Below are 125,893 nucleotides of genomic sequence, written 5' to 3' on the forward strand. Positions count from 1 at the left end.
CTGTCCACTTATAATCATAAAAGCATATCATTATAATAATATAAGCTTTTTAACAATAATTATAAACATGATTCTTGATGTCAGAGGAAGTCAAATAAGCCTATGTGGGGCATATATGATTTTATTAACATTATTGCACTTAAATTATGATTGATTTTATATATATAAAACACTTTGTGTCCATAAAAAATGTACAGTTATGTATGTTGACATTTTAACAATGCAGTAGAATTTTTCTTGCATAAGTGGGGTGTTACACTTTCCTATGTAGCTGGTTAGACCTTGGCAAACTCCTCACAGACATTCAAGTGAAGAAAGTTTCCAGCACAAGTTTAGTGGATGATAGGTAGGTGGTGCAGTTGCTGGTTTGTACCGAGGGGATTTCAATTTAGTCCCAGTCAATGGGTCTGGGACTTCTTAATAAACTGGAAAGTTATGTCCTTGAGGTTCAGTTTTGATGTAAAATTGGAGGTTGCTTGGCTATGATCACGGTATTAGCTGTGAAAATGAAATGGCATATGGCTTTTAATGCTGGGACAACATTAATTAAAAACATGACTGTCTGCTCGCCAGATGCAGGCTTTCGATTTGACACTCGTAGGTGACCTAGTTGTTGTGATGAGGATGAAATGATGATTGAGACGACACATATACCCATCCCCTGTGCCAGCGGAATTAACCAGTTATGTTTAAAATTCCCGACCCTGGCGTGAATCGAACCCGGGACCCCTGTGACCAAAGGCCAGCATGCTAACAATTTAGCCATGGAGCCAGACGGTATCAATTGCAGTTTAACACTACAGCCTTGCTTATTTCATTTATCTATGGACTTATGACCCAGACAGCAATATAATAAAATAGAATTTATTGCATGTAATTACACATACCTAATCGGAATATTCCAATTGCAGCATTCATTTGAATGAATTGAATGAATGTATGAATGCCTACATGAATTGGTTGATGCATGATATCATGATTGTTTTCGTGGACGAATGAATAAATGAATAATCACTCTTTTCTCCCAATCCCAGATAGCCACCAACTAGGGAGAGAGCATTCATTAATGAATAAATGATTGATTGGATGAATGAGTGAATGATGAAATTAATTGAATGCATGCTCTCAGTCTAGCACTGCAGTATCTGGCTGTGTTAGGGAGAGAACATTCCATTCTATATGACTGAATGAATGAATGAATGAATGAATGCTTCAGTGATTGAGTGGATGATTGAATGGACTTAATTAAAAGAGAAAAGCCAGACAGCAATAATAGTAACAAAATACATTCTTCTGGCCATGTTTCAGTTCAAAGTAATTGGAAGTAATTTACAAGCCATTCTTGTTGTGAAATGGACCTGGATATAGACATTAAAGAAGAACCAGTCTGGCATGAAGGAGTAACAAATACTTCACCTGTAAGTATCATTCCAGATGATTTTATGTAGTGATTAGAATTTAAACTTTTGCTGTTTAATATGTTTGGCTGGTTACGTAACTTTATTCACATCTATATTGCTATAACTGAAGTTTATGTGTATATCGCTATATGCTCTTAAGGCCTATGCTTTTTTATACTAATCTTAAAATAAAGTAGAATTATTTACATCGTTGGACGTATGCTGAAAATACGGAATTTGTTGGTATGTTCCTCTTATTCTCAAAGCTGAATCTACTAACATGTATGCAGCTTTCAGTTTAACAGCTACTCCTTCTGGCAGGAAAATTGCTAGTTGGTGTAGATCAGGCCAAACATATTAAACAGTTCAGGCAGCCCTGAAGATGGTTTTCCATGTTTTCCCATTTTCACACCAGGCAAATGCTGGGGCTGTACCTTAATTAAGGCCACGGTCACTTCCTTCCCATGGATAACACTGCCTTCTGATTTCATGTTAGTAGAATCATTTCTTGATCAGCTTGGTGATATTGAAGGTGCTCACATTCATCACCTTCATGTGGTTTGATTTACTGGCATATAAAAAACTTGTGGGACAAAATTCTGGCATTTTGGCATTTAAAAAATGTAAATTTGTTAGTGGGACATAATACCAGTAATAAAAGCTTAATATCACAGAGAAAATCAATTCTAAAAGCTATGATCTGATACTTTATAGATGTGATGTTGCCCAAAAATTGATAAAAGCATAATATTTTTATAATAATGACAGACTGTCGGCAGGCCTGAAGATGATTTTCTGTGGTTTCCCATTTTCACTACCTTAATTAAGGCCATGGCCACTTCCTTCCCACTCCTAGTCCTTTTCTATCCCATCGTCGCCATAAGACCTATCTGTGTCAGTGCGACATAAAGCAAGTTGTCAAAAGAATTAAAAAGTTATGAATAGTACAGCGTTTATTCCATCTTAGCCAAGAGCTTGAAAGATGTCAACATGAAAATGTTCATAGTATTTCCATCACTGGCAGCACTCGTAGAACTGGCATCTTTTCTTTTGATTATGAAACAAAACATGCGTGTTTACAGTAATTGATCTAGCCATCACATTCAAGACAATACAGCCCGTAGAGGTCATCAAACAGGAAAGGGATAGATATAACTTGTGTATGTTGTACCATCTTTATGGATACTTCTGCCATACTCTTGAAGTCATGTGGCATATGGTTGCAGTCAGAGGCACAGTTATGTTTTTCCTGCAGCAGACTCAGAATCATGTAATCAATGCTCTTACTTGCACAGCACTGAAGGGATGAATCTGGACTTAGTCATTGATCACATTATTCATCCTCATGCCAACATATTTATTGTACAATTATCTGTTTTGATATATTTATTTAATTTATTCCTCACTGTTTTGGGTTCTTAAAGTGTGAATTTTTCGGAGTATACTCTTGTGATTATGTGTTATTTCGGGCAGATTAATTTGTTGATTTTAAAATTGGAAGCTAAGAAATATCAGCTTGTCAGTACTTTTTGTGATAACTTATTAAATGATACATAATAGTTACATTACATTTGGTCCAACTCCTTGGCTGAATGGTCAGCATTGAGGCCTTCAGTCCAGAGGGTCCCTAGTTCGATTCCTGGCTGGGTCGGTGAGTTTAATTGTATTCGATTCATTCCTCTGGCTCGGGGACTGGGTATTTATGTTTGTCCCAACACTCCTCTTCACATTCAGAGAATGCACCTCACCACCAACCACCCACGCAATATTGATTATATCCCTCCACATAGGGTTGGTGTCAGGAAGGGTATCTGGCCATAAAACAGAGCCAAATCAAGATGTGTGACACAGTCGCACTCACGACCCCACAGGTGTTTGAAAAGGACCAGAAGAAGAAGATGAAGAAGAATTGTTATATTACATTTAAATATAAATGCTGAGGAAATGACAGAAAAGTTGGAAATCTCAGATGTGCAATATTTAGAACTCGTTGAGAAAAATTATGGAGTCATGACAGGATCTGGTTAGCAGCAGGGGGCAATAAACAACATGATAAACAGCATGATTAACATGTTACAAATACATGGCGCACTTATCCTGCCTTGGTAACTACACAGTTTCTCTGTTTGATTAATTCCCTGTTATTGGAAATTTTCTTAACTTTTATAGATGTATAATTTTGACTGTGATTAGATATATATTTTGAATCTCTATTGAATATGTACACATTTCTGACTTATACATTACTCAGTTCTGGGTAATTCTCTTTTATATGTACATTTCTGTAGGTCCTGGCAAAATGTAACTTTAAAAAAATAATTAAATCTCATTTGTACATAACCTATTTATATACAAGTTGGTATTATATGTATTCATTTTCATTAAATCCAGGGTATTTGTACATACCAAAGTTAATATAATATTACTGACATATGCATTTCCTCTGATCAAAACACAGGGGAGATAGAAATGCAGTAAATTTAGAGTTGGCACTATTGGCAGCGGCACTTCTGGTGCAGATGTTGAGGAGGTGTGGTGGTGTAGCGAAGATCATGGGAATTTACTACACATTATGTAACTAAAAGAAAAAGATTACGAGGCAGTTGATTTGCACATAACAGAGTTAAAATAGTGCCGTAAATGTATTTCCTGTTGTTGCCTAAATACATGTGAATTAGAAATGGGATACTATAAAGTTGGCATTGTACATTGTGGGACTTCCATTGCATATGTCATTGGGTGCAGTAGTGTAGTGAAAGTCAATAATAATAATGTTATTGGATTTACGTCCCACTAACTACTCCCTTACGGTTTTTGGAGATGCCAGAATTTTGTTCCGCAGGAGTTCTTTTACATGCCAGTAAATCTACTGACACGAGACTGATGTATTTGAGCACCTTCAAATACCACCAGACTGAGCCAAGATCGAAACTGCCAAGTTGGGGTCAGAAGGCCAGTGCCTCAACCGACTGAGCCACTCATCCTGGCAGTGAAAGTCATGGGAAGTGGCCATGCGGCCATAGTACAAACCATGATTCTTACTTGAGAAATTTATTTTAATAATTATATGACAATATCTAAGTGTGATATGTAATTAATTGATAGTTATATGTGAAATCTGCTCTTCACCTTGATACACATAAAACTCAGTTTCAGCTATATATATAATTGTTCATTTATTATAAGTAATATTGTCAAGTTAATTATTATTTTCAGTTACATGCTTTTATGGTATGTAATTTGGTGTTTATAGCTTCCCCAAGTTGCTGTGTAGAGGTATATATATTTTCCAGCTGTCTTCTGATTAACCATTTTTTTTCTTCTTAGGTTTCAAATCTACCTCTTCCAACTGCTGATAAGTTAGCTGAGGTAAAGTTTGAACCACAAGAAGTATTTGCTATTCAGATTCTGGAAGGCACTGGTGCAAGCTTAGTCAAGGAGGATAATGAAATCAAGGTGATTATTTTTTATGATAATTATGATGATGCGTGTTGTTTAAAGGGGCCTAACATCTAGGTCTGCCCCTATGGTACGAGGTGGGAAGAAATGACATGATAATTAAAGTTTTAAAATATATCGACTGCCAAGAATTTAAAACGAATGATGATGAAAAAAGATTATGAATTTAAAATAATCAGTGGATCTAATTTGCAATGCTTTATTTTGTGATAAAATGATAAAAATATAGATTATTGTAGAAGTGCAATGTATATATCATTCAAATTGATGTTAAGGATAATGATGATGATGATGATGATTGTTGTTAAAAGGGGCCTAACAGACAGGTCATTGGCCCCTAATGGTATGAAGTGCAACAAAATGAAATGATAATTAAAACTTCAAAATGTATCCACTGACTAAAATATAAAACAATGATGAAAAAATGACCATGAATCCAAAACAATCAGTGGATCCAATTTACAATGCCTTCTTTTCTGAGATGATGCTTGTCATAAAAAGGGGTCCAAAATCCAGATCAACAGCCCCTCATAATACTACTAAATACTGGTAAAGCAGAACCATGGTGTTCCTCCTATAGTGGTGCTAATCACAGCTAATGCAGACCCATGGTATTTCACACATAATGGCACCACTCGCAGGCAACACAGACCCATGGTGTTCCTCACATAGTGGTACTATTTACAGGTGCTGATATTCCCATGGTGTTCCTCACGTAGTTGAATTAATCACAGACCATGTATACACTTGGTGCTGCTCACCTGGTGATACTGATCATAGGCAATGCAAATCCACGGCATATCACACATTACGGTACTACCCACAGGCAACACAGACCCATGGTGCTCCTCACATAATGGTACTACCCTCAGGTTATGCAGACCCATAATGTTCCTCACATGTATGTATGTTCAGTCCTCAGCCCTAAGGCTGGTTGTATCCTCAACAGCTCTGCCATAAGCTGTCATAGATGACCTAGGCATCACTGAAGAGGCGTACTAAGGAAATGAGGAGTGAGGTAGTTTCCTGTTGCTCTCCTCACCGAGCCAGGAGTTGCGATTACATATGTCTGCCAAGCCCACTGAAATGCATGCACCATGCATTCATAGCAGGGACTGGCTGCATAAGGAATGGTATTACTAGCATCGATCATACCTCAGTCACTTTCATATTGTCAAAGCCAAGGATAAAACAGAGACAGATCAATGGAAGTAAAAAAATTGCTCTAGCCTATACCAGAAGACATCGTGCACTGTAAACACTAGGTCCTGCCAGCAAAGGTGGTACTAATCATGGGCAACAGCCAAACCTGTGGTGTTCCTCACATAGTGGTACTACTCATAGGTACCTAGTGCAGATCCATTCTGAACACAGGGGAACAGGCACATTCCAGTGCAGCATACGGCACCTTTTCTTGCATGGACATTAGTCTGGGCAGCCGAGTGCCCCCCCCCCCCCACCTTGGTGGGATACACACGATGGTACTAACCACAGGCAATGCCCAGACCCATGGTGATCCTCACATAAGGGTATTACTCCTATGTAACGTAGATCCATGGTGTTCCTCACATGGTGGTATTAATGACAAGTAACATCAACCCATGGTGTTCCTCATGTAATAGTACTAATCACAAGTAGTCTCATGGTTCTAATTTCATATCCCTTGGTTGCCCCTTTTAGTTGCCTCTTACTACAGGCAGGTGATACCGTAGGTGTATTCCTTGTCTGTGTCGCCCACACACAGGGGGTTGCTTTTTTCTCGTAATAATAATCTAATCTATATGTCCACGTAAGGTAGTTAAGGTCATACAGTTATTATTATTATTATTATTATTATTATTATTATTATTATTATTATTATTAAAAACATTAGGGCATGTTCTGTACATGTTGTAAGTACCAAAGAGATGTTAAGTACAGAACAAAAATGGCCAACTGGATCCTAGTGGTATCCGAACCTACAACGATTTTTCGTTGGATACTCTTACCAGTTGAGCTATGGTGGCCTAGGTCATATTTGTTCTGTTGGAATAATCTGAGGATGTACTGAACACAGAATATGAAGAAGGAGAGATTGAAGCATACACTCCTCTGGTAGATATAGTACATAAGTAAGGGAATATAAGAAAAAGAACTTTTTCCCACAAGTTATGAAGAAAGAAAGAAGATGATGCATACAGTCTTCTTGTATACATACTAAATGAGTAAGGGAATATAGTGAATATTGTTTTTTCGCCCACAGGATATGAAGAAAGAAATACAGTATGACTGTGTAAGATGGTTATGTGGTTTGGGTCAGTGGATTCAAGCCCCACAGTCAGCTGCTCTGAAGATCGTTTTCAATGGTTCTCCTTTTTATACCAAACAAATGCTGGTACTGTACCTTAATTAAGGTCACTGTAATTTACTTCCCAGTCCTAGCCTTTTCCTATCTTGTCGTCACCATAAGACCTGCCTATGTTAGTGCAACATGAAAGAAATAGCAAAAACAAAAAGCCCAGAATAAGTATGTATCTGTTCTGAGAAACATTGCGTTAGTAAGTGTATATAATGTTGTCACTACAAAGACACACACACGAAATGCTGTCGATTGTGTACAGTTTTATTTACACATTATATACATATTACACACACATCAATAAACCACCATTTTGAACACTTGACTACTACAAAGAAGAAGAAGAGACTGCAACACTTTCATGTCAACTAATTACCAATGCAACAAATTCTCATACTCGATTAATGACTTGCATTCATAACTCTCACTAAAACAACTCCACTCAGCTCCCAAGACTGCCTCTTTATCTACATTGCCTGGCCAGGCTTCTAGAAGAATATGGCACAACATGTTTTCTCGTAATTTCGAGAGTCTCCAATAACCTATTTACAATGAATGGATTTTTCTGTAACTCTCTAGAGCCAAAGATACATTGTTCTGGACTATTACCTTGTGTTGCCCAACATTGCATTGGATTTATACATCATATATATATATATATATATATATATATACATGTAATATTAAATTATATACTATTAATTATGTGTTCTAACATTAAATAAACTCATATTTTTATTTTGTTGCTAGTTGCTTTACGTCGCACCAACACAGATAGGTCTTATTGCGACAATGGGACAGGGAAGGGCTAGGAGTGGGAAGGAAGCAGCCTTGGCCTTAATTAAGGTACAGCCCCAGCATTTGCCAGGTGTGAAAATGGGAAACCGTGGAAAATCATTTTCAGGGCTGCCGACACTGGGGTTCGAACCTACTATCTCCCGAATACTGGATACTGGCTGCACTTAAGCGACTGCAGCTATCGAACTCGGTACTCATTAATATACATACAGCAGGTGTTTCATGACGTAACTGCACAAATAACACAACCACGATTTACATCAAATAAAGTCGTAGATAACTACGTAAATAATAATACTAATAGATGTAAACAACTTCAGGGTTACTCCTCACAAGTAATAATAATAATAATAATAATAATAATAATAATAATAATAATAATAATAATAAATCAAGCTCAATATTTCCATTATTTACCCATGGATCACAGAATTGTTTCCAAGTTATACTAGTCCATTACACTTGCATCTATAATAAAGACTATTCTTCCCACAGGATGTGAAGAGAGACTCAGATGATGAACCATTCAGCCCTCTGATAGTTACTATGTGTAAGGGAATATAATAAACAATCTTTTCTCACAGGATGTGAAGGAAGACACTGATAATGAACCATACATCACTCTGGTAGACATAGTACATGAGTAATGGAATGTGTGATGTGGAAAAGAAACACCACCATTTGTTGGAAAACAACATTTTACAAGAGAGGTTTAAACCTTGACCAAATGTCATCTTTGCAATATTTCAGTTAATGACTTTACACTTCAAATAGAACAGGAAGCAGATGATAACAATGAAATTATGGATTATAGTGATGCTGGGGATGCTGTTGTTGTGGTAGATGATGTTGAACAAGAGTTTATTTATGTTCAATTTGATACTGTAGACAAGAATATAATTACTCAGTTCTTGCAAATTGGTTGTGGCTGTAAAATCCTTTCTTGCCAACCATTTACTGTTGAAGATATTCTGTCAGTGCGCTTGGAATGTGCAGAACATGATTTTGACAACAATATGTTAATAAACTAGACCAAGTAATTTTGAGGTACCTTTGCTGTTTAACATCAGATTCATCAATAGTGGCATACTCCCATTAACCACAAACAAGGCGTGTGAAGCCCAGATTAACTTACATGTTCAGATGTATGTTTAAGGTAAAGAAGTTCAAGTGTTTAATAAAATGCACAGTTTTATTGGACTCGTAGCAAAAGTGCATGGCAACCCTGATAAGACTAACAAATGAGTAACTAACTTTTCACAGGCTGATAAAGTTGTTAGATTCTTGCAAAATTATGCTGAGCAGGAAGGTTTTCTTTTCTTTTCCTCGACAGAGCAGAGAAGATTATAATTGTAATTTAAAACTACTTACATTGCATGAAACACAATTTCATTCCAGGAAACATACAAAGCATCTTGTACCGGGCGAGTCGGTCATGCGCGTAGAGGCGCGCGGCTGTGAGCTTGCATCCGGGGAATAGTAGGTTTGAATCCCACTAACGGCCACTTCCTTCCAACTCCTAGGCCTGTCCCATCCCATCGTTGCCATAAGACCTATCTGTGTCGGTGCGATGTAAAGCCCCTAGCAAAATAAAAAAAAAGCATCTTGTAGAGAAAAAGGCCAAGGGCAAGCAGTGTCAATGATGGTTTTTTTTCTAACATTTCATTGAGACTTGTAATGATGTTGTCATCCTCCATCTTATGTCTGATTTATGCTGGACTTGTCAGTTGCATTACACGTCAGGTTAAAGGATAGCATTGGCCACAGAAGAAGAGAAAAAGGAAAATCTCCTGAAAATGCAGTTTCACTTTCAACTTGTTTCTAAAGAAAAGCAAAAACTATTACTGGACACCAGTTAACAATGCTGTTGAAAGTTTTGGTGGGAAAGAGACCTCTGCACATAGGCTAACTTGTCTTTTCTTGATGCAGAATTACTTACTGTTTGGACATGGCACAAGAGTTTCATCTACCAAGCAGGCCCTTACAGTCAGGACTACTCTGCTTTTTAGTCACTTTTAAGACAAGAATATTTGGGGGTCATTCGTGAAACTGTAAACAAAGAAGCGAATTATCATATCCCAGGAAGCGTAAGCTCCAGTAAAGGATCCAACCTCATATTTAGCCTTTGAAGCTACTACTGGCTAGGCTGAGTGGCTCAGACTGTTGAGGCGCTGGCCTTCTGACCTCAACTTGGCAGGCTCGATCCTGGCTCATTCTGGTGGTATTTGAAGGTGCTCAAATACATCAGCCACATGTCGGTAGATTTAGTGGCACATAAAAGAACTCCTGCAGAACTAAATTCCAGCACCTTGGCATCTCTGAAAACCACAAAGTAGTTAGTGTGGTGTAGAGACAATAACATTATTAGACCACTACTTAAACACTTAAGAGCTATGGTGAACAAACTTTGTACATTCATTGTGTAGCTAAAAACAAAAATATTATCATACTGGGTTGTCTTGAATGGAGAGTTTGTAACAACAAAAATCAGAAGATAGTCTTGTCATTCTTGCTTGTGGGTCACACTAAATTCTGTTGCGTGGGGCTTTTGGGCTACTGAAGAGGAAAAAAAATTAGAGTGACCCATATATCTTCTATCAGTGAGTTCAATGAAACTGTAGAACAGTCCACAGCTATGTCAAAGGTAAACTCACCAGCTGCAGTAGGAAACGAGAAGGGTTTGATGTATGTAGTTGTAGAAACTCATAATGGGCAAGCCACCTTCACAGAACATAGATTCTTAAAAGTGCATGATATCACTAAATTTCACCATTTTGAATTTAATACAACTGACAAAAAGCAAAGTAGTGTAATATGTTAGCATGATCTGGATTCTATAGTATTCATTCACTCTCTTTTCAATTGGAAATGTGTCTTCTGGGTTCCTGCAAGTCATTCAACCTGCTGGCATTTCTGAAGTTTGTAAGAAATATGTTTATAATTATATCAGAGCTTAATGCAAGGATGTATACATAGACTTATCTTGATTCTAGTTGTACACAAGAAACTGCCAACAAAAAGGAACTGTATGACTGGTTGAGTACAACTGTTCAACTTAAATTGTTGCCTTGAAGTAAAAAAATTGATTTGGAACATTTTTCTTATCTTATGTGTGTAATATCTTACAAATTTTGAAAGTTTCTGTATAATTTCTTAAATACGAAAAATGTATAAAATAAGGTGGTATTTTTGTTCTATAAACAATAACCTTGTTATTCTTGAAATACCACTTTCCTGTATGGTATATTCAAACAGTTAAAACTCTGCTAGCCGGGTTGAGTGGCTCAGACGGTTGAGGCGCTGGCCTTATGACCCCAACTTGGCAGGTTCGATCCTGGCTCAGTCCGGTGGTATTTGAAGGTGCTCAAATACGTCAGCCTCGTGTCGGTAGATTTACTGGCATGTAAAAGAACTCCAGAGGGACTAAATTCCGGCACCTCTGCGTCTCTGAAAACTGTAAAAGAGTAGTTAGTGCAACGTAAAGCAAATAGAATTATTATTAAAACTCTCCTAAATTTTAAGGTATTTTTATGGTTTTCATATCAAATTGTTAGCAATTTTCTGCATTTTAGGAATATCACAAAAGCTTTGTTTAAAAAAAATTCAACAATGGGTACATTTTCATTTACTGCATAACAAATAATAAGATATAAACACGGGATGAAGCAAGCAACCCTCTAGTAGACATAGTACATGAGTAATTGAATATAATTAATAATCTTTTTCCTGCAGGATGTGAAGAAAGAAATAAAGAATGAAGCAGGCAACACCCATGAAGACACAGTACATGAGTAAGTGAATCTCTGTAAATAAAATTTATTCCTTGTTTGTTTGTTTATCTGGTAGGTCATCAGCCCAGAAGCTGCTTGGATCATCAAATGGAACCATCAAAGGTTGTGCGATAGGAAAACCACAATATCTGTTCTGCACAAGAAATAGCAATTGGGGCAGATCTGTGTGTACACTATGGAAATTGTCACCTTGTTTGACTATAAATCCTTTCTGTGTCATTTAAGGACTAGCGATGTGTTGAACCGATTTGTTCATATGAACTATTTCACTCATTCACACACTTTACCTTGAATAGATCAAATGAAGTACTTTATTCATGAAGTAACAAAGCCTGAAGAAGCTTGTCACTATGTCATTCAGCAGCGACTTCATTCATAGTGTCTCACTCACTCAGTAAAGCTTTGTTATACTTAATAATATTACCAACAGGTGGCCAAGCTATGTAATTATGGACACCTCATGGCTTACCCACGTACAGCATCTAGATGATGGCTGATAGGGATGAGGAAAAGATAAACAGAGAAGCCTGTCTCGTATAAAGAACATAGTTGACAGGTAGGATGGGCCTGGGAGTGAAGGGGTAATGAATGGTGGAGATAGTGGGAGAGGGGTTGAATTGAGCGAGTGAACGAGTGAGAACTGTGAAGTATTTGAACTACCAGTTCATTGAAATTGAGCGGTTAGTTCACACTTCACAGGAGCAAAGCATTTATTTTGAACAACTCATTCACAAGTTACCCATTACTATTAAGGACTTCTGGTTCAGTTTCTGCCTGCATGTAATGTAGGTCCTTATGTTTGTTTATCATGTGAAGGCAGCTGAGCATACTTTAATGAAACTTTGACTCTATAGAAATAATTTAAATACTGAACTAACTGGCAGTACAATAATCAAAAGAGGAAAAGGGACTGGGGTGGGCGGGCAGGATGAAATGATTACTAGATGATATTTTTAAAATGGCCAGTTTTATTTAGAAATGTTTCAGACAAAACTTACTTTATATTTATTTTTGAGCATTTTACTGATGTATTTTTAAAGGTACAGAAAATTCAGGGAAAAATAGAAACCGAGAACAGAAAATATTCAGAAATGATATATGATTACCTCCTCACAATGTTTTGTTTTGCTCAAATTTATGCATAAAATATTTACTATAACTGTTTTCATTTCTGTTTGCAATCTGTGCAAAGAAAGGGAAATGTAAGGTTGTAGTATAATAAAATTTGAAGCATGTAGGTAGCAAACAATAGATACTCAAATTGCATTTAATCAGAATATCCTGATTGATACATTATTCATCCTACTATCAAATTGGCACCCTTGAAAATCGGTCTGAATAACTTGATGGAGCCAAGAGTGCATCCAAGGGTCCACTGTCAACTTTCTTTTTTTTTTTTTTTTTAGTAAAGTACCATTTTGAATTAATGTCAAAGATTGGGTGAATGATGAAAGCCAGAGGGACATCACTTAATTTGGCGTACAGTACTTTTGTAAATGGATTGGTATCCAAAATGCCTTCCTAAACCCACTTAACATAACAATGCTTATTGTTCCATTTGAATATTTAGGCACCTTGCTTATGGGACTTTATGTAATAGTGATTTCAGCCATATTTCTGAATATCAAAATGTAATTATGTAAAGTAATGGAGTGCATGTCTTCATCTAGTCTTTATAACCATGATGATCTGGGAATGCTGTAGGATGTCATCATCAGAATAATAAAGACACACTGACCCAGCATCATTAATATATTGGTACTATATTTTCATACGTGAACATTCACTTTTGTTCTAAGAAAAGTAATGTTTTTACTTGCTTTATTTCAGGGTGGAGAATCCTGCAAAATTGGCTGGAGGATCGAAGTATTCGTGTGTTAATTGCGGTAAGATATTCGGTCGTAAATATTCTTTGAATCGCCATTTACTGACTCATGCAGTAGAGAAGTCATATCATTGTGAAGTATGTAATAGTACTTTTTCACTAAAAGATGCTCTAAGAAACCATATGTTAACTCATTCAGCAAAGAAACACACGAGTATCGACTCTCTGACGTGTTCAGCTTGTGGAAAAATCTTCAAAAAACCTTCTGACTTAAAAAGACATGAGGGCGTAGTACACAATGAAAGTAAGCCATTTTCCTGCACGATTTGTGGAAGTAATTTTAAATATATTGAAAGTCTTACAAGACACCAGAAAATACACAGTAAAACACGGACCTTTTCTTGTTCTGTATGTTCAGATACTTTCGAAAATTCGTCTGATTTACAAGTACATCGTAATACACACGATAATAGTAGACCATTCGCTTGTTCAGTTTGTGGATGTGCTTTCAGAAAGTTATCTGATCTCAAGAGGCATGAGAGTACGTATACTGAAACATCCACTTTTATATGTTCAATTTGTGGGGATAGTTTCAGGAGACCGTCCGACCTAAGAAGACACGAGGGTACACACTGAAATCAGTAGTATTATGGAAATGCTGCAAACTTCATGATGGGAAAACTTGGGAGTAAGGAGATGAGCTGCCTAACTATTCTTCGAGTGGTTCTTTGAATCCTCTGTAGTCAGAATTCTGATACCATTTTAAAATTGTCTTTGAAAAAAATTGAAGAAGGAAGTGATCAGTGGGCAGCAAATAAACACCATCCACTAGAAACAATAAGCTCTATAGAATGCTTTAAATAAACCCAGTTGTTGGTTCGTTATGTGGATGATACTTTTGTGGTATGAGGACATGGAAATGAGGCACTTGATGGTTTTCTTTGGATGTTTTAACAGCATTCATTCTTGAATACAATTCATTGTGGATGTGCTGGCAAAGAGGAAGAACGATAGATCCCTAGGACGTCAAGTACATCTAAAAGCAACACACAAAGATCGCTACTTAAACAAAGATTCCAATCACCATCCTGGTCAGATGCGCGCCATGATGAAAAATCTTGGTGGACTGCGCTCTCTGATTCTATGAACCAGAGTACAGCGAGGAAAAACTATGGCATCTTGATCAAGCCTTACATATATGGTACAAGAGGTCAGGAGGGCAGTCCATCACAAAAGTCAGCCAGCCGACAATAAACAAGAACCATCCATTGAGAAAGAGATTGATTTTATTTTTCTGTATATTCGGGACACTATGAATCATATTAGTAGGCTCCTTAAACATTACGATGTTAAGACCAATTTTTCAGCCGACTCGACGGGTACGAAATGTGTTACGTTCTGCCAAAGATCCATGTGACCCTCTAACATCTACTGGAGTCTATAGGATACCATGCAGTTGTGCATCTGTTTAATGGCACGACTATCAGAAGTATCAATACACACCTGATGGAGCACAAAAGGAACCGTTGCCTGGGGCAATATGACAAGTCAGCAGTTGCAGAGCATGCACTGCTTGACGGAAGGCATGAGATTCGTTACAACTCAGCCCATTAATGGGAAACCTCCCTGAGGATTGTATCAAGTCTGCACCAGAATTTTATATGGCTGGTGTCAGCTGTGCTGGACCATTTCAAATCAAGAATAAAATTGGGAAAGAAAGTAGACTTACAAATTTTTACATTGTCTTATTTGTAAGTTTCGTGATGGGGGCCATCCACTAGGAGCTAGTAACAGATTTGATGACTGATTGATTTATTCTTGGCTTTACGTCGATTTGCTTCTTGTTGGGCAATGTCTTTAAAAATATATTCCAACAACAGTACTAAATTTGTTGGAGCTTATTCAGACTTGAAAGAACAGGGTATATTCTTCACAGAAAATGAACATTATTTAAGTGAATTTTTAAAAAAAGAGAGATTTAATTGGATATTTATATCACCATATTCTCCATACTGCAGTGATATTTGCGAGGTAGGTTCTAAGTCCACTGAATGTTATATTGAACGTGTTATGACTTTTGAAGAGTATTACAAGTTGCTTGCACAAATTGAAGATATCCTTAACACCCATCCCCTAACTCTAAAGTCCTCACTTCCACTTGATCTTCATCTGCTGAAATCGGCTCACCCTCTTCTTGGAAGATAGCTTACATCATTTCCTCATCCAGATGTTACACACACACACACACACACACACACACCAGATTCATACCTGTCGTGAAATCAGCGTATCCAGCAGATTCGGCAACACTTTTGGACACTGATAAAAACTTACATGCCGCACAAATGGTTAACTACCCAAAATGCCATTAAAACAGATACACTGGTCATGATAAAGGATGACAACCTACCACCTATGAAATGAAGTCTGGGACATGTCACCAAGCAGCGTCCTGGAGCTGATCTGATTATATGTGTGATATCACTGCAAACTACAGAAGAGACAATATGGTGAGCTGTAACAACTGTGTCTGCCTTGTATAGACACTTTTGACAAGATCATTGATCACAAACACACATCAAACTGTATACATTTGTAAATAATTCATGTGAGGAGTTAATTTATATTGAAAATTGATATTTTCAACATGGCGAGTATGTTAATTATAAGGTATGCACTAACTTTGCTTTATATTTATTCATGATTTGTTCACTGTTTTGAGATTTGAACTTTCTGGCATATGGTAACCACATACAGCCCCATGGCAATATCTCTCCATAAATCACTCTTTTTGTGTTCAAGTTATGTCATCTTCATGTTCATTGTATATCAAGATGTTGATTGTGTAACATGTGCACGCTGATTCAAGTGTTCATTAAACCTGTATTTAGCAAAATGAGCTGCATCATCAACCTTTATTTAACACTTTCCCATGGACTGGACTTTAACGTTGTCTCCCACACTTTTTGTAGCAAAGCGTACTTAAATTTCAAACCATCATCCTTTGCCATCTAAGGGCTAAATTGATGCCACTGAATTCCCTACACTTCCCATACAGAATCATTTTAGAATAAGTTTAGTGTTTCCTTCCTTGTTGGAAAATTTGAAACAGATATGGAGAATGATTTTTACAAAATAAATTATTTAGTGAATATACTGCAGAACTATCTCTGACAAGCAAATTATTATCCCAAGTTTTTTCAGACAGGTAGCCAAAGAATGGCCGTGGGAAAGGGTTAATATACAGTCCAACCACAAGATACAAGAGTTCCATCAAGAACTTAAGGAAATACGAAAGACTTCATTGTCCATAAATTCAAAATCATTCATACCTGCACTTATAGAATCAGTAATATGTAGGGACCTGAAAAATTTGCATCTATTTGTTTCAAAATTAGCATCTATTTTTTCCAAAATTAACATCTGGTTTTCCAAAATTTACAAAGTTAAAATAATCTCATGGTATTATTAATTTTAGCGATTCCAAGTTTATGGAGTGCAGTTATTGTCCTCATTGTTCAAAAGAAGGCATTGTCAGTACTTCGGCATTGCTTTTTTTCAAATTGCACCACCTGTCTGTAACCATGTGTTGTAATGTGACAACACACACCCGCTATCTACATTGTTCATTGGGGTCCACAACAACTCAAGACAGTATTTAGCAAATATGCTCAACTCTGTCCGAACTGCAGTTAATGCAAGCATGACATCACATTTTTCACTTTCTTTCATCTGCGTTTAAATTGCAAGTTTCAGAGAACAGTAACCAGACCAGATATTGTTTCGTGAGGGATCTGTTACTCCAAACAATTTCTCAAGCTCATCTAATTTATCATTGTTATTCAAAATTATATTTTTTGCTTACAAAGCTTGAGAAATTGACACAAAATGCTTATGGTTGGGGTCTTTAGCTTTCAATGTGGCTGGCTTGCACTGTGAAGAATGAGCAGCTTTGACAAATGTGTCTCTACATGCTGCCACAGAAAAATTCCCCTACAAATGAAGGTAAAACAGGCCAAGGTTATGAAGTTCGGGGTAAAGGAGATGAGAGGGAGGATACAGAGACCCTTCAAGTTCAGTAAGGAGGTCAGCCAATCCAGTTGCATGATCTGTGACAAAAACCACGTGGGCATGAAACCTGTTCACTTCTCAGTCACTCAGATCAGTCAGGTACTTAATACCACAGTTGTTGATATCTTTCATGTCAAACATCTTGAAAAATGTAATAACGTTAGTAAAGAAAGCACTCAGTTAGAAGACAGTCTGAAACCAGCTATTCCATCTGGTTATGACAGGTGCAGGAAAAAGCTTTGCTTCCTTTGAAGCACCATACTTTGATGTTGAGAATTGTAAATAATTATATTTTCGCTTTCTTGTGTTCAAAAATGCAGACTTTACCATCGCAACCACATGATTTAAATCTGTCATCACTACAACCCAACTATTGCCTGCCAAGCTGATCTTATATGCCCAGCACTGTACATGCATTAAATGATCCCCTATGACCACACTTAATATTTCATAACACCAGGTCATGTACGGGGCACTGTCACTAACAAACACTTTAACTGCATCATATGGGACACTGTAACTGTGCAGAGCTTCTAAAACAGCACGAGAGCCATTTGTAGCATTTCCTTCATCAAGATAATTCACAGAAACAACGTGCAGCTCTCTTTTCTCGATTCGGCTGGGACTTGGGATATGATGATAAAAACACAGCAGCCCATTCTATCTGTAGTTTCATAACAGAGTATGTTGATGTTCTTCCCTACTAGGGCCTCTGCTGTTCTTTTCTGGTGGCCAGTTGCAACTTCTCAAATTATAACAAAATAATTTAAAATTACAGGATCAATTGGGTATGGGTAAGATAGTTCAATATGGAAATAGCACTCAGATTTGGTATCCTTCAATTTTGCGCGTGGTTTCGATGCCGTAATACCTAAATCATACCCGATCAATGAAATCAAAACTTACCCAGTAAATATACTTCACATAGAGTTCTCAAACATGGCAGCTCTTCATTTGAAAACTCAGTAATCCAGGCTCTTAGCTCATTGCTTTCCAGCTAAAAGTTATCTCTAGAAATTTTTCGTCGTTTACAACTATCTAACTGTGTAAGCACAGAAGATTGCTTTCTTTGAGACATACTAGCAGCAGAGGTTGAACTTTCATTATCGCAACGCTTACCCACGTGTTTTTCAGATTTAACATGTTTCACAAAGCTACCTTTTTTTCCCCCCCCCCCCACCGAATTCGGCAATTACAATACTTGCGAAACAGTTGCTGAATCTGTGGCATATAAACCATCCTTTGCATATTGCTGAGCCCTTTTATGCGCAGTTTTTGTCGTGCACCCCATAACCTAAATGATCACTCGACATTGTAGTCTTCACTAGTTTCAGTTTTGAACTACAGGAAAACAACGCTGCATCTATCTTGTTATTTCCATGAGACTTGATTTACATTTTGATAATAATTGATACAGATCTTATTCCCCTTGCTATTCCCATTGTAAATATTGATTAAAGTCAGCAAGCAGCAATCGATTGGCTACTTTTCTTCATCGATAGGAATGGTCGAAAGATTTAGCATCATATTTTGAGTATTTCTGACAATTTTGCTAAAATATGTTGTTTTTGCCAGTAAAATAGCACATTTTTGCAGAATTCACACCAAAATTGCATATTCATACTAATTTAGCATTTTGGGTCACAATTTGCATTTTGTCGCACTTCTATTTATACGTAAAAATGATTTTATTCCACATTAGAATTACCGTAGGCTTGGATTCAGTACAAGATTCAAAAATTTGCATTTATCGCAAATGCGATTTTTGCAGGTCCCTAGTAATATGTAATCTGTGTGATCAGACAGCAAAGGTACATCCAGTCTGTTTGAAAAAAAATTGTAAAATACTGACAAACTATTTTAGCATAGAGAACACATTCATGTTTTGGAAAAATAATTTATATGCATTTTAATGGCCACTATAGCAGTAGTAGTAAAGTGCTCTTATCCTAGTTGTAATAGAGTTAATAAGAAATGGTTCCCTTGCATTCATGGATTAACCTTTTCATTTCTTCTGAGCAAAAGTGGACAGCCCCTTGAGCACAAGTTGCTAGGTTGGCTAGTCCTGCTCACTCTATGGGATACTTTCTGCTCTCCGCTTTCTCACTTGCTTTTGTTCATATTTTTAAAATGCAACAGGTTGGCTGTTTTAAAAAATATAGTTCTGTCGAACATCCTTGCATATACGGTATTTTAATCATTTTCACCACGAGAGTTGGCCATACGGTTAGGGGCGTGCAGCTGTGAGTTCGCATCCGGGAGATAGTGTGTTTGAACCCCACTGTCGGCAGCCCTGAAGATGGTTTTCCGTGGTTTCCCATTTTCACACCAGGCATTTCTAGGGCTGTACCTTAATTAAGGCCACAGCCGCTTCCTTCCCAAAGTCTTTCCTGTCCATAGTCGCCATAAAACCTATCTGTGTCTGGTGCGATGTAAAGCAAATAAAAAAAAAAAAAAAAAATTCCATTTTCATTCATGCAAAGCTTCCCATACTTTTTTTAGTTAAGTGGATTTGGACACAGCATTGGGATAGGTAAATTCCTCCAGTCTTCATTTTCTTCAAGACCTGATATGAGCTTCATCCACGATATGTAGTTTCTCGTGCATTATGAAGTATGGTATTATGGTGCACTGAAGCTACCAATACATTGGCAGTGAACAGCAATTGCAAAATTTCTTGGACTATGTAAAATTATATCTCAAATTTTTCAAATACCTTTTTTTTACTAAGAGGATATCCCTGAAATCTTCTTTAATGTCCATACATTACGTAAAAAGATCTTATTATTTCCTTAATTCTAATTGTGGTATCAAAAAAGTATTCAAAAGTTGGTGATTTGCTAGTAGCACTGTGTAATTCTTTCAATATCAATAATGAAATCATAAGAAAAGTTGATGATATTGAACACTAGCAATATACACACACTTTACTATGGTTTTAAACAGAAGACTCTTCCAAATATGTCATTTCTGGTTATCCCACTGTTGGTGACGTCTCTAGATACAATCTCAGTTCTTACTTCAAACGCATTTGGAAGACTGAATATTTTTGTTTCCATTTCTAACCCTTATTTGGACCCTGTGGAACAGTAATGTTTTAACTCATTAGTTAAAATCTAATATATCATCCCTACTCTGGCAAACTAACGAATCTGCAAATTGTCAAAAGGTTAGGAGAGCTGAAAGAAGTTGTGATTGCTCATGTCAGATCAATGTTTATATTTAATTATTGGTTTTGTGTGTTAGGCATAGAGAGCGAGCTGCAGATGCGAGACTTTGACAGAGGGTAGACAATATATAAATGATAAAATATAGACCAAAACTTGAGAACTACAGATTCCCTAGTTTGTCACTTTCGCTAGTTTGCCAGTGGGGACGATATAGAAACGACCATTGTGGTAAATTTCAACTTTGTATGATACACTGCTTTGGGAAATAAACCCAATTTGAACCCCTTTTACATGGAATACTTTTAAAACATTTCTTTCATTCAACATGTACGCTAAAAAATAACAGCCATCTTGTGAAATTGTTTAGAGTGGAAGACGCTTCCTTCATAGTTTTGACTTAGTTAATCTATAATTTTTAAGTTCTCCAATCTGCTAAAACTAATGCAAAATAAATAAAACAAGATAATACATGAATAAGAAAACATTGTATATACCTGAAAAAGTTAACCCTGAATTCATAACAGAAGTACATGTTTCATTCTTGAAAAATTATCACCAGATTCTTTCAAATCACTCATTTTAATTATTTCTTTTAGGAACTGATGAGTATTAGGAACATTTACGTTAAAATTCTGTGTGCAATTCTTTAATAACTGGGCAGATATTTTAAACTAATCTTATTGTACACCCTGATCTGTCACCTAATGCATTATCCTTTCAGTTTTATTTATTTATTCAATAGAACTCGTCCTACCAACGTACAACACTTCGATAATTACAACTTTTAAAGAGTCCTACACAAGTATTTTGCTCAGGTTGGCAGGTATGTCACACACTGGTAATACACAGTGAACTTGTTAAGGAACTGAAGATATCTCCATAGGAGACAATGTATTCCAAAAAATTAATGCATAATTAAATGTCTGATATAAAAGTGTTGAATAGGTGGAACTTTTCACTTGAGAATTTGATAGATAAAGGTAAATTTATTTCATAGTGCACAGGTAGCACTTGCCTATGAATTGCAGTAAGTTCAGCTTGATAAATTTCGACTTTATCAGATAAACTGCTGTTGTATAGAACTTTCTCATGGTCAAGTCTGGAATAAGGTCGAGGTTAAAGTTTCACTTGCACATAAGAAGAACTTAATGCCACAAAGAATCCTGGCCTTAGACCATGTAGAAAGTTACAGTTTGGAGAGTGGATATGTATTTTTGGAAATTCTTCAAACTACAACACAAGTTCAGAAATTTTAAAGGATGCAAATCTTATAGGTCATCACCAACCATGTCCATTACTTGCATTTGAGTGGGTAACTATCAAGCATCTGTCTGATCACTAGTTATGGTGAGCGTGACCTCTCAAGGGCGATGATATCATGAACAATGTTGGCAAGCATTTTACATGGTGCAAACACAGGTCAAATACGATCATGCTTCAGTGATGGATGTTGCCTCAATTGCTTTGGCAGAAGTATGTTTCAAAGAATATGCCAATAGCACAGAGGTTCTTCTTCTTGTTGTGCACATGCCTTCATGAACATAAAATGATTTGATGCACTTATGGAATGAAAATCCACAGCCTGTTTCCATTTTGAACTGGGTCAAGAATAGAATGAATGAAGCCCCCCTTGTAGTGGTGAGGATAGGATAAGAATTGTGCCAGCTGCCAAAGCCTGTTGTACGCCTCTGGGGCAATGTTAAATGACTGACAGATGAAATGATACTGGAGAGTGTTGCTGGTATGAAAGATAATGGTAAACTGGCACCCAAAGAAAAACCTGTCCCACCTCTGCTTTGTTCAGCAAAAATATCACATGGAGTGTCTGGATTTGAACAGAACCCACCGGTGAGGGGCCAATACACTGCAGCCTAAGCCACGGAGGCTATGATGCACTTATGGAATAATTTCACACTAAATCCCCTTGGGTATTACAAAAAATTAGGTATTCATTTAATCCCAGAAAATTCCTTTTGTCAGTTATGGAAACCACACAATTGTTGGGCCTGTGTCAGAACATTCATTTTCTGTTTCTAGTAGCAATGACTTAATAATGCAATACATTAATTTAAATATTGTGTTAGACTAGTTTACATGTATGAAGGATGGAACTTAAATAGTGCCAACTATTTATTTCCAACAGTTACAAAAGTGTTACATGTTAGCAACCTTTACTGTCCTTCAATGTAGTCACCAAATTTGTGTAAAACCTGTTGCCAGCGATGTGGAAGTCGCAGTATACCTTTAGCAGAGCCTGTTCTGCTGATGGTACGAATGGAGCGGTCTACTGCCTGTCGAATCTCTGCAACAGTTCTGAACTCACAAATCGCCTGGTTTTATTCACTGTCCAGTAATACAGCAAGAGCATACACTTCAGCTTTTTCACTGACGCTCGTAGGATGACCTGCCCGATGAACGTCTGCCACAGTTTGCTGACCATTATTGAAGGCTTTTACCCAATGTGCCACTGTTTTGTAAGGCGATGCATATTCCCTGCAGGCCTCTTAAGACCTTGATGACACCGTTGTCCTGTATGACCTCTGGCATATTCAATATTGATCCAACTCCATTGTTCCTGTTTGGAAAACATAGTGATGTTACTGTAATGGTTATAGTATCCGCCATGCCAACTTGCTACGGCCCCACCTCGTCACCGTATTCGGCCCAGCACCTTACTTCAGCCGCGCCAATCACTGCAGCACTTAAGTGCTAGGCCAGCCTCTCTCGCCTCCGTCCGCGGTCCCGCAGCAGCGGTCTACGGAAATGACTGGAAGATGAATCTGGAGTCTTCTATTTCACAAGGTTCCTGATCCATCGAACATCCAGACTATTCCAGAAGGGCTAGCGCAGGTATATAAAAGGGGAACGACCTGCCTGCAGTTAGTGAGAGTGAGAGTTAGACGGAGTAAGTGTGTGGGGAGCGAGATTGAGTTTGCTGATGCGAGTCAGCGAAGAGCACAGTCAGTGATAGCCTGGGCTGAGGTGTCAGTCTGATGGAGTATCTGCCTGTTGGAGTCGAGGACTCGTTCCTGTTTTGTTGACATCATGCGTGTCTATCTCTTGGGGTCAGCTGTTGGAGAAGAACCTTGGGTGTTCTGGAGTAGCACGAAGGGAACACTGGGTGCCGACGTGTGAAGACTGTGGAGTTCGACGGATTGAGTGAACAGCAGATACTATACTGACCTGCGAGACTGACGTGTATGCTGTGGACCGTGACGGCGCTAACGAGTGTGACTGAGTGGCTGAGAGAGTGTACTGTAAATAATCGATGACTGTGTGTGTGTGTCACTGTAGATGGGACATGAGAAACCAAGAGAGAGATAGCGCGAACCGTGTAAATGTGTGATTGTGTAAGTTGTGGCTCGTCTATCATCTGTGTGTGTGTTGATTTTCAATTACAAATACCCTTCACAATGAATTTAAATAATTGGACCAACTAGTCACAATGGAAGAACTTTCATCTTTGTTTCATTATTCTCACTTATTTTATTTAATAATTTTTTAGGGTTATTTCCTTATATTTTCACAAGTTCCAGTTTCCAGATTGATGGCAATCCAGAGGAAAACCACAAAGAGGTGGTGGAGTTGTTTGCAAGAGCACGTCATAAATGTAGGCATCCACCTTACAGACAAACTAAAGTGCAAGTCAAAATGCAGAATGGTGGATCATGTACACTACTGGAGATAAAACCCAGAAATAGGTCATTATTTGGATTTTTTTGATAAATCATTCATCAGAAACTGATGATTAGAATGAGTATGTTTCACGAGTGCATGAATGTGTATAAATTTCTTGAAGCAAAATGTACACTGGTAATTTCTCCCTTCTGAATGTGTTCTTGACATATGTTTCAACAAACCCCTCCGAGAATTCATTACTTTCAGACATACAGTGCATCTGTAATCCTCCTTTCCTAAATGTACATCTCGATGGCTAACCAGCTGACCCCTATCAGGGAATTCCTCTAAGCACAAATTGCATCGAAATGCCCCTTCACCTTCATGGAGATCCTGGCCAGACTGCACAGGAAATTGGAAATTTTGCATTTTATTGTGAAAATGCATATGTTTCTTCAAGCTGGTGCAGGATTTGAATTTGATAGTACAATGAGGACAAGGATATTTCCTTTCATCTTTATGTACCAGCGCTACATGTTGCCTGACCGATCCTTCAAATTTGAAAGGCTTATTACAGTGTGGACATGGGAATTTCTTCTCCTCAACATGCACAAACTTCATATGTTTCCTTAGATATAACGGTTGTGAGAACTCTTTTGAGCACTTGTCACATTTATACTGTGGAGATGGGAATTTCTTCTCCTCAACATGCACAAACTTGATGTGTTTTCTTATATATGCTCGTCGTGAGAAAGTTTTTGAGCATATGTCACATTTGAAAGAAATTTCTGTAGCCCGAGATGAAAATTCTTTATAGTATTCCTCACTGTCGGAAGATCCTTTTTCACTTACTTTCTCTGAAGATGCTTGGTCTCTGAAATGAAAGCACAACATTGTTATCTTCTATCTGTAAGCATTTGAAACCAAAGGTACAAACATGAATTTACATTTGTGATACTGAAGCACAGATTTCTAAAGCATGTATTTTGTATTCTGCTTTTATCCTCCATAGGATAATTCCAGCCTGATTTTATGCCCTCAGAATGTAGATTTTAAAATATATAACATTTATAATGTGCACATATACAACAAAAGAGGAGATTATTTTTCTCACCAGACCGGGCATGCTTCTTTCCCTCCATCAGTCAATTGATCACTTATCTGCCATCAGATATGCTACAAGTAGTCAATCCATAGTGAAGACCTGAACTTATTATAATGAAGGTCATCTGGATAATTTTAAAGACTTGACTATGTGAATCACATAGCAGAAGAAAGTTAACAACTATATTTGCTGCATTAATTAAATGTGGCTACATTAAGGACAGTAATTGGAAAAGAACATTTTAGTTTCCGAGGGAACAGATGTCATGCTCATTGGCTCAGGTAAATGGATGCTTCAGTTTACACCCCTTGTTTATCTGGAAGTATGACAAGTGCCTGGAAAAAGTTTTAATAACTTTCAAAATCTACCATTTATTTTCTTAAAGTATTACTGCAGCATTTTGTTTTATGAATATTCCTATGTAAACTATGAGGCGTGTTTTTCAAGTAAAGGTCGTTTGAAAATAACTACACAAAAAAAAAAAGAACAGTTTTCAAACACCACATTTATTTGCATATTCTACATACTTTGCTCTATTTTTCAACATAGCCGCCAAGTTTGTTTAAACAATTATCATACCTTACAACTAAGTTTTGAATACCTTCTTCATAGAAACCTGTCACCTGCTCCGATAATCAAGATTTCTTGATCTTGCGCTGGAACAGACCTTAACAGACGAATGTGGAAGTCTCCATTCCATGCTCTGTTGCTTCGATTCTGGCGTGATATGCGAAACCCATGTTTCGTCTTGTGTTACAGTCTGACTCAACATGTTGCCACCTTCTTCGGCATAAAAAATCTGCACATGTTTAAACAAACTTGGTGGCTAAAAAATAGAGTAAAGAACGTAGAATCTGCAAATAAAGGTGGTGTTTAAAAATCATCTTTCGTTGTGTAGTTATTTTCAAATGGTCTTTACTTAAAATACAAGCCTTGTAAAAACCAGCAAGAACGTTTTAGTACATGTTCATTTAAGTGCAGTGATACATAGGTTTTCAGGGTAAAATGATTAAGACCTACAAAACGTGAATAAAAACCAGGAAGCCATAATACATTGTCTAATTCTGACTAGGACATCCTCAGCCAAGGGCTACACTGGTCTGTCTCATACCAATCTTTACATGTTTTTGTGCATGTTTGGTATCTTTTCAAACTTTGATGGAATATTTTTTGCTATTTGTTTAACATCTCACTAACACATCAAAGGTTTTTGGCGATGGAAGGGTGGGAGATTGGGAAGGTAGCGGCCGTGGCCTTCATTATAGTACAGCCCCAGCATTTGCCTGGTGTGAAAATGGGAAACCACGTTAAACCATTTTCAGGGCTGCAACAGTGGGGTTTGAACACACTGTCTCCCTAATGCAAACTCACAGCTGTGCGACCCTAACCGCACGGCCACTTGCTCGGTGATGGAAAATTGTATATAACGTTATAAGAATAAGCTTAAACCTGAACATTTTTGCATTCACTGACAAAATCTATTCTCAAAAGAAAGGGTTAACCATGAGCTCACCAATATTAATAATAAGAGCAAATACATTCCTAAATAACAGTGAAAACAATTTCTTAACCAGCTCAGAGATGTAGAGGCAGGCCAAGGCGATCAGTTTTAAGAGGTGTGGAACAAAAAGAGGCTACAGAACTGGTTACAAATGGCCATGTAAAAGCATAAATCAAATAAGAACAGCAAGAAAGTGCTACAAAAGGGCATGGAAGGAAGAGGAGTGGAATGGCACCAAGTTGAGAAGGAAGAAATGTACCTTGATAGATAAAAATGGAGAGCACTCTTGTACTGCACCCAGCGAGTGGAGACGGTTAAAGAATGATGATGATGATTATTATGAAAGCAATTAGTTAATTCATGGAGGCTTGTGCAATGAATGCTAAAAGGCATAACAGTGTACAATGAAGATATATGTATCAGATAATGATCCATCTTCTAGGAACTACATTTCTCTGTGTATGTGCTGAGGATAATACTCCATAACCTTCAGCAATTCAGTTGGGAACTGAAAATATAGCATAGGTCTGTTATTCTGATGGTAGTCAAAAGGAACAAATCTGTTGGGCTTTATCCAAGCATAAATGCACGATTGATTGATTTATTTTTAATTTTTTTTCAGAGAACAGTCTCCGCCAAAGTTGGTTCTGGTGCAATTTAGATCTCTTGCTTAGATGGGAGGGGCAGTTTAACACAAGAGTAATCTTCAATGCAAATGGTACAACGTTGTAACACAGTATAGCGTGTAGTGTGGATATCTCCTTGTTTTATTGTCATTGTGTAAATAATGTGTGATGGTGCAATTTATGTTAATACACGCAAAAAGCTAAACCCACATTTAAAGTAAAAAAAAATTCAGATTGCTGTAAAAACACTAAATAGGGGTTTTACTGTACGTATCATACATGTTTTTTTGCCAACTCCGATCTATGCTTGGGGAACATTTATTCTACTACACAAAGACCTCAGCAGAAGTTACGAAAAAAAAATGAAGAGAAAAAGAAGGATGCTGGCATAAAGGTTCCTCTTGCTGGTGTTACAAGAGAGGATATTTTCAGGTAAAATTTCCACCTTTACAATACACTTCTTTTATTCTTCTCAGAATAACATTATTTTAGTAAAATGAAACATGTTGATTTCATTGGGACATCTTGAGCCATAATTTTAAGACAAAGTATACACAATATTAAACAAATATACACTAAAATTCACACATTAAAAAGCACTGGGTAGTTATTAATGTGTTCTGTTCAATGCTCATTAAAAACAAAACTGTTCGTTGTCAACTTGCATGCAATTGGTGTTGAGAATGTATAGAACTCGTTTAAAAGTCAAGTTTCTTGAGAAAGTTATTTTCAAGAAAATTTCCTCCTGTCCTAAGATTTAGAATCAAATCAGCTCACTGGCTAAAGGAACTTGAACTTCTCTCAAGACTAATAACTCAAGTTTTCAACTATACTCAGTTATAGTAATTCTATAATCCAACCTTACCAGCTTGCTTGTAGGCAATATTTTTTGCATGTGGTGAAAGTTAAACTGAAGCAGTACACGAATAATATATCTTGACAGCTGGAGCATACATACTCCACCACATGAAGCTCCATTTCTACCTTACAAGGACTCTACTCACAATCTAATGTATCTTATTTCTAAAACCTTTGGTTGCTCCATTTGAGTGCTATTTAACCTCATGTATGGAAATTGTAATGATGAGTTTTGCATGTTGTTATACAGAGAATAGTTTTGGACAATTTCTTGAACACAAGAAAAATGTTAAATATGAATTTTCTTCAATTTTAATACAGCTACATGAATTTGGAACACGTACCATAGGAGTGTTTGCACAGTATTATCACAGTCGATCTGATAATGCACTTTTACAGTGTCAACTTGTGCCTATACACTTATTTTAGTAGTTTTTACATGTCTCGTCTAATTATTGTTGTTCAGCTGATGACTGTCACTCATTACCGAAACTAGTAACACCAAGACAGATTTAATGAAATATTTACACAATTAAAAATGTATTGTATAGGTGGACCATTATAGTTAATTGTTTTTCTAGTGAAAATACCATAATGAGTTTCAATATGGAATTTATTTCTTGCAGAGTTATAAGAAGCAGCATAATATTCAGTAGTATGGATATGAGAGAACTGCAAGAAAGGATTACCTGAAAGAGGAAAGGAGAAAACTAATAGGAAAACCAATGAAACATTGGATAGACAGTGAAATGAAATGTGGAGGAAAAGCGATTCATGTGTGAAGATGTCCGAGAATTTTTTATGTGAAGTCAGGAAGAAGTGGTGTGCTCTTGTATACTGCAAGCGGGAAACTGCATTTAGAGGATGAAGATGAGGTCAAGTATAGTACAAACAGAAGCATCTAGCCTGAGAATGACATCATTAATACCAATAGATTACAATTACAGTAAATGGCAATTAATATGATTCTCTTAGTTTTTAATCAGTCGCATGAACTGAATCAATGTCTTTACGACCATTTTCAACCCTAACTGACAATACATCCGCCTATTAAATTTTTACCCATTCCAATAAGCTATGAAATACAGTAACAAGAATAGACTGTACTCACTTATCAAGGAAGATATCAGACCGCAAATTATTGCGTACACACATGTCTTCCACTTCCTGCTTTACAATCTGAAACAGAGGTTCCCCTTCCTCCTTCACACTCTGGGACAGAGGTTCCATTTCCTCCTTCACAATCTGTGACCAAGATCTCACTTCCTCCTTCAAAATATGTGACAGAGGTTCCATTTCCTCCTTCACAATCTGGGACAGAGATTCCCCTTCCTCCTTCACAATCTGTGACAGAGGTTCCATTTCCTCCTTCACAATATGTGACAGAGGTTCCATTTCCTCCTTCACAATCTGGGACAGAGATTCCCCTTCCTCCTTCTCAATCTGTGACAGAGGTTCCATTTCCTCTTTCACAATCTGTGACAGAGATTCCACTTCCTCCTTCACAATCTGCAACAGAGGTTCCATTTCTTCCTTCACATTCTGTGACAGAGATTCCACTTCCTCCTTCGCAATCTGCAACAGACGTGTAATGTAATATACTTAACGCTGTGGCATTAAGTTACTAAAACAGAACCACTCTATCAAATCAGAAAATGTTCACAGATTTGCAGAAAGTATTATATACAGATTAATATTTCAGAGCACACAAAGTATCAAAACTGTTAAAATTTCAGATATTTAACCCCTTAAGCAGGGAACTCAGTTCCCTAAACTCCACCTTAGTAGGGAGTAGTTTTCTCACATGATATAAAATAATATCCTATAACAGTCTGTTGTGACTTTTATCTTGTATTTAGCTTCTTAGGATGATTCATTTTGTAGAATGTCATTATACCAATGGCTGCCAAGATCCGATGTGAGCCAATGCTCTCTGAATCATAATATTGCCATGATCTGATGAGATCAGATCCTGTACAGGCCAGTTTTCAAATACACTTTGTTCAAGTTTAATGTAACAGGTGTTCCATATGCATGTTAGCTGATCCATGGTATCTCTAGCACCGAGCTTGATACCTGCAGTCGCCTAAGTGCGGCCAGTATCCAGTAATCGGGAGATAGTAGGTTCGAGCCCCACTGTCGGCAGCCCTGAAGATGGTTTTCCGTGGTTTCCCATTTTCACACCAGGCAAATGCTGGGGCTGTACCTTAATTAAGGCCAAGGCCACTTCCTTCCAATTCGTAGGCCTTTCCTATCCCATCGTGGCCATAAGACATATCTGTGTCGGTGCGACATAAAGCAAATAGCAAATAGCAAAAAAAAAAAAAAATTAATGGTATCTCTAGCTACAAGTACTTTCCATTTCCTCTCTGACAAACAGATTATAACATTCTTCTTTCCTGTTTCATTGTGAGGTTGGCACATGCTGGCCACGTCATGTGGACTACAAACATTGCAAAGCGAGACTCATGGCACACGGCCTGTGTGATTGGCATGAGGTTTTGTTTTTATCACATTTCTGCGTGTTAGGGGCGCATGGCAGTGAGCTTGCATCCAGAAGATAGTGGGTTCGAATCCCACTGTTGGCAGCCCTGAAGATGGTTTTCCATGGTTTCCCATTTTCACACCAGGCAAAATGCTGGGGCTGTACCTTACTTAAGGCTACGGCCACTTCCTTCCAATTCCTAGGCCTTTCCTATCTCATCGTCACCATAAGACCTGTCTGTGCAACGTAAAGCCACTAGCAAAAAAGTAGGAAAGATTACAATATGAAGATAAAGTTGGAATTCAAGATGGTAAATTGGGTCAAATATTGGTTTATAGGAATGGGACAAAAACTTCCCATACTTATATAATCCCGTTTGAATCCTTTTCTCCTTTTGTGTTTATCCTGCGTTCCAAAATCTTTTACCACCTGTATTTATCTTGATTTTATATATCTTTCCTTTTACTGGATATTTCTGATTTTCCTCTTAGCCTACAATTTCTGCATCACGACTGAAGATCTGTCAAAATGGCCCCTTGATGAGTGCTGATGCCTGCTCACCTGACAAAGCTGTGAACTGACAAGAGATGGAAGCAAAAGAACTGGGATTGATAAGAAGAACCTATATGAAGATGTGGAAATTGTTCTTGTCATTCTTTTCTTTTTTTCTTCAAGTCCAAAACCATATCATTATTTGTCGTTGTCACTCTGCATTTTATTCACTGTCCATCTGTCAAATTCATTGTCAGTAATACAGATATTGTCTACCATAGTAGCTGAGTTGGCACTTTACCAAGTAGGTATAAAACTCAAGAGTTTTAAATTTCAGCTTTGAAGAATATGGAGTAGTTCAATGGTTGATAAAAAGTTTTCTTCCGAGAAGTCCATGTTCAAAACACTGAAAAGTATATCTTCTATGCTGCTATTTCTAGTGAAAATGCTATTGTCAAAGCCAAGGATAAGACTGAGACAGATTGATGAAAGTGACAAAATTGCTGTAGCCTATACCAGAAGACATAGTGCAGTGTAAATACCAGGTCTCGCCAGCAAAGGCATAAAATAGTAGTAACTTGATATAACACACTGTCCTATATTAACACAGAAAAAGAGTCCCGAGATGACAAGGGAGGGATTCAATCTTGTTTCTCAATTTAGCTGTACTCATAATATAACCTGCTCCTATCCTCACAGCTGAATTTAAATCCTCCATTACAGAGCCCAAAATTGAATGCTCACCAACTGGACAAGAAGTTATCAGCCAAAACCCAAGCCATGGCAATGGATAGAAATTAATTCACGAAAAAGGATGACGTACTCACCAGACATGTATTTTCCTCAGACAAGACTAGTTTGCTCTTTTCGGAAACCATCTCCATTCTATTGTTCTTTTTGCACCTGAAAAGAATGAAGTATATACATTAGCATGATGAGATTCTAACAAGTTCATGGATAGAAAGTACAATAACTGTGGACTGAACATGAATTTCAACACTGAAATAATAATACATCAGCTAGCAGGTTCCTGACTGTCTGATATGGTGACATTTAGACAAATCACATATCAATTTTGACTTTTTGATTAATCAAGATCTAAGACATAAGTGGAACTCTTTGGAGAAGTTTCTCAAGTGAAATAATTAAATTTTTATGTGGATAGTGACAGCACCACAAGCAATCTTCAGTGTGCCAGCAAATATGATATGGAATCTCCAGATTTTTGCCTGCCCTTCAAAAGTAAAAATCAACTGAAGTCTTTTGGGAATAAATCCAGTATTCAGCACAATATACCCGCAAGCCTGGATGCAGTTCTTTGAAAACGATAATACTAAACATTCCCATTTCGCATCTTGGCATCTTCTTCCAAACGGCTCCACTTTCTCGCACTCACCAAGCCTAATAAAAAACATTATCTTTTGCTATGAATTACTTCAACTCCCCTTCTGTCTCTTTCCCCGTTAAATGCACCTGCCACAAGGCCTGCCATCTACGTACATATACCACCACTTTAACCACAGAAACACAAAAAATTGTATTGTCATGACTGCAATTCAACTGTCATCTACCAGCGTCAATGTGGACTCTGTCCAGCATTCCATATTAATAATAATATTGTTATTGATTTTGTCTCTCACCAACTACACCCTTTGTTTAATGCCAGACCACCCTAGTTCCTAAGTTGACAAGTTGGCAGTCTTGTGCACTATGCGATCATATCATCCACAAGAAACGATCAAACGACTGGCATAGATGTCTAGATATCTGCACTGTAAACGGTAACTCATGGCACTAAAGTAAAACTTTGCCATATTTTTTATAATATTTAAATTTGTGGGGCTATGTACATATGTTCAGTCCTCAGCTCGAATGCTGCTTAGATTCTCAACAACTCTACCATTAGTTGTCATAGATGCCCTAGGTATCACCGAAGAGGTATACTAAGGAAATGAGGAGAAAGGTAGATCCCTGCTGCTTTCCTCACTGAGCCAGAAGTTGCTCTCACATATCAGGCTGCTATGCCCGTTAAAATGCATTCATTAACTGATGCTATGAGAAACATTTTCACATCATTCATAACAGGGACTGGCTGCATAAGCAATGGCATTACTAGCATCGCTCATACCTCAGTCACTTTCATATTGTCAAAGCCAAGGATAAGACTGAGACAGATCAATGAAAGTGACAAAATTGCTGTAGCCTATACCAGAAGACATAGTGCAGTGTAAATACTAAGATGCCAGCAAAGGCATAAAATAGTAGTAACACGAACTTATATGCCTAAAATACTATAATGTAATTTAGCGGTCGTGACACTCAACACTATAATAATGTTTAACAGCCAATCTAGAAGCCTCTGTGGCTCAGATGCCAGTGCGCCAGTCTCTCACTGCAGGGTTCCATGGTTCAAATCCCGGTCACTCCATGTGAGCTTTGTGCTGGACAAAGCAGAGGTGGGACAGGCTTTTCTCTGGTTACTCCAGCTTTCCCTGTCGTCTTTCATACTTCAGCAAAATTCTCCAATATCATTTCATCTGTCTATCATTAATCATTGCCCCAGAGGAGTGCAACAGGCTTCGCCATGGTTCCTATCCTCACTTATAGATGGGGGCTTCATTCATTCCATTCCTGGTCAAATGACTGGGAACAGGCTGTGGATTTTCATTTTCAACATTGAATTTAATTGATAACATACTCCAGGATGTCAAAATTCTGTCCTTATGGTATTATCTACCATGACATAAACAACACATGGAATTACTGTATTTAAATGCCTTTAAATGTAATCGACCTCAGGTGGGATCGAATCAGTTATCTTGGAAGCACAAGTGACTGCAGTACTAAGATTGGTAACTGAGAAGAGAAATAGACCATCTTAGAAATGTTTAATAATGTTATTGTTTTTACATCCCACTAACTACTTTTTGACAGTTTTCGGAAACGCTGAGGTGCCAGGATTTTTATTTTATTCTTATATTATTTTGCTGGTAGTAACGGAATAGCTCCCCTTGGAAAAGTGAAATCCGGGTTCCAATATAGTTTCCTCATTTTGTCATCTGGCTTTTCATGATTCAGTTAAGATAATAATGATGTTATTGGCTTTACATCCCATTAACTACTTTTACAGTTTTTGGAGACGCCGAGGTGCCAGAATTTAGTCCTGCAGGAGTTATTTTACATGGTAGTAAATCTAAATTAATTTGCGAATTCCAGTAGCAAGATAACCTCAACGAACTAGACACGTGCTGAGCTTACACCAAACTGAATGTAAACATGGCCCTACATGCCGGATACGCGTAGCCCAATGCGGCGGCCATTTTGTGACGTATCGATATGTGCCTTCAGGTCTGATAATATTGTAGTTGGTCTTGGTTAATGTACCTAATTTACTAGAATGACAGTTGTATTTTACATAACCTGGCGCTTATCATCGCCCAGTTTAAAGTTAAGGCAAGAGGATATCTGAAATTGTCAACCCTTGTAACCTTTGCATAGTAAATATATACTTGCTTGACCAAAACTAGACACCGTTAACCTGAATAGTACCTCCTTCCTTCGTAACGTTACCGCTGCTTCTTACAGCAATTTTGTCATGTACACGTTGTACCATATTTGGAGGTTAAAGAGGCTCTTGCATTATAAGGTATTCTGCGAGATACTATTATAAGGAATGGTGGTTGCCGGTTGTTGTTGTTGTTGATCCACAGGCTCTCAGCAAGTGATATGATAAGACGGAAGGACATTTGATTGCTTTCAAGTCTTGCAAAAAGTAAAATGCAAGACCGTAACGGGCCACATGGCCCAATACTTGGAAGGAAGATGATGATGATAATAATAATCATATACCCCATGATGGCATAGCCCTAGGGTAGGCACTCTTCGTACCTATTATCACAATAATAATAATAATAATAATAATAATAATAATAATAATACCACCGGACGAAGCAGGATCGAACCTGCCAAGTTGGGGTCAGAAGGCCGGCGCCTCAACTGTCTTGAGCCACTCAGCCCGGCATGCAGTTAATTAAGAGAACCAGAAGTACAGGTGTATCAGAACTATACCAACCAAAAAAAAATCAGGGATATTCTTCATGTTATGTTAGGACCGAAGGTGCAATCGGATTGACAGGATAATTTTTTTGAGAAAATGAGGTTACTTCTGAGCACGCGATTCTAAATGAGGAACTTGCCGCATTTGCTATGTCAGAGCACAAGTCGCTGCTGTGCTTCAGGGAAGAGAAGAGGAGGGAAGGGAAGTGGGGTGTATGATGGAGACAGATAATGATCTGCAAGTATGCACAAGTTTCCTCGTTCGACTTGCACAGGATTGTCCTTGTCTCTTACAGGCAATATCCACAGTTTGTTTATTATACGGCCATAACTGCACACACAGTACAAGAACAGACTGTAATTAAGACACACTTGTCAGTCAAAGAATGCTCCAGATCATTTCTCCTCTCGCCAGTTGGTTGCAGTAATGTTCTTTATTATTTAACATGCTCGAAGACGCAACGCTGAACTCCACAGTTGTGCATTCCTTCACTCGCAGCATTGTAAATGGAATGAAATACTCAATGAAGGAACGGCCAATAGTTTGATTAGAGTAGATGTTCAATATAACCCCTCTCCTACTTCGATGTACAGATCACAACGGTGTAGTAGTGACCATTGGACGCAATTCAGATGTGTGGTGTGCCGTGAACAACCTGGAAAACTGGCCTGTGTTCTTGGTGCAAATTCATCTTCTCTTTCTACTTCGTTCACGTAGTAATCAATTTGTGCAGAGCATTATCTCTTTATCAGAATTCCTCTCCCTATCCTTACCTTGTCTGATGTACAACAAGCAGTGGCTAATTCTTTGGCACAGTACATACGGCAAGGTCGCTAATTTCAATCAAGTGCCCAGAAGTAATGAAGTAACCTCATTTTCTCTGAAAGAAAAATTTTCTCTGCCAATCCGATTGCACCATTCTTCTTAATATAACATGAATCTCATACGCACTCAGTACGTTTACATGGGGATTGACATCAATCATATTGAATACGATCCCCGTTTACATGTAGTTTGAGTATCGTTTTGAATCCGCCAGGCAAAATCGACGTATAGAAACGATGCAGAATTATAGTAAAATCATATCACCTCTTAGAATTTAAAAACGCCAAATGCAGTAGAAACCCAGGAGATAACTTTCAGTTTTGAAAGTATGTGTGGTATTCCAAATGTAATTGGTGATAATGCACATTCCAATTTTACCCCCAACAGAAGATTATCGTGATTTTGTTTGTCACAAGGGCTTGCGTCTTATAATATGATTGCAGATGCTGATCATTTATACAGGTAAATTTATTTACTGGCTTATTATATTTATTTCAACAGAATTTTGATGATGATGATGATGATGATTTTGTCAGAACAAACATGGAGCATGTGCACAGTCGTTTTCAATACGATCTCAGTACGATCCGCATTTACATGGAACTCAATTCACCCAAGTACAATACGATCCCAGATTTTACCGTATCGACTTTGAGACTCAGTCCGAACTGAGTCCCCGTTTACAACGCATTTTCAATACAGGATACTGTACAGTAGCGGTGATGGAGAATTAAAACTGCAGGGCCAAAAACATGTACAGACAACAACCAGTACCCAGGTTTGTTAGATACAGTTGATGTGGGGTACATCAAAACTAAAAACGCATAAAATGGTAAGTTTGTTGATGCTTTATGAGCAGATTTTGACAAGGAGAAAAAGTCAAAGAAATATTAATGTTTATTTTATTCCACCTATTCAATACATAGAGTGATTTTAATTAAGAATTAAATCTTATGAAATAAATTATAGGTTGACAGTTTACCAACTTAAGTGCAGTAATAGTAGGTTTTTGAGATGTTGATTCAATACTATGCAATAACACTTTCACCAAAAAGAACCAATATTACACATTTATTACAATTAAATAGAAATACAGCATGATTATACAATTAAAATCATCTAGTATTTCACTACACACTAAGAAACCAACAGACATTAAAGAGACTGCCAGACTAACGAATGCGCACGGCAAGCAGGTGAACCATACCTCAGTGTCTATGACCTTGGCAAAAAAAATATACCCCTGCTACCCTTCGTCACACTACATGCAAAGACTCCACTACTTGTGGCGCTATACAAATCGGTTAGCCAGAACGAACGACATTTTGTGCGTATTTCCGCTAATAATTTTGTTAATAATTAAACAAATAAAAGAAAGACTTAGTTGATAAGACAACAAGGCTTTTAAGAATTGCCTTTTTTCAAATAATTCCCATAATTCCTAGTTTCAGCAGGCTAAAATGGAATAAAAATGGAATGTCTTCTTCACAAAGTAGGTGAGGGGGGGGGCGAGTGCCCCCCTCTCGCCACCGTTTATCGCCGCTACTGATACTGCAGGGTCTTTTTTTTAGCTGGCTCCGCAGCACCACTCTGAGCAATAAATCTCTCGGCAAATGAGACACCCGGCTATCGCCTTCCGTGCGTGTTCCCCTGACATACGGAGCAAGCCATAAAAAAGACCCTGTATATACACTGCATACACGCCAACATATTACTACGATTGCAATACGATTTCATCATGCTTGTATACTCAATCACTTCTACCGTGCCATGGTTTAGAACAGAGTACCGGTACTTACAAAAAGGAAAGTTCGCACTATCATAAAATGTTCCAATGCCCAAATTATGCCAGCTAAAGACCGCCATTTATTCAGAAATGACTTTCGTATGGATATGAAGTTTCATTAGTTGTTTCTTGTTTTCCTCCGCACCCTCGCATCACTCCGATAAAACTTAAATGGCATACCTGATCTCGATTAAGACTATAGTTTCTTATACCTTACATGTGATTCGTCAAGTTCTCATTAACTTTAAGTAACTTACCCTAGTTAGGTACTAAACTATCAAACCAAAGTTTTAAAAATCCAGACGGCTTGTATACTAACAAACCATTGTAATCATCACTGAATAGACTACATAATGACTGGACGCAGCGCTTTGCTAAGTTCAGAAACGAACAAGGCGAATCGTTGTAATCATCAGAATATGCCCTCGTAGGCCTATAATTCCATGATGGTTTTATATATGAAAGTAAAGATCGTGGACCAATTAACTTCATTTCCGCTGCCTCCAATGCTGTGCAGTCACTTTGGAGCACTTGTCCTCTTTGCTTTGGAAGACAACGTCAATAATCATTTCAAGTTAACGATAGAAGTTCGAAGATTGGCATTTATACGAACAGTTTAAAAATACACACGAAATGCGTTTGTAAATGTAAACAATGTTTAGCTTATACACCCTTAACATTTACAATCTTCGTGATTTCTTCTTCAATTAAATATGGTATAATTTTAATGTGAGTGTTTTGCTGTCTAACGGTGCAGCTAATAGAATGATACGCTTTTTTTAGTTGTTGTTGAACTGTCATTATGTATCAACGGCATGTGCCTTAACTATACCAGTTTCAAAATTATGCAGCATATTTGGAGGATAAGGAAAAGTTCCAAAAGGACAATATTTTCGTACGTAGTTCGTAAAGCACCACTATTCTTCCCTACGGTTGCCAGGTATTTAGGAAACAGACTCAACATTTTTGCCCCACCCCCCAATTCAACTTATTAAGTCATTATCATAATGAGGCGAGATTTGAGGAGAGACATTTTGTTGGTACCTGATGTATTTTGTGCAGTGGGTTGCAGTAAAGTCAACTCAATCAACATAACAATCGTTCACCGAGTGAGTTAGCCGTGCGGTTAGGATCGTGTTCTGTAAGCTTGCATGGGTTTCACCCCAACTTTCGGCAGCCCTGAAGATGGTTTTCCGTAGTTTCCCATTTTTTCGCCAGGCAAATGCAGGGGCTGTACCTTAATTAAGGCCACGGCCACTTCCTTCCCACTCGTAGTCCTTCCTATCCCATCGTCGCTATAAGATATATCTGTGTTGGTGCGACGTAAAGCAAATTGTAATAAAAAAAAAAAAAGAACAATCGCTCTTCTAATCTCTTCTTAATGATTTCGAGACATTGGAAATTTATCAAACATCACCTTTGGTAATCCATTCCAGTCGTTTTCCTTTAAACAAATATTTGTCCCAATTTGTCTTCTTCAATTCCAACATTTTCATACTATAAAATTTCAAAACTTCAAGTTAATCCAGCTAGGCTAGTAACGTCATTGAACACCCTCTCACCTCTGGTAACTTCTTACTCTTAAGTCATACCCCCGAAGTTTGGACCATTTCTGTTCCACCTCCTTTTCCAGACCTTGAGTGAGGGTCCTATATACTGGAACTATTCTCTGATTAGGGTCTTACTAGTTCCTTATACGACCACTTCCTTTCATCATAACTACAACCCCTACATACCCTCATAAACATATGAGCAGGTCTGTAACCTTTATTTACATCCTCATTAATGTGATGACTTCAATGATGATCTTCCTTTATATGAACATCTAGATACTTACAGTTATCCACATGAGGTACTCTTGTCCCAAAAACACAGTAATTAAAATTGAGAGACTTTTCTCTTGGTGAAATTTACAACCTGACATTTTGTTCCAATATCATTATCGTTCAATGATATAGACGCTGATTCCCGTAGGGAACCTGAAATATTTGTCCTGAATGAGTAAATACATAATACCAGTATAAATGGTCCATTATTGGACATTATAAATTTTCCAGTTAACTCATTCCTGCTTGCCAGCATTTCTCCCCAGTGTGCTAGGTTGGGCTCATCAGCTGGTAAATAGCACACCCACCAAGACGCATGGCTAGTGTATACCTTGGAGGCCACTGTGTAGGCTACTTGGAGCCACCAGCAGTCCAATGCAATATGAGAGACTGTCTCATTATCAAAAATTGATGCCTGCCTGGCCATCAGATGATATACATGTTGATTCCCATAGGGAACCTGAAATATTTGTCCGGAATGAGTAAATTTATAATACCAATATAAATGGTCCGTTATTGGACATTATAAATTTTCCAGCTAACTCATTCCTGGTTGCCAGCATTTCACCCCAGTGTGTTAAGTTGGGCTCATCAGTTGGTAAATAGCACGCCCACCAAGATGCATGGCTAGTGTATACCGTGGAATTCACTGCGTAGGCTACTTGGAGCCACCAGTAGCGCCAATGCACTATGAGAGACTTTGTCCAAATCACTCAAATTCACAATGGGTGTGGAGGAAATTGTGAAGGAGACGAAAAGTAAAATATGGGGACAGGGAGCAGATGATATTGTCGCGTGGGGAGCAATCAAAAGCAAAGTACAAGGGCAACTCAAAATATTTGGAGAGATTATTCAAAATTATGGAATGAAAATTAGCATGGAAAAGAGTAAGACAATAGTGTTGACTAGAGGAGGAAGGGAAGGAGAAGGAATTATAAACATAGAGGGACAAAACCTTGAAATTGTGGAGAGCTTTAAGTACTTCAGAAACGATTTGATGCGGGGCTGGACATGGAGCTCAGTAAAATGATTCAACAGAGAAATGCTTTTCATCAGAGTGTGAGAAACCTGGTGTGTAAAAAGGGAAGTGCCAATGAAGTGTAAAGAGGTGGTGCAGACATTTGCAGCAGAGACCTGGACATTGACAAAAAGACAGGAGATTAAAATCCATGCTAGTGAAATTCAATTTTTAAGACATATGATAGAAAAAAAGGACAAATTAAGAAATGAGGACAGTCCAGAAGGACATTGGTGTGGAAAAGCATTTTAACAGAATGGAGAGGGATAAACATAGATGATTTGGACATATCAAGAAGAAAGGATGCCAAAGCGAATGATGTAGACCCAGGTAGGAGAAGGGAGGGCAAGAGACAGACGCAGATTGATGATGATGATGATGATGTTTGTTGTTTAAAGGGGCCTAACTTCTAAAGGTAATCGGACCCCAGACCCAGATTAAGGTGGATGAAAACACAAGAATAGTATAATTAGAAGAATCTTGAATAGGAACACAATTAAGAGGAACATTAGTAGTCAGATAGAGGAAGATGGAAAAGTGCTATAAACATTCTAACCTGGCAGAAGCTGGACAAAGGAAATGGATGGTGATGATGACACTTCAAAGATATATTTTGTACCATTTTAAACTGTATCCTCATTTACATCATCTTGTCACTGACATATGAATGTAATCTGTCTTCAATACAAAAGAGAGGAGTCATGAATTAAGCTGTTTTCTAGCAGAAAATGCCCACCGCACATTATGGACGTAGATTTATTGCAAATTATTTTGATCAAATGTGCATTGCAAAATGCTGTGCAAAACTGAAAGGACGAGATAGATAAAGCAATATAACGTATCAACTACTCATTGGAAATGAATTGAAGTGCAGCAACATGTTGCTAGAGATCTCCCACACGTACATAGGAATCTGGCGTGAGGTAAGTGCGAATACAGTACCAAATTGGTCTGGCCCCTCAAAATGAGACAGTTCAAGGAATGGGAAAAGACAGTGTGAGTCAATCAGCAAGCTGTTGCCGTGCACTGTGGTGGTGTTCTTCATTACAGCAATGCCCGGAGACAACATTTGGATGACTTCACATGGGGAAGAATCAACAGGTAACTGGTAGAAGGACGAAGTGTGGTGAGTATAGCCCAGGAGTTTGGTATTGCTCACAGCATTGTTTTATATGCATGGAGAGCATTCTGAACCACAGTCACTGCTGCCCGTAGGAGAGGAGGGGTCAATCACAGTCAACTACAGAGCAGATGACCGCTACATTATGCAACAGGCAAGAAGAGACTCACATCAAACAGCGGGTGCAATTGCAACTACATTTAACATGACCCAATCTCACCCTCCATGGTGGCATGACAACTGAATGGGGGTGGTCTGTTTGCCCAACGACCATTACATTGCGTTCCGTTGACACCCGCACATCGGCAGCACCGTTTACAATGGTGCCAAGACAATCAGGTCTGGACCAAAATTACTTTCATCTTTAAGTTTTGCGTAGCATTGTACTTTACCAAATGTTTTGGAAAAAATACTTTTCTTGAAATAATAACAAAATATATTTTTACATGTTGAGTTTAGCATGGTATGCCTTGAAACAAGGGTTGAAGCACAAGGCAGATTTCTGCAAGCAACGCACATTATGTTTTACATCTTCCCTAACACCTATTTTCTGACACAATACACACTGCCTGCTAGAATATTTTTTCTTGTCTGTGGATGGAATCTTGGAGATGAAATGTCTCTCTTTGAGCTTAAAGGGTGAAGGCTTTGTTGATTTTTACTCCCCTTGTGGAACGAGTGCGGTACATGGTGCTGTTCTGTCAGACCGCATGCTACCACAAGATGGAAATCGTAAAGTATCAATCTCTTCCCTACATTTAGGGCTCTCTAAATGACTAGTCTGTTGTAAATAGCAAAGTCCCACATATGAAGGAACAATTTCTTATACGACTTCACAGTTTTCCTGATAGATGAATACACATTTGTCACTTGATCTACTAAATTTATAATCCCCATATTCTGACTAACATCCGAATCCTCCCTCGACCCTGCAGGAACATATTCACCTCTTTCATTTTTGCCACTTGAACAAACAGCTTTTCCAGTATTGTTTTCAAAATTGCTATCACCAAAGCTGAAATCAGTATAAGAGTCATTGTCTAGTACAACTTCAACAAAGTCAGTTGTAATGTCTCTACCACTAACATTTGCTGAATGTCGCAAACCACTTGACTCAGCTTGACTGGTTGAAGCCATAGTTACGAGTGATAGTGACCTGACCTAAATATTCAAGGCATATAATTCGTATAATCTCATGGGCTATTTATTGGTCTGTATCTTTATTACAAGATAAGCAGATGCATCAGAAAGCATCTGACTGCATTTGTAATTCGTAGCGAGAGCTAGCCAGCATATTTAATTGCAAATGAGGAAATGGTATTGCTGACGTTAAACTCTACATGGGTTTCTTTCGTAAGACAAATGGCAATGTCTGGCCATGTACACTATACTGTCCAAAAATAAATCTCCAACTACTGTTAGCATTTTCTTGCAACTAACATAAAAGAAGAAACTTATCATATAAAACTAAAAATATAATACCTCAAATATTAAGGTAATAAACCTCTAACTTTCTAAATATACAGAGGAAAGATACACAATCACTGCAGTTTTAATTCCATAAAAAATATCATAAAAATTACAAAAGGTACAAAAAATGTTCCAAATAAACATGTCACTGAACACCCTCTCGCCTCTGACAACTTACTCTTAAGTCATACGCCCGAAGTTTGGACCATTATTATTATTATTAATAATTATTTTTTTAGAAGATGTTAATCATGGATATTTTATATCGTACCCTCATCTGGTAAGGGGTGTCAACAAGCAATGCACCCATGAACATTGTCGAACATGATCATCCTGGTGGTCCAAGTGTTATGGTATTGGGAGGCATAATGTTGCATGAACGTACTGTCCTCCAAACCTTTGTCTTTGAATAAAAGTGTAATATCTGTTTGTCTCATCGCATATTCCTTGGAGTTGCCTGCCGTACCATACTGTAGCAGTTCTTCCTATGTAGGATTCAAGTTTCATCGAGCTATGGCAGTGACACAACGTGCAACCGAGCCAAGAGATTCTTATTTGATATATGGCCAACATATCACCAATGAGCTTAGAAAATATGACCACAGCACTTTAGCACAAGTTAAGCGTATAATTAATAACATCATTTGAGCAATTATTAAGGTAACATTTATTTAGAAACTGCTCCCTTCAAGAGGAGCTTGAAATTTTTGTAATTTAGGTCTCTGTACCTATCCATAGACCTTTTTTATCCTGCATTTTAATTATGCATTACATCAGACTGACAATTATATTCAACAATGTGCATTTAACTTTCACGTAAGCTGGACGTTGACTTGTTTTCTGGTATGCGTAAGGTTACATAGGATTTGCTAGTGTCAGCATACTGTGTCTCGTGAGACACTCCGAATTGGACAGTGATAGGAGATAAAAGCCATGTCATCAGGAAGGCGAGTTTGGGCCTAGCCATGGGTTAGGAGGTAGCTTTCAACTTTGATATGGGCTGAATCATTGAAAATACCCATTTAGAGTGTGTGGTGATCTTCAATTTAAGTTAATTTATTTACTGTGAACAGTGTAGTGGTACCTCATTGATTGCATCAGTTCATAATTTTTATAGTCAGATATGTAAATTTCCTTATAGTAATGTGTCTATCAGTAATTTATCAAACATACAGCATATGAAGTGGTGACAAATTTAGATTAGCATATCAAATTTGGAACATCATAAATTTTTTTAGATGTTAATCACATATATTTTATATCGTGCCCATCTTGGTAATTAACTTATTATTTTAAATGATATTTAATGTTTTATGGTTTAAATTTGATTTATTTGTTTAGTGATTTTCTGAAATAGTAATTACTGTGCTTTGGAATTTTCCATCGAGCCCTTAATGTGTTTGTAGTCCTTACTATTTTGTTTCAATTTTTATGGACCATTATATTGTTGGTTGCCTTATTAAACATGCCTCGTTTTATTTTCCTTAATTAATTGGTTCCTTTTAATCTTGAAATCCCCTTTGTCACGTATTTACGTATTATGATACTGATACTAGTGTTACCTCGACAATGGAATCTGGAACTGATTCGTATTGTTGATTACGTAATCCATTATTAACCTTATCTGTCTTTGGGAGACATGTTCTGCCTGGTACAGTCTGTAGTGGGATCTTTTCCAGTTTGGACATGGGTATGATAGAACCTGTGTTTGTGGGTTTTGGTTGACTTCTCTTGAGTTTTGGCTTGTGATCTTTCCGTTTTCATTGGGCTTGTGATCTTTCAGCTTTCAGTGAAATTTTTTGTTGCATCTTAATTTCTTCTGGAGTGTTAAGTGTATTTTCACTGCATTTCCTGATTAACATTTTATTTAGCTTGTGTTTGATGAATCACTAATAATAACTATAACTACAATAATAATAATTATCTTCTTTATTCTAAAATAATTTCTCTAAATGTCATTCACCCTAAACAGTTTAGCATGTTATCTGAGGTATCAGCTCATTGTAATTATATTTTCTTGACTGGTATTCATTTAAGTATAATTTATTCCCTGGGTGAATGGGAACATCACGCTTTCCACAAAAATAGTTTGTTTCACTAATAATTTTATTTCTGAAGCATACTTTGCACCTTCTTGAGAGGAACTGTACTCTACTTAATGGTGGAAACTTCAAGACAATATGCTTTTCCTCTTCCCATTTAACCTAAATGGTGGATCCTTGGCTGGTGCCCTTTTTTGGTGGCAAAATTGCAGAATGTGGACTTCATGCTGATGAAGTGGATGGCGCTGAGATGTCGGGAAGAGGTGACTGTACTTGTATGTTGGGTTCACTCTCTTCCTGGAGCAAGTTCCTACAGTAACTACTGTGTGCATGGAATTCAGAAATGTTTTTTCTTTTTTAGAGATTTAACTTCTGAAAGAGTTGAAATGCAATAAAAAGTGAACAGTACAGTAAATGAACCTTTTTTGGGCCACTTTACAATTTTTCTCATGAAAAGATAGAGTGCCACATACTGGTCTGCAGTATCATCACCATGCATGTGTTGATTAAAGTCAGTCTCAGACTTTGGTTTCAGTTGTTTCTTTCTAGATTTGTTTCTTTCAACCTTTTCTACTGAGTGGATGGCAGTTACCATAGTAACTCTTTGTCCCTCCAAGAAACAAGCAATACATCCTCATCTCTTCTGATAGCCATTTTGGCCTGTTTGAGAATTGCGTGATGTTCCTTTACATCTTTTGGTACACCTCTATTTGACTGTATTGTTCCACATACGGCAGTGTTCTGTCCCTGTAATTGTTTCACGATTCCAAAGCTTCTGCAATAATTATCCATATATACTGTATACCCATCACCAAGATAATTTTGAAGCAGCTGTAAAACTGTGCTTTGTAAATTCACACCACTTGCATCATACATCATGAGTTTACAGATATGCCCCATGTTAGACTCACAATCTATCCTCACTAAAATCTCAAATTTTATTATTTTACTGGGGTTGTATACGTGGAAAATTAGGCACCCTCTCCAGGATAGCATTTCCTCATCCAGAGCAATTTTCTGTTTGGGGGTATAAAGCTCTGTAAATCTGGCATCAAGTTTCTTTAAAATGGGTCTATTTTTATATAATCTGTCAGTGCAGTGCTGCGCTATAACTAAAGTGGAGAAATGACACAATACTTTTGAAACAATTTTGTTACATGTTTTTTTTGAGAAAACTGGAGTGGAGAAAATTGGGTCTTCTGCTCAGTATATTCTGAGAAATGGTTTACTAATGATACTGGTAGTGAGCATCAAACCCAGGAAGTCTCATTTCTGAAACCATCACCATACTCCAGGTTTGGGAAAACAGTGTTTAGATAAAGGATGTGGCACAGCACTGAGTACCTGACTGGCATACACATGTTTGCTCGCATAGGTATTCAAGAAACAGATTTACAAATTACATTTTGTTACTGTTTTCTGTTTCTATATTTAGACCTGTTTTAGCTGTAAATGGGATAGCAATTAGTAAGATGGGACATCTTGTAATGCCAGTGTACATGTATGTTAATTTTATTATATTTTAATAGTTAGAATAAAGAAGAAATATTTCAGTAAGTCAGAATTGGGGAACAGTCTTGCATCACGTGCCTGCAATAACATGTTTACAAGAGCAGATGTCTGTTATTGACAAACCAGTGTCTAAGTAGCCCATACAGATGCACTCGGCTTCACCGACAAAGAGATCAAAGCCAGCATCACCGGTGCAGTTGTCCTCTAGCCTAAGACAGAGAGACAAAAGTACACAGAAAAGGACAGAGATATTAGTACCCAGAGAGCAGCACTTATTGGGACAAACAGGTCATAATAGTACCCAGGGCGAATAGCTAAGTAACGACCCTGGTCCAACACCTAAGGTAGTGGGAAGGGACTGACCTTTGCTTGATTGAGACCAGATATAACCCAAAACCAAGATGGCAGACGGGCTCTCTCAATCAGTCATTCAGACTCACTTGACAGTGAAATTGTACAAGTGTCACAAGGCAGAATTCGGACTTAGAGCTTAGTAGTAGCCTTGTGAGCAAGCTCCCGTCAGACCAACATAGCCTAAATTAGTAAACATATATTTTGTATATAGTGTTATAGTCGTCCTGAGTAATAAAGGACAGTTGCATTACTTCAATTTTTATTTCGGGAGTCCAGGACCAAGTACGCACCTACAAATTACCTACAGGACTGTTCAGCAGGACAGGTAATACGCCAACATCAATGGCCAGTGACCGACCACTAGAACACCTCCCAGGACAGGTAGGTCACAACACACCATCCATTTCCACATGGTGGTTTCCTGACTTCTTGCCCACGAAAATAAGTCCTGCCAGTACACGAATTTTCTGCCCAAAAGCACCTTGCTACCCATGGTAAGGCCCTGCCGCCATGCCTGTGTGGCTGTGTTAATCGACTCTGAATGGCCAGTATTTGCCCATGTCTCATCTGTGTACACTATGGTTTTTCCTTTGGCTCTTACCTTGTAAACACTGCGTCAATACCTGCAATGCCAAGCAACAGTATCTTCCCTGTCACTTAACAATTATTTTCTCCTTCACTTTGAGTATTTAAACCCCATATCTGACAGTAGTCACTGCATGGTAGTTTTAGAGAACATTGAAAGATCATTGTTCTCATTAAAAATTGATAGCAAATTGATAGATCGTTTTCCCTGTACAAGTGAACTTCTCTCCTTATTGCTGCCCAGTTAAAGGAAAAATACTTCTGTAGTTGAGTTACTTCTCTGTGTGTTCCTATACATTTTCAAGGGGTCTGCAGCCCTTTTCTGTTTTTATAATAGGCTTTTATCTTGAGCACGGTTGTATATGCAGCTCCCACTGCCTCAGCTGTCTGCCATTTGGCTCCATGGCTAAATGGTTAGCATGCTGGCTTTTAGTCACAGGGGTCCCGAGATTGATTCCCAGCAAGGTCGGGAATTTTAACCATAATTGGTTAATTCCTCTGGCACAGCGGCTGGGTGCATGTGTCATCTTCATCATTTCATCCTCATCATGATGTGCATTCGCCTATGTGCATCAAATCAAAAGACTTGCATCCAGCAAGCCACACTTGTCGTCGGACAGTCTTGGCACTAAGGTCGTATGATAGTTCATTTAGCTGTCTGCCTTCCCACTTCATGAAGATTAGTAATCCCATCAATAACAGTTTTCACCTTGAAATGCTTATGAATGGACAGAATAATTTTTCTCTTGCTGGACATAATAATCTTGCATTGCACAAAGTGCTATGTTCACACAATAATATTCAATAACAAGTAAGAAAAATAATATGCCAACCTACTTACAAGAGGATTCAGGAATTAATAATTAGCACTCAATATGCACATATACTTTTTAATAGTGTAACACAGTGATAAATTTCTTCTACTACTGTTTTAAATGGACTGTGATAGTAGCTGCACCCACATGATCACAACATCCACTGATTAAATGTGGCAAACTCTTGCTGACAGAGGCATCTCTCATACCATGTAACAACACAAAAGACGCAGCCACTCTCACCCATATTTTCCAGTGGCCTATATCTTCCTGCTTTAGTTTGCTTAAAAGATGGCCCAGAGTATACTTATTTTATGAGAATGAGAATACTTGAATTTTAAGATTTCGAGAGTGGAAATATATTTAGGGGGAAAAAATCTACACACATTTCACAGAGTATGAAGCTGAGTTACAGAACATTTTATACCTTCAGTCATTTTGATACTTTTGATGCATCATTCATCATAAATTTATGATTGGTCTGAATATGTTTCTCCATGGAACCTAAGTGCAAATATTTCTTGAAGCAGAAAGTACATTGGTAGTTTTTCTCACCTGAATGAGTTTCTGACATATGTCTCATCAAACTAGTTCGAGAACTAAGTTCTTTTAGACATATAGTACATCTGTAATCCTGCTTTCCCAAGTGTTCATTTCGGTGTCGAACCAGCTGTCCTTTCTCAAAGAATTCCTCTAAGCACAAATTACAATGAAAAAGCATTCCTCTTGCATGAAGGTCTTGATGTGCCCTTAATGTTGTAAGGTTAGCTAAATATTTTGAGCAATATGAACACTGGAACCCCTTCTCTCCTTTGTGAACTACCACATGCCTGGATAAGAAGTAGCTACCAGTAAATGTTGCTTTACAAACAGGACATTCATACTTTCTTGTTGTTCTAATATGGTATTCTAAATGTTTCTTCAAAATGCACTGGGATTTAAATCTGTAACTACACTGTGGACAGTGAAACTTTCTTTCATTTTTGTGTACAAAAATGACATGTCGTTTAAGATTTGCTAGACGTGTGAAGGATTTACTACACTGACGACAGGGGAACTTCCTCTCTTGAACATGCTTTCTCTCAATATGTTGCATTAGAGTTCCTTGACTTTTGAAAGTCTTTGGGCACATGTCACATTGGTATGAATTTCTTTTGGCCCGAGATGGCCTGGAATGTTCTCTTAGAAACTCATTCTCTTGAATGCATTCTTCACTGTCAGGGGTTTGTTTTTTACTCACACTCAGTGAAAGTGGTTGGTGTCTGAAACGAGAAGAGGCATCATTGGTAATTTTCTTTTATGCATGCATTTCATAGTAGAGATCTTTTATTTTGTCCTAATATTGCTTCGCTTTCCGTGTTCATCACTTTAAGACAAATGCCAGACCAATTTTATGCTTTCAGAATTGAATTACATTTACAAACCAATAGAATAACTGGAAAAGCACCAAATTCTAACTCCTATAAGTAATTAGTAACAGCCTATTTATGAATAGGTTGTCTCGACCTACAAGTTTCCTAAGTTATTACTAGTCTAGTGTGGATCAGTTTGGGTAGTAGTGAATGTATTATAACTGATAAATGATGCAAAACAAGACCTGTACTTACACTGCAGGTTTTAAGCTCAAGGTGATACCTTCACTTGGCAGGAAATAGTGTGTTTGCAAGAACTGGGCCTGAAACCGATTTTCAAATGGGAATTATTGATCCTCCCACAGACCAAAACATCTTGCTGGGAAGATGTTGGGAAAAGAAGTACTGGAATATATCTTCGAATTAAGAGATAATGGATTGGCAGTAAGTCATGAAATGATTCCAACAAAAGCACAAGGCATAAAAAATTTGCATGGAATCTAGAATTAAGAATTCAAAGCTAACAGAGGATGGACAACATAATTTATGTATCACAAACTTAAACAGTACAGAAGAGTGCCTCCAAGAAAGGAGGAACATAAAATTGACATTCTTATATTAATTTTCTGTTTTACCGACATTAGCTTTATTTAGAAGTACAAAATCTAAATTACACATTCTAATACTAAGATGTAGATTGTAATGTTAAGTACATCTCACTGCATGAGTTTTGGTTGAATTACTTCATCCTAGCAGGATGAGGGAGAATTATTGCAGAGACAGTATGTCAGTAAATTCAGCAATTACATTCTCTGTTAATATCATGAGCTTTTAAGTAGTAGACCTAGAGGAATTTAGCAAGCCACTATTCTTTCTGTCTCTCAATTTTCAGCTTAAAAAAGGAAAAAGATGACAATAACAGCATTAACAGTTATAAATTTTCACCTTTTGATGTTTCCAAATTCTCTTGTATTGATGATCTGATTATATTACAGAACTGGTCACCCTCAATGAAGGACAGGCAATTTATTATTTCTTTAATATGTCTATCTCTCTAGACGATAAATTTAGGTTGCTGTCAAATTTTTCCAACAAGATACATCACTTACCAATTCATGAGGATCCTACATCCATGGAAAGACAATTTCAAATAAATTTTGTAATTTAAGGAACATGGATTTTATTGACTTATTGAACAAATACAGGGTCTCTCATAATAAACTCAGGCCGAATGCATGGTATCTGTACTCTGCGTTACGGCGGCTGCCTCAGCCAAACTTATGTTGTGTGCGCTCGCCTTGCTTTAAGCATGTATACAATCTTATATGAAATCTTACCTTATAAAAGCTGCTGGAAGTGTCGTCCTTCCTGTGTTATACAGGCATTGTACGATGCGAGTGAGTTCTGCCAGTGTAATGTTTCTGATTCTGTTCGTAATGTATTCTTTCAGTTCCTCCAATGTGTGTGAAGATATGTTTGATTACCCCTTTTCCTTCAGTTTACCCCACAAGTAAAAATCACACCTTATTAGATCTGGAGAACGAGGGGGAAAAACTGTAGACCAGCACTGATCACTCTGTCTGCAAACACTTCCAACATTGTAAGAAGGGGCTGAATCTTGTTTAAACTACCCACACAATTTTTCTTCTTCCATAAACTGAAGGAAGAATGATGTCCAAATGTCATCTCGGTACCTCTCTGCATTTACTGTTGCCTTGAAAAAAATAGACCCACTTATTTGTCTTGCAATAACAGCACACCAAACACTAATCTTCCTATCATAATGAGGGGCTTCATAAAGACCATTAGGATTTTCTGCGCCCCAATAGCAAGTGTTACGACTGTTCCCATGACAATTAAGATGAAACCTGAAATTTTACATATGAAAATATGGTGTAGCAATGATAACGGTATCATCATGTTAACAGCTGGGATTCAGACTGGCAACTTATGCTTCAAAGGTCAAACACATGCAGGCTGCTTGCAATTTCAAGAAGTATGCGCACGCCTCCCTGAATGCAGCTGCTGTAGCCCAGAGTACCATGCATTCGATCTGGGTTTATAAGACAGAACTTGTATATCAATTTTCTATATAACTGATGGATGTACAATATATATATTTTAAAGGACATCAGATCAAAAAGCATGAAGTACCTCATTCTACACATCATTTTTTCCCCTTTTAACATTTTTCCTTAAAGTTCTTAAAAATGGGTAAACAACACATGAATAATTACAGTACTTTCCACACTGATTACAGCTATAACTAGACCTTTCTAATTCATAAGACAGAGACTGCATGCTAGTATACAATCTTACCCATGCAATAAATTAGATTAATGTCAAAGCTGCATTACTGGTGTCTTGTGAAAGTTATGGGGCTATGTTGTAATTTTCTTATCATCTAGAGTATAATAGATGCAAATAATCCAGAACAATATGGTGAGATTGCAACAACTGAATGGTATACAAAAACTTTCTAAACCTAGCACCAAGCCCGAGAGTCTCAAAGCTTTCTAAAGGGTTTCTATCTTGAATGAGGATGCCTATCTTACTACGGATTGGATTATGCAGTGATATGGTTGAATGACCCTTCACACAGTCTGATGATGATGATGATGATGATGATGATGATATCATCGGTTTAATCGAATCTATAATACCAATATAATGGTCCGTTATTGGACATTATTATCGGTGATTATTTGAATTAGCGCTCTCCAAGTTGTCTTGTTCCATACTGCCTCCTTTAGTCATTCCAAGGTGAAGGTGGTGTCTGTTTCAATGGTATCTAACCAACGAGTCCTCTGGTGACCTTGTCTTCTTGTACCACTGATCATTCCTAACATGATTGCTTTTTCCAATGCATCTGATTACATAACATGGCCAAAGTATGCTAGTCTCAGATTCATAATCTCACCAACCAATGACATACGGGCTTGGACGCACTCTAAAACTGCCTTATTGGCAATTTTTGCATTCCATGGTATTCATAAGAGTCTTCACCAACACCAGAGCTCAAAAGCACCGATCTTCCTTTTGTGTGCCTGTTTCAGCGTCCAACTCTCACATCCATACCTGAACAGTGGGAATATAATTGCAATGACTAATCTGTACTTGGTAGTCTAGATAACCTTATTTGATTAGTAAGGTATGCTCCAATCACTTTCTTGTCAACAAACAGAAGTAATCTTCTATAGCACAAAAACTCGTACGTGATATTGCACTAAAAATAGAGAATTATACAGTAAAGTATAATAAGAACAAAACTACCTGGCCTGATTATGACATCATTAGTACGAATGGATTAAAATCCACAATATATTGTGATTAGGATTGTTCCTTTATTTCTAGGTCAATGGCTATAAAAAATTTCATTCTTACTTGAGGATCGGCCAACCCCCATTGTCCTCCCCACCACCAACCCAACAAACTAAGAAATACAGAAAGAATATATTGTGCTCACTCATCAAGGACGAGATCAGACACCATATAATCAGATTCTACTTCCTCCTTCACAACCTGCAACAGAGGTGTAATGCCATACTCAAAATTGAGGCCTTGATTTTTTAAAAGAGAACCTCTCAATGAAATCAAGAAATGTTCCTTAACATACATTAAATAATTATACACAAGAAAACAAAAATAGGTGCATTAATATTTTAATACACACAAAATATAAAAGCAAGTACTGATTCAAATATCAGAGTGAAAATAGTTGTCTGAGGGGAAGGTACACTCATATTCATAAAAACCAGAACACCTTGAAAGACTAGAGATAGGAAGTTCATATTCACAGGACATGTTCAATAGTATGTTCTGCAGAAACGATTAGCATTTCAGTCACCTAGGTTCAGCCTAGTAGGCAATGGGTCCTCCGTGGGCACTGGTAACTTGTTTCATGCGTGATGACATCGACGCGTATAAGGCGTGAATGGCATCCTGGGGTATAGCCATTCATGATGCATTCACCTGATTCCACAGTTCATCTTTGGTAGTTGGCACTGGGTCACAGCGCCACAACATTCGTTTCACCATATCCCACACATTTCCAATTGCAACAAGTCTGGTGATCGGGTAGGCCAGGACAACAGCCTGACATCCTCTGACAAGAAGAGAGCACGTGTTCGTGCAGCAACATGTTGTCATGCATTGTCCTGTTCAAATATGGCGTCTGGAGTGTTGTGCAGAAAGGGTACGGCTACGGGTCACAGGTTGTCATTCACATATGTTAAACTGGTCATAGTGCGCTGGACATGCACTAACTGTGATTTGTGGTTGTACCCAATAGCACCCCACACCATAAGGCCTTGAGTTGGTGCTGGTATGAATGCAGTCAATGTGATGCCTCTTCCCTTGTCTGCGGCAAACCAAAATGCGACCATCATTTTCAAACAAGCAGAACCTGAATTCATCTAAAAACACTATCTGCTGCCTTTTCTGTTCCCAGTGACATTTTTCCATACACCATTACAGTCTAGCATGTTTATGGATATTAGTCAAAGGTAGATGGAGAAGTGGACGATGCGCCAGTAACCCAGACCATAATGAACGGCAACGGACTGTCACTCCTGATATTGTACGATATGTTACACTGTTTCACTTTTGCGCCAGAGCCGAGGAGGACGCAGATCTGTCCTGCAATGCCATTCGGATGAGGTGTTGATCTTCTCAGGGGGTGGTCTTGGTGGTGTGTCGTGTTCTACGTCCTTCTGTGAACCATTCTGTACACACCAGTTGCACTGCCGACACACTTCGTCCCACATGAGCAGCAATTTCCCAGATGGACTTATCATGTTCTCTCATGCCAATAATGCATCCTCTTTCAAACCCATTAATTTGCGGTATGGTTCTCGCATATGTCTGTGAGGCATCTTGCACGTCTGCTCAAGTCACACTGATACATTACCTTCAGTTTATAGCGACGAGAACCACAGGCACATTTTACCAGTCGGTGGTGGTCCGCCAAGATATCAATGTGGACCTTGAACCTGAGGGCCAACATGGTTCAAATGCTAATCATTTCTTCAGAACATATTGATGAAAATGTCACGTGAATATGAACTTCCTATCTCTAGTCCTTCAAGGCGTTCTGGTTTTTATGAGCACGAGTGTATGTATCTATGAATGAATGTGGATCAGTGGGAGAGTGTCAGCCTCCAGATCCCAAGATCATGCGTTTAAACTCATCATATGTAATCAATTCTTGAAGGGTGGAAAATAGTCTATTATGACACTGGTGATACACTGGGTGTTTATCCAACAAAATTAATTAAAACTCTGCTATGTAACACTAGAGATTCAGGATTCTCTGCCATCTGTCGAAGTAAACTGGAACATCAAAACTGATGCAGAGGCAACCTAGATAATATCAAATTAAAATGCCTGTACTTGGTGGCTAAGACTGTATTTTTTTTATTATTAGCAGCAAATTCTTCCAATATTGGAAGATGTTAAGCAAATAACTCAATTCTTGTGTGGGTTCTTGTTTTTCTAATAGGTTTTCATTCTCTCCAAGAAGACTTGTTTACGTTCTGCCAACCACTTTGCTCTGTAATGTTTTCATTGTGGTTGCTCTGATATAGCTTCTCAATTGTTTACTTTGTGTCTAAAAATGTCTCTTTCTAGAATGTCTGTTGAACTTATGTTTGTGTTTTTGAGGTCCTTTCGAAGTTCGTTAAGCCACAGTGTTGAGTTCTTGAGCGAGGTTACACAATATATTATCCTATTTGTCAGTCGATTTTCTGGTAATCTAGTCAGATGGCTGAAGAATTTCATTTGTCTTTTCCTGTCATTTTCAATGTTTGAGAATTTTTCTGTTGTTTTGATTGACTAATCTGTAACTGTCTTGGGTGAATCTTGCTCCTAAGATTTTCGTAATGATCTTCATTTCTTCTTTTTTGATTTCTTCAAATTCTTGTATTCTGTTGAGTGCCAGTTTCACTTGCGTAAAGGACTGTTGGTTTTATGACTGTGTTGTAATGCAGAATTTTTGTATGTCTTGACATGGATTGTTTGTTATAGATGTTTTGGACTAACCCTAATGCTCTTTTAATTTTTTGGAGAAGAGTTTGTTGTGAGATCCTTTCAAGGCCTGTGGATTTGATAAATTCTTGGAGGTATTTAAATGAATAAATGGTATATAATAGAATGCTTCTCTTCTGAATCTGGATGTCCAGGAACTCGGGAAAAAGTATTCACTTATTGTAATAATACACATAGTAAATTGTTTATAATACAAAATTTTAAAGATATTCCAAACAACAAATTATTTACTTACACACACATAGGGCTTTCTTTCTGCTGGTACATGTACTGGTAAATTTTAGATTGTAAAAAAAAAAAAAAAAATGGTGGTTAAATTTAGATTTATTGTTTAAAAGTGTGTCTCCAATTAGGTGCAGCCATCATTGCTTAATGTCCAAATATGGCATCAGGAAGTGTCAAAAGATTAACTATCATCCGTCCGACTCGTTGGCTGAATGGTCAGCGTACTGGCCTTCAGTTCAGAGGGCCCCGGGTTCGATTTCTGGCGGGGTCGGGGATTTTAACCTTAATTGGTTAATTCCTATGCCACGGGGGCTGGGAATATGTGTTGTCTTAATCATCATTTCATCCTCATCACAATGCACAGGTCGCCTACGGGCGTCAAATAGAAAGACCTGCACCTTAGCGAGCCAAACCCATCCTGGGATATCCCGGTACTAAAAGCCATATGACATTTCAACTATCATCTATAGGTTTGACCTATCATAAAGTATACGATATCAATCTGGTTCGATAGCACTACTCTTTCAACTGTACACGCTTGCCTCTTAAAATATCACAACTTCCTTCTTGTGACTGGTATCGGCTTCACTTCACTTCCTGTTCACTTAAGTGTATTGCTTTGTGTACTGTGGTTGTGTCTGTCGTGCATTCTATACATGAACTGGTTTGTTTCCTCTGGTCTTTTATCAAATGCAATGAACTCTAAAATCACTCAGTTTTTCTTTTCTGCTCCGGCAAGAAATTGAAACTTTCTGAGAGTGAACCAAGTGAATGTAATGTGCTGAAAGCAAGTTTGGGAGAAAATGCTGTGATGAATCTGTAAAAGCTGAATACGTGGTTGTGGCTACCAAACATGCAATTGCGAATTAAAAATCTTCCTGTGTGTTAGACGCCACAGAAAAAAGCTGATTTTTGCAGGGGGAAAATGACTGGTTAATTATGTAAAATTGAAGGCATGGCTGTAAAATATGGCAAAAGTAATTGATTTCAGCATGGACAGAAATAATCATATGAATATTTCTAAGCCATGGGCAAATGTCCAGATTACCTCTTTTGGTGAAAAATTAAAATAATCAAATGACTTCACTATCAAGCATTATCCATGATCATAAAATTAGTTCTGTTCATACGGCAGCCACTAACATATTAACTGCTGCAAAGGAACACGAGTTGGAGGTCTCTTTTACTCACACTTTTGAACATGACAAAGAGATAACCTCCTAAATCTTCAGAATGACCTATAAAATTGCCAAGAAAAATCAGGCATTCAAGTGAATGGTAGCAACATGGGCAGAATTTTTCATTTGACTAATGCTTGGATCACCATATCAACATATTTATTGGAGCTCAAATTAAGAATGCCCTAATGAATAAAATGACTGAACCAATACTGAAGGATTTCTTTCCTAAGTGACAAGAGCACTACCTGTATTAGCTAATTATCATCTTTAAAACTATTTGTAAGGACAATGCTTCCCGGTATGGATGAATATAAAAATGTATTTATTGATATTGCTGAGTTGCCTAATGTGCCTGCCCAAGGTATTTTCCAATATATGATGAATGATTGCAGTAGCATGTGATGGAACCGCTGTGATGTTTGAGGGGGGGAAGGTGGAATGACTTTGGTTACGGAGCAATATCCTCGTGTTATGTTTTGCCACTACGCAAACCACAGATTTGTACTCTCTATTGGAGGTGTAGTTAGTTATGAAGGACTACCCATCACAAACAAATCATTTTAAGTCATTTTTACAAAACTTTATACATTATATCTCCAGTCACCTAAAATGCCAGAGAACTGAAAAATATGTCTGATGATCTGGACCAGCAACTATACCACACTGAAAGAATTATAAATACTTGTTGGGTAGCATCAGGTTATGGAAGTGTTTCTTAAGTTTGGAAAAACTATGGATTACTCATGGCACATTTAGAAAGATCATACCAGGGTGATGTTTTTTTTCTATTTTGCTTTGTCACACCGTCACAGATAGGTCTTATGGCTAGAGCCTTGCATGGATACACAAAATAATATCCGCATTTGTACATCCTTCATCCACAAATGGTTATCTGCATCTGCAAAATGGTTATCTGCAGATACTGTAAATATTTTAACTACAGTATATATCACCCCAGGTATTTGAACAGGTAGATCTGTTAACATAATACAATAGGCCTGACAGCTGGCACCAGAACCCCACAGTCACAGGTTTATGAAGGATTTTCTCTTGTGAAACTACCGACGTATTGATCTTTGTTGCTTCCTTCCAATAACTGCGGGGCAGGAGCCAGTTAGGTTTAGGTCAGATTTACGGCTTTTTGGTCTCAAGGCTCTGTATATATCACTATTCTCTCATACCAGTGTCAAGGTTCGCCTAACCATAAACAAAAATATGAGTATACCTGCGTGAAAGTAAATAAACGTTATTATTTAGAAATTATCAGCAAAATTATCCGCACTTCCATACAGTTTGCATCCGCAAAGACACTAATATCAATTTCTTCGAATCTCCTTCCACTCTGACCCAGTTGAAGTTCCAACACAATATTCTGAATTTATATTTCACAGCAGTTCTCTTTTACCAAAACTGTTTAGTACTTCTAACACTTTATTCACAGAAACAACTGCAGTCATCTCCTTCTTTGATGTCCTACTCAAATCATGGAAACACAGGAACAATATACGTACCTTGTTGGGCCTGTAAAGGCTAGTTTAAATGATGACCCTATGTTTCACAACTTGTTTCATAAAAGTAATTGCATAGGAAATTGCTAACATGGAGACACTAGTGTACATAGTAAATTCATTTAAACTGGCATGTTTTTCTGTTGTACTATTCGTTTAATGGATGCTCAAGTAATTGCAGCAGCTTGAGTAGTTGAAGAGATATTACTGCTGACTTTAAAAAAAAATAAGTCTGGAGTAGGTTTTGGATAAAGAGAAGATCACATTTAGGATGATGCTCTGCAACATTACTGAAGACAGTAGTTGAAGGCCCAAAAACCAACCACAATCATTTACGAGTGACTCTGGGACAATTCAGTTTTTTTTTACTAGGAAAATTTGCAAATGAATAAAGAATAAAGATCCTGTAATGTGAGGAGCATTATCACTGGAGCTGAAATTGCAGATTACTCTTGGATACCGTCAAACGGGGTGATTTCGGACAGTTTTGAGGTTATTTTCGCCGTAACTCATTAAAGGGATCTTAAATTGTATTGTTTGCCATCCTATTAATGAGGAATATATCCAATTAATACAATACCCTATAAACGAAAAATATATGCCAACACATGTTTTCCTGAGAAAACAAAAAAGTGTGTCCGAATTCACCCCATACATCGGGGTGATTTCGGACGCACATGCTTTTTAAACCACTGTCCAAAGTTTCAAAGCGTATTACGTGATTTTGGACACAAATAGTCCTTTATTTTAATTCTTCGTTCTTTCTGATTTAGTGCTGTGATATTTAAAGTGTTCTGAGGGTGTCCAAAACATGACTAGTCGGTTAAAATCATTGCAATGTTAAATTTAATGTGTTACTGACCGATATTGATTTTCTGACAAGGTAATTGTAAAATTTTTCCGGTCTAAATTGAAATATTAATAGTTATGAACTGCACAGAAATCCTACTGAAAGATCTTAATTTCTTAAAACGATACAAATCTTAATGCAAAAATGTCGATACAGTGAACATGTAGCTGCCACGGCCTGTAAATCTAAAATAAGTTTTCTCTGAAAATAAGCATTCCTCTCTTCTCAACTTGGGCTGGAAGTATTTTTGACATTTTTTCTTTAGCTATTGTATCCTCATCAGGGATGTCAGGGAACACAAACACTTTTCTGTTGTTTTTTATGTGGGTGCAAGTATTTGACATCCACATCCCTTGAACGAATATTTCAGGCCAGGCCAAAATACTGCCTCGTATGCTCTTTGCTCCTGAAATTTGTATTTATAATCTGCAACAAGGAAAGCCTCTTCTTGCAACACCAGAACATCATTGCCTTCATTGTGTGGTTCATCGCATTAATCCTAATGCTGCTGTCAGCACTATCACTTGTTTCTGCACTGCTTTCGTCTCGGCAGAAGTCACGACCAAAAATCGACTTCCCAGGAAGAACATTTTATTTGTGGCGGCGGGAAGTAGCAGGTTGTATTGGAGCATGGCCGGAGGGTGACTGAGCTTCCTTATTTAGCACTGGTTGCCTTCCCATTTTTTGGAATTACGTTCTGCACTTTGTTTTGTAGGGATTACCAAGGCATACCATACAAATCAAATGCCTTCCTATAAGACAACTTGCCACTTTTAATATCACGTACGGCTTTTTCTAATAATCTTGGTTCGTAATTACACCTTGAAGCAGCTTCTTTCTGTATCTGATAATTTCTAGGCATTGTCCGAAATCACCCAGACTGCTTTCAATTTTCAGTAAAATGTGCATAAAACACAATTTTTCACTAAATCACCACAAAATTTTACAGCAATCGTTTATAAACACTTCAGTCAGTTGATCTCGCTAAGAACCATAGTTATAATACATCCATTCCGGTTGCGACAATCGAAAGTATCCACTTAATGATAATCCATGAACTTTCAGCAAAGCCAGTGCACACGGGAAATTTTCCGAAGTATGAAGTCGACTCGTAAACAAACGCACGAACGTGTGGGAAACATAACCTCATGATCAAACTCAAACGCGTGCGGAAATGCTAAGCAGCGGTGTTTCGTTGCTATGCAACAAAATACGGCAAATCTACCATACTGTCCGAAACCACCTCTGTGTCCGAAATCGCCCCGTTTGACGGTATCTTGCAAGTGGTGATTAATACTCATCTCTGCAGTTCTTGTACCATGTGCCAATAAAGTACAATTTCAAAATTTGTTCCACAGATTTGTGAGACATCTACACAGCAGTAGAGGAATATACAATACTGTAGAACCCCTATTTAGCGTTTTTATAGGGACCGGAAATTTTTAACCTTAAATGGGGGTTTACCTTAAATTGAGGTTTCGGTAGAAAGCAAATCTTTTCCAGAAATCTTTGCCTGTATTGACATAAATTGTATAACACACATTATTTACACAATGACAATAATAAAACAAGGACATACCTACCTTACACTCTATACTTTAATTACAACTATTTCTGTAGCACTAATACAGTAGTCAAAGATCGCAGATTTCCAGCACACTACAAAAGTAAAACACCCACAAAATATTTACACAATAACAGCAATATACTGAGTTACTTTGCCTGTATACAGTACATATTTACACAAATTTCACAGTGTCTCATTTTTTGAAATAATCGAATATGGTAGTTTGATTTTTAGCAAAACTTTTCCAGAAATCCTTGTCTGTATTGACATAAATTGCACCAACACACATAATTTACACAATGACAACAATAAATCAAGAAGACACCTACCCTACGCCCTATACCGTAATTAGGCATACAACATTTTCTGTAACATTAAATTAATACAAAGGGCACTAGAAAAGTTTTGCAATGTGAGTGAATGCTTTAGACTTTTGCAAAATTATTTCCACCATACTCAAAACACTTCTCCATATGTTAAAACCAGTCACTGAACCAACTCTGCCACTTTTCTTCAGTTACATTTTCACACTCTTGATCCCATGCTGGCAGAAGCTCCTCGTAGGATGCAATATGCTGCCCTTTCAGCTTCATCTTCACTTCTGGGAAGAGGGCAAAATAACATGGGGCAAGATCAGGACTGTACAGAGGGTGATCAAGCACAATCAACCCTGATCTGGCAAAAAAATCCATTGTTACATTAGTACGATGTGCTGGAGCATTGTCGTGATGCAAGAGCCAAGTGCTGAACCATGACTTTGGACGGAGCTGCTTGAGAGCCTGGATGACCTGAGGCAGACAAGTCTTGCTGTACCACTTCACAGTAACTGTTCTTTGTGTTTCTAGCACAACCCAAGTCAGGATGCCCCATTTAATGAAGAATACTGCAATCATCCTTTTCTTCACTGACCTTGACTTTCGCACAGTCACAGGAGTACCCTCATCTTCAAACAGCCACACCTTGTTCTGGGATTTTGTTGGGACATCACAATAATAAAGCCAGGTTTCATCACCTGTAACGATGCCATTGACGTTATGCGAAGTTCAATTTTCAAACTGTTTTAGCATTTTTCGGCACCATTTTACTCAACGTGCTCTTTGTTCCTCTGAAAGTGAATGGGACGCCCAAAGGGAACAAACTTTTCTAACATGGAGATGGCCGTGTAGAACTGAATGAATAGCTGGTGCAGGGATATGGAGGGTCTCTTCTACCTGCTGATATGTCAACCGCCTCTCTTGCTGCAACATTTTCCTCACAGCTTCAATGTTTTCCTAAGTCACTGATTCAGACGGTCGCCCAGAATGAGGATCGTCTTCAACCCTAAAATTTCCTCTCTGGAACTCTTTGTACCAGCAGAAAATATTGTTGTCCGATGTGAACAATCTTTCCCCAGCACAGGAGTCATTTCCTCCAGGCACTGGTCAACATTTAATCCACGAGCAAAATTGCAGCGGATAATTGCGCGATACTCACCTTTAGTTGCAAGTGACTAATCTCATGTTTTAATCCGTATTGAAATGTGTTATTTGTAATAACAAAGTTTTTATTCTAATCCACCTGTTCAATACATTATAATGTTGTCACATTTAAAATATCTTCATTAATGACAAGTTATTTGAGGACATGTTTCGCTCCCTTACAGAGCATCATCAGCTAGATCTGAATCTCGAAGAATGGTTATGTTCGAAAACAATGACTCCAGAACATTGAAACATTTTTTCACAAACTTTAATCTACTCTATTAGAATATCATAAAATACATAAACTTTGATCATGCCTTAATAACATAGGCTTAGTAGGAGATATACATTAAAATTGTGGTAGAATGAGTTATTCTAAAATACTTAAAACAAGTAGCATGTTTAACATCTTTGAAATAGGTGAGGGGTTGTGTTCTTTAATGTTCCATGATTATTATTTGTTTCGGGGATGAAAACTTTGGCAAAACTGCTTTTTTTCTAGATTAAGCATTTGTAAAAATTTAGGTAATTGTTCGTGTAAAGGATTTCTTATTTCAATTTCGTCATTTAAATTTTTTTCTTTATTGAAATGCTGGTCTAAATGGATATAGATATTTTCTAATTCTGTCATTAATTTTTCCCTTTCTACCTTTTTGATAATTTATAGGTCTTTTTCTATAGTTGTAAAATGCTGGGCTGATTCTCTCATGTGAGCACAACCCCTCCCTGCGCCCCTACTATACATTCCCCTTCCAAAACTACACCTACTAACAGTTCTCCTACCCCTACTCCTTCCCCTCAACTCCTACCACCTCACTCATACAACACAAGGAGTAGACGCGGAACAGCAAGCAGTCGCCATAAACCTTAGTTAACACCAAACTGTCAAACGACCGTTGGAGGAAATTACAACAAGAAAAACTACTTAACAACTTTTTAACCACGATCATCGATTTAAATCCCTTTCCATCATACCTTTTTAAATCTGCAATTTCAACGTATGGTCACCGACGCCAACAAGAGCTATTTATTCAACAGCACTCGCCGTGGTCAAATGACAACAAGTATTTAAATTTCATGAAGATCAATATTATCCTGTTACAAGTACAATTATCAAATCGATGAGATTTTTGAATCTTTATAGACTCTTATTCTTAAGGGATATGAAACTTTCACCAGACCTCATTGCAAAGAAATTTTCAAATTTAGTTCTTAAAATTGAATTTCAAGTCTTTCTAGTATGTTAGACATGCTACTTGTTTTAAGTATTTTAGAAGAACTCTTTCTACCACAATTTTAATGTGTCTCTCTTACTAAACCCAAGTTATTAAGACATGTCACCAAAGATTCTGGATTTTATGATACTCTAGTAAATTAAGTTTGAGTTTATGAAATAACTGTTTGATAGTTTGAGTCATTGTTTACAAACATAACCATTCTTCGAGATTCATATTTGGTTGATCCAGTCACAAGTTCAATATCAAATCAACGATATCTTTGAATCTTTATAGACTCTTATCCTTAAATGATACAAAACTTTTTTACCAAATCTCATTACAAAGAAACTTACAAATTTAGTTCTTAAGATTGAATTTCACCTATTTCAAAAATGTTAAACATGCTACTTGTTTTAAGTATTTTAGAATAACTCATTCTACCACAATTTTAATGTATATCTCCTACTAAGCTTATGTTATTAAGGCATGATCAAAATGTATGTATTTTATTATATTCTAACAGAGTAGATTTAAGTTTGTGAAAAAATGTTTCAATAGTTCTGGAGTCATTGTTTTCGAACATAACCATTCTTCGAGATTCAGATGTAGCTGATGATGCTCTGTAAGGGAGCGAAACAAGTCCCACAAATAACTTGTCAACTAATGAAGATATTTTAAATGTGCAACATTATAATGTATTGAACAGGTGGATTAGAATAAAAACTTTGTTATTACAAAAAATTCACCTTTAGACCACACTGACATCTTAAATTGCTTTCAATCCCACAGTTTGGTAACAACTGGTGTGAAGGTCGCACCTTGCTGTCTTCTAGGCTGGTTTTCACACCTCCTTTCATCCCTCACCATAACAGGGGTGTCCAGCCAACCGTTTTTTCGTATTGCAAAACTTTCCTAGTGCCCTTTGTACAGTAGTCAAAGATCGTAGATTCTCAGCACACTACAAAATTAAAACATCCACAAAATATTTACACAATGATAATAGTATATTGAGTTACTTTGCTTATATACAGCACATATTTACACAACTTTCAGTGTCTCATTTAAAAAAATAATCAAACATGGTAGTTTGCTTTTAAGCACACCTTTTCCAGAAATGTTTGCATGTATTCACATAAACTGCACCAACACACATACAGTAATTTATATAATGACCATAAAACAAGGAGATACCTACCCTACACACTATACCATAATTAGGCCTGATATTCTGCAACATAAAATTAATACAGTAGTCAATGAGCATAGATTCCTAGCACACTACAAAATTTTTACACAATGACAATAATATATTGCATTACTTTGCCTGTACAGTACATATTTACACAACTTTCACAGTTTCATTTTTTGAATCAAAATTGTAGTCTGCTTCTTAGCACTATTGGATTTTATGTTCAAAATGTCCATTTCCAATTGGTTTACTTGGTCTGTAACAGAAATGTCCACTATAAACATTGTAACAAACATTCTATCAATGTATATGCTGGCAACAGCTTCACCAAATGATGGTGGTTGAATTCCTTCATCCCTATCATCATCGTCATTATCTTCATCATTCTGTGTTACTTCCTCTTCACAAATTTCTTCTACATCCCAGATGCCTGTACTGATCACATGCCACAAATTGGTTTCCCATTTTCACACCAGGTAAATGCTGGGGCTATACCTTAATTAAGGTGATGGCCGCTTTCCTTTCCCCTTTGACCATCCATAATCGTTGAGGTGAAATCTGTAATAATTACGAACAATCCGTAATAGTTGGCACCTCTGTTGCTCAGTCGACTGGTACATTTTCAGCACGTGCTCCATTGAATCACTCCATTTTTGCAGAATGTGAAATTACATTTCTTTCCTGCAAATTATACTAGCAGACTCCAGCCCATATATCTAGGGATTATTCATAGCCTGAAAAGCAAGTCTTTTATATTTTTTATATTCGTTTTATGTCGCTCTCACACAGATAAGTCTTAAGGCAACGAAGGGATAGGAATGGCCTAGATTCCATTTCTTTGTACGGCAACTTTTTAACAGTTTTTTTGCTGTTTTGCTTTAGAACCACACAGAGTTTCTTGATCTAGAATCTTCTCCTCATTCTTCAATATCCCTGATAATGAAGACTGTGCAAGTCCAAGACATCAAGCCCTTTCACTAACGGGCACATTGGTTTTTCCCTCCACTTCCCAAATCAAGTTCACTTTATCCACGACATATAAATTTTTTCCTTTCGCAGCCATAGTCATCTTCATTAAAACAACGAACTAGAGCAAACGCGATACACAACACACGAACTGATGCCAACTTATGTAAACTGACACTATATTCTAACACTTATTTATTTGGCGTATGATGAATAATGACAACCTATAAACTATTTACACAACCAGTGAAAGATGAGTACAAAGTAAATACAAATTATCATATCTATACAGTCAAAGAAAGCAATTTACAAAGTTTGAAAGTACAAGAAGAAAACACAATATATTTACATCGCTATCCACCTATCAACTCTGACAGTTCATAATATACACACTGAGTGCGAGTGATGTACACGTCACTAAATGTGAATGTCCAAACCCGCCACCCACTTCACTGCTTCGGGTGTTGCTGAGTTGAGGTCTTCCATGGTGCCAGTGAAAGCACGGAGTGGACATTCCTGCACTACATGTTTCATTGTTTGTCGAACATCCCCACAATCACAGTATGGAGAAACTGACCAGCCCCAGGTGTGTAAAGTAGATGCTGTTCTACCTACTCCACATCTCATGCGGTTTAGTCTACTCCAGGTGCAACGTGGCAGATCAAAGCCTGCCAGCTTTGTGGATGGGTTATTAATATCCACTATTGCCCGAGGTGGGGATAAAGACCACTCTGTTAACCATTTAGAGGTGGGGTTGAATTCGCTAGATGTTATCTCCACGGCTGTCTTCCAAGCAGGCTGGCAAGACTTCAGGCGTGTGCATTTCTGTCTGATATCCTCATGAACAGGTAGACGTTCATTCTTTAGCATTCTGGTCCATAGCTGAAAAAGGGCCTTCTGTCTCCTGATATGTGGAGGTAGTATATTGCTGAGAACCGGTAACCATTGGGTCGGTGTAGCACAAAGTGTACCAGTTATGATTCGCTACAGACGTACACACTCGAACAGAGCTCAGCCGTGTACTGCATACATACAAGCAAAGCTGTGCGAGTATTTGAACGCTGTGACATTGTTAGTCTTTGGCCGTAGTCCGCTAAGTTTGATCTTGCTTTTGCATGTAGCGAGGAATCGGTACGGAAGACCATCGATCGCGTTCAATATAAACACTGGAGTCAAGTGTTAATAATAATATTGTTTTATAAATCCCACTAACTACTTTTTGACAGTTTCCTGAGACGCCAAGGTGCCGGAATTTTGTCCTGCAGGAGTTCTTTATGTGCCAGTAAATCTACTGACATGAGGCTGACGTATTTGAGCACCTTCAAATACCACCGGACTGAGCCAGGATCAAACCTGCCAAGCTGGGGTCAGGAGGCCAGTGCCTCAAACGTCTGAGCCACTCAGCCTGGCTGGAGTCTGGTGTATGAATACTGATAATGGAAAAACTAACGCACCCAAATTTGCCCATTCCTCCGGATGAATCAGTGAAAGGGTTCTTATTGTAATCGAAAAATACTGTATGCATTAATATAGGAATTCTCAAAGTGCATAATAATATTGTCATTACTTCTACTGTACCGCAGCAGCCGCGGTCAGATGTGTATCCGAATCTGACATTTCACCATAGTGCTTTACATTTGCGCTCTAAATTTCATTCATGGCCTGAATCATCCTTAGCAAGCTCATGACATCTTATTCACAGGTTCCTAATGTGCCATAACCATAACGTACAGAAATAAATACTTGCGAATTTTAACATTTCCTAACGTTAAATGCGGGTTTTGCCGTACTGTTAATTACTTTAAGTCAAATATAAAGTTGCATTGTTCTTATTAAATAATTTTCAGGACTTGAAATTTCTTCTGTTAAATGCAGGTTTATGCTAAATCGAGGTCACGTAAAATCAGGGTTATACTGTATTAAGGTAAGGAAATTAATAATAAGTCTACTAACAAGGAAAATACTTTATGTTAGGCTACGCAGTTACTTCATGACAAGGTTCTCATTGATGATACAGATGTTGATTCTCATTTTCATAATGCAATGGAATAGAATCTGCTGGCACTTCTGGAGGAATAATTACAACACACTGGTTTGGCTGATCATTATTTAACATATTTGCGACCGATAACAACACATGTTCGTAATGACTCCACTTTCTATTAGTGCCGATGACGGCATGCATGCTCCACACTCTGCGCCAAATATTAAAACTCATATTTCCAGGAGTATCTATGTAAACAAGCGGACCTCGTACTTGTGCACTGTTAAGCTGTTGTTGAAAAATATTATCCATCTGGGCATCAGATTAACTGTCATTTATTATCTCTGTAGCCATTACAATTCGGCATACTTTTCTGCAATGTCAAAAAAGAAACGTGAGTTTGCAGGGCCTTCTCAGTGGAAGAAACATCATCTCGTAGGCTCCCAAAATCTATCACTCTCAGTAACACATTTTGCCGTTAAATGTGTGGCTAAAGATAATAGACGTAGACTGCTAAAGCTGTGCAGACAGTATTACGAAGAGGAGTGGTGCAGCACAGCATGTTCTCTTTCAGCGAGAGTCCAGGACAACCAGGCCTGTGTCTTGAGCAATATTTCATTAAATTCCACAAAAGACAGAAGTAATTGGATCCAAATATTGCCATATCTATCCATATTCATTGCAGCAGACTATTATAGACTACCCTACTGGCTATCTACATTGTACAGCAATTAGTTCACACAGCAATCACGTAATAAGGATTTTACTACACACCAGTTTTGTGAGAAATTTTCAAAAATGAATGTATCTGTTGTAGAAAAGTTACTGAACACCTAAAGCAGAACAAAACGTTCTTTCCTCCAATCCACTTCAATAGATGTCTCGATGCATATTCTGCGTCAAACGGCACCAAAGGTGAAAAGCTCATCAGTAGTGCCGCTGACACACTGGCTCTGATGCCTAAAAATATTATTGAAATATTTCAAATGATAATCTAAAATGCATACACAGAAATGAACTCTGTTAAACACAAAAAAAAAAAAATTACGGTACAGCGAAAATGGTTACGGATAACCGAGCGGCCAAGAACGTGTTAACAACCCTACAGAAGACTGTCTTCTCAGCTCAGCCAAATGTTTTGCTCTTCTTGCTGAAACCAGTGCCTGAATGTCACTCATGAGTCCAATTATGACCTCTTCAGGAAGTTTCCTCATTTGAGCATTGATACTCTTCGTAAAAGCATCTATTTCATCCTCCTCCTTCGTCGTAGCTGATATATCCCTCAGTGCTTGCACTGCATCTTGTAGGAGCTTCAAATGTTCATCTTGCTTCCTTTCTCCTTTTAACTCTTTCCTGTCCTGTCTCACCATATAGGAATGTTCTTCTGAATGTAATGCAACAGTTGCTAGACTGTCCAAGCCGTCGTCATTTATTACGTGTTTAGGTGAACATGAGGCCTCCTCTGCAATGTTAGCTTCCTCGAAATCATCATCTGTGACGTTTTGAGAAACATCCTCAAGTTTCTAAAAAAATAAGAAATAAGAAAATTAGGCCTGCAGCTAGCATTTCTGAAATAAATATCTCAAACTAAACAAATTACTGATATCAAATTTTCTTTCAGGTGCCACAAAGTGAAGAGGAATGGAACCAAATTATCCATAACTTTGAAATTAGATGGAATTTTCCATGTTTTGGAGAAATTGATGGGAAACATGTTGTTATAACGTGTCCACCCAAGACTGTGTCAGAATTCTGTAACTATGAAGGTACATTTAGTATAGTTCTCTTTGGAGTTGCAGACAGCAATTACTGTTTTATTTATGTCAATCTAATGTGATGATGGTATTTGTTTCAGTGGGCTTAGAAATGCCATAGAGTCCAGGTGTCTGAACCTTTCCGAAGATACTGTTTTGGAGATGGCATATGTCTACTTACTACCTACCTAATGAAACCATTTTCTAAACATGGTTCCTGAGCTTTAAAAAAAAATTCCAACTATAGGCTACCAAGTGCAAGGCATGAGATCGAAAATACAATTGGGATTTAGTGTCGAAATTTTGTATATATGAGACACCTATAGCACTTCAACCAGAAATAGCCAACAGAGCAGTGAAAGCAACATGTGCAATTCATAATTGGCCGAGGAAGACAGCTACGGAATATGTGAAGCCTTCATTAATAGATATAGAAAATGCTGAGACCCAAGAATATACTCTCTGTTACTGAGGAAATCTACTTTCAGGTGGGCTGACTGATGCAGCACTGTACTCAGGAAGCAATAATTATTCCAGCCAGGCAGCTCAGAGAAGAGAATGTCATGCACAATATTTCCTAGGAGAAGGAGCTGTTCCCTGGCAAGGGTTTAAAGTTTAACGAGAATATTGGAAGTGATAAAAAGCCTCCGTGGCTCAGGCGGCAGCGCGCCGGCCTCTCACTGCTGGATGCGGTGGTTCAAATCCCGGTCACTCCATGTGAAATTTGTGCTGGACAAAGCAGAGGTGGGACAGGTTTTTCTCCGGGTACTCCGGTTTTCCCTGTCATCTTTCATTCCAGCAACACTCTCCATTCACATTTCATTTCATCTATCAGTCATTTATCATTGCCCCAGAGGAGTGCAACAGGCTTCGGCAGCCGGCACATTTCCTATCCTCACCGCTGGATAGGGGCCTCATTCATTCCATCCCTGATCCGGTCAAATGACTGGAAACAGGCTGTGGATTTTCATTCATTGGAGGTGATAGTCCTGTACAAGTCAATACATTCTTATAACATTGTACACACTACAGATAATTATCCTGTAAGGGACTATATGCTATGTTATACATATGTAGCCTAACGGGATTAAAAGGACAAAGCAGATTTGCTATTTGCTTTATGTCGCACCGACACAGATAGGTCTTTTTGCGATGATGGGATAGGAAAGGCTTAGGGATCGGAAGGAAGCGGCTGTGGCCTTAATTAAGGTACAGCCCCGGCATTTGCCTGGTGTGAAAATGGGAAACCACGAAAAACCATCTTCAGGGCTACCGACAGTGGGGCTCGAACCCACTATCTCCTGATTACTGGATACTGGCCACACTTAAGCGACTGCAGCTATCGAGCTCGGTAAGCAGATTTGCATGATTGAATAATTTATTTTAAATATATCTGCAGAGCATATTAGATTGTTAGTATGTTGACGAAATATATTTAGGGTACTATTATTTTAATACATTAGGTTAAAATTAGCTAATGGTATGAAGCATATCAAGGACGGCATATTATAAATGCATTTAATAAGAGTCTTATTAGATTGGAATGATGAAATTTATTTTAATATCAGTAAGACTTATTACAAAGCCTTAGTAGGACTACTGAAGAAAAAAATGTTTCTAACATTATTAGGCTTAGGTTAACTAATGATGAAACATGTAAAGGAGTGTGTACTACAATCTCATCTACAACATAATGTGATGTTTCAGTATAATAATAAAACAGACTTACCAGATTTGAGTGGCTTTTTCTTTTGGATACTACTTTCCTCAAAAATGAATCAGCAGCGTTAAACCAAGGAATCCTTTGTTTATGTACTTCATCTCTGCCAGATCTTTTGTTCATATCAATTTGACTCAGTCCATCTGTATAAGTACGGTATTCCAAATGGAATGGATTTTCTTCTTTAGGTCATCCAAAGTCATTCCATGTATACCGAGTTTTTTCAAAATAAACTCAAGTGTAGCTGCAAGTTTCATTTTATTTTTGAAATTTATATAATTAAATTCCCACAAAAACTAATGTTTTTGATCTCTTCACTCCCCCACATTATTTTGCAAAGCAATGCACTGATCAGGATGAATGTAACCTCCAAATTATCTCACAACTGCTACTCTCGTTTCACAAAAAGTTGGAAGCAGATGAAACTGACTAGTTTTACAACTCAATGTCACCTCTAGATTTTGCACATGCAGACTGAATTAAAAAGCCGTTGCAAAAGTTACTTATGAAACCTAGTGTCACCGTGTAAACTAACCTTAAGGGGGAGATCCAGACTGATCATTCAAGACAGTCATACTGTGAAACAGGGATCCAGCAAGCTCTACATTATCTGCATTGATAATAAAACAATCAAACAGCTGTATATGTATTATTCAAAGGATGTGCATACATCTGCCATTTAAAGAAAACTATGGTTAAACAGCTAGTCGAGAATACTGAGGGCCACATAAAAGAGATTCATGAACGCACTCTGTCCTAACTGTTTGTTTTTCTATGTCTTTCATTCTTTAGACCACCACCTAACACAATCTCTTGTCATCCCCCAATGAATTTATGTTGCAGTAGTATCCAATTCCCACTCCTAGTTTTTGTTGTTCCAGAACGGTTAGTAATGGCGTAAAAGTTTGCATTTCCATTCATTTCAATACTGACATGATCGGCTACAATTATTATTACTCTTCAGGTGAACGCATGTCATCGCATAACCAGAACGATACAATCCTAAGTACTTTGAAGCAATGTAATTAGATCACTTATCTTAATAGACTTAAGAAATGGAGCAACGTGTTACCTCCAGGTCATCTTCTGAATGTGATTGCTGCTCTTCTTGATTTTCCTCTGGGGCTGCATCCTGTACCTCTTCTTTGAATAACAGCTCCTCTTTCACCCAAACGTGAGGCTCTGACCCATACTCTGCTTTTAACGGAACTTCCTGTGAACAAAATAATAATACAAAGTAAAAGGCATTTCCTTTTGCAGAAGTAGAGAAGAATACGTGCAATCAAAATTAAGACCTGGAATAACCAATTCAAGTACTCCAGCCTAAATATTAGGCATATAAAAGAAAATAATGTTATACCAGTCAGCAGATGAAGATTACACTCAAAAATTGAATTAGATGCGATGAAACTGGAAGAAGTTAACCACGTCCAGTATCTTGGCGGTAACGTAACAAGGGACAGTTAGACGTCTACAGACTTCAAAAAGTTGCTAAGTACTACCATCAAATCAGGATTCTTACCGGGGAAAAACAAATTCCTGTGAGAGGCAAAAAAACCCTTTACCTAGTAAATTTTTTACCTACAAAAATATACAGATGAAACAAGTTCATATAGAATGGATTTTCTCCTATATTGAGTTCTTTCAAAATAAACTCAAGTGCAGCTGTACATTTTACTTTATTTATGAAATTTATATCATTAAAATCCAACAGGCATTGATGTAGTGTATACAAATCAAGATATTTGGTGATCTCGTAACTTCCCCACTTCATTTTGCAAAGCAATGCACAGATCAGGAAGAATGTAACCTCCAAATTATCTCGCAACTACTACTTTCATTTCACGAAAAGTTCAAAGCAGCCGAAACTGCACTCAAATAAAAAAAAACCGTTGCAAAACTTACATACGAAACCTAGTGTCACTGTATAAACTAGCCATAATGAACAGACCCAGAGTGACCATTCAGGGTAGTCATATTGTGAAATGTGGATCCAGCAATCTCTATATTATCTGCATTGATAATATAACAGTGCAACAGTTGTGTATATATATAAAATTCTAAGGACGTGCATATAACTGCTGTTTAAAGAAAAGTCTGATTAAACAGCTAATCGAGAAGTCTGAGAGCCACATAAACGAGATTCTTGAATGCACTCTGTGCTTCCTGTTTATTTTTCTATGTCTTTCACTCTTTAGACCACCACTAGCACAATCTCTTGTCATTCCCCAATAAATTTATTTCCCAGTAGTATTTCATTCCCATTACTAGTTTTTGATGTTTCAGAAAGGTAACAATACAAAAGTTTTAATTTCTATTCAACATTGATATAATTTGGTTATAATTACTTTTATTATTCAGGTGAGTGGATTTCATCTGAAGGTCATATAAGAATATTGCATAAATAGAATGATACAGTCCTAACTACTCTGAAGCAATGTAATTAGATGACTTATCTTAATGAACTTAAGAAATGGAACAATGTGTTACCTCCAGCTCATCTCCTATAAATGGATGATGCTCTGAGTGTGACAGTTGCTCTTCAGGAGTTTCCTCTGGAGCTGTATCCTGTACCTCTTCTTTGACCAACAGCTCCTCTTTCACCCAAACATGAGGTTCTGGCTCATACTCTACTTCTAACGGAACTTCCTGTGAACAGAATAGGATAACAATGCAAAGTACAAGTTTTTGCAGAAGCTCTGAACACATGCAATAAAAATGAACCCGTGAAATAACCAATTCAAGAAGTTCAGCCTAAATATTAGGCATATAAAAACTGATGTCATGCCAGTCAGCAGACAATGATTATACTCAAAAACCGAATTAGATGCAATGAAACTGGAAGAAATTAACCATGTCCAGTATCTTGGCAGTATTGTAAAAAGAGACTAAGTCCTCTACAGGCTTCAAAAAGTTGCTGAGTTTTACCACCAAATCACAAATCTCATCCAGGACAACCACATTCCTGTGAGAGTCAAAAGAACCATTTATCTAGTAAATTTGTTACCAACAAAAATATATAAGGCCAAAGAACTAGTTACAAGTAGAGGATTGTGTTGATCTGTTACTAGAGTACACACGACAAAATTCATTTGACTATACAAATGTTTTGAATCTCTTGAAACTGAGGACTGCCATCAAGAAAAATATGAATTCAAAAATAGGAACAGAAAAATTTCCTGAAAGAGAACTGAAAGCAAGTCATACAAAATACAGTATGTTTTAAAATGTAATATTGTAAATAAGTTGTTCATTTCTGGTAAGCTACATGTAAGTAATACAGTGGGCTTTTAAATGTGATATGTAGCATGTTTTGTACATACAGTAAATATGAGAGATAAATAATAGTCATGTCACACTTCTCCTCCCCACACTGAATAGAGCTGTCCACCCAACACTTTCTGTACTGACACGTTTGTGTTAGCAAGCTACAACGTAGGCCAGTGACCCCAGTCAAGCTGGTATAGTTGGCAATCATAAATGTGAAGCCAAGAAGGTTTAAGGTAAATACAGAAAACTGCCCTCGTTTCACCATTCCACAAAGATGTTTTCTTTTACCCATCCTTACACAAAATTGTTCCTAGGAATTCCTTTGGTGATTGGACATGTCAATTATTTTAAAATTAATTCAGCATGGGGCTTTTACAATAGACTTTATCTCAGCAACCACATGATGAATTCCTTGTTTCCTAAAGTATACGACCAAAAGGGCATATATGTATAAACATTCTCGAACATTGATATATATTGATGTCTTCATGAATTTAAAAATTATTTATGTATCAATTATCATGTCTCTGGCTAAGAAAATACTGGAACTGTAACAAATTATAGCACACTTTTATTTTCAAAATGGGAAGCTTCCTTGCAAACACATCAGGAGATCTACTGATATTTTGTAATTGCTGTTAATTTATTGATATTTATAACCAGGAAAGGAAATTCTCTAATTGAAGATTGTGTGGTGGAAGGCATCTTAGATAATAATAATGTTATTGGCTTTACATCCCACTAACTACTTTTCAGTTTTTGGAGACACCTCGGCATCTTAGTCTTGTTTGATTTGATATAATATTGAATGGCATTGGTCCGAATGTTAATTACTATGCTATAGTGATGCTCAAAGTTAGAAACCCACAGAACAACATTTCCAGGATGAAGAAGATGAATTCCATCTCGTTTTTCTTCTTTGGATGTCCTCATAATACACTTCATTCCTACCCTCATACCTGAATTTAAGTTCTCCAATACAGAGTGAGAAATGAAATCCTACTCAACTAGACAGGATATTATCATGCAAATCTCCAATCCATGGCAATGAATAACAATTCAAGGAAGTGGATGAGTCACTTACCTCACTGTATTTTTTGTCAGAGCAAACTGTTTTGCTCTCTATAGAAACCATCTCCTCCATTATCCTGGTAATTTTGGTACCTAAAAATAAAATCTAGTGATACATAGATTTGCATGAAAGAACAGCATTCTAAACAGTTCAAAGGACAGCAAGGAGCAATATTTGCATATACCTGGGGTCTGAACATTAATTTAAATGCTGAAATAATAATAATAATAATAATAATAATAATAATAATAATAATAATAATAATAATAATAATAATAATAATAATAATAATAATAATAATAATAATAATAATAATAATAATCCCTTAGCAGGTTGCATACATTTGGAAATAGTGCCATTTAAGCATCATCTGCATGCCAGTTTCGACTCTCTGATTCCATCAGCATCTAATAGAAAAAGTGAAACTCTTTCAAGCAGTTTCTGAGGTTGAATAGTTAAAGTTTGTTTCATGGATGCTAACTGCGCCATCAGCGATATTTACAGTATGTCAACAGTTGTGATATAGAAGAGCAAGTTCTTTGCCTGCCCTTAAAAACTCCAATCCTGTGGGAATAAGTCCAATTTTCAGCCATTTATAACTAATAACAATAATATGAATAATAGTAATAAATGTCCTCAAAAGGGCCCCAGGGGCTCTTAATTTGGGAGCTTGGATTGGCGAGCAAGAGGCCCTTATCTGAGACCTGACATGCTTTCATTTACTTATGCCACGTTCTTCACCTAACCAATCCAACCTCCCTTCGCCAAGTCTTGTTTTGTTCCGACCCTGACAGCATTAGGTGTTGAGGCCTAGGGAGTCTTTCATTTTCACACCCTTCGTTGCTCTTGTGTATCTTTGACTGACAGCTTCATTTTTTAAAGTGTTGGACCCTTTCCCCTTTATTCACCTTATAAGTGTTAATCAGTGCCCAGTTGTACTTCCTCTTAAAACAATAACCACTACCACTCCAGTACCTGGAAAACCATATAATGGATCTGCCTGTCCCATCCCCATCAACGAATATTTGATGTTTAAAAATCCTTTAACATTTGCCCCATCTTTCCACCCTCTTACCCTTATTGAGAAATTTATCAAACAACTTGTTTGGTAAGTTATTCCAACCCTAAATCCTCTTCCTTAAATGAATAACTGTCCCAATTTGTTCCCTTGAATTTGAACTTTATCTTCATATTTTGACCTTTCCAACTTTCAATAACACCACTCAACCATGCAAACAGTAATCAAATAAGGACTTCAGATATGGTAACATATCCCAATCCAATGCCTTTACTACATCCCCAGAAATCTTATAAATTCCATCTACTTTTCTAGTTTTTAACTTCTGTATCATTTATGTTAATGTCTGTATTGTCATGGGTAAATTTCAGTACTTCGCCAATAGTAATCACTTCCTCGAGGTAGACATCATCCTTATTTCCAAATATCTTTACATATTGCTGACTTCTGTAAATCCTCACATGTACAATGTGACTGTTCATAATGATCCCTGGAATGTCCTTCCTGGAACCTGTTTCTGCCTTAAAGTACCTATACATATTTTATGTTTTTCCATAAAATTCATGACTACCAGATATATTTGTTACCACAGCTAAATTTCAATGCTTTGTTAGAATTAGTCACCTCCTCTACCTGGATATTGCCCTTGTAAATAACAAGTGAACAATTTTTGGTATGTTAGAATCATTTTAAATATACACACTAGTCTACTCCCAGATGGTCTCATATGATCCCAGAGGAACTAACAGCATTCTTCACAAAAATAGTGTTGAAATTTTATAAAACAAACATATTTAGTCAGAGTTATAATTTGTAGATGTGACATCATTACGAAGTTAGATCTAAAAAAATTGTTAATCATAAAATTTGAAGCACCATAACTTCTAAAGTTGAAATCACAGGGAAATGAACAAAGGCTTAAATTAAATATCTCAGGATCTCTTTCATCAGGACAGGCTATTTTTAGACCTTACTTTGCACTGAAAACAAAACGGTGCACAATTTTGTCTGTAAACAGAGAAACTTTCATGGAGTAATTGCATTGCATTGTTATTCAAGTATTTCTCTGAAGTTGATGACATCACTAGTGGTAAGGCAGATTCAGGCAACAATAATTTGACTTTTGCGTGAATGCAGATGTTCTTCCTTCTCCTGTTACATCACTAGAAGAGAAGTCTGCAGCTGATACAATTCTTTTTATATTTACCCATTCAAAGTGGAAGCGGTAAATAAAAAAAACTTCCCAGAATTGAAACAGAAGAAAATGTATTTAGAATGGTGTGAGTGTAGTTTATGTGTTTTTATACCTACAGATAATGAATATAAACAGTAGTAGTCCATTCCAAAACTTGCCTTATCCAACATAAGTGATTTCAGGAAATGCCAAAAATGTGTCATTTTTGTCATATAAGTCTCACTTATTTAAATGACCAATAATTGCTCCCTCCCTATCAGACTTTCACTACATACATCTCCGCGTGGAATGACTGTCCTTTGTTTACTTCTCGCGGAGGACATAGCCAGGCGATGCACAACGCTGCCAGCCTGTTCACTTAGGAACTAAGTTCCCAGCTTAAAGCCACGAAGCCTGGACAAGACCACTGGATTGGTTAGGGTAGGGTCTGGATAAGACCATTAGTCTGGACTGGTTAGAGTAGGGGTTGGACAAGACCATTGATCTTGATAGGTTAGGGCAGGGTCTGGACAAGACCATCGATCTTGACAGGTTAGGGTAGGGCCTGGACAAGACCATCGATCTTGATAGGTTAGGGTAGGGCCTGGACGAGACTATTAGTCTGGACTGATTAGGGTAGGGGTTGGAGAAGACCACTGATCTCGATAGGTTAGGATAGGGTCTGGACAAGGCCAGTGATATGGTGACAAGCAAACATTAGAGCTGCAAAGCAGCCTTAGGCCTCTAGTTTCCTGTGGAAACAACAAAAGTCTGGACTACTTATTTGATTACTGTTTGCATGGTTGAGTGGTATTATTAAAAGTAGGAAAGATCATAATATGAAGGCAATAATGTTTGAACTTATTACTTCCTCTCATTGCCCAGCTTTCAACACATACACGTATGAGCGGAACAACTGACGTTAGCTTACTTCTCATGGGAGATCGTGAATGATATTCAACAGGTAAAAAAGCAATGAACTAATAAATGCACATCATATATGCATACGAGCAACTGATCAACTTGCAACACATACACACGGAACAACTGTCGTTTGTTTATTTCTTGTGGCCTTCCATTAACTTCTGTTTTTATTCTGCCAGGGTTGATAATGGAAAACATTGTGAATATAATGTTATAATAAAACACACTAGTGCAATAATACACTTTTCTTCTATCAGTATAATGATATTCACTACCGGTAATAAATTAAACACTCCAATGGATTTATCACATTTATATCCTAGTGATTGACACTCAGTACTTTGCAGAAAACTCTTCCTCTATAGGCTACACTGCACTCACAATTGAACCAAATTCAACAATAAAACATCACCCTGTAGTTTTTAATCAAGTTAATAGTGCATTACACTCTCAAAACTGATCCTTCATCTTGAAAGCTATCACAAAGAACTTCTATTTCTTCAACAACATTGTTTATGTCTACGTTGAGATGGGGTTGTGAGATAACGAGTACCTCAACCTTTAAACTTGTCAAGTTTGCTAATACCGTAACTCTTTGTAATAATAAATAACAATCTTTTTGATTTTATGTCCCACATTTATGGTTTTTGGAGAAAATGAGCTAGTGGAATTTTGTCCAGCAGAAGTTCTTTAACACGCCAACAAATCTAGCAGTACGAGGCCGATGTATACGAGCACCTTCAAATATCACCAGACGGAGTCGGAATCAAACTAGCCAACTGAGTTCAGAAGGCCAGTGCTCTACCGCCAGAGCTACTCAGCCCTAACCTTTAGTACCAATGGGTTTGTGTATTCAGTGTTCTGATGAAAAAACATGAGATGTAGAAGGAAAACTGTTAAATCATTAAGAACTAGTGGACCAGTGCTGCTCCACAACATTCCTTATATATAGCTCAGATGACTTGTCTTGATATGCCTGTCATATTATGTTGTCTGCCCTTTTCAATAGTTTAATGAACATTTAACACCAGTACATAATAACTGATTCGTTTGTAATTTAGTTGAGAACACTTCTTCCCATACAATATTCTATGTCCTTCGACCATTCAGTCTTACATGGATCTTAATATTTTAAAAACAATCTAACCTGAGATAATGCAACATACAATTGGCTGTGGCTGAATACTGGTTTGGGCAAGTAGACTACGCACTTTTTCAAGCATCTGTCCCTGCTAAGTACAGAATGATTTGTGGGTTAGGGTAAGCCTTCACCTGTAATTATTGGAGTGATCATTTAAATATTTGATCGTGAAAATAAATATATTTCTGTTGACTTTTTAAGAAATGCAAGATTTTTCCTGTACTATTGAGACGATTTTGGTACAAACGACACCTTTCAACTCTCTCTGGTTTAAAGCTTGAGTTTTGTGAAACATACATGTTAGCGTTTTATATATATACATGAGGACAAAATTAAAATACTTCAAGTAGATGCAATAAAATTGTCGCCAGTACAAATATATTAATGAGGTTTCAGTGTATTTTAAAGGTGGCAACTATCAACCATAATATTAGGATGTAACATTAATGGCCAACATTCCTTCTTCCACCTTAATGTTTCTCCAGGAATTCAGATTACCCTTCGTTCTACTCCTTTCACCTTTCACAATAGGAGTAATATTTTCTGTCATCCTAATACTCTGTATTCAGGTAACAAAACTACATGAAATATTAACATAGTTCAAGAAAAACTGACATAAGATGATATATATGTTGATTCCCATAGGCAACCTGAATTATTTGTCCCGAATGAGTAAATTTATAATAATAATATAAATGGTCCGTTATTGGATATTATAAATTTTCCAGCCAACTCATTCCTGGTTGCCAGCATTTCGCCCCCGTGTGCTATGTTGGGCTCATCAGTTGGTATATAGCAAAACCACGACTCATGGTTAGTGCATACCATGGAGGTTACTGCGTAGTCTACTCGGAGCCACCGGCAGTGCCAATGCATCATGAGAGACTTTGTCTCATTACCAAAAATTGATGCCTGCTTGGCCATCAGATGATATACATGTTGATTCCCATAGGGAATGAGGCAATGAGACAAAGTGCAATGGCACTGCCAGTGGCTCCAAGTAGCCTACACAATGGCCTCCACAGTATGCAATAGCCATGCGTCTTGGTGGGTGTGCTATGTACTAACTGATGAGCCCAACATAGCTACTTGCTATTGGCTTTACGTCACACCAACACAGATAGGTCCTATGGCAACGATGGGACAGGAAAGGGCTAGGACTGCGAAGGAAGTGGCCATGGCCTTTATTAAGGTACAGCCCCATCATTTGCCTGCTGTGAAAATGGGAAACCACAGAAAACCATCTTCAGGGCTGCCAACAGTGGGGTTCGAACCCACTATCTCCTGAATACTGGATACTGGCCACACTTAAGTCATACTGCAGCTATCAAGCTTGGTGCCCAACATAGCACATGGGGGTGAAACGCTGGCAACCAGGAATGAGTTAGCTGGAAAATTTATAATATTCGATAATGGACCATTTATATTGGTATTATAAATTTACTCATGTGGGACAAATATTTCAAGTTCCCTATTGGAATCAACATCTATATCATCTGATGGCCAAGCTGACATCAATTTTTGGTAATGAGACACAGTTTCTCATGGTGCATTGCCACTGCTGGTGGCTCCAAGTAGGCTATGCAGTGGCCTACACGTTATGCACTGCCATGCGTCTTGGTGGGAGTGCTATGTACCAACTGATGAGCCCAACATACCACACGGGGGTTAAATGCTGGCAACCAGGAATGATTTAGCTGAAAAATTTATAATGTCCCATAACGGACCATTTATATTGGTATTATCAACTGACGTAAACCTCAAGTAAACTGCAGCGTGAAAACACATGCTGAAATTATCATTTCTATCGGTTGATTGTATAAGGCGGGTTTTGGAATGACAAGTGACATAGATAAGGCAAGTAATGAAACAATAATCTAACTTTGGTGAGAGATTTCTGTTGGAAAACAGCAAATTTTGATGCCTAGTTTTGTAACAGAATTAATACAAACCTAACCCAGAAGTAAATGTTACCTCTAACTCATTTTTAAAAACTGGATAAGACGAGTTTTGGAACAGACTGCCTCATGTGTATTGTCTTGAAAGTGAAGTGTCATATAAGGTTAGAGGAAATGCAGACTGTATTAAGTTACATGATAATTTGACACTGTAATCTGGAATCTTGACACATTGAACACTGCAAGATATTTAATAATCATGTATACAACTGAGAGAAGGTCACAAGAGTAATTAAAGAAAAATACGAACTATACATTGTATACCTTTTTCATTGCAACCATCAACAAAGTCTGGAACTCTCCCTGTTGGTGCTATGTCAATTTCTTCACTTTCCATTTCTTTCAAATCTTGGCTCTTGTTGGCTACAGCTTCCTCTGCCATGTTCTTTCCTTCATAAGAAAAGAATAATGGGCTATTTGGCTTCATTTCTTCAGTTTCTCCCTTTAAATAAAACTTTGGGTAGGCAGATTTTTTCAACAATGCCTGAAATTTTTGAGTTGGTATCAACTTTCGTTTTAGGAGAGAAGTTTCTTCAAAATCATCCATATCAAAATGTTTAGAACAAACCACACTGTATTTTGTAGGTTTAAAACCTTGTCTGTTTATCTTGCGTTCCCATAACTTAAACCTAGTTGGTGATTTTTCACGATCGGGAAACCGATGGAAAGACTGCATAAAAGTACCTTTCACACGTATTGAATTACATTTATAAACACAACACTGCTGAGGCATTTTGTTTACACAATGAAATGCACCCTCAACTACTTCATCTTTAGTAATAAAATGCAAACTGTTCTGTTCTTTTACTGCGCTGCTAAGCACAGGCGGATGTTATCCTGTGACCTCAATATAATCTAGTAGAGCTCAATGACCTTACCTCATTCTTCGTATTAATAATAAGATTAAATAATAATAATAAATAAATAAATAGTTACCTCTAGTGACGTCATGTAGAATTACGCCTGGTCACTTGCCACGGAAACAAGGACACAGGTGACGAACGACAAGCGCGTACTGTCTGGTACTCATAAGTCGTGAGATATCTGTCGGTAGATTTTTTTTTTTTTTTTTTTTTTTAATACAGCCGTATTCCCTCGGTTCTCTGGAAAATGGAACTTCAGAATTTATTAAACGTCTGGTGAGTTGCTCTTGTTTTCACGTTAATGTGGAAACTTTGTTCGAACGACGTGCATTATTACTTTCCCCCGTTGTGGCGGAGAAAAGATGCCAAGAGAGGGTCAATTATCAGTTGTCATTGAATTGACTCCTTGTTCGCTTTCAAAAGAACACTGGTCAGTCGCCACCGTGCTTGTGACAATTGCGTACTTCACGGGCAGCATTGAAGCTTAAAAGTCTACATGTCATATAAAAAAGGATCATTTGTAATAACTGGTAGGGAAATAAAGTTCTATTTATTACAGTAATTTATTATCACATGACAAAGTCAGGCTATTTTGGAGTAAGAATAAACTCATAATATGTGGGAAGCAGTGTGCCCTCGTATAATTACATGAGTTTATTAATACACGTAATACACCTTTCTTCTTTCTTAAACGGCCCCTCCGGTGTAGAAAGCCAAGAATAACGGCCGAGAGGATTCGTCGTGCCGACCACAAGACACCTCGTAATCTGTAGGCCTTCGGGCTGAACAGCTGTCGCTTGGTAAGCCAAGAATCTTCGCAGCTGTTGCGCCATAGGGTTTTAATCGAAAAAGAAAGCTCGCTCCTCGCCCTGCGAATTGGTCGGCAGACTCCCGTTCTTGACTCACGAGGAATTATATAGTAAGGAGGACGCTGATGTAACTTTCTTCAGTCATCCGGAATGTACTACTATAGTGTACATCAGTACCATCTAGGGCTTTAAATAAACAAGTGCCAAACACGTTTCGAGAGTATAACAAGAGAGAGACGCTGGCATGGACTGACAGGCAAGATTGTTATTGAACTGTACGATCAGCCGCATTCGATGCCGCATTCAATTCAGTGTTGCCAACGTAGCTTTATTTCCCGTGAAATTTTGCTTTAATTCAGCGTTTAGCGGAAAAAAAGAAAAAAATCCCTATAAATGTGACTGTGACTTATTTAATCCAACTTGCCTCATGTGATGCAGCGTTGTAATTCCCCCAGTTACGAACGAAGCTTTACTGAAACTAATTCGGAAGGACCTTAGGCTCGTGATGTGAGTATATATAATGGTGTGTCAGTAACAGGGACGAAAACGCGTTGCTTCTGCGCAGGTGACGTCACGCGGGGAACACTGCGAGAAACCGGCTCCCCGGCCACATGGCTTGCCGCTGTTGTATGTTTTGTGTGATAAACCTGCGTTATCTATTGAAATACGTGCCAAATATAATTTGAAGTTCTGTTAGTATTCTCCTTAATGTACACGGATCACACTTTTGAGAATGCCCGGGCTGTGCAGTAGCAGGTTTAAGCTACTCCAGAAAAAAACCAAAGGATCAGACAAAGTATTTTTCATTCCCGAAAAATGAAGACCTTGCCAGACTGAAAACACATGTCGGCGCAATGACAAATTTATTTTGAAATATGGTACGTATTTATAAAATATGATAAATTATTATTGCCGTTATTCAATTTATGCTGTATTAAATTAATACAAAAGTATCTTATAGCTTTAGGTCGAGTTTTCTCGCTTCATTTTGCTACGACATGCTTTGAAATCCCTCTAAGACAACAACTACTAAATTATCGGAATAAAAACAGTCCTAATGTAAAACCGGATGAAGTTCCCACTGAGAACTTACCACTAGCACGAAATATATTAACTGCTAATAATGACAGGAGGGTTGAGAGGGCAAAACAGAAATCGACATAAGGATGTAGCTGAGCTTCTAAGATCGCCGACTGCTGATTTGAACAGGTGAGTGAAGAAATACAGTACAAGAAATACATGTTTAAATGTAACATTCCCACTTTGTTCAACTGAGAGAATAAATAACGTGTCTATGTTGATTTTAGGGAAGATGGAACTGAAGCAAAGGAGGACTACAATGGAACTAACGAACTGGAAGATTTGAGAAGCAAGATCCTACTGTTGGAAAGAGAAAATAGTGACTTACGGAAAAAATGTGAACAGCTATTGAAGAATGAAGGGGAATTACTATAACAACTGAAAAAGGCAAATGACATTTCTGAGAGAATAGCTTCAATATTCAGACATACCTTTTCTCCAGGGCAAATAAAAGTGTTAATGAACCGTGAAAATAAAAGTGAATGTAAAAGAGTTCGCTGGACTTCAGACGATATAGCAGCAGCGATATCATTGCGAAGTGTTAGTCCAAAGGCATACCGTTACCTAAGAGCTCATCATTACCCATTTCCGGCTCCTTCAACATTGCGCACATGGGCGGCATGTTTCAATGTAGAACAGGATATACTATGCGATGTGTTTGTTCTAATGAAAACCAAGGCCCAGGAATTAAGTAGTTAGGAGCGTTTAACTTTTCTGGTATTTGATGAAATGTATATATCAAATGAAATTTTCATCGACAAGAAACTGCAACAAAGGGTAGGAACACACAAGACTTGTCAAACTGTCATAGCAAGAGGCTTAGTTAAAGTATGGAAACAACCCATCTATTGCAAATTTGATCAGGTGATGACACAAGAAATTTTGCCCAAAATACTGGTAGAATTATACAATACCTGTTTCACTGTTGTTGCCATAACTTGTGACATGGGTGGTGGAAATGTGAAACTTTATTCAGGACTGAACATTGGATACAATAAGCCGTGTTTTATACAGCATCCTAGTGAAGAGTCGCTGAAAATATTTTCTTTATGCAGATGCGCCGCATTTACTGAAGCTTGTGCAAAATCATCTACTTGATCAAGGTTTCAATGTGAATGGTGCAGTAATACACAGATCAGCTTTTGAAAAATTGCTGTGCGCATCAAGTAGTAAAATAACACTTGCTCACAAGGTTACTAGGTACCATTTAGACATGTCTGGATCTCAGAGACAAAAGGTACGACCTGCTGCTCAGTTATTGTCTAGGACAGTCTCAAAAGCGATCGAATATTGTGGCAGCCACGGCTTGATGCCAGATATTAACTGGAAACAAGTAACTCTCCTGGTACAGCTCTTCAATGACTGGTTCGATCTTTTCAATTCGTGGGCAAAATTGGGAGCCCGTTCGGGTGTTAATGCTTTTGGCACAGATTTGACAAACCAGACTGCTCTTTTAAGCAAGGTGACGGAACAAGTGTCAGCAAAGACTGTTGGAAAGCATAAGTCTTTGTTACCCTTCCAGAAAGGAATCCTACTTAACAATTCGTCCCTGATGGAAATGTATTGGTACCTGGTCTCTAAATACAGCCTGAAATATATATTAACATATCGCTTGAATCAGGACATTGTTGAAAATTTCTTTTCATATATAAGAGGAATGGGAGGTCCTCATGATCATCCAAGTCCCTTGGACTTCAAACATAGATTAAGGTGGTACATTCTGGGTAAATATTCTGCTGCTGTGTTTACTCAGAATAAGAACACCATGGACAATAACGAATCGTCTTCAGTTAAACCACTACATGATTGTGACAATTTACGTAATGATGATGGCAACGACGACGATTATTGCTTTACACAAACCATGCTGGCTCAGCTAAGCAAAAGCTTGGATGATGAAAACGGACAGATTTACGAAGAAGAGGAAATTAATGCTAATATTTTCGTTCAGTCTGAATACCAGAGTGTAAATGAGGTGGACATGGCATATTTTAATATGACTCCAGAACACGCAAATGTGCTTGAAGCTTTTGAAGATATACTATCAAAAGAAACAATTACTCAGGAAGGCTTGAAATACATTGCTGGCTATATCGCTCACAAGTTTCACAACAAGTATTCCTACTTAGGCACAATTGTTCAGCAGCCAGAAGCAACAAACAAACAACCAGACTGGCTCCAATGTGTCTCAAGAGGAAATTTAATGAGTCCCAGTGACGATTTACTGGAAGTTACAAATATACTGGAGAAAGAATTTTATGACCTTCACGGTAATTACCTTTGCAGGGAACTCTGCATGTTTGACAAACTGACAGAGAGAACCATGAAGCAATTACCGCCAGCAGTGAAAATTCCTTGAGATGTGATTTTAACCTTAGCGCACACAAGATCTTATATTCGCTTAAAACAATTAAACAGGATGAACATTTCTTATATTCACGTAGAAAAACGTCCAAGAAAATGTCAAAAATTACAAACTGCTAGAGCTATAATGCTTATGTATAAGGCATTCATTACATAAATTGACAGTAGTCGCATATTTGAGGCCTCTCGATTGTAAATAAATACATTTTGAACGATGCGCTCTCTTCACAGCGCGAGAAATGTTACCGCCTTCCCTGCTTTGTTCCCAGCGTCATGTCACAGCGGTAGACTGGATGCGCACTGACACACTATTGTACTCACATCACGCTTAGGCTATGTGCGTGTGTGTTTCTTGATAAATCGCGTGACTATCCAATAACGTGGACTGAAAAAAATAAGATTCCACATATTCCACCATATAACATGTACAATTAAAACATGCCATCAACTCAGTGTATGATCTGTGCGTCAAAAGTTTGAAAAATACCATTTAACGTGCTGCCCAAAACGAGTGAAATTGCTGTCCAGATATAACAAAGACAAAAGCAGATAGGTAGGCCTACTCTACATGCCCACTCAGGCGAACCTTAATTCATTTATTATTTATTGCCCTCCTGACTGCTCTGTAATGTGTTAGTTGAAGTTCGTGACATTTCTTCACCTTGTCAGTTTTAAGTGAATTTTTTGGTACTTGGAGTGTGAGTGTTGCAGTGTTGTTGATGAACTGTGAGATGGCAGAAGAAAATAACAGGCTTCCAATATTGCAAGGACAAGCACAAGAGATATTTTATTGGGTACATAGCTACTTCTTGATTGAGAGGGAAGCTAGTGGACGATGTGGTCGAAACGCAGGCGCGTTTAGTACATGCATATGAACTAGGGGCGAGAATTGTCAAACGGATTGATAATCAAGTAAAATCTTCACTTCTGAGTTGTGGAACTGTCGTTTTAAGGGAACCAGGTAATAATCTTCATTATATTAAGAAAGTAATTGGAGTGGATTATGTCAATAAATGCATTCTGCAGCAAAAAATGTTTACAATGCACAACTAGAGTGTATTTCCTACAGCAGAATGACTGGCAGCCAAAAAATGTGAGATGATGTAGTACGACAGTACGACTTCAATTTGTAAGATTTTGAAATCAGTTGCTTTTAATACTTAACCTCCTATAGAGGAGTATGGTCATTTAAGCGCACTGTCTTCTGTGGCCCATACAGGAGTAAGGTCGTTTAGTACTTATGTAGTAAAGTGCACTCCGATATGCTTGTGTTTTCGGAGACCAGAAGAGTTCCACCTAGAAGTTCCTTTTTCTTCCAGTAGGTGACTCGAATATCTTCTTTTCATGACTCTGTACAAACCACACTTTCGTGTTCTTTTACTCATTGTTTTCAAATCAGTTTTGGCATCTCAAACTGAGTGATATAGCAAGTGATGGTGACTGTGTAGGAGACGAAGCTCCAAACGTGACTGAAATTTTTAGTTAAAGAGTGATTCTGGAAGAAGAAATGTGTCATATTTTGCACAATAGCAATTTAGGTGGTAATCTTCTAGCTTGAGATATTGAAAGTGAATGGATTTTGTATGCAATGAAACCACTGGAAGGGTAAATAATAACCCGGACAGGAACAATGACCTTGAGGCTCCTTTCTATCGTCCATCGGCTCCAATATTTGACGTACCTACAGGTGTAAATAAAAACAGTGAGGAAAACAATGTTATGTCTTTCATAATTTTTTTCAATAATGATTTCTTTAAATATTTGTGCGAGCAAACAAACTCTAGTCGGGTGATTATAATGGCATTTACAAAGTGTTCGCTGTTTCAGATATGAGTTCCTGTGGATGTGTTTGAGATTAAGAAATTACTGGGGGTTTGTCTTCATTACTGGTATTGTTAAGAAACTTACACTTAAAATGTATTGGACTGAAGTTTTTTCTAAAACCACACCGTGCAATAGATTCAAGGCAATACTGTCATTTCTACATTTCAGCGACAGTAGTCCGATTTTAAAGAGAAGTGACACAGGCTGTATATAATTAGACCAATTCTACGTATGTTGTGTGACCAATTTTGAGAAGTTAACATGCCTAGTATCCAGCTTGTGCTTGATGAAGACATGCTCTCCTGGCATGGTAGGTTGCACTTCAAAGTGTACAACGCAGGTGAAATAACCAATTATGGTATTATGATTTGCATGATCTGCAAATCTCTTAGTGGGTACACTTGCAAATTATTGGTTCATGATGGAGCAGGTATGACCTTAGAGAATGCAGTGATTAAATTGTTATCTCCTGCTTGGGAATGGGTACCATGTGTACATGGACAGTTACTATAATAGCGTGAAATTGTTGCAGAAGCTATTTGACTTGAAAACTGTCGTATGCGGTACAGTGAGACAAACAAACAGAGCGGACTGCTTAAAGACTTGAAGGATGAATGAACTTAAAGATTTAATGCACGGAGAATTGACTTTAAGAAGGGCTGGGAATGTTTTTACTCAGTCTTTGGAGGATGAGAGAGTAATTAATATCATCTCAACTGGACATTCTGCTACAATGGTTGAAGTGAGGAACAGGTTCAGCAGTACAAAATTCAAACCTGAGGGTGGTGTTGATTATAATAAATATATATATGGTGTTGACAATGCTGCCCAATACTTAGCCTTGTATCCATTTCTATGCAAAACAGTCAAGTGGCTGAAGAAACTATTTTTTCATCTGCTACTTTGCACTCTCTTTAACTGTTTCGTTCTCTTCAAAGAAAGTACATCTGGTAAATGGTTAGATTTCCTCATTTTCATGCAGGAAGTAGCTCGATCACTGACAAAAGATGTAGGGAATATCAACACGCAATCTTCACCTGCAGCATCACAGCCACCATCTCCTATATCTGCCTCAATACCTCCACCCCAACCTTAAAGAATGTAGTACCTCCTCGCAGAGCTCCTGTCACTGATCTACCCTTCAGACTGGATGGAAAGAGAAAGGATCACACATTACAGCAGTCCAGCAATATCAAAGGATAGAAACCCTACAGTAAAATGCAATTTGCTTGGAAAGAGTGAATCCAGATGGTTCTTCCAGAAATGCAGGATACCACTTCATCCAGGGGTGTTCTCTCAGCCTACAAGTGTGCTTTCTCAAGTTATGTTGAAAATTTCATTCATTTTTGTACATAGGTTAAAGAGAAATTTGAATTACAGTAATATGTACTAAGGTAGAACTCATCTGTCAAGCAGGTGGCTTTCTAAAAACAACTGGGCCCCAGCAATGGCAAGCTGCTCAGCCAGCTGGTAGTGAAAGTGTTAAATTCAAAAGGTGTAATGATACGAGGAAGTTCTTAATGAAGCTGCGTAGGTGAAATTTCTTCAGAAAATGCAGGAATTTTGTGGAGAAGGTACTACAACTATATATTGCATGGATGAGACTTATTAAAACCATTTAGAGGTTCCAGATGACAAAAAATAAATAAAGAAGCTGGATGTAAATTGCGTACGGCTGTTTTTACCACAAAACATAGTGATCTTGTTTGAAATGTTAAAATGAAAAGAGTTATGAAGAAGAGTATTTAGCTCATCAAGAAAATTGGATCAGTTCATTGCCTTAACTAGAGATTATGAAGTGCTGAAGCGTCTCTTGTGGTTTTTGTAGCATGTCACTCATTGATGTTGAATATTGGTGACCTTGACAAACTATGCAAATCAGAATTGAATGACAGTCCAACTGCGGCTAATCTTCAGCTGAATAGGACAAAGTGCAGTTCTTTACTAAAATTTGTTTTGGGTCTTCACTTCGAGAAACTATTAGAGGATATAGGCAGTAGGCCTTTTAGTATAATTATTGATGAGTCAAGCCACATCAGTGTTACTAAAATCTTTCGGTTGGTAATTCTGTATTTTTGTGTTTAGGCAGGACACTTTTTTTTTTTTTGTTACTTCGAACTACAAGATTGCGATTGTCTTGTGCTGGAAAAATTTTAAGGTAAACAGTTAAACATTGGCCAATTTGAAACAGATTGGTGTCAAAATGCCTCTATTATGACCAGCATAAGTAATGGCGTTTATTTGATATTACACAAGGAATGTTCAGGTCCTATAAAGATACGTTGCATATAGCATTCACTGCAGCTGGCAGTCTCTTCAGTTGCGGAATTTCTTCCTAGAAATCTCAATTTTCTACTTTGAGTAACCTACAACTACAGTTAAAATTGAAATAATAAATAAAGAGGTTCAACCTATTCAATACAAAAGAATAAGAAATGCAGTGACTACATTCTTATTTAATAATAAGTAGAAGTGGTACCGGTTTCGACCCTAGTCCAGGTAACACTTCTAATTATTGTTAAGTAAGAATGTGATCACTGTATTTCTTATTCTTTTGTATTGAAAACGTTGAACCTCTTTATTTATTATTTCAGTTTTAACTGTGATACTTTTCAGTATGGAACAATGAAATTTTTATCTTTAAATTAACCTACAACTGGTTTGCCTACTCATCTGTTTGTCAGGGTGCATATGAAATCTTGTATGCTGCCTTAAATGGTCATCAGTCCAACAAAATTGTTCAGGTATGCCAGACTCAGTGCCTTTCAGTTGAAACTCCTGTTGTTAGACTAATATATATTTTGGATTAATTGAGCAATGGCTTGAGCTCAAGACTGTATTAAGTATAGCTAAAACTAAAGAGAGGGACAACACTGCCTCATTATAGCATACTATGTATGATGATGATAATGATGAGAGGAAATTTGCATTTCTTATGTTTCTATATATTCCACAAATTCCCTTTCATTGAATGCAGAATTTGTGAACATCAGCATTGCTAGTGAAGCATCATTTTCCAAAATTATGTTTTCTGTAGGTTGATTTTCTATCACACAAGAGACAATTTCAATGAGGAAATGGGTGTTCTGCATTCCCGGTTGTGGCATCTATTTCTGTAGAAGAAAGAATTAATCTGAAATGAACACTGGTTGGCCATATTAAATCTAGTTGTGGAGTAGTCAAATATGATGAATTGTCGTAAGTGATGCTTTTCATTCTAACCATTCCACACAGTAATGCAGTGTATAAAAGAATGTACAGTCTAGTCAGAAAAACAAGAACACAGTTCAGGTCACCTCTCTCTGACAAGACCTTGGATAAACTTATAACTCTGAAGTTGATTGAAAGAGACAAGTATCTTGAGCAAGAATGTAGCAAGACCTTTTTAAAGAAGGAAAAATCAACCACAGTCACCTGCAATAATGACAAATAATGTCATCCTTTATGTGCTACTACTTGTATGCTTGAATATGGTTAAAACAAAGGTACAATCATTGCATATTTAGAATATAAATGTACTCAGTATAACTTTATGAATTTGTAAACTGGTATATCATAATGTGTTAAATATTCATCAATGTACAGTTCCATTTTTCCGGGTACTGTTTATGAGACCCTTCCACTTCTTCCTGTCCATATACAACTTGTCACGGAGAACTTCATCCACTGTCCATCCTCAGGTAACTAGATCAACCTTGATCATGTCTATCCATAGGGTTTTAGGTCTTCCTGCAGGTCATTTCCCCTCCACCTGTCTTTCCAAACTTATTCTGGCTGTTGTTGTAGGCTCCATCCTCATCACATGCCCGTACCACCGTCGTCTGGATGTGCCAATTCAGTCTGATAGGGATGTCTTTATTCTGGCTTCTTTCCTCACCTCCTCATTTCTTAACTTGTCCTTCTTGGTCTTCTGGATGGTGGATCTAAGAAATTTCATCTCTAATGCTTGCAGTCTTGATGAATCTCTTTTTGTGAGGGTACACACTTCAATACCATGGATCAATATTGGTATGAAATAGCTGTTAAACATCATCAGTTTGGCTGGTTTTGGAATCATGTCAACCCACAAAAGTGTTCTTACTTGTTGGTAGAATTCTGATCCCCTTTGCACTCTGTTTATAATTTCCTTTCTGACCAAATTATCACTGGAGATTACACTTCCAAGGTAAGGAAAACTATCCACATACTCTAGCTGGTGGTCTCTTAGTTTTACACTTGCTGGATGCCCTTCTTTGTTGACTGCCATCACCACTCTTGGTCTCGCTGATGTTGAGGTTATATTCCTGGAACTGGGATTTCCATACATTAACTCTGGTCTGTACGTCCTCTTCTGTTTCACTCCAAATCATGATATCATCAGCAAAGACCACTGCATTCAGTTCACCTGATTTTTCCTTGATGTTCCTCATTTTATTGTCCATAACAGCGATGAACAGTAGTTGGGACAGTGCACTTCCTTGTTGAACTCCACTCATGGTCTCAAACCATGATGATTGACCTTCCTCAATTTGTACACAGTCTTTGTACAACATCCGAATTTTCCTTACCATTCCTTCAGGCACAGTTTTTTGCTCAGGCACTCCCAGATCTTATCTCTTATAACACTATCATAGGCCTTTTCTATATCCAGGAATACAATGATCAGGTTAAGTCATATACAATTTAATTGTATATATTTCCAGTAACTTCTTAGACTGTGTATATGTATGTTATTAAGAAAAATCCAGATGATTTTCACATAACCAATAACTCGATGTCACCCTCGTCCTTCATCGACGAATGTCCCAAATTTTCAGTTTGTGACGTTGGCATGTATGCACATAAAAAGTTCAAGTTTTTCATCCTTAACTTTTTCATAGCTTACAGATTCTTCTTTTACCAGTATGAATTCTCCCTCTCCTATCAAATCTATCTTATCTCCCTATAAAAACTCCAGTTATGGGAAGAATCACATCTTAGCCATGGTTTAACTCACCTCGCCGGGCTGAGTGGCTCAGACGGTTAAGGCGCTGGCCTTCTAACCCCAACTTGACAGGTTCGATCCTGGCTCAGTCCGGTGGTATTTGAAGGTTCTCAAATACGACATCCTCGTGTCAGTAGATTTACTGGCACATAGAAGAACTCCTGCAGGCCTAAATTCGGGTATCTTGGCGTCTCCGAAGACCGTAAAAGTAGTTAGTGGGACATAAAGCAAATATCACGATATTTGATAAATTTATAATTTAGATCTTCCGGGTTGAACCATGCTGTTATTTTCTGTACACAGGAGACATTACCTTAGATCAAATAGGGGTATTTAAGTCGCCTTAATACAGATAGCCAGGTGGCCATTAAGGCACCAGAAGCAGTCCGGATAATATCCAGAATTGTCTGGTATTGCCATTCACTTCTCCTGAAGCTCTCAAAGTACAACATTGTCAAAATAATATGGGTACTAGGGCATGTAGGTATAGAACGAAATGAAAAGGCAGATAAACTGGCAAGAAAAGGGGCAGAAACACATTTTGTAGGCCCAGAACCTGTATGCAGGATTTCCTATGGACAAGCCCAGCACTGAATAGGAAAATGGGTACAAAAGAAACAAATGGAAAACTGGAAAAATATTCCAGGATGCAGGCTTGCAAAGGAACTGATAAAAAGGGCCAAACAAGAAGTATACTAAAGAAGTGTTGAAACTCAGCAGAGAAAATATAAGGTGGGTAGTAGGACTGTTGACAGGATACTGCCATTTGAAAAAACACCTACATAGAATTGGAGTAATAAGAGACAATATATGTAGGAAATGCAATGGAGCAGAGTAATCAGCTGAACACATACTTTTCAAATGTGAGGCACTGGGTAGAATCAGACTCTCCACTCTAGGACTACCAGGTGAAGAGAGAGAAAAAATCCAAGAAGACCCAATAAGAACAACTGCAGCTTTGTGAAGGGAGTGGGTATATCTAGGCGGGAATGAAAGAAAAACATGGTAGCAAAAGATCTTGCAGGTCGACGCTAATTAGGAACTAATATTTAGAGGCCCGATGAAGAGAAGAAGTCACCTTAGTAAAATAATACTGCAATGTATTTGAAATGTTGGCAAACTGTACAGAATACAACAACATGGTTCAACCCAGAAGATGAACTAAATAACTCTGCACATTGTGGGAGCTTCAATTCTAATATATTTTATTTGTTAAATGACTTAATTCTCTTCTTTTTATTTAAATACTTCTAAAGTTCAGCACCAACAACTTTGTGATTCTTATTTTAGTTCCACCTACCATACTCTCATCACCACTGTTTATCCCACCCTAATCCCTGAATGTACCTCCTTATAAGCAAACTTTCTAACTTTTATATACGTCAGTGGTTTAAGCAAAGGTGATCTGAGTAGAGATCCCAATCTCCTACCCACCCATCAGGACTTACAAATCTCACATCCAGTTTCCCACTTACCCATTCATTCAAATCCCCAATCATACTGCAGTCACTCTCCCTCCTAGACATTATCCCACTCATAACACTTTTTACTCCCTTAAACTCTCCTGTACTGTCATAAACTTAAGTAGATCCCACACATCCCTGACTATGTTGGTACCTATTCCTGCTTGCCTTACATTGTGGATACCAACTGACAACTACCACCTTCTCTTTACCCTCCTTCATCCCTTTTACTTTCCTCAGCATCTGCCTTAACCTAATTCAAGGATATCACCTTTTCTCTGTTCCCATTCTTCTACACATTTTTCCCTATGTGTCTGACAAAAGGGTCCCCCATGACAAGAGCTTCAACCCTACCCAACTTATTAGATCCCCTCCCCACCTGCTTTCCCTTATCTTGCCTAACAGTTGCAGAACTTAATTCCTCCTCCCTGTTCTCCCTTGCATGACCCGGCTCCACCTCCCTCTTGCTATCCTCTACTCTGCATTTCTCTTTCCTGCCTTTCCATTTTCTCTTACCTTCCTCTTCTTCTTACACTACAGTACTACTAAGACATTTATTTTTTTGCTAGTTGCTTTACGTCGCACCGACACAGATAGGTCTTATGGCGACGATGGGACAGGAAAGGGCTAGGAGTGGGAAGGAAGCGGCCGTGGCCTTAATTAAGGTACAGCCCCAGCATTTGCCTGGTGGGAAAATGGGAAACCACGGAAAACCATTTTCAGGGCTGCCAACAGTGGGATTCGAACCTACTATCTCCCGAATACTGGATACTGGCCGCAATTAAGCGACTGCAGCTATCGAGCTCGGTCTTAGACATTTCCTAATTATAAAATAAGAGGAGTAACAGGGTAACTAAAACTTAAGTTTAGACAGATTATTATTATTATTATTATTATTATTATTATTATTATTATTATTATTATTATTATTATTATTATTATTATATTATCTGGTAGAAATGAAAACTGATTTTAAGTTACATATTAAAATAATGAAAGGATTATGCAAATTTTTCACACCAATAAAGAAAACTGGATACTATCTAATTAAATAACTACACTACAATTCTGCACTTTGTCATATCTTAATTACCTAATTATAGCAGGTTAACTGAAACAATAGAACCTAATATTGAATACTTCAACAGATTATAAGCTGATTTACTCAACCATATACTAAGTAGGAATCTCAGGAGAGCCCAAAATAAATTAGCTCTTTACAAATCTAGAAAAAATATTTCTTGAAAATAAAGGCTTCTCAAAGGAGCTCAAGTAAAGCTTATGATTGAATAATATGAAGAGCTGTGATTATCACCAAGAATAAATCAACTATATTGTCAGCAAATTACTGTATATTTGCTTGAAGGCTTTTTATTTTGTTGTATTAAATTTACGCTGCTACTGATATATTGTTTTCTAAAGAAATTGCTCCCTTCATGATAGATGCAATGGGTCTTCAAGTGTTATATCATCTCTATTACTTGCAGGAATGTAAATCTAAAATCTGTGGAAGGTACAACTCCCTATAATAACTTGTGTTTATAAGTATCCTACATAATGTTAAATGAAACACAACTCTTTCATTTCATGTACATTTACATCCTTATATATAAAAGACTAATGTAGGCCCAGATGACTCGCTCTTAATTCCCCTCGTAACTCATTCTCACACTTCCCACAAAGCTAGAGGGCTGAAATTTGACAGACTAGTGTTAAATTTCTGTAGTGTTGTGTGTACAATTATTTTTTCTTTCTTACTAAGGCAATTTATGGCGCCATCAACTTCACTTCATCTACTTTGAGTAGCTTTTACACTGACTGACAGAGCAAATGCAACACCAAGAAGGAGTGGTTCGAAAGGGATGAAAGTTGGGGAAAAAACAGAGACGGCACGGACGAATAATTGATGTTTATTTCAAACCGATATGCAGGTTACACAATGCGCACGACATCGACTCAGTAGGATGTAGGACCACCGCGAGCGGCGATGCACGGAAAAACACATCAAGGTACAGAGTCAATAAGAGTGCGGATGGTGTCCTGAGGGATGGTTCTCCATTCTCTGTCAACCATTTGCCACAGTTGGTCGTCCGTACGAGGCTGGGGCAGAGTTTGCAAACGGCGTCCAATGAGATCCCACACGTGTTCGATTGGTGAGAGATCCGGAGAGTACGCTGGCCACGGAAGCATCTGTACACCTCGTAGAGCCTGTTGGGAGATGCGAGCAGTGTGTGGGCGGGCATTATCCTGCTGAAACAGAGCATTGGGCAGCCCCTGAAGGTACGGGAGTGCCACCGGCCGCAGCACATGCTGCACGTAGCGGTGGGCATTTAACGTGCCTTGAATACGCACTAGAGGTGACGTGGAATCATACGCAATAGCGCCCCAAACCATGATGCCGCGTTGTCTAGCAGTAGGGCGCTCCACAGTTACTGCCGGATTTGACCTTTCTCCACGCCGACGCCACACTCGTCTGCGGTGACTATCACTGACAGAACAGAAGCGTGACTCATCGGAGAACACGACATTCCGCCATTCCCTCATCCAAGTCGCTCTAGCCCGGCACCATGCCAGGCGTGCACGTCTATGCTGTGGAGTCAATGGTAGTCTTCTGAGCGGACGCCGGGAGTGCAGGCCTCCTTCAACCAATCGACGGGAAATTGTTCTGGTCGATATTGAACAGCCAGGGTGTCTTGCACATGCTGAAGAATGGCGGTTGACGTGGCGTGCGGGGCTGCCACCGCTTGGCGGCGGATGCGCCGATCCTCGCGTGCTGACGTCACTCGGGCTGCGCCTGGACCCCTCGCACGTGCCACATGTCCCTGCGCCAACCATCTTCGCCACAGGTGCTGCACCGTGGACACATCCCTATGGGTATCGGCTGCGATTTGACAAAGCGACCAACCTGCCCTTCTCAGCCCGATCACCATACCCCTCGTAAAGTCGTCTGTCTGCTGGAAATGCCTCCGTTGACGGCGGCCTGGGATTCTTAGCTATACACGTGTCCTGTGGCATACGACAACACGTTCTACAATGACTGTCGGCTGAGAAATCACGGTACGAAGTGGGCCATTCGCCAACGCCATGTCCCATTTATCGTTCGCTACGTGCGCAGCACAGCGGCGCATTTCACATCATGAGCATACCTCAGTGACTTCAGTCTACCCTGCAATTGGCATAAAGTTCTGACCACTCCTTCTTGGTGTTGCATTTGCTCTGTCAGTCAGTGTATTTTCAAGAAACATTATTCTAGATTTGGAAAGGGCTAATTTATTTTGGGCTTTCCTGAGATTCCTTTTTAAGTTTTTAATTAACATCTTGAAATTTAGAATGGCATCGGGAACCTCAACATCAGTATTATTTTAGATGTAGACGGCTGGTTATGATTGGTTTTGTCTATTTCAAACCTCTTGCAACTAGAGAATTCATCATTTTCAAAATGTTCTTCGCATGATTCCTGTTTATAATATCAATATAATGGTCTGTTATTGGACATAACAGGTGACCTGCAAACATTTAAAAACTTACTATATAGGATGTCAAGTTTGGAAGAATATGTGGAATAGCTCCTGGCTTCAATCTCCATTTAACTCCCTGGATTTCAACATTTTCCCCATCAATAAACAATTAATCTTCTTTAATTAAAAGATCCAGTACAATTTTACTTGCATATAGTGGACTCATGCTTAAGAGGAATGCCTTGTCTTGGAATAGCCCTAACCCATATACAGTAAAGTTTCTGATCTTTAGGGGGTGTAAAGGATTTATATCCAGATTGGCATCCCAGCACACGATACGGTGGCTTTTTCACAGACACTAGATATACAAGTATGCACTATAATCTCAAATACACATAACTGAATGTTGCACTTTTTTCTGTAACATCAGCAAAAGTATATATGTACATCATATAAACAAACACTATACTGAAGCCCGGCTGGAGCTGTGGCAGTCGCAATGCCTCTCTCTGCAGTGGAGCCTCCCAGTGGCTATAATGATAAGTGTGAGGAGGTGCACACACTTATTCTTCTACTAGCTATGGTACCAGATTTGCAAAGCCTTTCCTTTTGTCGATACTCCTCATCCTTTGAGAGCTTGGAACTTTTCCTCTGATTAGTGGTTATCTAGTTGTACTTTTCCTTTAAAAAATAACTCCCCACTATGCTACTTATCACTGGCCTGAAGAACACTCATTCAAACTTGCATTTTCTTCTTTTTGTTTTAGATCTTAATTAATATGCCAGAATGGAAGAGGAAGTGCATATAAAATGTGAACAAGTCTGGCTTCGTGAATGTGAGTTTGTACCGGTAAGTAGTCTGTCCCATACAAGTCTTATTTTTGCATTTAACCTTTATTCTTTGAAAATAAAACCGACTGTTGAATTTTCAAATGTAGAAAACTCCCGTTTATTCAGGTTAATGAAGGGGGACAAATGTATGAATGAATTATCAAAAAATATGGATAATGCATTTCAGCAAAAAAAATTATTGGCAATATAGAATAGTATTGTGAAACATAACTAGGATTAATGAAAAGCATCTGTGATTTTATTCTTTTGCAACAGAAGTAGAATGTTTCCCCTGACTACACTCCATATTTTCATTGCCTCCAAAATGCCAATTGTAATCAATATCTTATTGACTCCTATACCTGAAAGATTTAGTATCACATTAAAATTCTTGCATTAAAATAAAAAGGGAAAAGGAGACATGGACATATATTGTATTTTTTCTTTGCAGGAAGATGAAACAAATGAAGATCATCCCATGCCTGATGTGTGGGTGAAACAGGAAGTGTTGGTGAAACAAGAGGCCAGTGATTTAGGAGCAGAGATCAAAAGGAAAGTGACATCATACCTGGAGAAAGATCTTACTTCTTCAGATCCGTATAAGGTAAGCTGATGATGAAACATTCCTTCTTATGATATTAGTAGTAAAAATGAAATGGTGTATGGCTGTTAGTGCCAGGAGTGTCCGAGGACAAGTTCAGCTCGCCAGATGCAGGTCTTTCGATTTGACGCCTGTAGGTGATCTGCGTGTCGTGATGAGGATGAAATGATGATGATGACGACACACCCAGGCCCCGGGCCAGCGAAATTCACCAATTATGGTTAAAATTCCTGACCTGACTATTATATTTAAAATTTTCGTAGAAATGACCAACATCTGGGCAATATGCACGTGGTTATTATATGGATTAGCATCTGCTTTCTCAATAAACTGTCATTTTTTATCATTTGTAAACTGTCTAGCTTTCTTTTTCTCCATATCTGAATGTCCTGCAAACCATTATGCATAAGTACAGTTGGTTTAATTTATGTACATTGATACACAGTTTACTTAAAAACATAAAATTAAGCACCAACACGTCAACTTATACATACATTCATACATACATACATTAGACCATTGTTACACAGTTCACTTTCAAACGTAAAATTAAGCACCATCACAGCACATGAGCTACTATTATGTGATCCAAACACACACCCACGACAAAGACTGGCTTGAGACTGACGCTCCCTGCATCTGTAGGCTGACATGCTAGGACTGTGAAAATAAGTTCTCTACCAAATTCTTACCCAGGCGAATTGTTGATGCGCATTGTGCTCCCAACGTGACCAGGAATGCTAATTTCAATTTTTTATGGTGGGAGTTACGAACGTACTAAAGAGTGATGTAAATGTGCTATCAAGGTTTCTTTAGCATGTGACTGTGACTTTGGAATAATAATATAATAACCAGGGAAACGTGCTAGAGGGGCACGTCTTAACCCGTTTCCACTGTACCGAATCTTCTCTGTGATATAACAGACTGTCAAAAACTGCATTGAACCTACAGTACTTCTCACTTTTGTATACCTGATTTGAGTTTAAAATTGGAAGTGTACAGAAAAAATTTAGATATAGATTTGACCTATGTTGCAGGGAGTTGAAGGTGGAGTTGAAGAGGGAAAGGAAGAAATGAGAAAATTGCAGGATGTGAAGTCTGTTGTTCTCCTTAATGATGCTGTTCAGTAAGTATACCACATATTTGGTTTAAAGTAAGAAGGTAATGTTGTAACCTTTCCATATACCTATAACAAATATTATGAAAATATTTGCCCAAAAAATTAAGATAATCATGGAGTCATAAAGGAGTGACATAAAGAATATATTAGCAATTTTATACATGGTTTTATTCATAACTTCTGGTTGCCCTATGTAACAAAGCACAATCTCCCATTTTGAGGATGTGTGGATCCAAGGAAAAAACATGCAGAAATCAATATTACCTTTTAATGCATGGTATCGCACAAAGTCCTAGGACAAATATTTCACATAAACATGAGTAAATATTTATAAAAATATTTATAAATATGAATAATCTAACCTGTAATATGTCAGCCTTCATTTCGTGCTTTTTTCCAGTGATTGTATATCTGAATACATGCTGCACCAGCATCTTGCGATAATGCAGCCTGAAATTGCATATCACTCTAAGATCGAGTGGCTGTACCTTGCTCGTTCAATTTGCTGGGAAAAAATTCCACAGTCACATTCCTCAAATAAGAAGTAATAAGTGGATGTGCTGAGCATTGATCCATGAACAGTAAGATATTACAAAATTTTGCTTCCATTTTGGCATCCACACTTCAAATCCAGTCTTCAAAAACTACTATAGTGACCAGGATTTCTTGTCGTATTCTTTAGGAAGCATAGCAAAGTTTCTAAAACTTTGAAAATTTCCCCATTGTCACTGGAGGCAGCTTTTCATTTCAGTCACTCTTGGTGCACTGTTGTGCATTATTTGCTTAGTTTCCTGCTGTAACAGGTTTTCCCCTTTGAATGCCATTGTATGACCAGGCATTAAATGAAAATAGTGCCTGTCTTGCCTACATTGAAAATGTCTTCAGGAGCGAATTAAGATGTCAACTCTTTCAAACTTTTTTTTTTCTACTCTTGCACAGTCTCAGCATCAACATTTCTCCTTTCCCCTCCACACATTTTTACTGTTCTACAAGTTTTGTCGCCAGTTCACTTGCCTTTTCTCAAAGCATTAGTTTGCTGATTGGAATGCCTTCTGGCCTATGATGCCTGAACCACTGTAATAAACAGTCTTTCAAATATTTTCATTTTCCACCCTGAATGAGGGTCTGCTTATTTGTTGTACACCTAACATATATACTTTCTTCAATTTCCACTGCCTTAGCTACAATTGTATTTAAAGTAGATGAAGTATGCCTCAATTTCTTAGTAACTTCAATTCATTTCATGTTGCCGCTTTCCTTTGCTAAGTTCAAAATACATAATTTTTCAGCAATCGTTATGCATTTCCTCTTCCTATCACCCATATTCACTATTCATGATGCTAATAAAAACGAAAGCACAGAACACAAAGGACCGAAGCAAATATGGTTTGTACATTCACAAAATAACTTCAAGGTCACTATCGTTCCCCATTGTGTGCATTGAGGGATGATTTCCAAGAAAGGTAAGTGCAAGTCATAAATTTCTGCTTAGAATATTTCTTATAATTTTAAAGACAGAAACCATCGTAAATGTATGTACGATGTATTTTATCCATGGGGACTTAACACATTGCTGACCGGATGCTTGAGCTTGTCACATACCCTGTGGACCAGACATCTTTCTACTAAGCATACTAGGGTGCACTCTATTATAAAAATGTACGTAAATATTAAACCAGTCAAGATTTTATCTTTAAAGTTGGTATGACTACTCGACCAATGCCCCTAGTAGTACTTCAACATATGTAAGATAAGCAAGCAAATGCGTGTTAATTCAACAACACATCATTAATGTTTACATCGTTGTCGTTGTCTGAGTCACTTGAATAAATAAACACACTAGGTAAATTACGGCGTGTAGAGGCTTGAATATCACTTTCACCATCACTCTCACATTCAGTTTCCACTAATTCATTATCACTATATCCATTTGAATGATCATCGGCATATAATTCTTATCGTCGTCAGCTAACACTGTATTCCGCGGGCGCTCCATCTTGTCATTGACTGAACCGGCAGAAAGAAAGTCGACGTTTCGAAACTAAATCAAAGAATAAAAGAGGACTTGAATAAAAGAAAAGTGGCAGATACACATCTACGATTTATTCTACTCAATGTGCAAGTCCGAAATAATTCAATATATGGTCAAGAGATGTCACAGGAAGACCGAAAACAATTTCGAGAATAAAACCGAGATTTCTCGGGGCCCGTCACCTACCGCTGGCGAGCGTACTACGAGATTTCTCGGGGCCCATCACCCATGTGTTAAGATACAATCATATAGGCAAAAAAATGATATAAAAGAAAGATGTAAAAACTAAATCGTTTGCTGTCATATGTATAGGATATTGTCCGAACAGTTTAAAAAATTATATGATTTGTACGCTTATAAGTGTACTTATAATAGTAGGCTGCCCAGTAGATGAAGGATTCTGAATATATTGTACATGTTATAATTGAGATGTAAGAGAATTCTAGAATAGAAAGGTTATTGATCCTCATGTCACTTATGAAAGTTTCCTCAGAATAGACACTGAATGCTTTACAGCCACAAAGGCCACTCACTATGTTCATTTTCTTTCTCTCTCCCTCTCCCTCTCTCTCAAGTCTAAACAGCTTGCAGATTTGTGTGTCTGTTTCCAACCATAAGACCCACTACTTCTGTAGATAACTTATACAGGGTGTCGTAGGAGGATATGGATATGACAGGTATGATAATTTGAAGCAAAAATCATAATGTGGACATGTCCCCTGTTCTGAATGGTTTGACATTGATACAATTGCCTGCTAGTAAGACTATGCTGCACCATTGCAACAACATGCTGCTGTTCCTGCACGGATTGTTGAACTACACATTCAGAAGAAAAATAGGAACTCGTAAGAATACCCGTTGTACACAATGTGCTGAAAACTCCGGTAAACACTCTACGATCAGGAATTCAACATTTTGGATAGCACCAACGGTATTCCTTGACAGCAGCAGGAGCACTACCATCACAGAAGCTGCAAGCACACACCATGTCTGCATATTCTTCATTAGTGTAGATGTGCGACATTTTAGCCAACGCGTGTACAAACCGAGTTAAACAATGCTTCTCTCTGATACGCTCTCAATCCCTCGCACTACTTCACTCACAACACACCCTGGAAAACTGCGGGTTCAACGGGCTAGTTTAATGGCAAAAAGACATCTCGAACAAAGAGGTTGTAAGCAATGAGGTAGGTTGGGCTAGAATAAAATGTTAAAGAGGTTGGGTGTGTAAGACACATACGTGCACGCCTCTAGCCGAAAAACATTAAATTAAATATTAAACATTAAATATGTTCTGTCTCGGGAACCATTCGGATTAGGGCATGTGTCCCTGTGATGTTTCTTTCTTCAAATGGTCATTCCTGTCATGACCCTGAATATTGATCATTCCTCCTGGTTACCAAATAATTACATTTACTGTAATATATATAAAAATCATTTGTCTTCTCTCTATTTTTTTTTTCCTGTTGTTCAGCTTGATTTATCATCTCGTTCCATTTTTCAGGGAGCAAGAGCTGTCGACCTCTCGTGCACAGGTACCTCTAGAGACTACAAAAATAAAATCTTGCCTCGGACAGAATGTGTTATTCGACAACAACTATGCCATTAGCAAGAATCCCTCTAAAGTTAAAAATCACCTATTTAATTGTCAAATCTGTGATAAGGCATTTGCCACAGCAGGCAGACTTCAGCATCACGTTATTGTGCATAGTGATAACAACTTCCAATGTGATATTTGCTTGAAGGAGTACGTCTACAAAGTAAGTCTTAATAGACACATGAGACTTGCACATCAAGGCAAGCCTGAGAAGATTCGCTGCTTTTGTTGTACAAGAAAGTTTACAACCTATGATGGATTTCGGAAACATCTGCTTGTTCATACTGGGGAACGTAATTTTAAATGTTCCGTTTGTAAGAATTCTTTTGCCAATTTCTATACTCTCTCCACGCACTTGTTGGAACATATGAAAGATACATGATTGGAGTGTGAGAACTCTCTTGCTAGTGTGACACTTAACGTACCTTGGAGAACGAAACTGTAATTTGTTGAAGAAGTGTTCCTCCTCAGTGTTGACTGGCTTCTGATAGGCCACCATTATCATTACTAGCTTTTCTCATGGCATCAGTTATGATCCACGGATTTGCATTATAACTTCCTACCTGCTTTGCAAAAGCTCGATTTCCAATCCTGTCTTAAATTGTAGGATGGTTTCAGTATCCAGAGTTAACACATTGAATGCCAAGGTCTGGGTCGTAAAACTTTCCCCGGGGCCAAATGATTTTTTCAAGTGATTTGTATTATTTTGCGCATATGGATTGCTACCTTGAATTTTACTTTCATCTGCAACAGTTATATGGTCTTATTTTCATGATTTTCCCTATCATGCACATTTGAATGACGTTGCCCTGTGTTAATTTGGAAGCATTCTTTTACATATGGTGGCCATGTGAATGCCACTTTTTAATGTTCTTTTCTTTTTATCTTTTCAGAATTGATTTAAAATTTGTTAAAAATGAGTAAGAGACCTCACACAGAAAAGCTATCTGAGGCGAGAAAACATGCAAAGATGGTTTTCACCTATTGTAAGACGTGTCCTGCGATGCCTCAACTGTGTCTAGACTGTTTCAGTTCTGTGCACCAGTGATTTCTGTACTGAAAACTTTTTATTCAAGTTGTTTTAGATAACTAGACATTTTTTTAATTTTTGAGCAAGGCACAGGGCAAATTCAAATACTACAAACATGAAAATAAACCATTACCAGAGACTGTTCTAGCTCAGCCTGCATGCCCCAGTTTGAATAATAATTCTAAAATTGTAAAATTTGTAAGTCTAGAGCCATTGCTGGTCATTACTGGTATCATTACATATTATAAGATATTTAGAATACGTTTAAAATACAATAATTCAGATAATAATTCAGAAAAAGTGCGTTTGATAAAATATTTTGTTTGTTTTCAACTAAAATAAATAAATTTTTTCGTGCATATTATGTTTAGCACAGGTTAGCACAGAATAGGGTGGCATGGAGAGCTGCATCAAACAAGTCTATGGACTGGTGACTCAAACAACAACAACATGTTTACATTCAGCATGGTATACCCAATTCCATTACAGGTATGGCCAAACCAAGCACACCAAAAAGTAACTTTAAGGCTACCATTTGATTTTACCGTAATGTCGTTCGTATACGAATGACGAAGCCTGATACTGCTCATCTGCATGTCATTCATATATGGATGATGCTACCGTAGCGGAAAGTTAAGTGTTATTCATATACGAATGACGTGGCATTCAATGTGTTAAAGCAGGAACCTTTGGAATCATTGGCCTTCGCTCGCTGAGGTTTATGACTATGTTTTCTGAATGCATTAGGGGCACTAATTATAGGTTGTTAAATGGTTTATTGTAAAAGCACAAGCTCTGTACCAATGTTGAACCCCATCTAGGTATAGAAACTGGAGGTCATGAATTCTCACATTCTTTTCTGCAATATATCTTATTGACTTGTGCCTTCATTGCTGTTGTTCAGAATGTTCTGCACCCTCACCGATAGAAAATTGCCATATCAGGCAATTGGATGCCACGTCCTCCCATTTGCTAATGTCAGTTTGGCACTACTTCATACTCTACTTTAGAACGTCTTTGTGTCGCTTCTGATGTCCTCCCTGATTACACTTCACACTCTTCACTAGACAATATATCACTTGCTTTGAAAGACGTATCACAGACGTGTAGATAACGTGGTCAGCCCATCGAAGTTCATGTTTGGCAATCATTGCTTCAATGCTCATGGTAATAGGTTCTTCCTGGACAATGTTGTTCATTGGGCCTTCCAGTTTAACAAGAAAACTATCAATAAAGTCATATGACAGCTAACTTTCAATTTTGCTGCAAAAATGTACTTTTTAGAGAAAGGTTGTATGCAAAGAATCAGCTGCTATTTACAAATGCAAGGTCGTGAGATGGAGGCTGCAATCTGAAGAGAAATAGTACGACATGACATTGGACAGCCCTAAGTATATGGTGGTTTCACACTGACGCACTGCTATGACGCAGCTGTTTGGACACCATAACAAAAACTCTTAGTCCTGCAGTTCATGATTTGACCTTCAATACATTCGCACCAAATGACCCACCGATTTGTTAACATGGGACTGCATGACCCACCGGTATGTATCTGCTATATGTAACTTAAGTGCCCTCTGTTCATGCTTCCCATGCATTCTGCCAATACCGTTGGACTGTGCCTTCCCTATTTTCAGAACTACTGGACTTGGGTTGTGCTATCAGAAGTGTTTTGGTATAGAAACCTCCTCTTATTTACAATGTCAGTATTAATCCATATTCGTAAGTCTGCATGCTATTTTCTTCTCACAAAGTGGGCATCTCGTGTTAAGGGTCACATGAGCATGAGAACAACCCGGTAATCTCAAAATTCTTGAAATTTACATGATATTGTTTGATGAGAACAAGATTTTTGTACATTGAGGATGTATTTACAAAGTTTTAATTGCTGATTCACTTTCCGTTTCCATTTTAATCATGCGCCACGCCAGCCGATCACAACCCCGCTTTGAGCTACAAACTTCGGCGTATTGCCTAGATAGAGCTTCGAGGGGCAATGTTGTGGCTATGACAGATGTGATCACAGTTCATTATGTGATCACGGCACTGCCAACTCAATATGCATCCAATGGCTGCTTCACATCAAGCAGGCAGTGGATTACGGACTGCTGACCCGCTTCCAGTGCCTTCTCTAAAAGTTCTTTTTAAATCCCAAAGATGGCAGCGCATATTGCAGAGTCCATGGCAGTGGTTAATGCACAGAGCTGTTACCCCGGAGTGTTTAATTGACTAACCGGATGGCACTGTTGACAGTTGCAAGTGTAACATAATATTGCTTAATGAGCTAAAGAGGAGACAAAATATAGGCTAACTTTGCCCCTATTAATGTATTGACCGACTCATGACTAACTTAGGTCTATACATCAGATTTTTTTACCTACAGTCAGCTCTGTGTGAATACCCAAAGATTTTAAGCACGCGACGCCACTGTTACAAAGGAAGCATATTAAAAATCCATAAAGATAAATACAGAACATTAGAATTTAGCATTACAGATCTCATTTCTGTAATGCCACTCAGTCATTCTAATATCACATTTGCTTTGTGCAGTAAGCACAGTTAGCATAAACATTTGGAAAGAAATTTCAGGAATATGATTAACAAAAAAAAGTTAGAGGATTTTTTTTTCAGTTGTTAGGAATTATAAGTTGCAGTTTTGACTGAGCTGTATATTCCCTCTGGAAACACTTGAGACACATGGGTCCTCTACAAGATTAACAGTATATATTCATTTTCTTGGTGTTGATTCAAGGATAAGTGCTTTCTTTTCCCTAGTCAGTTTTTTTGTGCCGAAGGGGGCAGCGCAGTGCCGAAACCAAAAAGTGAAACAGTAATGAGAACTTTGTGGTATACTGACACCCTTCACCAATAAAGCCAAAACTGGTTAGGACGTTTTTTTGTGGACCGAAAAAATAACGTCATAAAGAGGGAAAGTACTAAAAAGCGAAAAACAATTTCACTGTTAAATTTAAGGTTAGGTTTGAATGTAAAAATAATTATGATGAAAACAAAGAAACAAGTGTACTGGATGAGTTGACCATGCGGTTAGGTTTGCGCAGCAGTGAGCTTGCATCCGGGAGATAGTGGGTTCGAACCCCACTGTTGCCAGCCCTGAAAATGGTTTTCTGTAGTTTCCCATTTTCACACCAGGCAAATGCTGGGGCTGAACCTAAATTAAGGCCACGGCTGCTTCCTTCCTACTCCTAGGCCTTTCCTATCCCATCGTCACCATAAGACCTATCTGTGTCGGTGCAATGTAAAGCAAATTGCAAAAAAGAAACAAGTGTTTACAATTATAATTAATGAAATAAATATTGAGATAATAAATTTTAAGAACACCAACCCAGTAAAACATCAAGGAAAAATGTTCTTAGAAACGAGAACTATACACGTCGCATACAATTATGTTTAAAGTTGTCACAGGAAAGTCCAACATCTGGGTGACTTGTACACATTTCATGTACGGTTTAGCATCCACTTTCTCAATAAACTTTAACTTTTCATTATCTGTAAACTGTCTAAGTTTCCTTCTTCCCCGTAACTGAACGCTCTGCATACTATTATGCATAAGTACAGTAGGCCTGATTTATGTACGTTGTTACAAAATTCACATAATGAACGTAAAATTAAGCACCAACATGTCAGCTGTATACATAAGTACAGTAGGTCTAATTTGTGTCTGTTGTTACGTAAGTACAGTAGGCCTCTTTCAGGTGGCGCGGAAGTAAACTCGCCCATGTGTATGCGCGAGTGCACCCACTTCTGCTGACTTACACACAGTGGGTGGAGTGGTGCAAAACTCCCTGCACTTTCTAGCGGATCCTTTTCAACACTTTATTCAGTGTGGGTAATAAATATGGACCCTCATAGTCTTCGTTTACCTTCTACACTTAAGAAAATACAAAAATAGTTCAAGCAATCCGTGTCCTTCACATTTCATTAGAGAAGCATATGGGTACAATTTTGAGGATACTTTCTCAATAACAGGTCTAAATGGTATCACACTTTCCCAAACACGAGACCGCTGGTATTTCCAACATTAAATGTATTATGTTCTCAGTGTCTATTTCGGGTTCCATAACAACCGCTGTAAACCACGCAGGAGAAGAAAAAGTACACAAATAACTTTTAAATCAAAAATGAGAAATAAAGCATCTAAATCCATTTTTACTTCCTTATAGGTACGCTATCGGGTTCTGATACAGGTCACAGTACTGATGTCGCAAGCACAGTAAATCCGCTGTGTATGATAACATGCATAAAAACTAATGTCCAATAACAAGTAACTGTGGGCGAGGGAACATTACTCACCACGGACTGCCCGCTCAAACATTTCTCCGGCACGCTGTTACTCTCTGCCTCCACATCATCTGAAATAATTTGAACAATCAGTTCTTATTTAGGCCTAGGCAGACCAGCGAATATGCACGGAAGTAGGTCAAACCCGCGCCATCTGAAAGAGCCCTCATCAACGTAAAATTAAGCACCAACCTGTCAGGCGCAAAGAGAATAAGACTGGCTTGGGACTGACGCTCCCTGTAGCTGTAGGCCGACATGCAACTGTGCTCCAGGCCTGTAAAATTAAGTTCTCTACCAAATCCTTACTCAGGCCAGTTGTCGCTAGCCTGTCATGCCTGCAACGTGGGCGGAACACTAATTTAAATTTCCTATGGTGGGAGTTATGAACGGAATAGAGTGACGTAAATGTGCCATCCAGGTTTCTTTCGCATGTATTTAATAGGATACGCCTTGGACTTTGGAATAACAGTGTAAAAACCAGGGAAATGCGCTAGAGAGGGATGTCTTAAACAGTTTTGGCTGTATGTGGCATGAACACAAGTGAACATGTGGTCCATCGAAGTAATTTTACTTCCAGGGACCATGTGCCCACTGGTGCGTATTTTAAAAATGATGATAATACAAATAAAACTATATCAAATGTAATCACAATCCCAAGAAGCAAGCAACAAGGAAAGCACTAAACTGTGATTTCCATGGTAGCGCTAGATGTGTTAAGAGTCATGTAGATGTTCAAACAAGTGAGTAGCTTATTTTCAAAATGACTCTTGTCCACTTTCCTAAATTTGTGGTAAATGACGAAAAACGTTTTCAGACCTAAAATCTCTACCAGACCCCTTGGAAATACATTCTTGATATTCTTTGTATCATCAGTTATATTTTTTCTCAAGATTGTCTGTACAGACTCATCAGTTCTGCTATAATGTGAGAAATTAATTTGGACAAAGGTCATTTTGAAACTAAAGTATGGACAAGAGACAATTTGAAAACAAATACATTGGACAAGAGACTCTTTGATTCTAAAATGAGGATAGAAACGCAATTGCACAATATTAAGCATGGTTAGTAAGTAATATGATTGCAATAAAAGTAATAATTGAGTTGAAAATTAAGTTGAAGGATATAGTACTGAAAACAGCTTTTATTAATGAATAAGCATACAAAAGTCAGATATTTATATTTGTGTGGCACTCTCAGAATAAAGTTCAGGCTAAATTAAATAATATTTGTTTAACACTTAGAAAGCGAGTTTCCAATCCTTACATCTCATCAGCATCCTCCATCATACCCCCCTCCAACTCATCCTCTGACACTTCATCACTTGTGTCTCGATTAATTACCGCACTGTAGAACTGCAAATCAGGGTTTTCCTCCCACCGATCACCAAAATGAAGTTCCAGCAGCCTTCTTACATCAGCAATTTTTGATCCCTTTATTGGGACACCAACGGGAATCAATGGTAAAGGTAAACGTGAAAGGTCCACACTTGGTTTAAAAACCTTCTTTGACATTCCTATGTCAGTATTATACCAGGGTTCACCTCTAACTAGAATAGGAGCAGATGGAGTCACCCCTCGAGTAATGATGAATCTCTTTGCTGTTGCAAATTTGAAATGCCATTGACCAGGTTTCTTCATGCTTTGTTGTGACACAAGCTTCCAGTCATATACAGGCCAATCATTTCCCATTCTGAAAACTGTTCCATGGTTACCAAAGACCTCCCAATATCTTTCAGGCTTGATAATTGTGTCAATATCACGGAGTTCAAGTTCTATCCGTCCGAAAACCCTATCTGGCGGTATGTAGGAGTGTCCTGGCACAGGAAAAAGTACATGCACTTCCCTCACATGGCGTGGAGCACAGTTTGCAAGCCAGTACATGATCATACATATCATTGAGGAATTTTTGTTCTGCCCCCCACATCCATCTGCAAACATACGGAGGATGGAGGAGCCTTCAAAATTCATGTTATTTAACCTGTAATACACAGCAGATGAAATCTGTGCTGATCCCTTGGCTCCATCTGCCTCAGTCCATGTGTAAATGAAGACCTTGTCTTTGGGCTGCTTGTCAGTGGACGTACCTTCACATATTGTAAAATTATAGATGTACATCTGTCTACTGTAGTAGGCAGCCTGATCAGGTACCCTGGGGAGAACTTGATTTTTCTGACAGTCAAACGAAATTGTTATCTCTTCATCATTCTTGGCTCGTAGTTTTGAGAAAAATGCATCACTTCGTTTCTTGTGTACTTCAAACTCTGCAATGCAAGATTTATCTCCAGCTTGTATTTTGTATTCATACTGAATACATTTTGAGCATTTATCAACAGCTGGTGAGCCAAAACTTAAGTTGTATTCATTCACGAATATGTCATAGAAATAAGAATATGGGACTTTCAGTTCTACGGTAGTATTATCATTGTACATCGTACAGAGTTTCTGAATTGAAAGATAACTGGGCAAATATTGTCTCATTTTATTTGATGCACGACAATAGTGTTTCTCCAGTGGAACAAGTCTTTCGATGAAAGACTTTACGGCAGTCCTTTTGTTGACAAAGAGGTGAGATTTGTGGTCTCCACCCCTATTCTCTCTTGGCAACTGTCCACTTCTAAAATGCTTACTGCAGACCCGCTGGGCCCGCTTCTCATTAATACCTAGAATAGAGCAGAAGCTCTTCTTGCATACCTGAACAAGCTCTGTTTTTCCGTGTGTAGTCTTTGGGATCAGGAAACGATTAACTGTTACACGAACCTGCTTTCGTTCCTCTCGAGGTCTTGCACGTTTGGGGGATTCACTTTGTGTGTACTTGAGGACAAAGCTGTCTTGTGCTAGTTTGTCTCTTTCGGAGTAGAAGGCTTGGTGAAACTTACGAATGTCTTGCATTGAGAGTTGACAACACTTAAGTGAGTCTCCAATATGTTTACAGTCGGGAAGTCGCGGTAAAAATTTGGGGGAATAACGGTTCATTTTCTCCACCGTTCTTTTCCAAGTACTCTTCTTTTTGTGCCGTTTTCGACCTTCACCCCTAGAACAAGATATAATCTTGGAACTTCTGACACTGTCTTCATTAGATTGTTCACTTTCCATTCTGTAGGCCACCTGTTCTTGATCACTAACCTGGCAAAATAAAAATAAAAACAGAAATTGAATAACTTTCACACTACAATCATTCGTGGAGTAGACTGATGAACTATCTGATTCTTGAATAGTCTACATGCAAACTAAACGTAGAATTTTAACTGTATTGCCTTATATCATACCTTCTCACGATTAAGATCTTCAAATAGAAACCTTTTGAATCCAAGCACTGTTGAAATCTTCGATGTTATTCACTTGATCCGTTAGAAAAGTGCTACTGTTGATCACCAACTTTCAGAGTAGTGTACAAACATAACCTATCGTTAGAAAGTAAGATATTGCTGTTCCAGATGATCGTCAGGCCTGCCACTCTGAAAATTTTCTATTGTACAAGGAGAAGTCAATGAAATTTATATCAAAATGTGCTCTTTCTCCTTGGTCTGTAGGATACTTACCAGACGGACAAGAGACATTTTGAAACCAAACAGGCTGGATGCTTTTAATGTCATATGGGAAGATGAGCCATTTTGATCTCAAAATGAACGTATTATAAGTCAGACATTTTGCTTTGGACAAGAGCCGTTTTGATTCCAATAGGTGTATTTAAACAGCTTTTTTGGTAGTTTCTAGGACGCTTTGGTGCAAAGTGATGGTAGTATTATGTATAGGGAAGCTTAAGGAATGCACTGAGACAAGAAACTAAATTTCGACCCAAGGTGGACATAGGCCGTTTTGAAACTGACCACCTCAAGTGATCTTTATACCATTCAATTGATAGTTCATATCGCAACCAAAAAGTCAAATCCTTGCTGACGTAGTTAAAATTCAGGTAAAGGACTGACAATATTGCTCCACAGAGTAAAGTTCTTTCAGGTTGGCTTTGCAGTGTGATTCAGTAGAAGTGTTACAAAGTGAATTTTCTAAATGTAGAAAACAGGCATGCAAACAAATACATATCTGAAAAGTTGTCATTGCCTACAACCTGGGCCTTCATCATCAGAATGAAAATTCACTTGTAAGTAAAGATAATAAGACTTTTGAAGAGATATATTGGTTGAACTTATGTTGAAGTGGTATATTTACATTTATTTATTTTTTGTATTACGATGTCATAAACAAAGTTTTTAAACAGGAAGTAAAAAGCATAAATAGTTTTTTCTCTTTTTTTTGTACCTACTAGCTAAACATGGAAAACATTTGCATACCCTGAGAATATGAACATAAAATGTTGAAAACAAGCATACTGTTCACTTTCTTTTGTTATAATATGAAGATTATTGACATGATACTGTATAGGCTTTTGGACTTACACCATGTGAACGCACCATTTCTATTATGACATCTAAATTCAAAGAGTCATTGTTTAAGAAGCCTTTCTCGTGGACAGTCAAGATTTCTTCTGAGGATGCAGAGAACAGTTCTCTGCGAAACGTAAAGAATTTCACCTTATTTTCGTGACACGGTATAAGCCCAAAAGCCTATACAGTATCAAGTCTATAAGTACTGGCCGTGAAAGCATTAATGACAACATAAAGATTATTGTTTGTAATAACATATAAACATGTTTTAGACATTAAAGGTCCATGCATTGAATGAAAATTCATAAAACTCAACAGAAATAATTCTCATGCCCATTGGTATGTTTTCGTCAGATAAAACAAGGAACATTGCTTCATTGCCATAAAATGAAAATATTACACATATTGCAGTTTCATACGTTTCTTCAACAATCTACAAAATTAAACAAAATCACCCGCAATGCAGATTTTGAAAAAAATAAGATGAATCACAGTACTGTGATTCAAGGTGTTCACACACAACTGGCAGGTCAGTTATCTTTTCATTCTTCATTACCGAGCAAGTTGGCAATGCAGTTAGGGGCGCGCAGCTGTGAGCTTGCATCCTGAAGAGTGGGTTCAAATCCCACTGTCCATAGCCCTGAAGATGGTTTTCCGTGGTTTCCCATTTTCACATCAGGCGAATGTGGGGCTGTATATTAATTAAGGCCATGGCCGCTTCCTTCCCACTCCTAGCCCATTTCTATCCCATCATCGCCATAAAACCTGTCTGTATCAGTGCAACATAAAGCCACTAGCAAAAAAATAATACATTCTTTATTGGTGAGGGCTCTATGTACACTGGTGAGATTTCAAAATGAAACAGCCATGTACTTCTCATTTGACTCAGAGTTCCCACGCTGTTGTTTAGTAACACTATATATACTTCTTTGTTGCAGTACACTGTGAAGTACTCTCATCTGAAGAACTGTATTGTTTTCAGCAGAGATCCAAATTGCTTCTGTTCATGTAGAACATGTTTCTGTCCACTGGAGCATTTTCAGCTACACATGATTTATACATTTAAAATGTTACATATTATGCACTTGAATTCAATATATGATAAAAATTAATGTTCCATTCATTGATAATGTTAAAAAGTCTGTTCAATGAACTAAACACATTTTAACATGTATTGTATAAAACTTCTTGAATGTCATTTGGGGAACATTATAAGAATAATAGCCACATTTTGAAAGTGACAGTCTGTTAAAAACCTTTGTGGAAGAGCTTGGTGTTAATATATAAACATTGCATAAAGATAGAATGGAGACAGTGAATGATGTGTTATTTTAAGTAGATTTGCAGAATGGCTACAAAAAGAGAAGGAAATACTAATTGGAAAAAGGAAAGAGAGAAAAAGGAAACAAGTAGGGTGGGAAATACTTATGATGCACTTACTCCCCTTTGGCCTGAAATTGCTATATGCTGCAAGCCAAGCCAACACCGAGCGGGCCGGTTGCTGCAGAAGTGCTAGGACAGAAATGTCCTATATGAACAATTTTTAACAAGTGTTTCAATATTTTAATTGTAACATACTATAGCATTGGCCAAGCAGACAGATAAATCATAATAATTATATTATTCATTCATGTTTTTCAGATACAATAAAATTGTGTTTATACCCTTTTTTCTGCACACATACTATTCTGTCTGTCTGTTAGGTCATCAGCCCAGAGGCTGGTTGAATCCTCAAATAGCACCACCAATAGTTATGCAGTTATAAGGAAACCGTAAAAACCAATGGGAGCACCAACAAGAGGCGCACTAGGCAAGATGAGGAGTGAGGTAGTTTGCCATTGCTTTCCCCACTTGGCCAGAAAGTGCTACTGCAGCATGGCTAACCCTATGAGCAACACCTTTCATAACACTCAAACACACTAATCGTGCTCTGAATGTCATTACTCAGCACCACCCATACCACAGCAGCTTTCATATAGTCACAGCCATGGATGAGACTGGGACCTCGGTGGAAGCTACACTTTATTCTGGCCTGTGCCAAGTGATGGATGAAAAAGTACTGCATCCATCAAGAAATGATAGCTGGCAAGCACACATACTATTAAGGATGCTTATTTTTAACCTTTTAAGTGCTGAGTTACCAGTTGACTGTTTGGTACCTCATTGCTGAGTTTTTCATTCGTATGTAGAAATATTTGTAGAAGCATCAATTTTTAACTTATCAGTGCGGTGATTAGCTTAAAATGTTTACAGATGTTGGTTGTTTATAAATCTAAATGCAGATGGAAAATCCTATTCACATGTTCAATATTCTTTTGAGAGAAAACAAAATTACACTTATGTGCCCATGCATGCATTATGCTATACAAATGAAAGAGCCCAAAATAATATTTCCTAAAATCTGTAGGCAACTAATACATGTAACTTCTTAGAAGTATATAAGTTGATATTTTAAAATACTTTCCAAACCTGGAATGTGGCGATAGTAAAATGTTTTCTACTGGTTGTTTGTGATGCCGATTTGTTCAACTATCTGCACCAACTCAACTGGCGCAAAAATTTCTAAAAGTAACTGATTTTCGGGTTGTCATCAAACATTACTTGGCCCTCAGAGCCTGTCACAGTTACCTGAAACTCTGGTGAAGAATAGTAATCCGTCAGCCACCAAATTAGTGATAAAATAGCTTTTGTACTCGCCGTGTTTTTCTTCTCTCGTTTAGGAAGAGACTCTGTTTCTCTCTCGCATACAATATTTTTGGCACTCTCTTTATCTCTCTCACTTTCAAAATCACTTAACAATTCCTTAAAATGATCATCTCCATCATCACTTTCCACTGAGGTTAATAACTGAAAGATTCTGTGATCCGAAATAACATCACTGCAAGAGCAACTAAATTGTTGTTTCGCCAAGTTGGTTTACTTCACAGATTAACTCCATAGACGTCTACAAAAAGCTCTGCAAGTTACTTCCCGAAACTATAATCTCTGATCAGTTAGTTCTACATAATGCCCAACAGATGGCAGAACATGTCAGAGGTCAAATTCGTACTCGAAAGTGAACCTGGAAACTCAAAAAAAAAAAAAAAAAAAATTAATTCTCGCGCACCATCTATTGACGGGCATAGCACTGGTGGACCGGCCGCGTCAGCCCGTCTATAGGCGGGCGTAGCACTCATCAGGTTAATTGGTAGTTTTGTTTACGAACTGGAAATTAAAATGTATAATAAATAAAGTCCGGATTTCCATGCAAATGCATGTTTTTAAATAAGATGGTTACACTTCTCAAACTTAGCAAATATTTGTTTTATGGCTTAATGATTCCAAATAACCATTCTTTTTCCCAGCATGTTTGCATTTTTTGGCAATTTTAGGAGAAAATTCATGCATAATGCATATTTTGAAGATTTTTTGACTTAATAGCGAATGTTAAAAAAGGAAAATTGTTCCACCTATTTCAATACAATAACACTGTTGCACGAATCAATGTAGTAATATATTTAATTTATTAAGGGACCGGTTTCGACATCTGTCTATGTCATCATCAGCCTACACAAAAAAATGGCAAGAAGTTAACACAATGGTAGCACTTGTGACACTTTTCTTGAATTACAAATAGAAGTTCCTGTAGAGGTTCTTGTGCACTCTTGCTACTCTTGCTGATCTTGAAAGATTTTTTTGTGTAGGCTGATGATGACATGGACAGATGTCAAAACCGGTCCCTTAATAAATTAAATTAAATATATTGCTACATTGATTCGTGCAACAGTGTTATTGTATTGAAATAGGTGGAACATTTTTCCTTTTTTAACATTGGTACTATTTGTTCAATACGGATCAGTTATGAAGTTTTTAATTTTAAATTAATAGCGAATGTTTGGACATTTAATATTGAATAATATGACTTTTCTTCTGACTTGGGGTGCATATATAATGTTAACTAGCACGATCGTGCCTTGTATGAATGTTGGTGGGCAGAACTTGATACTATTTTCCCACATTACCCAAGATGTCTATTACTGAGAGACGAAGATAATGTATTCCTGGCATCCTGTGTTATAAACCAAAGTTAGTACATATGGTAGAAGTCCTATAATCCAATTAACTTAGCACTTTCTTATCTGTTGCTTGAGTAAACATTGATGAAAGCCGGAAGTCCCCACATCGATCTCTGTAATTCTTAGGAATAAGGCATCCCAGTTACACATTGCTATAAATTGAACCTTAATTATTGTGCATTACTCATTGATGGCTCATTTATTAGTCTATGTTAGACGAGCAAAACAAAACTTTTATCACACTTCTGTGGTGCTGCGTTACTGAGATAGCAGCATACAAACCTTGGTTTTGTACTGGACCCTCTTCCATTGTTATCCTGGAATTTCGTACCCGGAACTCTCACTCGTCACACATCTTTGCTATCGCAGCAGGCATTCGTTACCAGTTATTGAGGACATTCAAAAGTGTCTGCAATCATCGCATGGAGAAGTAGCTGCGGCAGCTAGAGATAGGTCGAACAAAGTGACCCGTTCAAATTCTGACTTTGAATTCGTCAAACTTATATAAGACGCATTGTGGTGAAAATGTAAAAGACGTACAATTTGACCTCACTTTGTCCCAAATGTCTTCATTTAAGTATGCACCTGTCACTTCCTGTGACATAGCAATGTCATTTTCTGTGTTTAAGAATATGTTGACAGTTAAATGGATGAGCTTAAATCAACAAGACAATATGGAGAAATTACGGTAGTTGTTGTACAGTGTTTCAAAAGGAACTGAATTTTAATAGAGCATATTTTCCAGTTTATTGCCCATGTTTTTCCATATGATAGTACATGAATGCATGCACATTTTGAGATTTGATAGTGCACAGAGTTCCAGGCTCTAATAAGAAACTACAAGTAATATATTACTATTACAAACACAAATATTGCTCTTTATTTAGCATTTTAATTTCAGTCTTTCTAGCACAACGTAGATTTTTTTTTTTTTTTTTTTGGCATCAGGGAGACATTATCTGAAATCCAGATGTCTCATGTACCACCAATGTAGTTTTGAGCTAGACTATTGTACCAAGGAATTCTACTGTACAAAGTGTTGTTTTCTAATGGTATAATTTGGATTCATTCCATTAACCTCCTGGTATCCTAGTACATCATACACTGACTTTCCTGCATCAGATTTGCCAACTCTGTTGGTCATTTCACGCCTTCCTGTAGGCAGGTACAGATCCTTCATTCTAATAACTTACATACATCTTGAATACCAACCTTACAAAGAGATTGCAAATTTTCAAGTTCACTGTGTAAAAAATACTTAATGTGCACCTCACAGCCCTATGACATCATTGAACCTGTTTTTAATGTGATTTTTTTCGTGATATATTGGTAGTCCTTGGTTAAGGAACTGGACATTAAATTGTACAAAATCTCAGAAGATTGTATTTCAGTGCCTGTTTGAAACACTTTTACTTTTTCTTATAAATATGTGTGTTGGTACATATATCAAACAGTTGAATATCAATAAATATGGTGTTTGAAGATACATTCCCAATATTGGTCCTCCAGCATGGATATGGATTTCAACGGCAAACTCCATGAACCTGGCAAGTTTTGGTATTTATAAGGTATCAAAGGATATAATCTTCTGAAATACTGTTACTTACTGCATCAGTTTAGTGAAACATGTTAATTTTTGTGTGTTTTCAATAAATTGCCTTGGATATTTTGATGATGACATTACTGTAGCATTTACAAACTAACCTGTAACAAAGAGAATAAGTAACCTGTACAAAACAACAGATCGCACATCGTTTTAATGACAAGTAGTGTCATCTAGTGTGACATATGAGAATTTATATCCATGGCATAGAAATTCTAATGTGGTTACATTTGTGCCGCATAATTTATAAGGCGTAAATTAGATGGAATTGAACCATAAAGACGACACCAGTAATTCGTAAATATTAATCTCTACAAATGCAACATGGATCCCGATACAAAGAGAGCTCTAATGAAGAAAAGATCCGTTCTTAAGGCCGGTTTAACATGCACACAAAGATTTGTGAGCTCTGAATATGATACGGCAGACACAACTATATAATAACAATGTAAATGGTCCGTTATTGGACATTATACATTTTCCAGCTAACTCATTCCTGGTTGTCAGCGTTTTGCCCCTGTGTGTTAGGTTGGGCTCATCAGTTGGTACCTAGCACACCTACCAAGACGCATGGCTAGTGCATACCGTGGAGGCTACTGCGTAGGCTAATTGTAGCCACGGGCAGTGCCAATGCACTATGAGAGACTTTGTCTCACTACCAAAAATTGATGCCTGCTTGGCCATCAGATGGTATAAATGTTGATTCCCATACGGAATCTGAAATATTTGTTCCGAATGAGTTAAATTTATAATACCAATATAAATGGTCCATTATTGGACGTTATAAATTTTCCAACTAACTCATTTCAGATTCCTTATGGGATTCTACATCTATACCAGGCACAACTTTAATCGAAGTAAAACTGAATAGGCTACTTTCTGTTAAGGAAGATTTCAAACACATTCAAATTGAACTCCAGCTGAATGATGCTGAAAATATCGATTCACATATCGATTACCACCAGGAATTTGAAAATAATAGTGATCTTCTAGAAGCTAAGCTTAGAAAGGCTATCATTTCCCAGAGTTCACATTCAGCTGACGAAATACATTCTCTTTCATCCAATGATGTAGAAAAGCAAATAAAATTGCCGGAAATCAAGCTCCCTACATTTAACGGCACATTAACAACTTGGCTTCACTTCAGGGACAACTTTCAGAACCTGATAGCTAATAATAATCTGTCAAATGTTGAAAAGTTCCATTATATGTTATCCTCGCTTAAAGGAGAAGCCAAGGATCCTATTAGGAATATTGGCATTTCAGACTCCAATTTTACTGTAGCTTATGACCTTCTCATGAGCAGGTATCACTCACCCAAATTAATAGCTGCTGAATATATTAAACAGATCCTAGAATCACAGGGTAAAATATGTTCAACGAAAACAGAGATATGCCAACTCGTAAATAAATTCAGAGGTAGCATTGATACGCTAAATGCACTAGATACTAAGATAAGCATTCTAAATCTTCTTCTAAACGAGCTCTTACTATCGTGAGTGGATAAAAAATTGAGACTAGTATTCAAAAATAAACATTCTCATCTTGAAGCTATAGAATTTAAAGAACTTGTTAAGTTCTTGGAGAGACGTTGTCAGGCATTGCAACTTTGTGCCTCCAACCCCTCTCCCAGTCTATCGCAAAACCATCAGACAAGTTCAAGGTCAGAAATCGCAGCTCAACAGTCATACATTACTACGTCAAGACGATGTTACATCTGTTCAGATGAACATCAGCTTTATAGGTGCCCAGATTTTCTTAATTTAAACTGTGATGAAAGGTTCAAGGTAGTAAAGGATAAAAATCTATGCAGCAATATCCTGAGCTCATCCTACACTTGGAAGACATGTACATCAAAAACATCGTGCAGATTATGTAACAAATATTACCATACGTTGTTGCATCATGAGACTGACCATATATCATCTCCTGCCAATCAAAGAGGGCACTAAGCCTTTCTCATGGTTACCGGTCACCTCCAGTGTCCCACAAGGCAGTACTCTTGGCCCCTTGCTGTTTTCTTTGTTTATGAACGATCTGCCGTCCGAGCTCAACGAAACAGCAAATAACCCTACACTTTGCTGACGACTGCAAGATATTTAGGGAGATCAGGAATCCAGCAGATGCAGCTCTGCTACAGTCCTCACTTAATACCCTCTCAAACTGGTGCCATACTTGGAAACTTATCCCCAATCCACAAAAATGCAGCCACATGACCATAATACTACGTAAATCTCCTCTACCGACATCGTATTACCTACTCGACAAGCCCATCACCGTAGTTACGCAATAGCGTGACCTAGGTGTAATATTCAGTGATGATGATGATGCTTGTTGTTTAAAGGGGCCTAACATCGAGGTCATCGGCCCCTAATGGTACGAAATGAAATAACAAAAAATTCAGATTCATCCACTGACCAAAATAAAATAAATGTCTTGAAGAATGAATGGATGGACATGAACCCTACAAAAAAAGCAAAAACAAACAAACAAAAGCAGTGGATCAGACTCAAAAAGAAGGTAGTTAATTAGAGTATTACTGACCAAGGGACCATTTATTAAGCACAATGATGCTTGATGTCTGAAGGTGTGCTAAATTCACGTCTAAGGCCCCACAGAATGGTACATGTCACAAGTAAAGTAGAACCATGGTATTTGTCTTTTTGGGGTACTGATCAAAAGTAGCGAAGACTCACGGTGGTCCACACAAGATGGTACTACTCACAAGTATTGCAATTCGTACAGGGAACGCAGACCTATGGTGTTGCTCACAAAATTGCGCCACTCATAGCCAATGCAAACCGGTAAGGCTGCTCACCTAGGTGTAGTAGTCACGGGCGCTGGTATTCCCGTGGTGTTCCTCACATAGTGGGTACCAATCACAGGCAATGCTGACCCACGGTGCCGCTCATATAGCGGTACAACTCACAGGCTACGCCCAGACCCGCGGTGTTGCTAACATGGGTACAACGCACGGATACTGGAATCCACCAGGCCAGGCTTTTTACTGCAAAAAATCACAAACATATTTCGTACCAATTTAGTGATACTACTCGCAAGTACATGCAACCCATGGTGTTCCCTGCATGATGGTATGAATCAAGATTAGTTTCATGGTTCTAATTCAATCATCCCTTGGTTGCCCCTTGTAGTCGCCTCTTACGACAGGCAGGGGATACCGCGGGTGTATTCTACATGTGCGTCCCCCACCCGCAGAGGGTAGTGTGTTTGGTCCGCAAGAGGTATTTTATTTCCCTCAAGTCTGGCGGCAAGCCGGTTAGGACCCCCCCTATCCGCCACCTGGGAGTATCAGCTCTCTCCCTGCTACGCCAGCATAGTAGGTTCGTGGAGGTGTAATATTCGATACAAAATTACAACTTAAGGCCCACATAGAAACATATACAACCAAGGCTATGAAAATACTAGGCATTCTCTATCGCTTCACAGAAATTTCTGACCCCATTGCTCTTCGTCACTTTTTCCTCATGATCATTCAACCTTTCTTAAACTACTGCTCTCCGATTTGGACAACAGCCTCTCCCTCCAATACTAACCAGTTAGGCAGAGCAGTGTCCTCCTTTGCTGCAATTGTAAGGAACAGAAACCCCAAGCTCAGAAATCTGTATATGCAGCAGGTATTAATGGCAATTAATATGTCACCGCTGTACATTAGGCGACAGGTAGCTGACCCGAGTTTCCTCCACGGGATTTTAAATTGGCATTACCACTCAGAACATCTTGTCTCACTCTTCTCTCTCCGTGTTCTTTCCCGCTCCACCAGAACCAAAGAACTTCTCCACATTCCCCACACTCAGCACTCAATACTTCAATGATCTTTCCTAATCCGCCCCCCAACACTCTTTAACAATATTAATAGGAGACAAGAGCTTGATATAGCATCAAATAAAAGCATATTCGAGAGGGGTGTAAATAGTCTCTTAAAGATAAGTTGATGTGAAGGGATTATACCATCATCGTACGACGATTATGAAAGTGCTTCTTCCCCAAAGTGTGTGTGGAGTTTTATTTATTTATTTATTTATTTATTTATTTATTTATTTATTTATTTATTCATGAAGCACTTGCTATGAACATGGATATTCCCATGGTTTTCGATTTGAACAGTTGAGTTGTTATTAGTAGGCTGTGTACCTGATCTTGTTATATTTTGTTATGTTTGTTATATTTTATTATGAAAGTTTACTTTTGTTAAATAGTCTGTTGACAGTACACGTGAAATTTGCTCAGTGTAGCTGTATCTTGTGTTTCATGAATAAATAAATAAATAAAACTCCACGCACACTTTGGGGAAGAAGCACTTTCATAGACTCGAGTGTATGAAAGGGCTAAAAAATTTGTGGTAGGAAGAGAAGCTTTGAAAAATGAACCTTGTGAAAGGAAACTGCCAACAAGCACCACTGCAGACAACACTGTTGCCATTCATGACATTATTGGTGAAAATCGGCAAATAAAAATTTTGCAGATTGTTTCAGCCTTAGGAATAAGTTATGGAAGTGTTCAAACCTTCAGCCAAGATGAACATGATTTCACAATATTATCTGCCAGGTGGGTTCCTTGTCTCCTCAACTAGGAACAAAAAGCTTTATGCCAGGAAGTTTGTCAGAGACTCCTACGTCTCTGCGAGGAGGAAGGAGAGGATTTCTTGCGTTGTATTGTGACTTGTGAAGAAACTTGGGTGCATCATTACTCCCCAGAGTCAAAGCAAGCAAGCACGGAGTGGGGGTGAAGAGACGAAGCAGGTCCGATCAAGGCCAAAACACGCCCATCGGCTGGAAAAGTGCTTGCAACTGTTTTCTGGGACTGCGGATGTTTTGCTGGTGGATTTTTGTCATGAACAAAGCACAATTAATGCAGCTTATTCCTGTCACCTTTTGGATGAAGCAAAAGCTGCATATCGCAACAAGCGATGCTGGCAACCAATTTAAAACATCATTCTTCTCCATGAAAATGCAAGGCCACATACTGCTGCTTTAATGC

At 37.9% G+C, this 125,893-nt stretch overlaps 4 protein-coding genes across 12 annotated transcripts; 2 read left to right on the top strand and 2 right to left on the bottom strand.

Annotated features, from left to right (window-relative positions):
- The first annotated feature begins 1,306 nt into the window (after positions 1 to 1,306).
- Positions 1,307 to 29,418, top strand: LOC136885097 (zinc finger protein 60). Of its 2 annotated transcripts, XM_067157551.2 has the most exons (5): positions 1,307 to 1,418; positions 4,728 to 4,856; positions 11,728 to 11,786; positions 13,617 to 13,672; positions 29,187 to 29,418. In XM_067157551.2, exons 1-5 carry the CDS (start codon positions 1,353 to 1,355, stop codon positions 29,192 to 29,194), a joined length of 318 nt encoding a protein of 105 aa, XP_067013652.2. In that variant the 5' UTR covers positions 1,307 to 1,352; the 3' UTR covers positions 29,195 to 29,418. The 2 variants fall into 2 exon arrangements, with proteins under 2 accessions (XP_067013652.2, XP_067013651.2); XM_067157550.2 differs by lacking the exon at positions 29,187 to 29,418 and having other exon boundaries at positions 13,617 to 16,463.
- LOC136885096 (zinc finger and SCAN domain-containing protein 12) lies at positions 24,391 to 84,404 on the bottom strand. 2 transcript variants are annotated; one of them, XM_068230120.1, is made up of 4 exons: positions 84,061 to 84,404; positions 32,365 to 32,440; positions 29,672 to 30,135; positions 24,391 to 25,344 (listed from the first exon to the last, which is right to left on the bottom strand). In XM_068230120.1, exons 1-4 carry the CDS (start codon positions 84,216 to 84,218, stop codon positions 24,558 to 24,560), a joined length of 1,485 nt encoding a protein of 494 aa, XP_068086221.1. In that variant the 5' UTR covers positions 84,219 to 84,404; the 3' UTR covers positions 24,391 to 24,557. The 2 variants fall into 2 exon arrangements, with proteins under 2 accessions (XP_068086221.1, XP_067013650.2); XM_067157549.2 differs by lacking the exon at positions 84,061 to 84,404 and adding an exon at positions 38,463 to 38,798.
- On the bottom strand, positions 49,079 to 83,600 carry LOC136885095 (gelsolin-related protein of 125 kDa). 6 transcript variants are annotated; one of them, XM_067157546.2, is made up of 7 exons: positions 82,787 to 83,537; positions 76,320 to 76,399; positions 74,456 to 74,614; positions 73,038 to 73,178; positions 53,766 to 53,821; positions 50,555 to 50,622; positions 49,079 to 50,209 (listed from the first exon to the last, which is right to left on the bottom strand). In XM_067157546.2, the coding sequence occupies exons 1-6, from the start codon at positions 83,253 to 83,255 to the stop codon at positions 50,571 to 50,573; spliced, it is 957 nt and encodes a 318-aa protein (XP_067013647.2). In that variant the 5' UTR covers positions 83,256 to 83,537; the 3' UTR covers positions 49,079 to 50,209; positions 50,555 to 50,570. The 6 variants fall into 6 exon arrangements, with proteins under 6 accessions (XP_067013647.2, XP_067013649.2, XP_067013648.2 ...); XM_067157548.2 differs by lacking the exons at positions 50,555 to 50,622; positions 53,766 to 53,821; XM_067157547.2 differs by lacking the exons at positions 49,079 to 50,209; positions 50,555 to 50,622; positions 53,766 to 53,821 and adding an exon at positions 51,903 to 52,013.
- On the top strand, positions 83,572 to 109,942 carry LOC136885099 (fez family zinc finger protein 1). Of its 2 annotated transcripts, none has more exons than XM_067157552.2 (5): positions 83,572 to 83,661; positions 100,114 to 100,196; positions 100,629 to 100,781; positions 101,816 to 101,904; positions 105,435 to 109,942. In XM_067157552.2, the coding sequence occupies exons 2-5, from the start codon at positions 100,134 to 100,136 to the stop codon at positions 105,907 to 105,909; spliced, it is 780 nt and encodes a 259-aa protein (XP_067013653.2). In that variant the 5' UTR covers positions 83,572 to 83,661; positions 100,114 to 100,133; the 3' UTR covers positions 105,910 to 109,942. The 2 variants fall into 2 exon arrangements, with proteins under 2 accessions (XP_067013653.2, XP_067013654.2); XM_067157553.2 differs by lacking the exon at positions 83,572 to 83,661 and adding an exon at positions 83,839 to 83,915.
- Positions 109,943 to 125,893: the final 15,951 nt, after the last annotated feature.

The sequence above is a fragment of the Anabrus simplex genome, chromosome 13 (assembly GCF_040414725.1).
Source record: "Anabrus simplex isolate iqAnaSimp1 chromosome 13, ASM4041472v1, whole genome shotgun sequence".
NCBI classification, from domain to species: domain Eukaryota; kingdom Metazoa; phylum Arthropoda; class Insecta; order Orthoptera; family Tettigoniidae; genus Anabrus; species Anabrus simplex.

Bases quoted from the DNA above. Each gene is read 5' to 3' on its own strand.
- LOC136885097 (XM_067157550.2), top strand. From the start codon at position 1,353: ATGGACCTGGATATAGACATTAAAGAAGAACCAGTCTGGCATGAAGGA. The intron at 1,419-4,727 runs GTAAGTATCATT...TTTTCTTCTTAG, and splicing joins GAGTAACAAATACTTCACCT to GTTTCAAATCTACCTCTTCC. The intron at 11,787-13,616 runs GTAAGTGAATCT...GCTTTATTTCAG, and splicing joins CATGAAGACACAGTACATGA to GGTGGAGAATCCTGCAAAAT.
- LOC136885095 (XM_067157542.2), bottom strand. From the start codon at position 83,255: ATGCCTCAGCAGTGTTGTGTTTATAAATGTAATTCAATACGTGTGAAA. The intron at 74,615-76,319 runs GTAAGTGACTCA...TTCTGTTCACAG, and splicing joins CTGACAAAAAATACAGTGAG to GAAGTTCCGTTAGAAGTAGA. The intron at 70,015-73,037 runs GTAACACGTTGC...TTATTTTTTTAG, and splicing joins ATTCAGAAGATGACCTGGAG to AAACTTGAGGATGTTTCTCA.
- LOC136885096 (XM_068230120.1), bottom strand. From the start codon at position 84,218: ATGGCGCAACAGCTGCGAAGATTCTTGGCTTACCAAGCGACAGCTGTT. The intron at 32,441-84,060 runs GTGTATTACGTG...CATTCTTTTCAG, and splicing joins CCGTTTAAGAAAGAAGAAAG to GTGCAAAAAGAACAATAGAA. The intron at 25,345-29,671 runs GTGAGTACAGTC...CTTTCATTTCAG, and splicing joins TCTGATATCTTCCTTGATAA to AGACCAAGCATCTTCAGAGA.
- LOC136885099 (XM_067157552.2), top strand. From the start codon at position 100,134: ATGGAAGAGGAAGTGCATATAAAATGTGAACAAGTCTGGCTTCGTGAA. The intron at 100,197-100,628 runs GTAAGTAGTCTG...TTTTCTTTGCAG, and splicing joins GTGAATGTGAGTTTGTACCG to GAAGATGAAACAAATGAAGA. The intron at 101,905-105,434 runs GTAAGTATACCA...TCCATTTTTCAG, and splicing joins CTCCTTAATGATGCTGTTCA to GGAGCAAGAGCTGTCGACCT.